The sequence below is a fragment of the Budorcas taxicolor genome, chromosome 10 (assembly GCF_023091745.1).
Source record: "Budorcas taxicolor isolate Tak-1 chromosome 10, Takin1.1, whole genome shotgun sequence".
Classification (NCBI taxonomy): domain Eukaryota; kingdom Metazoa; phylum Chordata; class Mammalia; order Artiodactyla; family Bovidae; genus Budorcas; species Budorcas taxicolor.
Window position 1 is genome coordinate 63,066,122 of NC_068919.1, and position 144,179 is coordinate 63,210,300.

At 42.9% G+C, this 144,179-nt stretch overlaps 2 protein-coding genes across 3 annotated transcripts in view; both read right to left on the reverse strand.

The window, feature by feature from the left end:
• Positions 1–64,204: 64,204 nt before the first annotated feature.
• Positions 64,205–117,155, reverse strand: SQOR (sulfide quinone oxidoreductase). Of its 2 annotated transcripts, XM_052646291.1 has the most exons (11): positions 117,075–117,141; positions 99,266–99,455; positions 93,507–93,757; positions 90,360–90,530; positions 84,060–84,113; positions 80,115–80,309; positions 77,873–78,082; positions 68,151–68,334; positions 66,396–66,463; positions 65,715–65,893; positions 64,205–64,512 (listed from the first exon to the last, which is right to left on the reverse strand). In XM_052646291.1, exons 3-11 carry the CDS (start codon positions 93,738–93,740, stop codon positions 64,455–64,457), a joined length of 1,353 nt encoding a protein of 450 aa, XP_052502251.1. In that variant the 5' UTR covers positions 93,741–93,757; positions 99,266–99,455; positions 117,075–117,141; the 3' UTR covers positions 64,205–64,454. The 2 variants fall into 2 exon arrangements, with proteins under 2 accessions (XP_052502251.1, XP_052502252.1); XM_052646292.1 differs by lacking the exon at positions 99,266–99,455 and having other exon boundaries at positions 117,075–117,155.
• Positions 117,156–140,893: 23,738 nt separating this feature from the next.
• BLOC1S6 (biogenesis of lysosomal organelles complex 1 subunit 6) overlaps positions 140,894–144,179 on the reverse strand; it is a 12,722-nt gene continuing 9,436 nt past the window's right edge. Inside the window, exons 3-5 of the mRNA XM_052646294.1 lie at positions 143,832–143,919; positions 141,800–141,886; positions 140,894–141,153 (exon numbers count right to left, since the gene is read on the reverse strand). Of these exons, the coding sequence (XP_052502254.1) occupies positions 141,034–141,153; positions 141,800–141,886; positions 143,832–143,919 (295 nt within the window). The 3' untranslated portion in view covers positions 140,894–141,033. The remainder of the gene's footprint in view (positions 141,154–141,799; positions 141,887–143,831; positions 143,920–144,179) is intronic.

The window sequence follows — 144,179 nt, forward strand, 5'->3', positions numbered from 1 at the left end:
TCATCCCCTTCTCTTCCCACCTTCAATCTTTCCCAGCATTGGGGTCTTTTCCAATGAGTCAGTTCTTTGCATCACGTGGCCAAAGTATAGGAGTTTCAGCTTCAACATCAGTCCTTCCAATGAACACCCAGGACTGATCTCCTTTAGGATGGACTAGTTGGATCTCCTTGCAGTCCAAGGGACTCTCAAGAGTCTTCTCCAACATCACAGTAAAAAAACATCAATTCTTTGGCACTCAGCTTTCTTTATAGTCCAACTCTCACATCCATACATGACTACTGGAAAAACCATAGCCTTGACTAGACAGACCTTTGTTGGCAAAGTAATGTCTCTGCTTTCTAATGTGTTGTCTAGGTTGGTCATAATTTTCCTTCCAAGGAGTAAGCATCTTTTAATTTCATGGCTGCAGTCACCATCTGCAGTGATTTTGGAGCCCAGAAAAATAAAGTCAGCCACTGTTTCCACTGTTTCCCCACCTATTTGCCATGAAGTGATGGGACTGGATGCCATGATCTTAGTTTTCTGAATGTTGAGCTTTAAGCCAACTTTTGCACTTTCTTCTTTCACTTTCATCAGGAGGCTCTTTAGTTCTTCTTTACTTTCTGCCATAAGTGTGCTGTCATCTGCATATCTGAGCTTATTGATATTTCTCCCAGCAATCCTGATGACAAACTTAGAGAACATATTAAAAAGCAGAGACAATACTTTGCCAACAAAGGTTCATATAGTCAAAGCTACGGTTTTCCCAGTAGTCATGTATGGATGTGAGAGTTGGACCATAAAGAAGTTTGAGCACTGAACAACTGATGCTTTCAAACTGTTAGGGTCAGGTTAGGTTAGGAGAAGACTCTTTAGAGTCCATTGGACAGCAAGAAGATCAAACTAGTCAGTCCTAAAAATCAACCCTGAATATTCATTGGAAGGACTGATGCTGAAGCTGAAGCTCCAATACTTTGGCCACCTAATGAGAAGAATGGATTCATTAGAAAAGATTCTGATGCTGGGAAAGATTGAAGGCAGAAAGAGAAGGAGACAACAGAGGATGAGATGGTTGGATGGCATCACTGACTAAATGGACATGAGTTTGACAAACTCCAGGAGATGGAAAAGGACAGGGAAGCCTGCTGTGATGCAGCCCATGGGGTCTCCAAGAGTTGACCATGACTGAGCATCTGAACAACAACAATGTGCTAGGAATTCTCATAAGCAGTACTAAAGAAAAAGGACAAGGTGTTTTTTATTTTTTTAGACTCTAAAGATATGCTTGTGCCATAGCCCATGGGATATTATAACCTTATAGAAAATCTTAAGAGGGATAATAAAAGCACTAATATTGATTTACAGTATTCCTTACATATGTACATAAATGTAAGACCATTGAGTATTCAAAATTTCAAATCACTAAATCCAGCCCCGAACCTCATGCTCCCACTATTCCCCACACATAGAAATCACAATGAGACAATAGACTGTGTGACCTTGAACAAATATCACTACCTCTCTGCTCCTTAATAAATGTCAGAACCAACGTTAGAATCCAGGCCTCAGGCTTCACCTGGAGAGTTAATTTCTCCTGATGTTTCCAGTGCGGTTATTACCTTGTAGTGGCTGGGGGATTATCTGAGAATAGCATTTCCCCTTCAAGAGGCCTCACACCTGAAGTTTTCTCTACCAGGCCATCTCTCACTCTTCCTTCGAAGTTCACCAGGGAGGTTTCTTGGAACTTCCAGGCCAGGTTGGTTTCCCCTGGCGTGTGCACTTGCAGTAACCCATCCTCCCCTGGCATTGCCCATCCCCCCACTAGACTATAAAGTCTGTGAGACCAGAACCTGCCTCTCTCCTGCATGGAGCAGATGGCAGATATGCTGAAAAGATTTGTGAATAAATGAAACTGTTATTTAATTTATAAAGGAAATCAGCGAGAAAACTGAGATGTGTTCATAGAATTCTGCACAGTGGAAAACTCTCAAGAATGCAACAACTCTACACCTTAATTTTTCAAAGTAATAATAATAAATTATGGGGACACACAGTTTCGAGGACATTAGTCCACTATGGCCCCCTTTGCCTGACAAAGGAATGAAGGTATTTTTTTCTATCTCATCTAATAACAATAATAAATTATGGTTTTGAATAAGAGAAAATAGAAGGCTACCCCTCTTTGGTCTTACTACATAAGGAACTGGGTTCTCATCCCTCTTTTTTCCCATTCCCATACAGTGCCCCTTTTCTTGTGCCAATGGTAATGAAGACAAAACAATCCCTTTCCTTTGCTTCATCCTGAACAGTTCAGAAAAAGTGTCTCCCAGCATAGGAAAAAGCAATTTCCCCCTACAGTCTAAATGGGAGAAGAATAGAGGATTCAAAGAGAGGAAGGCTCCCCCTCCAAGCCCCAGGACTGCAACTGTCCTCAGGGTGGAGGAAAGACTACAGAGAAACACAGATGGCATGCTGGCACTTGGATGAATTAATGTGATTGCATCTCTGTAATGTTGCAAGTGAGATAGTCATATAATTCATGCAAACTCAGAAATAATTGAGGCTCATGTTTCTAGGATAAAGTCATGGCATTTTGCTTTTACGTGAACTACCCCCACACACACACACACACAAAAAGGGTCATTTTTATTATTCCATATTTAATTATTCACAGCCACACACTCACAGATTTTAGAACCACAAAAGGTCAGCCCTCTCTGATTTGGCAATTGTTTTCCTCTGAAGTCAGGGAGCGGCCCATGAATATGCACGAGCACACAATCCTGACACTCCCCTCACTGTTCATTAACAGAGTGTTCACTGTATATTTCAAAGTCAAACAAATAATACCTGTCATGAACATGAATTTTTAATATCTCCTGTATTTCATTTTAAATGAAATGTCAAAATGATGGAAAATATTTCCATGGAAGTCTGGAAAGGGCAGCGTCTCACCAACGCTGCCTTGTGAAAATCAGCACTTGTGCACAAACACCATTAAAGAGGTGCCCCTGACACTGGAATCAGATCACTTTTGGTATTTTACTGCCTTTATCTTTCCTGAGAAATGTCAACGTGAAATTCATTTGCCCAGACCACGTGTTTCTCAGGGCTGAGAGGAACCGCCGTCCTCTTTTCATCTGAAAATGGACGTTGTTTGTTTACAGCCTGTTTCAATCCCTTGCTCTTGGACTCCAACTGCATTTTATTTGCTTGTGATGCTCCTCTTTGCATATGAGTGCCCTTTGCCCCTCTTCATTCCTTAAATGCTACTTCCCATTTTTAATGGCAGGGAGATCATTCAACTCCGATTTCCCTTTTCCTGCCAGCCCTCAATGAGAATTTCTTCATTTCGAGCTCCCATCTACTCTCCCAGACTATTTCTTTCCCTAGAAATTGTTCCCTGGAAACTGGGATTGGTCAAGTTCAGAACATAGCTGAGATGGGGTAAGCAGGTAAGAGCTTGTGATGGTAAGAGATGACCAGTAAGGTCTACAGTAGAGTCTCAGTCTCAGCACTAGTGATAACTGCATGCATACTAAATCACTTCAGTCATGTCTGACTCTATGAGACCCTATGGACTGTAACCTGCCAGGCTCTTCTATCCATGGGATTCTTGAGACAAGAATACTGAAGTGGGTTGTCATTCCCTCCTCCAGGGGATCTTCCCAACCCAGGGATCAAACACGCGTCTCTGTGCCTCCTGCATTATCAGGGAAGTTCTTTACCATTAGCACCACCATTTGGGACCAGACAATTCTTTGCTATGGGGCTGTCCTGTGCATTACAGGATGCTTAGCAGCATCTCTGGCCTCTTCCTACAGTGTACCAGCAGCAAACCACCCCCCTTTCAATGGTGACAGCCAAAATTGTCTCTGGACATACCAAGTATGCCTGGAAGTCAGGTTGCAGTGAAAGGGCAACCTCTCCACATCCCCAGTAAACCACTGATCTACAAGTACAGCTGGAAATGACTGCTTTCCTGGAAGTGTTTTCTCCTCTTGGCACTAAAGAAGGCAGGAGCCCCAGGAGCGCCAGCAAACTGCCCAAGAACTGAACTGTGCAGCTCTCTGATACCTGGAGAGGCAGAAGTTTTCTCTTCTCTACCACTTGGCCAGGTAGATGTGGCCTGAGGCCATCTATGTCTACCAAACCCACTCTTTTGGCCAAAAGCAGTTTTCTAGTCTCCAGCCTAATAACATTTACCCCATCACATAACAGACTATTATTTTTAGTGTATTTGTATGTCCCTACCCTTCCACTGCCCTGTTCCTCTAAAGAAGCCTCCAATTTGTTTATCATCAGGCTCTTCTGCCTGAGTCATGAGGAAAAAGTGGGGTTGGGTGGGGCGAGAGCAAGGAAATTATAGATGACAGTTTACATCCTCTTCACGATTTTCAAGACATCCTAGCAAAGGACCTACACCTCTTAGTTCTCTGGACTGTGTTTATTCACCCTGATGCTGCTCTGAGACCAAACCACACAGGTTATGGGATATTACACTTTTATTTGGATGGAATTTAATTTATGCAAAGAATCCTAGAAAAATGTTATCTCAGAAAGAATAGAAAAAGAGACACTGTAATCCTCATTTTACTAATGAGAAAACTGAGTCTCAAGTCAAGGAACAAACTGCAAGTAAACTTCAGCACATGTTTCCCATTTCCAAGTTTGCTCTCTACATTTGAATATCACCTTTAAGGCAAATATCCCTCAGGCACATGGCTGAGCTTGTAATATCTTTTTGTCTTTTTTCAATGGTCTATGTATGTTAAATGTTGGTTGGTTTAAATGGTTTATATACATGTTAAATAGATATGCCTAATGTGTTGGGAAAGTCCTCATTTTCATAAGCAGGGAGGACTCAGCCTCAGTTAACCCATTAACAAAATCATCCATGAGGGACAACATGTTGGGAAGGGGAAGCCTGCTGCCATTCCAAGGGGCAGTTTACAGAGCCCAGACTCTCAAGGGGAGGGGAATGGCTGGGGCATGTGGCAGTGCCAGGACCGCCAGGACCTCCAGGACCTGGGCCAAACCTGGGTCTCCAAACAGCAGCTCTTCTTCATAGGAGTATGCATGGGGGGTGTGACCCCAGCTTCACCACCAGATTCATGGCTGCAGTCACCATCTGCAGTGATTTTGGAGCACAGAAAAATAAACTCAGCCACTGTTTCCACTGTTTCCCCATCTATTTGCCATGAAGTGATGGGACCGGATGCCATGATCTTAGTTTTCTGAATGTTGAGCTTTAAGCCAACTTTTGCACTCTCCTCTTACACTTTCATCAAGAGGCTCTTTAGTTCTTCTTCACTTTCTGCCATAAGGGTGGTGTCATCTGCATATCTGAGGTTATTGATATTTCATCCAGCAATCTTGATTCCAGCTTGTGCTTCTTCCAGCCCAGCATTTCTCATGATGTACTCTGCATAGAAGTTAAATAGGCAGGGTGACAATATACAGCCTTGATGTACTCCTTTTCCTCTTTGGAACCAGTCTGTTTTTCCATGTCCAGTTCTAACTGTTGCTTCCTGACCTGCATACAGATTTCTCAAGAGGCAGGTCAGGTGGTCTGGTATTCCCATCTCTTTCAGAATTTTCCACAGTTTATTGTGAGCCACACAGTCTAAGGCTTTGGCATATTCAATAAAGCAGAAATAGATGTTTTTCTGGAACTCTCTTGCTTTTTTGATGATCCAGCGGATGTTGGCAATTTGATCTCTGGTTCTTCTTTATTTTCTAAAACCAGCTTGAACGTCTGGAATTTCACAGTTCACATATTGCTGAAGCCTGGCTTGGAGAATTGTCTCACAGGGAGGGGCTCAAATTAAATATCAGATGTAAAAGCATTTGTAAAGAGTCAGGTATTTCATAAGACTTGATGATATTGCTGAGTGGATGAGGGACTGACTTTCAGAGGAAAGGAGGGTCATGCTAGGCAGACCTCTATGGTGGATTGAATAGTGTCTCCCAACATCCAATGTCTACTCAAGACCTCAGAATATGACCTTGTTTGGAAATAGGCTCTTTTGAGATGTAGTGAAGGTAAGGATAGAGATGAGATCATACTGGATTCCAGAGCCCTAAATCCAATAGGAGTGCCCTAATAAGACACAGGACACACAAAGGCAAAGGTGATGCAAAGATGGAGGCAAGGATTCAATGGTGCGTCTGCAAGCCAAGAACGCCAAGGACTACAGGTCAGCACCAGACACAAGGAGAGAAGCCTGGGGTAGATCTCCCTCAGAGCCCTCAAAAGAAACTGACCCTGCCAACACCTTGATTTTCAACTTCTGGCCTCCTCAACTATGAGAGAATAGCTTCTGATGTTTTAAGCCACCTAGTTTGTGCTCATTTGTATGGAAGCCCTTAGAAACTAGTACAGTCACTGCATATCTAAGGGACTAGAACTTTTAAGGTTCACTCCAATTTGGGAGGAGTAGAGCATCTTGAGCCAAACTGCCCCTAGCCTCACAGTGTGGAGTGGGGGCAGCCACTAACAAGCCCTAACCTTCCTACAAGGGATCAGGCACCACTGAAGAAGGCTTACTCTTTCAGCCACGGGAGGCTTACAATTAAACAGCCACAGCAGTAATCTAAACATGCTAAAGGTTTAATAGGAGCCCAGACTTATCAGAAGGTTCTCCCTTTCTACCTTCCAACTTCTAGATCACAAGCATGCTGGAGTCCTTCTCTAAGTGCATCAGACCAAGTGGTCCAGGGGAAATTCCACAACCCCCATAATAGAGTTAGACCGCCAGCAGAATCCCAGAGGTCCTTTGTACCCTGCTACCCACTCCCCTGTGGACAGACACTTTTAAGAATGCTTAGGTATGTGCACACTGTCCCTCACCTAACTCCTACCACGGCAAAAGGCTATGTGTACCTATGAGATTTTTTCTGGGCCCCAACAACATAACTTCACACAGAAAGGATGGAATGGGATTTTTTTGTACATGGAAGTCAGTGTGCAAGGTAGAAAGAGGTAAACATTTATTTAACAACTAGTCTTTGCCAGAAACTTTGCACATGAGCCAGCAAAGGACCTAGAACATAGCAGGAGCTCTGGAGTAACAGAGCCACTGTAAAGGACAAATACTAGTGAACCAGAACTGGAAGGGAAGGTTGGCTTGGGGAGGGGTAGGAGCAGGAGCTGTGGAAATGTGTGTAGAGGAGAGAAACAGAGGACCCGCAGACAGGCAGGAGAAAGAGGCAGATGGCAAATGAATATGATGGAAAAGAAAACAATCGAGATCTAGAGAGCCCCAGGTCTACAAAGCTACAGGAGGACTGGTCCAAGGCCGCTTGCTGAGAATGATTAAATTAAACACTTCCTTGCTCATCAACAAGGAAGATGTAAATCTTCTCCTCTTTTGAAAGCAAGTCTGTTTCGATTTAATGAGTTAAGGAACAGCTCCATCAGGATGCATTTGGCCGCCACCCATCAGCACAGCCCTCAGGGACAACCCCACTGAGCTGGGCAGCGAGATACATGGGATGACTGGCTACCTGGCTTCGGAGGATGTGGGGGACAGAATCATGTCCATAGGGGTTCCCAGCCATTTCCTGGGAACTTCCTTGGTATTAATAAATGCCCCTATCCAATACTATATGTTGGCAGTATTTTTGACCATCACATAAACTATGTTTGTTGGGTCATTGCTGCTCCCATTTTTCTATTAATCACTGATATATCTTGGAACTGTACATGGCTTCTGATTAACACTGGATAATCACTGTTCTCACACTTGAGCAATAGAATCCCCAAAGCAAGGAGAGACATGTGTTCTTGCTCCCCATATAGCCATTACAGAGGAAAAAGCATGATTTCTGTCTGACTTTTAGAGATTCAGAAAGTTGTTCAGAGCATCCCAGCACTATCCCACTGACTCCAGGGGCCACGGGCCCTAGACTGAGAAGCCCTGATTAACTATGATTTTTATCTAGAAGCTGGTTGACCCCCTGGTAAATCTGCAGAGTGGGTTCCTGTAATCCCCCATTTCTAAGACGTTTTCCCTTCCTGTCATCTCTTCTTCAATCTTTTAATGTCTCCCCACCATATCAGAACTTTGATCATTTTAGTCTTTCCCCCTTTTGATAACATTATTGCATAGGTCAGATAATACTAGATAAAACATGAGAGACAGTCAAATTCTTAAAACCTGGATGCAATTGTTTTCTATATTATAATCCTTTTTTTTCAGTTGTGATAATTAAAGACAATGTTTCAGGCTTCAGGTACAAGGAATGTTACATTTGTTTTGTTCAAGGTTGTTCCAAGTTCAACATTACCTTTTAGGAGCACCCCATTCTCCCTTGAATGGTTCAAGGCCACCAAGAACTTACAGAGTGAAAAGTAAGCCCCTTCAGCCTCCTCTCTGGGAAACAGCAAGGCATTATTATGTTAATTTTAGAAATAAACTGAGCTCTGGGAAGGAGGTGCCCTGGGGTCTGTTTCAACTGCCTCCCCTGCCTCTGCCTTTCTCGGCCTCACATGGTGCTGTCAGGCCTTCTCCAGTCACTGCTGGTCCACATGGCTTTGCTTAAGCAGCTCTCGCTCCACTCCCTCCATGATGAGTGGTAACCTGGGCCTGAAATGCCACCTCCCTTAGCTACCAGCCAGTTAAGGGCCTCAAGAGGTCCTTCTCTGAGATCCTGTTGCCTTAGAGGCATGATGTCAGTGTAAGTACAGCATCCACCCATCCATCCATCCTCATAGAGCTTGCAACTGCTCCTCTTCTCCCAGGGGTGCCATTTACCCCTGAAACCAAAGGGTCCTGCCATTACTTAAAACACCAAGGCCTGTTTACCTCTGTGAGGGTCAGTGGGTGGAGAGAGGAAGAGGAGGTCAGTGGGCAAGAAGGGAATTTCTTCCACCTCTACCTGAGGTGCTCGCAGATGAGACAACTTCATGCTATAACAGCGAAAAGCAAAATCAAAGTTAAGTTTTCAGCAAGTCACGCACACATGCTAGGTATGGATATCCTACTGCCCCAGCTTTGTAAAACTTCAAGTGAAACATTTAATATATTTTAAATTATAAATATGTATTCACTGAAGGCATTTAGAAGGTACAGAAAGTTAAAGTGGACTTATTAACTCTTGGGTTTCCCAAGTGGCTCAGCAGGTAAAGAATCTGCCTGCAATGCAGGAGACAGAGTAAACACGGGTTTGATCCCTGGGTTGGGAAGATCCTCTGGATAAGGAAATGGCAACCCACTCCAGTATTATGGCCTGGAGAAATTCCATGGACAGAGCAGCCAGGGGGCCTACAGTCCATGGGGTCACAAAGAGTCCGACATGACTAAGCACATGAACTCACCATGTAACTCTTATGATTCAATAAGATAAGGAAGCATAGGCTAGTATAAAGAAGATCGAAATGCGATCTTCCATGGAAGCCAAGATAAGGAGACTGCCATTGGACAGCAACAGGACTATGATTTGTGTGCAGGTTTCTAGACCCTCATCCATAATTCTAACACCCAAAATCAGAATCTTTTCTGTAATTCACTTGGCATCAAAACCTGACCCCTCTCCACCAAAAAAAAACAAAAACAAAAACCTGACCTGGATGAACTGGTATGTAGCTAGCTTTAGTTTTCATTTATCCTACTCAGTACAAATATTCATATTTTGCCACACACATATTGGTATGTTTGATCATTAGGTCGTGTCCCAGACTATATGCGGAGAAGGCAATGGCAGCCCACTCCAGTACTCTTGCCTGGAAAATCCCATGGATGGAGGAGCCTCGTGGGCTGCAGTCCATGGGGTCGCTGGGAGTGGGACACGACTGAGCAACTTCACTTTCACTTTTCACTTTCATGCTTTGGAGAAGGAAATGGCAACCCACTCCAGTGTTCTTGCCTGGAGAATCCCAAAGACAGGAGAGCCTGGTGGGCTGCCGTCTATGGGGTCACACAGAGTCGGACACAAGTGAAGCGACAGCAGCAGCAGCAGCAGACTATATGGGAAGTGTTCCATAATGTATATGTTACATTTCCAAAATCCAAACAATTCGGAAATCTATCTGCACCAAGTACGGGCGAAAGGGATTATGAGCCTATAATATCCCTGTCTTTGGGGAGCAACCTCTGCCAGGAGGCAGTATGACTAAGAACATTCATTTCTTCAAGATCTGAAGCAGGATATTTTATTTTAACATGGGGTCATTTCACAAAGCCTAAAATTTAAAACATTAAAATACAAACATTTACTTCTTGTTTTACTCAGCCATTAAAAAGAATACATTTGAATCAGTTCTAATGAGATGGATGAAACTGGAGCCGATTATACAGAGTGAAGTAAGCCAGAAAGAAAAACACCAATACAGTATACTAACACATATATATGGAATTTAGAAAGATGGCAATGATGATCCTGTATGCGAGACAGCAAAAGAGACACAGGTGTGTAGAGCGTACTTTTGGACTCAGGGAGAGGGAGAGGGTGGGATGATTTGGGAGAATGGCATTGAAACATGTATACTATCATGTAAGAAATGAATCGCCAGTCTATGTCCGATGCAGGATACAGGATTCTTGGGGCTGGTGCACTGGGATGACCCAGAGAGATGTTATGGGGAGGGAGGTGGGAGAGGGGTTCATATTTGGGAAAGCATGTACACCTGTGGTGGATTCGTGTCAATGTATGGCAAAACCAATACAGTATTGTTAAGTAAAATAAAGTAAAAATAAAAATTTAATAAAAAAAAACTTACAACTAATAAACCTAGATTCTATATCCAAAAATAATAATAATAAAATAAAATACAAACATTTTTATTCTTTAAGATTTGTGCACTATAGACATTATCTCTAAACTCCTCTCACCTCTGGGGCAGTGGGGGTGGTCTTGGGATAAAGTGAGATTCAGGGACACAGGGATGATAAGGGCTTGAAAGTCACAGACAGAGTGAGGCTTAAAGACATAACTTGATTTTTTTTAAGTTCAATAGTTATGATTTTATGGCCACAAATTAGATATGAATATCATTACAGCAACCAAATGGCTAAATCAAAATGTCATGAACCCCATGAGAGAAAGAAAGAAATCTTTATAGCTACTAAAGGAGACATTGCAGCTGCTCCCAGGAGGTCTAAGGCCCCCGAGAGAGAAACAGCACCCAAAAATCTGGCCAATAAAACACCTAAGCCCACAGATCAGAACCAAAGCCACAGGCCTGGTTCATTAACACAGCACAGCATCAGTCCTCACTGATTTATTTTCTTTGGTTTAATATGAAGAGCTTGCCACCATTAAAACTTGGAACTTTTCACATAATATCTCAGTATCTGTATTCTCTTAAAAAAAAACTAAAGACCTGGGAGCATTGGGCCCACGTTCATGCATGGCATCTAAGGCTGGGAATAAGCCACCGGACCATTTAGACAGACATGCCCCGTCCATTTCACCGCAGTCCCCATGCTGTCTGGGAGGTCCACATGATCCTGCCAGCATTTGGGAGTGAGACACGTGCTTTGGCCACCCAGGATCTCTGGTGTATGGATTCTGAGATTGTACCAGGACACATTAGGGCTACACATGACTGTGGACACCTTGGGGAAAAGGTATTTTTCTGCAGAGGGTACTGATACCCTCGTTCCAAAACATATATGTGAGCAGTAATGACTAGTAAAATCATTCAGAGAAATCCCAAAGGGAAGTGCTGAGCAGAACTAAGAAGTCAGCGAGGATTTTTGCAGAAGTAAAATAACAAGAATTGGAGAATAGTGGATGCAGGTACTCTTCATGACAAGAACCTTAAGGAACAACTAATATAATTGAGAGTCCTTTGGACAGCAGACCAGTCAATCCTAAGGGAAATTAACCCTGAATACTCACTAGAAGGACTGATGCTGAAGCTCTAATACTGACCACCTGATGCGAACAGCCGACTCATTAGAAAAGACCCTGATGCTGGGAAAGATTGAAGGCAAAAGGAGAAGAGGGTGGCAGAGGATGAGATGGTTGGATGGCACCACCAACTGCATGGACATGAACTTCGGCGAACTCTAGGAGACGGTAAGGGACAGGGAGACCTGGCGTGCTGCAGTCCATGGGGTCCCAAAGGATCGGACATGACTTAGCAACTGAACAACAACAATATAGTTATTTTCACTAATGAGCAATATGCTGCCTTTCTCCCAGTCAGAGACAAATATCCCAAGTAGTTATAGAATACCTGCTAAGTACAGGCATTTTACACACGTTGCCTCTTTTACTCTTTACAACATCCCTGGGAGACAGGTATTATTATATCGATTTTAGAAATCTAGAACCTGAGCTGTACAGATTTCAAGTAACTTACTCAAGGACACTAGCTTAGTGTCCAAGATTCAAATTTAGGTCTTTATGACTCCCAAATTAATTCATTTTTCATTATACCACTAGGCCAAAAGCAAATGTTTATCTTTGCTCACCAAGAAAGTAATTACTCAAATAATTGAGACAATACATCTCCTCTCTCCTTTTAATAAAAATTACTCTCAGGATCTGACATAAGCTAAGCTATACCTCAATGTGAGTTTAAGTCATTTTGGAGCGTTAAATGGAGACCTGAAAGATTTTTCACCCACACAAGAGATAAATATTCTAGGGAAAAGGGGTACTTCCTCATGTTACTGAAGTCACAACAACCTCTTTTAACCACATGGAAGTGTTGGAGGAGGCCATCCAGAGGACGTGGCCACTGGTTAACCCAGGAGCTGGACCCAGGCAATTGGAGTCTTCTCTACCCTTCCCCTCTCTTCGTAATAAATGTCCCACTAAAACCATATTATTGTATGATAATAGTTATAGATATTCCTATTCCAGAAGGAAGAAAATGGAACAGACATAGAAAGGAGTTCACTATCCTGATAATTTTCAGAATTTGGCCAAGCAGAATCCCCTTCCCTGTTGGCTCAGACAGTAAATGCGGGAGACCTGGGTTTTATCCCTGGGTTGGGAAGAGCTCCTGGAGGAGGGCATGGCAACCCACTCCAGTATTCTTGCCTAGAGAATCCCAAGGACAAAGGAGCCTAGAAGGCTGCAGTCCGCAGGGTCACAAAGAGTCAGACACAACTGAGCGACTAAGCACAGTACCCTCCATACCCAGAGTGAGAGCTGTCGTCAAGGACTCAGCCTTGAGAGAACAACGTGCTATTGAGACCATCTGGACAGTACATGTGACTGAACCAGTAAAGGACTCAACATAACTTTTAAGATTTGGTGGGTGTGTGCAGAGTTCTACTCATCTTTCAGCATCTCAAGACAAGCCCCATATATGAGCTCCCATGCTTACTAAACACGCAACCTACCAATCTGGAGTGATCTGCCTCATTCCTCAGGGTCTTGTCATCCTCCCTAAAGGGACACTAGTTTGCAAACCAAGAGTAAGTCCTCACCAAACTTGCAAACATGAGCTGGGAGGCATGCTCAGGGGCCGTGTGTTAAACCCTGATGGGTCCAGTCACAACCCCCTGAGCAGGAGACAGTTTAAGAAAGAGTATTAATTTTTTTAGGCAGTGCAAAATTCTCTGGCATCCAGGTACCTACCACATAATCTCAGAAAACTCAATTATTAATATGAGTATATGAACATCATTTTGTTGTGATTAGATTTCACTTTAAATTCTGTTAAAGCCACAAGGGACCAAAGCAGCAGTCTCATGAAATAAACGAGTCAGTCTCAGTTTTATTTTTCATGTTTGCAAGCCAGGATTATCGGCAAATCTTATCAGTCAGGCGGCAAATTACCAAGAACTGCATTAAAAATGTGTATAGTCATTTTCATTTTTGAAAGATTCAAGACTATAAATAATTAAATGCATTAGACATCTGTTATTTATGAGCTGGAATGACAGTTTTAATTTAGTTCTTCATTTAGCTGAGCCTGACGTACTGTGACTCTAAAGGAAAACACAAGAAATATCTAAAAATGACAACTTTCAGAGCCTGCAGTGACCATAGGTGCAAATCAGAACCTGGTTATTTTCACTTCCCTTCGAGGCTTGTCAAGACACAATCTTCATTCGTGACCTTTTGCTGTCTGTCCTCAGGAATTCTGATTGGCTGACAGAGCAGCCCACATCTGTCAGTTTCACAATGTAAATCAGACTGCTTAGTAGGAGCTGTGAACACACTCCCAATTAATTATGCGTGCAGAACCAAGTCACTAGATCAGATCTACCAACCACTTCAGGGAAATGCCAAAGAATGAAAAACACTTGCCCTTGCCTTTTCACACACTGGGGAAAGGGTGTCCCAAAGATGTGCAAAACCTTGTGGATTATGAAAGGAAAGAGGCAAGAAACAGATGCAAGAATCGTGATTTGGAAGCCAAGGGATGTTAATGATTAAGAGACACCGTAGTTACTAATGAAAGTCAGGAAAGGAAGAAACCATTTTTGGAAATACAGGCTCCCTCATCACAAAGCCCCATAAACCCACACACATCAGCCTGGTGCCCCATGGCAAGATACCTTTGGATTCCTGGTTCAGAGAAGTGCAGGTATCTGCAGCTTGGAGCATTCCAGCATGACCAAGAATCCTGAAGAGACCCCAGGTTCACATGCTGAGGACTCACTATACCTTGGTCTCTGTCTGAGCTGCTGGAGGTGAGACAGGTCATATTGCCTGTGTCAACCAGGGAAGAGGTAAGCTGTTTGACTGAGTGCACCAAGCACTGGCCCCAGGCTACATTTGGAAATTACTAGAGTGTTTTAACATTTGTTGATTTCAATCCGTAGAATGATTGACTGATTCACTGTTTGTCAGTTTTAAACAATTTGCCTAGGGAATTTTTGCCTCTGTGTTTGCGTTTCATGCGTAGAATGCTTGAAGTGCTAGGACTCCTGAGGAAAGAGGACCAGCACAGAATTTGGTGAATTCTTAGCTCCTAGCATTGCTTAACAAGCTAACACGGACTTATGTTTCGGGATCATTTACAAGCACAATCTCTTTGGAAAAAGGAGGACCATTATGTTGTTTTTTCCAATACATAAAATATAAATCAGAGATCCAACCAATGCATTCCAGCAGAAATGGTGCACATAAGATAACCAGATCCCCTGGTTTCCCATGCCTCTGTCTTTCCAAACCCCCAGATGGCGCCACTCTCCTGTCCTCCCTCAGGCCCTGGAGCATATCCTGGGTCAAAGAAAGAGAAGGGACACTGGAGCTTACCAGTGTCTGAGTCTGGGAGTGCTCCTGCCCTCGACCATGGATCCCATACCTCATGCTGGGACTCCTTGCCTTCTTTCTTAGGAAAAAAACTCGCCTTATCTAGCAGTGTTCGTGCCTCAGAGTTTGCCTTCACCTCCTCTAGTTCCTCTGGTAGCTAAAGACAGCTTTGCTTTACCTTGTATACTTATTCCCCCAGAAACTAGTGTCCTAATCTTTAAACCGACTGCCATTAATGAGGTCAGCCTGTGACGCAGCCCAACCAGATGCCTACCATGACCTTCCAGTGGCTCCCAAGGCCATCAGCCAGGACATCAACCAATTGCCTTTGCTGTAACCCACCAGGGTCTGTTTTTGGCCCCTTTCCTTCTCCAGGGCTGGCCCATTCTCATAATGGCATCTCAGTTCTGATAACTAGGCATGTAGCTTTTCCCTCCGCTCCATCCAACAAGCCTGATTGACAGCTTTTCAGGGATTTCTGACTTCCCCAGCTGCTAATCCTGCTCCTCACCCAGCTCTGTATTCCCCCGCTTCAATTAATCTAGGCAGGAGCTGATTTGGCTTGTAATGTGAGGTTAATTACAGAAGTGATAACATTTCTAAATAAAAATGAGCTCCTCCATTTTAAAAGCCTAAACTAAAATAAATCCGGAAGGAAATCATTTTTGGTTACAAACCACAATCCCAATTCCCGACTCTCATGAGCAATTCCATCAGCAGGACATGTCCTTCCCTGCAGGGAGGCTTCAGGATACATAAACCCATGAGCGGTCCCACAGGCCCCTGAGAAGCGTCCTGTGCTTGGTTTAATGCTCTGCTGCTCCTATGTCAAAAAAATTTATATATATATATATATATATATATATATATTTCCCCCCCCCCCCCTTTTGGCTGCATTGTGAGCCTTGTGGGATTTTAGTTTCACTATCAGGGACTGAACCCAGGCCCACAGCAGTGAGAGCACAAAGTCCTAACCACCAGACCACCAGAGAATTCCCTCTGTCTAGAAATTCTTAATTTTATCTTCGAACTTGTCTTCTGCCCATGAAACCCAGCAAGACAATGAACACAACATGGACGTGAGCAGGGGAAATGTGCTCAACACACGTTCCCCGTGGTTCCCACTACCATGGAAAGTGGTTAGCACACAGCATCCCCGATGTCCCATGAACTTAGGATTTCAGTGAACCCACAATGCACCAGCAAGACTCAAAGTGACTATAGGTACAGGTGACATCTACATTGAGTATGCATGGGAACACAAAGCCTGAACAGGCCACACCTTGCGTTCAAATCAGTACTTGCTTCAAACATAGAAAGAAGGCAATGGTGTTTGAAGAAAGATAAACACCCAAGGAACCCTATGGCATCCTCTCTTCCTGGTGTTACTTTCACCCCTGTCAATTGGTTCTACCCACTTCCAATGAAAATGATGTAAAAGAAAGGAAAAAGAGAATCAGCCTTAGTTCCCTTCCTTCCAGACCTTCCTCACTTCTCAGCAAGGCAGAGGTAGAGAGAGCTGGTAGAATGTGCACATATCAAGAAGTGAGATAAAGACACCTGAGTTGCTTTTGTGTGGTGTTTCCACTGTTCTAGTCAGGACAAAATACAACACATGTATTCTGCAAGAAATATAAATTGTGGAATTCTGGTGATTCTACATATGAGCTGAATGCTCTCATATTTGCATTTAAAACTGGCATTGCACAACATAAACTTGAACTTGTCAAATTTATACTGATAATCAAAATTTCAATTTGTCTTTGTTTAGAAAGACATTATATAGCACATAAAAATCACCATGACCAGTTGTGAGAGAGACGAGGGAAAAAGGAAAATGCTTTCTATTTTAGCACCATTAACATCACTTTTTCCTGCTTTTTGAATAAAGAATCCCACATTTTCATTCTCCACTAGACTTCACAAATTACACGGCTGGGAGCAGGCGAGTTGGGCAAGCAGAGTCACCTCCACGCATAGCCCAGACTGGTGGGAGGATGGTCCAGGTGGACGGCTTTCCAAGTCTACGTGTTCCTGTGTTTGCATTTTCCTTCTGAGATCCCAGTGCTGCCGCTCCTCTGCCCTGGAGCTGGGTTCCAGCTCTGAACTGATGGACTGACCTTGAGTCCTACAAGGCTGGCTCAGGTGTGGCACTTTTGGCCACTACATCTTAAACCTCAGGACACTGCTGCCGGGCCCAAGCCCCACACCACCTCTCCATCCCTCCTCACTGCCAAATTCCAATTCACCCACTTAATACTGCTCTTCCGCATCCTCCAGGTTGCCAACCTCACCCTGTAGCTCTGCTTCCCCCAACAGCTCTGATTCCTCCCTGGGAGGATCCTCCCTCCTCTGTCTAGCCAATACAGCCAGTTCTTGGCCACATGAAGCCCCTTATTGGTTTAACTTCTCTCGTGGGTTTCCTGCCACCAGGATCTGCCATTTGGTATTGCCTGGCTCTCTATCAGACTGCTGGCATCTACAGATGATCAGGGTGTAGAGAACAGGGGTGGGGATGCTAGCTGGGGCCAGTCACCATGGCAGAGGGAATGGAGCCTGGACCAGGAAAAGCAGCCTTATGGCTCCTCAGATCTTACTTGGTTGTCTTCAAGACAGCTTGCATCAGAGGTTCTTCACCTTGGTTCATCAGAACCCTCCTGAGGAGTTTTTAATAAAAACCAATATTGGGCTCCCATCCCCAGAATTCTGGAGTCAATTCCAACAGATCTTTTTTTTCAAAATTTCCTCAAAGGACTCCAACATGCAAAAATGCAGAGACCCAGCTGTAACACAAAAAGCTGAGCTGGGCCTCAGGAGCCGACAAAACCAACAGGGTTACCTCAAGATCATCGCCCGGCTCCACCTGGGAAGCCCATTTTATATATAATAGTGTATCTGTGTTATCCCCCCAAATTTTTGTTGTTTATAAGCCACTTAGTCTGTGGTATTCTGTTAGAGCAGCCTGAACAGATTAAGACAGGTGGAGGTGGGAAGTGTGTACAGACAACCTTGTTAGTGTCAGGAAGACACCAGCTGGCTACTGGACTTTGCACCATCTCTGAAACTTTCTCCCAGGTGATGGGTACTTTGATAAATGAATATGTTAGTAAGGCACAAACCTAACCTTACCAACAACATTCTCAGGTATTTCTGTTACCTATTTCTTTATCCACATTTTTATTCACAGAGATATATCTCTATCAAAGCATAATACTCTTGAGTAGGCAACTGCCTGATTCTGCCCTTTGATTTAAAACATCCTGGTGAAGAACTTCAAGGAGACCAACTGTGAAATCAAAACATCTCCTATCTGGGCACAAGGCTCTCATTTTTCCTTTTCCTCTTCTTCCCTTCCCTGCTTTTCTCTGACTCAAGCTTTCTTTCCTTCCTCTTTCATCTTTTCTGAGTGACTCACACTAAAAGAGCGTCAATTCCTCAGCTTCCATTATTAAGCCATCTGCTGAAGGTGCCGTGTCAGCCACCTCCCGAGGCAATCCTATCGCTCAGCCTTCTCAAGCGTCCAGAGAAGCTTCAGACTAAACAACACAAAAAGTTCCCTGAAGCACCTATTGTGTGAGCTCCTCTTTCTTCCATGAGGTTAACTGGTTTCCAGCCTAATTATAATATCCTCTTTGGTGTCTAGAGAACGTCTTCCCGTTTCCTTACATACCTTTTCCAACCTGTAAAAAGCTGTACTTATTTAATGCATACAACTCAGTGTGTCTGGGGTTAAGTATACACACGTGAAATCACAACCCTGAAAGTCAGAAGCATACCCATCACCTCCCAAAGCTGCCTTTAACCTTAGCAGAAAGTCAGCCCTCTGCTTGGAACACAGTGGGTCCCCAAGAACAAATTTAAGTGTGTTCAGGAAAGATAAAAGACCACTCAAGTCAGTGGAAACAGCGACTGAAAAGGACAACTCAGGTTGTCACACAGTGACATAAAAGCAAAGTCTAGCAATTACATAAATAGAGAAATTCACTTAAGTGCATATTGGTAGACAGTCTTTGGGGAGGGGATAAAGCCTTCCATAGTTAATGGCCTGTGAATAAATACTTGATCCGTTTCCTTAGAAACTGGCCATACCTTCTACTCCCACTGGTATCAGGAACTCTGCTTTGTTTTGGCTGCTGCTGCTGCTAAGTCGCTTCAGTCATGTCCGACTCTGTGTGACCCCGAAGATGGATCTTCACAATTCCGTCTTCAGAAGAGTAAGTTACTAAAAGACACCTAACCATCACTTTTTTCAGGTGACTGAAGGAAGTGGGAACACTAGTGTTCAGGATAACACAACAGTTGATGCTCTTCCACATGCTCACATGGCACCCCTTCCCAGAATAGAATAATTACTCAACCATGTGAGAAGGGCTCTTTTTCATCCAGCTTTGGCCAAGAGACATTACCTAAGGGCAGGGACACACAAAATACTCTTCCACAACTTGATGGGAGTTTCCTAGCAGTTCTTCAGCATAGCTACCTTCTACCACCTTGTCGGGTCTAAAGTACACACATCTGTCCTCCAAGGCTGACTCATTGGGCTCCACCTGGTCCACAGTGCCCAGCAGATCAGCGAAGACAACAGCTTTCTCCCACCATGTCACAGCCTCTTGTCTGCCAAAGCCCACATGGCTATCCCCTCCAGGGGCTCCATCAGCTCAGCTGGCCCATCATAAGGCCGTATCCCTCCATTTCCTGGGAGGTGAAGCCCCTGGAGCACGCCTGCAGGGACCTAAAGGCCCAGCCCACATTTCCCTCTCCTTCCATCCCTCTCTTACGACTAAACCATGCGTCTTTGAAAAGCAGACAGCTTTCCTCAGCATCCTCACCCATCGCTTCCATATGGCCATTACATGGATGGCTGAGAGTCTTGGTTCTCTCCCAGCCCTGACCCAGCAATCACTACCTGTAGCTGGCCTGAGCCCAGCTCCCTCCAGAAGCTGGCTGCAGGCAGAGTCAGGCATCATCATCATGAAAACTGTTGCAAGGAGCAGGCCCAGGGGCAGGCTTGCACATTGGCAGGAAGTTTATAGGGTCAGGAAGAACCTTTTCCTCCCAAGGGCAACGCATCCGCAGTCACCCCAGACTGTCCTTGGGGTAAGAACCAAAGTGATTCATTGGCTTTTATGCTTGCAGTTCAGTTCAGTTCATTCGCTCAGTCGTGTCCGACTCTTTGCGACACCATGAATCGCAGCACCCCAGGCCCCCTGTCTATCATCAACTCCCGGAGTCCACCCAAACCCATGTCCATTGAGTCGGTGATGCCACCCAACCATCTCATCTTCTGTCGTTCCCTTCTCCTCCTGCCCTCAATCTTTCCCAGCATCAGGGTCTTTTCAAATGAGTCAGCTCTGCACATCAGGTGGCCAAAGTATTGGAGTTTCAGCTTCAACATCAGTCCTTCCAATGAACACCCAGGACTGATCTCCTTTAGGATGGACTGGTTGCATCTCCTTGCAGTCCAAGGGATTCTCAAGAGTCTTCTCCAACACCACAGTTCAAAAGCATCAGTTCTTCAGTGCTCAGCTTTTTTTATAGTCCAACTCTCACACCCATACATGACCACTGGAAAAACCATAGCCTTGACTAGATGGACCTTTGTTGACAAAGTAATGTCTGTTGCAAATGCAAAATGTTGTTATCAGAAAAGGCCACTGAGAAGATATTTGTTTTTTGTATGTGCCTTTTTCCTAATTCACACACACACACACACACACACACACACACACACACACACACACACATACACACACATGCATATTCCAGACCCATGAGCTCTTTGTGATTTTTCCTCCTCAGCTTCCTCTATTTCTTTTCCTTCTCATGTCTCGCCTTCCTTTAGAAATAGTCACTGACTTGGAACTTCCTTGGTGGTCCAGTGGTTAAGATTCTGCGCTTCCACTACAGGGATCATGTATTCAATTCCTGGCCAGGGAAATAAGATCCTGCACGCACCATGGAGAGGCAAAAAAATATATTAAATAAATAGAAATAATCACTGATTGTAATCAAACTGAAGTATATACATCTTCATTAACTAATTGGTGAGACATCCGAAGATAATTAATTGTGGTCACTGAGGAAAATAAAAACATTTAACTCTATCAAAATACATTCTTTTAACAGACTGGATTTTTTAAGCAATGTTAGGTTCACAGCAAAACTGAGCAAAAGGTACAGAGCTTTCCATATACCCCTTGCCCCTGCTCCTGCTCCCTAGTTCGAGTAGAAAGAACAGGTATCTTGACAATACTGAGTCCTCTTATCCATGAACATGAAATATTCCTCCATTTACTTCATTCTTCTTTGATATCTTTCATCAGAGTTTTGTAGCTTTCCTCATATAGATCTTACAGACTTTTTGCCAGATTTGCACATAAGTATTTCATTTTTGGTCTTCCCTCGTAGCTCAGTTCGTAAAGAATCTGCCTGCAATGCAGGAGATCCCAGGTTGATTTCTGGGTCGGGAAGATCTGCTGGAGAAGGGATAGGCTACCTACTCTGGTATTCTTGGGTTTCCCTTGCGGCTTAGCTGGTAAAGGATCCTCCTGCAATGCAGGAGATTTGGATTCAATCCCTGGGTTGGGAAGATCCCCTGGAGAAGGGAAAGGCTCCCCACTCCAATATTGTGGCCTGGAGAATTCCTTTGTGGGTTTTTTGTTTTGATTCGGTTTGTGTTTTTATTTCTTACCTTTGTTATCTTTTATTGGAATACAGTTGAATTACAATATTACATTAGTTTTAGGTATACAGCAGAGTGAGTCAGTATTTTTACAGATTATACTCCATTAAAAGTTATTACAAGTAATGGCTTATAATTCCCCATGTTATACAATATATCCTTGTTGCAAAGGATACAAAATATTGTTATCTATTTTATACATAGTACTTTGTATCTCTTAGTCCTGTACCCCTAACTTGCCTCTTCTTTCCCTCTCCCCGCTGGTAACCCCTTGCTTGCTTTCTGTATCTGAGTCTCTGTTTTGCTATATACATTTGTATTATTTTTTAGATTCTACATATAAGGGATATCATTCTTTTATGCCAAACTCATAGCTAACATCAAATGAAAAGCTGAAAGCCTTTCCTCTAAATTTAGGAACAAGACAAGGATGTCCGTTCTCACCATTTCTTTTCAACATAACATTGGAAGTCTTAGCCATAGAAATCAAACAAGGAAAAGAAATAAAAGGCATCCAAATTGGAAAGGACGAGGTAAAACTATCACTATTTGCAAACGAAATGATAATATATAGAAAATCCTTAAAGCCCACCAAAAACTATTAGAATTAATAAGTAAATTCAGCAAAGTTGTGGTGTGCAATATTAATATATAGAAAACTGTTACTTTTTTATACACTAATAATGAACTATCAGGGGCTTCTTTGGTGGCTCAGATGGTAAAGAATCTGCCTGCAGTGCAGGAGACCTGGGTTTGATCCCTGGGTCGGGAAAATCCCCTGGAGAAAGAAATGGCAGTCCACTCCATTATTCTTGCCTGGAGAATTCCAGGGACAGAGGAGCCTGGAGGGCTAACGTCCATGGGGTCGCAAAGAGTCGGACGTGACTGAGCAACTAACACTTTCACTTTCAATGAACTATGAGAAAGAGAAGGTATAAAAGCAATCCTGTTTAACATCACATCGAAAAGAATAAAATACCCAGGAGTTAATCTAACCAAGAAGGAGACAGACCTATACCTGAAAGCTATAAGATGAAGGAAACTGAAGATACAAAGATATAGAAAGAAACCCAATGCTCTTGGATTGGAAGACTTAATATTGTTAATATGGTCATATTACCCAAAGCAATCTATAGGTTTTAATGCAATCCCTTCCAAAATACCCATGACATTTTTCACAGAACTAGAGCAAATAATCCTAAAATCATACGAAACCACAAAAGACCCTAAATTGCCAAAGAAATCTTGACAGGAAAGAATAAGACTAGAGGTATCACCCACCCAGACTTCACACTATACAACAAAGCTGCTGCTGCTGCTGCTGCTAAGTCGCTTCAGTCGTGTCCGACCCTGTGCGACCCCATAGACCAGGTTCCCCGGTCCCTGGGATTCTCCAGGCAACAAAGCTACAATAATCAAAACAGCAGCATGATACAGGCACAAATGCTGACAAAGATCAACAGAACAGAATAGAGAGCCCATAAATAAACCCACACACCTATCGTCAGTCAATCTATGACAAAAGAGACAGGAATACACAATGCAGATTAGACAGTCTCTTTAATAAGGGTGCCGGGGAAATTGGACAGCTACACGTGAAAGAACGAGGTTTTAACATGTCTTCACACCATATACAAATATAAAGACTAATGGACTGAAGACCCAAATGTAAAACCTGAAACCATAAAACTGCTAGAAGAGAATACTCTTTGACATAAATAGTAGTAATATATTTGGGGGCCTGTCTCCTAAGGCAAAAGAAATAAAAGCAAAAACAAACAAGTGGAATCTAATTAAACTTAAAAGCTTTTAGCATAGTAAAGGAAACCATCAACAAAATTAAAAGACAACCTACTGACTAGAAGAAACTATTTGCAAATACGACCAATAATTGGTTAATATTGAAAATATATAAGCAGCTCATACAACACAATATCAAAAACAACCAAATCAATCAAAAAATGGGCAGAAGACCTGCAGAGACATTTTTCCAATGGTATTGAGTTTTTAATTTCAATTTCCACTTGTAATTGCTAGTATATAGGAAAGCAATGGACTTTTGTATGTTAATCTTTTTATTTCCTACAACCTTACTAGAATCATTTTTTAATTCCATGTGTTTTTGATCAATTATTTCAGAATTTTTTCAATTCTTTCTATATGGACAATCACATCATCTATGAAGAAAGACAGGTTCATTTCCTTTGTCTCAATCAGTATATATTTTATTTTCTTTGTCTCACTGTGTTAAGCTAGGACTTCCAGTACAATGTTGAAAAAGGAGTGGTGAGTGGGGACACGCTGCCTTGTTCCTGGTTTAGAGGGAAAACTTTGAGTTTTTAATGATTATGTATGAATTGTTTTGTAGATATTCTCTATAAAGTTGAAAAAAATTCTCCTTTATTCATTGTTTACTGAGAGTTTTTATAATGAATAGATCACTTTTTATGTCACATTTTATTCAAGTGCTTTTCTGTACCTATTAATATTATCACGTGCTTTTTTTTTCTTTAGCCTGTTGATTTGATGGATCATATGAATTGATTTTTGAATGTTGAATCAGGTCTTCATACCTGAAATAAACCCCACTTGGTTGTGGTATGTAATTCTTTTTTATACATTGTTTAATTTATTAACAATTTGTTGAAGACTTTTGCAACTACATTCATGAGAGATACTGGTTAGCAGTTTTCTTTTTTTTTTAGCTTTTGTCTTCATTTATTCAATATCTTTGAAATAATCATTCACAAATTTAACCTATCCTTAAAAATAGGCACTACATTATTTCATTTATATATAAAGCAAATCCTTTACATATTTATACTTAGCTAAGTACACAGAAAAAAGCATGAAAGGATATATATTATTAAATATAAACACTGGTAACCTCTGGGAGGGTAAAATGAAGGGAAAAAACTCTTTATTCATTTCTGTATATTTTAAATTTCCACAACAAACATGTATTTATGGATTACTCACATAAATTAATTTTTAAAGGCCCAAAAGGGCTTAGTTAAACCATACTTTCTATCCAGTCTGCATATTAATTAAAGCTTCTATTGTTTCAAGGTGCTCTAAAAGTTTGTTCAATCACTTCTGATTGTTCTAAACTCTTTTCCTTACTTGTAGTATGAGTTAGTCCCAGTTCACCACATTAGGCAGAAGTACAACTGAAAGTTGTTTCACACTACAGGTATCTCATTTTTCAAGAATTCTATTTAAGCTTTTAGAACTCCAGCTACACACTATCCAAAACTCAGGGAAAAAAATAAAAAACAATCAAACAGATTTAGATAATATCCTCTATATTCAAAACCTAGGAATGAATATAATTGGTACCAAGGGATACTTTGTATTAGTCAGCAGTTTTCTTTCATCTGGTTTCAGTATCAGAATAATGCTGGCCTCAGAATAACTTGGGAAGTATTAATATTTCTCTACTTTTATCTTTTTAAAAAGACTGTAGAAAATTGGTATAATTTCTTCCTTTAATGTTTGGTAGAATTCACCAGTGAAACCATCTGGGCCAAATACTTCCTGTTTGGGAAGGTTATTAATAATTTATTCAACTTATATAAAAGATACAGACCTATTCAGATTATTTTTTCTTGTGTGCTTTTGGCAGATTGTCTTTGAAAGACACAATCTGCGAGTTTTTACCATTTTGTCTAGGCCATCAAGAGCATAGGCATTAAGTTTCTCATAATATTTAATATTCCTTTATTATCCTCTTAAGTTTCATGGGATGTAGTGATGCCCCTCTTTATTTCTGATATTGATAGTTTCTGACCTCTCTCCTTTCTCCATGATTAGCTTAATTAGATGTTCATTGATTTTATTGATGTTATCAAAGAACCAGTTATTTTTTACTTTATTGATTTTCTCTTTCAGTTGATTTCCTATTTTCAATTTCAATGATTTCTGCTCTAATTCTTTATTATCTCTTTTCTTCTTCTTACTTTGGATTTAATTTATTATTCTTTTTCTAGTTTCCTAAGATATTAACTTAGATGATTGGTTTTAGATCTTTCTTATTTTCTAATGTATGCATTCAATGCTATGTATATTCCTTCTAAATACTGCTTTCATAGCATCCCACAAATTTGATACGTTGTATTTTTATTTAATTCAAAATATTTTTAATTACTCTTGGGATTTCTTCTTTATGTATTACTTAGAAGAGCATTTGCTGTCTAAGCTTCAAGTATTTAAGGATTTTCCAACTATCTGCTTGCTATTGATTTTTAGTTTAATGCCATTGTGTCTGAAAGCAGGCATAAGCAGACACTGTATGATTTCTACTCCTCTAAATTTGTTAAGGCGTGTTTTATGGTCCAGAATGTGGTCTACTTTGTTGGATGTTCCAGCATGAGAGAAATGTGTATTCTATTGTTATTGGGTGACGTATCCTCAGATGTCAAGTATTTTTGTTGATTGATGGTACTGTTGCAGTCAGCTATATGTCGGCTGACTTCTGCCTCCTGGATCTGTCCATTTCTGATAGATGACTGTTGAAGTCTCCAGCTTTAACAATGGATTCATCCATTTCTCTTTGCAGTTCTATCAGGTTCTGCATCACATATTTTCACTCTCTGTTGTTAGTTCAGTTCATATACTTTAAGGATTGTTATGTCTTCTTGGAGAATTGACCCCTTTACCGCTATGTGATGCCCCTCTTTACCCATGGTAACTTTCTTCACTCTTTGAGTCTGGTCTGTCATGGATCTACTCTTTTTTAAAAAATGTATCATGGCCTGAGAAGCAAGACCTACTCTTGTCATTGTCACGTGAGCAGTGACATGCTAAGTCCTCTAACCATGAACAGGGACCAGGACTTGCACTGGCACATGTGCAGGTGCACACACACACACACACACGCCCGTGCACACACACACCTGGCATAACACAAAGAGTCAGCTTCAGTTTGTAAACCACAGCATGCTTTACATGATCAATACACATAGACAGATCTGAGTGTGTTAACCAATGCAGTCTATCCTTATCTGAGTGACTAGAGCAAGATTGTGTGTTCCTTTAACCCTTCTCCATCTTACTTTACGAAACAAGGTGGTCCCTCATGGCACAGTCCTTTCAGTTAGTTCAGTTCAGTTCAGTTGCTCAGTTGTGTCCGACTCTTTGCGGCCCCATGAACTGCAGCATGCCAGACCTCCCTGTCCATCACAAACTCCCAGAGTTCACTCAAATTCACGTCCATCGAGTCCGTGATGCCATCCAGCCATCTCATCCTCTGTCGTCCCCTTCTCCTCCTATCCCCAATCCCTCCCAGCATCAGAGTCTTTTCCAATGAGTCAACTCTTCACATGAGGTGGCCAAAGTACTGGAGTTTTGGCTTTAGCATCATTCCTTCCAAAGAACACCCAGGACTGATCTCCTTTAGAACGGACTGCTTGGATCTCCTTACAGTCCAAGGGACTCTCAAGAGTCTTCTCCAACACCACAGTTCAAAAGCATCAGTTCTTCAGTGCTCAGCTTTCTTTATAGTCCAACTCTCACATCCATACATGACTACTGGAAAAACCATAGCCTTGACTAGACGGACCTTTGTTGGCAAAGTAATGTCTCTGCTTTTGAATATGCTATCTAGGTTGGTCATAACTTTCCTTCCAAGGAGTAAGTGTCTTTTAATTTCATGGCTGCAATCACCATCTGCAGTGATTTAGCTTCTGCTAAGGACACAGGTGGAATGGTTGATGTGCTTTGTCTAGGCACCAAGAATTCGGGATGCTGGACTCTTCCTTGGAGACACTACATGAGTGAATAAATATGGACTTTGTTGTACCATGTTGTACAATTTTACACAAGCCTCTGTTTTCTTACCCATAAAATAAGAGAGGACAGGAAATTAAGGAATACAAAAACAAGCTTCACAGTTTGTTATGAGGATTAAACGCAATGCAGTATTATAAAGTATAATACCTAATACTTAGTAATGCTTATAAAATGTCAGGAAAGTGTCTGAAATTGCTCACTAATTACAAAAAGAGAATAGTAACTTAATGGAAAAACCTGAGAGATGCCACCTTAACCAAGTGATCAACATTAGTATCACTGATAAGACAATCTGACACCAAGTGCCTCCTGATGTGATGCACTGTTATTAAATTCCTGCCCAAAATGCATAAGAATCTAATTATGAGGAAACACCAAATAAATCAGAACAAGGACATTCTACAAAATAACTGGCCTGTTCTCTTCAAAAATGTCAGTGCTTTAAAGGACAAAGACTGAGGGACTGTCCAAGATTAAAGGGCTAAAGAGACATGACCACTAAATCCAAGGTGTGATCTTGTGTTAAATCCTAGACCAGAGAAAACAATAGCTATAAAAGACATTATTGAACAGTTATGAAAAGTCGAATATGAGATGCAGTATATTGGATTGTATATTACTGCAGGGTTAAATTTTCTGAATGTGGTTGCTGTGCTATGGTTGTATAAAAGAATATCCTTGTTCTTAGGAAATCCATGCTGTTATTACTTAGAGGTAAAGGAGCATCATTTGCAGTTCACTATCTGGTGGATCAAAAAAAAAAAATCATCATTTTATACAGATGGGTAGACTGAAAGAGAGAGAAAGCCAATATGGTGAAATGCTAACAACTGGCGAATCTGGGTGAAGCATAGACACAGTTCTCTGTGCAATTTTCTGTTTTGTGTATTGCAGCTTCTCTTTATGCCTGAAATTATTTCAAAACAAAAAGGTATTAAATGGCAGGGAAGATAACTTTTCAGCGCTAAACGGAACAAGAAGTCAAGGTGCACTGCCACACTACTGAAAAGGAGGAGAAAGCCTGAGGAAGAGCTCTCCAACCTCAGTGTAATCCTATTCACAGCATCTGAGCACTCCCACCCACAGCAACACTGAGATTTTTGCTGGTGAAGCACTTTTCTGAGGAGCAGTGGCCCTTCAGGCATGCATACACATACACACATACAAACATCCACTAAGATACTCACACTCACAAATATACACACATAAACACAAACACACAGAGATAAACTGAATATAACTGGCAGTTGAAACGTAAGATCTCTCTCCTTCTTAAATTCCAATTTATATGTTGCATCTCTAATGTGCAGCCTTACAATATCCTAACTGGTCTATCTTCATCTTTACCTCTTCCAATCTATTTTTTATACTATCTCCAGGGTACCAGTAAAACATAAACATGATCGCATCATTCACTTGTTTAAAAAAACCTTCAATGTTCCCCAAATGCTGAATAAATCCCTTTTCCTTACTGTCATCAAGCTATCTTCAGCTCAAACATAAAGCAGCTGTATGCAAGAGTTCTCTGGAAAGACTAGAGGTAATTAGAAGGGCATTAAATTGCATCACAGCTAACCAAGTAAAATTAAAATCCATTATCAATTATTTTTCTTGAAGCAGAATAATTCAGTTCCTTCCCCCATTACCAGAACTACCTTGGAGCTTCCTAATTCAGTGTTTCTGTCCCTTATGCAGTAATTGTCTCCCAGTTGTGCATATGAATGACCTGGGGAGCTGGAACCACACCCCAAACCAGATTTGGAATCAGAATGTTGATGGATGTGGCCCCTTCCACATCTTCACACCCAACTAGCTCCTATAAATGCAAGGAAAACAACATAAAAATACATCTTCCTCCAGAGCAAGCACCCAAGGGTCATGGTGATTTTGTTTATTCCCCCTTTGGCCTACTAGCACCTGGAGAACCAGAGTTCTGTGATATCTGTCTTTGTTAGGAATCATGCTAGACTTTAGGAGACTTACAGCAAGACTTTAACAGGTAATATTAAGAGTTACTCTTTTTTAGAACAAAGCAGGAGGCCTAACCCTTCTAGAGTTCGAATAATACTACAAAGCTACAGTAATCAAAACAGCATGATACTGACACAAAAAAACAAACGTATGGATCAATGGAGCAGAATAAAGAGCCAAGAAATACACCCACATACCTATGGTTAATTAAACTTCAACAAAGGAGGCAAGAATACACAACAGGGAAAAGACAGTCTCTTCACCAAGCAGTATTGGGAAAGTCGGACAGCTGTACGTAAATTGATGAAATTAGAACACACCCTCACACCACACAAAAAAATAAATTCAAAAGGGCTTACAGATCTAAATATAAGACAAGACATCATAAAACTCCTAGAATAGAACATAGGTAAAATATTCTCATTCTGAAACCAATATTTCCTTAGGTCAGTCTACCAAGGGCAATAGAAATGAAAACAAAAATAAACAAATGGGACCTAATCAAACATATAAATTTTTGCACAGCAAAGGATATCATAAACAAAATGAAAAGACAAGCTACAGACTGGGAGAAAATGTTTGCAGATGATGCAACAAATAAGTGCTCAATTTCCAAAATTTACAAAAAACTTATACAACTCAAAAATGACAAAAAAAAAAACCCTCAATAAAAAAATGGGCAGAAGACATAAATAGACATTTCTTCAAAGAAGACATACACATGAGCAACAAACACATGAAAAGATGTTCAGCATTGCTGATTATTAGAGAAATGCAAATTAAAACTATAATAAGGTACCACCTCACACCAGTCAGAATGGCCATCATTTAGAAGTTTACAAATAACAAATGCTGGAGAGGGTGTGGAGAAAAGGGAACCCTCTTACACTTGGTGGGAACGTAAATTGGTGCAGTTGCTATGGGAAACAGTACAGAGGTTCCTCACAAAACCAAAAATAGAGTTGCCATTTGATCCAGTAATCCCACTCCGAGCATATACCCAGACAAAACTAGAATTTGAAATGGTGCTTGCACTCCTATGTTCATAGCAGCACTATTTACAACAGCCAAGACATGGAAACAACCGAAATGTCCATCGACAGATGAGTAGATAAAGATGTAAATGCATATACTTTTGTATACAATGGAATATCACTCAGTTATCAAAAAGAATGAAATAATGCCATTTGTTGCAACAAGGATATACCTAAAGATTACCATAATTGGGTAAATCAGAAAAGGACAGACAAATACCATAATATCACTTATACATGGAACCTAAAATATGACACAAATCAACATATCTATGAAACAAAAACATACCTACATACATAGAGAGAGAAGAGACTTGTGATTGCCAAGAGGAAGGCAGGTTGAAGGAAGGAAGGATTGGGAGCTTTGGATTAGAGGCAAACTATTATATGTAGGGTGGATAAACAACAAATTGCTACTGTATAGCACAGGGAACTATATTCAGTATTCTTTGACAAACCATAATGGAAAAGAATAAGAATAACCAAGTCACTGTTGTACAGGAGAAATTAACACAAAACTGTAAATCAACTATACTTCAATAAAATTTTTTCAAAGAATTTTAAAGACTCTGTTTCAAGTACTACACATAGGCTAGGCATTTTATGTTTTTTACCTTACTATACAAATTATCACAATCCTTCAAGTTGTAAGTGATATGTGCCATATTACAAGCTATTAAGTGGTGATGCCAAAAGTTGAACTCAGATCCACCTAACTCCCAAATCTTTGCTACTTCTATGACCCTCTCCCATGATGTCTTATGTTTGTTTAGCAGACAGACTCAAAACAGGCAAAACCTTTGATGCATCTTTTGCTATGTCGTTCCTAACTCTTTCAAGCAATGAACAAGTTCTGGTTGCCGTTTACATATTTCCTTAGAACTAACACCAGAAACAATCCCTGTACTTGGACACTACTCTGTGTAACCCCAGCCACCAAGCCTGAGCATCCCAGTGTGTCATCCCTGTCTAAACCTACATTTCATATGACTGAATCAAAGGCAGAGTCTGGGACTGATTTCTTCTGAATGTCTAAATGAATAGATTCCAAATAACAGGAGATGGCAAGTGTCCTAAAATGCCCAGTATCATATGGAAATTCATGAGATTTCACACAGAACTTATATGAGTTCCACATCTTACCTGTGACCTGCAAAATAAGTAGCCCAAGTGATGGTGAAAGTAACCTGTTAACATTGGAAGCTGCGGTTAAAAAAAAAAAAAATTCTTATTCTCGATGTGCTTCAGATGCTTATCTGTAAACATTTTATCACCTCAGAACTCAGGCAACACAAGGCCATGGCTGATGCTCTGAAGGTTGCCGACTATCAGAATCTCATGAACACTAATGTAAAACAGTAAAGCTGTCTAAAGATTAATTCACACCTGTAGCAAGGAATATCCTTGCACTAGGCAATAGCTTATGGTTCTAAAAACACTAACATGGGAAGGAAAAATGGAACATTCCACTCCATTAAAGCCTCCCAACAACTGTCACCCTGCTTATTTAACTTATGCAGAGTACATTGTGAGAAATGCTGGGCTGGAAGAAGCACAAGCTGGAATCAAGATTGCTGGGAGAAATATCAATAACCTCAGATATGCAGATGACACCACCCTTATGGCAGAAAGTGAAGAGGAACTAAAGAGCCTCTGATGAAAGTGAAAGAGGAGAGTGCAAAAGTTGGCTTAAAGCTCAACATTCAGAAAACTAAGATCATGGCATATGGCCCCATCACTTCATGGCAAATAGATGGGGAAACAGTGGAAATAGTGGCTGACTTTATTGTTCTGGGCTCCAAAATCACTGCAGATGGTGATTGCAGCCATGAAATTAAAAGACGCTTACTCCTTGGAAGGAAAGTTAAGACCAACCTAGACAGCATATTAAAAAACAGAGACATTACTTTGTCAGCAAAGGTCTGCCTAGTCAAGGCTATGGTTTTTTCCAGTGGTCATGTATGGATGTGAGAGTTGGACTATAAAGAAAGCTGAGCGCCAAAGAATTGATGCTTTTGAATTGTGGTGTTGGAGAAGACTCTTGAGAGTCCCTTGGACTGCAAGGAGACCCAACCAGTCCATCCTAAAGATCAGTCCTGGGTGTTCATTGGAAGGACTGATGTTGAAGGTGAAACTCTAATACTCTGGCCACCTGATGTGAAGAGCTGACTCATTTGAAAAGACCTTGATGCTGGGAAAGATTGAAGGCGGGAGGAGAAGGAGACTACAGAGGATAAGATGGCTGTATGGCATCACTGACTTAATGGACCTGGGTTTGGGTGGACTCCGGGAGTTGGTGATGGACAGGGAGGCCTGGCGTGCTGTGGTTCATGAGGTCACAAAGAGTCGGACATGACTGAGCGACTGAACTGAACAACTGTTCTTCAATGAAGGTGAGCAAGTGTGTCTGCCTTAATGTTCTATTGCTGTGTGACACATTACCCCAACATTTAGTGGTTCAAAAAAATAAAAACACACTTTTATTATATCATAGTTTCTGTGAGTCAGGAATCCAGAAGAGGCTGAGCTGGGGCTCCTGGCTCAGGGTCTCACAGGCTGCAGTGATCTTGAGGCTCACCTGGAGGAGGACCACTTCCAGGCTCACTCACATGGGTGCTGTCAGGATTCGGTTCCTTGAAGGTTGTCAGACTGAGGGCCTTAGTTCCTTACTGACTGTTGACTGGAAGCTTCCCCTCGTTATGTGCCTCTGCACTGGGCAGCTCAGAGCATGGCAGCTGGTTTCCCTGAGAGTGAGCAACCTAGAGAGCAAGAGATGGGGAGCAAGATGGAAGCCAGAGTCTTTTCATAACCTAATCTCAGAAATGACAGATTTCTGTCTCTCTTGCTCAGCTATCATCATCTTATGAGTTAGAAGCAAGTCACTAAATCCAGCCCACACTGAAAGGGAAGAGATTACTGAAGGGTTTCAATGCCAGGAATTGGGTCTCATGGCAGCCAATGTAGAAACTGCCTCACCCAATGTCACTGGACTTGGTACAACAGAAACATTCAGGTCAGGCCTTAGGATGATCCCTCCCACTTTTACTCCATAGACAGTAGCTCCCACTCAGTCCTGGATAATGCATAGGTATTCTTGTGGACCTATTCCTGAGGAGATAGGCTTTTGTTTCTGCTGGGTTAATTCCACTTTGTAATATTCCCCAATATTCTCTGCTTTATCCTAGTAGAGTAATTCTACAGAAAACATACATGCATTTGGAGCAAACAGACACACGCACAAAAATGAGTTTTTTCTCAGTTTTTTGTAGACTGAGGAACATCCCTAAAGAACAAAGCTCACGAAAGTAATGAAAAAGAAAAGACCTTCTAAATATCAGACAAGAGATCTGAGTTCAAGTGTCACCTTCAACAGGAACTAATTGTATGATCTTTGATCCATTACTTAACTTTCTCTTACCTACCAAAAAAAGTGGGGAGGAGGGAATGGTAATTCTAATCTAACTCCCTCCAAGGCCCGCATCCAGCTCCTTTCCAAGTATAATTCTCACAACCCCTCCCCTAGGAGCCCAAGGCCAAAAGATGTCATTTGCCCTATTTTCACACACTCCCAGGTCACCCTGGAACCCTGGTCAGCTAGTCACCTCTGTCAGTGCATTTAAATTCGCATAGTAGCCAAAGGATTTTTTCACTTACATGGATATAGTCTTAATTTTTTTTTTACGATGGAGCTGAAACACTGAGTGATTCAACACTTCATAGGACCACGCAGTAACAGAGGCCAGGCAACTGTAACCCCAAGAATTGTGCTATGAAGTGTCAAGCTGCTTGTAAAATGACTACATAATTGCAAATGTGAATACAGTGCAATCTCATTATCAATGAATATTCTGAAATGGAAGTTGTTTTCTAAAGAAGCTCCTTCTATTTTCAAATTAATACATCATATACAATCAGCACCACATCGTTTGGCTCATGTGTGACTTTGAATAAGGCACTTAACTTCCTGAGGCTCAGTTTGCTCATGGTAAAATGTGGAAAAGAAAGAACTCTCCGGCAATTTGTTGTGAACACTGAATCACATGTGCTATCTAAAGCACTCATCATGATACACAATTAAGACACTAAATCTATAATTATATTTTATATTTTTATTATAGTTATTCATTCTCTTGACTGGCTCAGAAAAAACATCATGTAGTGTGTTTAGGTGATGATATTAAAATTTGAGGGCATAATGAACAGGCTTTGAATATTCTCTCTTCTCAAATGATCATCTAACTGTCCTTCTTTCAAGAATCAAAGAATTAATCTAGAAACACTTGAGGTTAGTTCCCAGGAGCTCCTAGGGCTAAGGAGCCTGAGACTTCATCAAGTACAAGAGTTCTTCAGAACCTGAATTGCCCTCCATTAGTATCGGTTACCTTCATAACCTTTGTATTTCCAATTCTTTAAGTTCTTTCTTCATTCTTTTTGTTATCAAACTCTTAGGTGCATACTTTATGTTTTCTCAGGCAGGTTGATAATTTTACTTAGCACTTAACAATTTTTTTCTCTTAATCTTCCTATGTAGTACCTTGGAAAAGTATCTCCAGGTCTTTCGTATTGTTTTTCTTTTATGGCAAAGAATCTTCTGATAATGAATAAATGAAAGGTGCTTATAACAGTGACTGGCACAAAGTTTTCCATGAATGTTAGTGTTGCTGGACAAACAATAGGTAGCTAATATTGAGAACTAACTCTATGCCAGGAACTGCTAGGCAATGACTCGTTGTTGTTGTTTACTGGGGCCAGATTATCCAGGAACAATGCATCTACCAGGACATTTCTAAGCCACTTAATTGGTATTCAAATTGATTGTCTAGATTCTTTCTCTCTCACAAAAACAGATGCTGGCTGGTGCACAGGCTGCTAAGATGGTCCTGTGGAGGGTGTACTTTGAAAAAGTTCTTGCGACCTCATCATTCCCAGCAGTCTCACACATAAAATCCTTGATAGCTGACAATTTAACACATCCAACCAGAAACAAATCATTATCCTTAAGCATCACTGTCAGGCTATCTACTAAGCAGATTCGTAAGGACTTCTGTCGTAATTACCTACAGAAGAGTTGCCAGCAGATACTGCCCAGGAAAAAAATTCTAAACATACAAGGATTTTATATGATCTTCTATAGTTCATCTATGATCCGTGCCAGGAATCACAGGTACTTTAGCAGCAACATTAGCAATCCAACTATATGTAATAACCTCTTTGGTACCCTGAATTTCCAACCATCCTCTCTGTGATTACTCTTAAGTCCTAAAATTTCACTGCTCATCTTTGGTTGCAACTGTATTTCTGATTCATCAAAACTTGGAAGTGAATATTAAGTGGCCCCACCTCCCTGGCTCTATGGGTAGCACTCCCCACAATTTAAAAAAAAAAGAAAAGAAATAAAATCCCTGCCCTTGTATTACCAGTGTATGTAGAATCCTTCATATCCATGCTGAAACTTTCAGTTCAGTTGCTCAGTCTTGTCTGACTCTTTGCGACCCCATGGACTTCAGCACATCAGGCTTCCTCATCCATCACCAACTCCTGGAGCCTACTCAAATGCATCTCTGTCACATCAGTGATGCCATCCAACCATCTCATACTCTGTAGTCCCCTTCTCCTCCTGCCCTCAATCTTTCCCAGCATCAGGATCTTTCTTTTCAAATGAGTTGGTTCTTCATATCAGGTGGCCAAAGTATTGGAGTTTCAGCTTCAGCATCAGTCCTTCCAATGAATATTTGGGACTGATTTCCTTTAGGATGGACTGGTTGGATCTCCTTGCAGTCCAAGGGACTCACAAGAATCATCTCCAACAACACAAATCAAAAGCATCAATTCTTCAGTGCTCAGCTTTCTTTATAGTCCAGTCCTGGTGTGCTGTGGTTCATGGGGTTGCAAAGAGTCGGCACAACTGAGCGACTGAACTGATACCATTTTCCATAGTGGCTGCACGAATTTTCCAACACTGTACAAGTATTTCCTTTTTTCCACATCCTTACCAACACTTGTTATTATTTATCTTTTGACAATAGCTATTCTAGGTGTGAGGTAATATCTCACTGTGGTTTTGATTCGCACTTCCCTGGTGACTAGTGACGTTGAGCACTTCTTCATGCACCTGGTGGCCATCTGTATGTCTAAACAAAGCTACTTTTGATTCCTCCTTCCATCCACCCCCATCTCCCTCCCTCCCACCACCATCTGTAGAACTAACTCCCCTCCATGATCTTTGCCCCAGACGACTGCACAGTTTGGACTTGGCCACTGCTTATGTGCCTCCCCGACGCCAGCTGGTTGAGTTACAGAGCAAGTGCCAAGGTCATTAGCACAGAAGAAGGTGTCAGAGAGTGCAAGCTTCCAGGCAAAAAGTAAAGAGCCTCTCATGTCCTTTTCATCTCTCCATACCCTTTCTCATCTCTCCATATGTGCCACTGCACCAGGGGACCCTCCAGTGTGGAGATCTACACCCACCTTGGCAATTGGTGATAGATGTTGTTTTTGCGGTTGCTGGCCTTTTGTTTGCCAGGGAGACATTCTCGGTTTACTGTATAGCTTTTTAGCTTTTTTCTTTGTCACTATTCTTGAGAATTTTGTTTGATTTGTGCTAATTTAAATTGTTCTTCCCTTTGCTCTTACTCTATTTTATATTATCTCTCCCTCTCAGTTTAAGCTTCTTTCTTTCAATTTCTTTTCAGAATATTTTTCTCTTAATCCTCTTTGTTAAAGTATTAGCACTTAAAGGAGCATTCTTAATTCCTTAATCTTGTACTTAAACTTCAAACCCATCTACTTCTATATTTTTAACTTTTTTTCCATAGGTTTTAGTCTGCTATCCTCTTAATCTTTTATCTCTTTAACTTTGATGTGTTTAACATTTTAGCCTTTTTATTTGTGTTACTGTATCTTTCACCTTAAATCTGATTTATTACTACTTTTCAATTCTTAATTTTAATTTTATTTTATTCATAGCTTGCTATTTTTATTTTTAACTCTAATCTGCTTTTCTCTTTATTTTTTTTAATTCCTCTCACTTTCTTTCAATGACTCCATTCTCTGTTTCCTTTATCTTAAAGCCTCATTTATCCCTCATGATTACTTTAAGTCTTAACTTTTTATCTGTATTGGGCTTTTATCTTCCTATCGAAATATTTAGTCTACTCTTTTCCTTTCAACTTTCTCTTGGCACATCTCAATGCTTTCATTTTAATGTTCTCTTAGCCTTCCACCCTGCTTTTATTACTTTATGCTAAGTTTTCTCTCTTTCTTCTACTTTTCATCTATTTCATTACTTGGTTTAAAATCACCAGCAGCAACGGAAGAAAGTCCCACCTCCCTCAGGCACAGATTGGAAAGCTTCTCCCCCAGGGAGTTCTCTCTGCAGCTGCCCCTATGATGTCCCCCATCCGTGAATCCCCCAGTCCCTTTAAAGAGACTTCAGAGCCCCTCATGTAACTTTCTCCAAAGCTAACATTCTCCAAAGGGTTGGGGTGGGGCAGTGGCCACAATGCATTTACTAAAAGTCATAACATCGCATGTTATACCATGTGTGTGGCTTTTAAAATCCATGTCTGCATTTGAGGCTGACCCAAGCCTCAGCCTACATGAAGCATTTTAAAAGAAACAGACCTATGGACTCAAAACCACGGGACCTCTGAAGATGAGGCTTTTTTTGAGGGTCTGTGAGAGGGGCACTTTCCTGAGCTCAGCATTAGGAATTAGAGTAGTGACACGGTTCCCCCTTCTCTCTCCGTTTTCCCTCAAGTTGTGTTGGCTAGTAGCCAAAATGCCAAACGTGTGGCCAGCCCCAGACAAGTTCTCATCACTTCACCCTATGTTTCTCTCAGCTGCAATTCCCTAGCCCATCTATTTCATTCTGTTTTGTGGTGTTCTGTGTATTTTTAAGCATAGTAAATCCTTTCAGAAACAAGGCCAGTTTGAGTTACTACCTGACCGACCTCAGGCAAGATAATTCACTGTTCTCTCTGTACTTCCTCTTCCTCATCAGTGAAATGGAGCTGACAGAATCTACCCCCTGGGTGACTGTGACCAGGTGTTCAACAAATTGTCACTAAAATCAAGAGAGGGGCCCTGAGAAAGAACTGGAGCCATCTAACAAGTGGAATAAAGAGCTATGTGAATGAGTTGCAAAAGGCTCTTCTTTGCAAAGCTGGCAGTAATGAAATTTTCTGTCCCACCGGCTCTTCTGTGGTGTGAACTGGCTACTCCCCCATCATGAGGTGGAGTCTGTGTCCCCACCATCCTGAATCTGATCTGGCTGTGCGATTGCTCAGACCAATAAACTTCAGCAGAGGCTACTGGGCCCTTCTAGGCATAATCCTTAATCTTCCTGACAGCTTCTGCTTCTCATCCTTAGGGGGCCAATCAACAGTAAAAAGTACTATTACAGAGGAGATATATCATGTGACATCCCTTGTATGCAGACTCTAAAAAGAAATTATACAAATGAACTTATTTACAAAACAAAAACAGACTCATAGACTTAGAGAATGAATTTATTATTGCCAGGCCAGAGCAGGGCAGAATAGGGGGAACAGATAGTTAAGGAGTTTGGGGTGTACATGTACACACTGCTATGTTTAAAATGGAAAAACAACAACGACCTACTGTACAGCACATGGAACTCTGCTCAGTGCTATATGACAGCCTGGAGAGGAGGAGAGTTTAGGGGAGAATTGATACATGCATATGTATGGCTGAGTCCCTTTGCTGTCCACCTGAAACTATCACAACACATTTAATCAGGCATGTGCGTGAGTGCTAAGTCATGTCTGACTCTGTGTGACCCCACGGACTGTAGCCCGCCAGACTCCTCTGTCCATGGGGATATTCCAGGCAAGAATATTGGAGTGGGTTGCCATGCCCTTCTCCAGGGGATCTTCCCAAGCTAGGGACAGAATTCACTTCTCTTCTGCATCCTGCATTGGCAGGCAGATTCTTTACCACTAGTGCCACCTGGGAACCCTGTTAATCAGGTATGGTGGTTTAGTCACTAAGTCGTGCCTGACTCTTGCAACCCCACAACCATATGAACTGTAGCCTGCCAGGCTCCTCTATCCATGGGATTTTCCAGGCAAGAATACTGGAGTGCGTTGCCATTTCCTTCTCCAGGGGATCTTCCCAACCCAGGGATCGAAACACAGACTCTTTACCAACTGAGCTACAAGGGAAGCCCTAATCAGGTATACTGCAATACAAAACAAAAAGTTGTTTTGTTTTTTTTTAATGCTGCTGCCTTGATTGAGTCCAACATACTATGAGAATCCCAAGACATGTGGAGAACCTTGGAAGATGAAGCCATGTGGAGAAAGAGAGACCACGGAACCCCCAGGACACAGATATCTCAGTGAAGAAGCCATCTGGGAAATGGGTCCATCCAGAGCCAGTTACCCAGCTGACACTCAGCTGAGTCCTCCCCCCAATTCCTGACCCACAGAATTGTGAGCAATATAAAACGGTTGTTTTAAGCCATGAAGTTTTGGGGTGATTTGTTATATGGCACTAGATAACTGAAATGGATATGATTGTTCATTGAAAAATATATAAGCTCATTGTACCCTCAAACCAACTCTTAACAAATGAGTAGAATCAAACAAACATATCGTTGTGGCCATATCCCAAAAGTCAAGCTCCCTGTGGACAAAGACCACATCTGACACTGCTTTAAGCCCCCTGGACAATTTCTAAATTCTTAGTAGGGCATTTTGCTATAAAGACTGTATGTCCTGTTACTCAAGATATTTATTCATTCAATCAACAGATGTGTCCTGAGTACTCCCTGTGTGACCAGCTCTGCTCCAAATGCCGGAGATATAGTGATGAACAGGTCAGATGAAGTCCCTGGCCTGGTGCAGATACCTCTCTGTGCTGCTTACTCTTTGTCCCACCCACCAGACCCACCCTCCTCCCCTCTCTGTATCCAGCAGTTACCCTCTGTGGTCTGCATCACCTGAGCTCTTCACCCTCTGGTTCCCTCAATAAACTGCAGTTGTTGTTCAGTTGCTCAGTCATGTCTGACTCTTTGCGACCCCGTGGACTGCAGCATGCCAGACTTCCCTGACCTTCACTATCTCCCAGAGTTTTCTCAAACTCATGTCCACTGAGTCAGTGATGCCACCCAACCATCTCATTCTCTGTCACCCTCTTCTCCTCTTGCCCTCTGTCTTTCCCAGCATCAGGGTCTTTTCCAATGAGTTGGCTCTTCACATCAGGTGGTCAAAGTACTAGAGCTTCAACCAGTCCTTCCAATGAATATTCATGATTGATTTCCTTTAGAATTGACTGGTTTGATCTCCCTGCTGTCCAAGGGACTCTCAAGAGTCTTCTCCAGCACCACAATTCAAAAGCATCAATTCTTCAGCATTCAGCCTTCTTTATGGTTCAACTCTCACATCCATATATGATTATGGGAAAAACCATAGCTTTGATTACATGGACTTCTAAAAGCAAAGTGATGTCTCTGAGGCTGTCTAGTCTTGTCATAGCTTTTATTCCGAGGAGTAAGCATCTTTTAATTTTATGGCTGCAGTCACCATCCACACCGATTTTGGAGCCCAAGAGAATAAAATTTGCCACTGTTTTCATTTTTTCCCTATCTGTTTGCCATGAAGTGATGGGACTGGATGCCATGATCTTAGTTTTTTGAACGTTGAGTTTTAAGTTGCAAATAGTTTACTAAAGGGGCTGTTCAGTAAACAGGGTTCAATCACTGCTGCTGCTGCTGTTGTTAAATCGCTTCAGTCGTGTCCAACTCTGTGCAACCCCATAGACGGCAGCCCACCAGGTTCCCCCGTCCCTAGGATTCTCCAGGCAAGAACACTGGAGTGGGTTGCCATTTCCTTCTCCAATGCATGAAAAGTGAAAACTGAAAGTGAAGATGCTCAGTCGTATCCAACTCTTAGCAACCCCATGGACTGCAGCCCACCAGGCTCCTCCGCCCATGGGATTCTCCAGGCAAGAGTGCTAGAAGATGCCAAAAGACCAAGTGGCAGCAGTAAAGACGGGTCAGGCTGCTTACTCCCCAGCCTCTTCCCTGCCTCATCTGCCTCAGCTATGTCCCTCAGCCTAAGGCCACAGTTCCTACAGAGGGAGCCCCTCTTCCAGGTCCCCAGCTCTCCTCAGGATCCTGTAATTCTGTCCCTTCCATTGGCCCAGTCAGGCCAAGAAATGAGAACAGCTTCTCCTTTTTGTTAGCTCCTGGATGCCTCACTGTCCCTTTTTGGTTCCCCTGACCTGACCTGCCCTTTGTCAACAGCCCCTTCAGTAAATTTTCTGCCGTTTCACCACCTTGGGGACACCATCTGTTACCAACCAGAGCATTGACTAAAATATTTTCATGGAACACATTTCTAACTTTAATTCTGAAAACTGCGGTCAACCTGGTCATTGCGGGCTTCCAGAAGTACTGACCACTCAGTTACCAACTTTACCACAGCTCTAAACCAATATTGAGTCCCAATTGCTATTGACTACACATAAAGATGATTTTTTAAAAAGAGGTTTAATTTCATGTGCTAACACTCGTTAGTTAGAAGAGGCTGCCTAGAGCACTATATTGAGAATTGCAGAGCTCTATCTGGGCTCTGTAGGAATGAGTTCTGTGATCAATTAGTAATGTCTGCAGTGAACACAGGACAGGAAGTGGCACCATATGGAACACACGTATATACCGTTTCAGGTCATGGCTTTAGTATCACTGCTGTATCACTATATGCCATCGGGGCCTTCCATAAATCACTTTTATAAACAAAAATTAATACATGAAAACCCACAGTAAGTAAATCCTGTACTTTGTATAATTCTGTTTCCATGAGTCAGAGATACTTGTTTCTAGTCACTTCGAGAATTAAGGAACTTAGCTAAACTGAAGGCTATGACCTTGAACCCATCTATATAGAGCTCTGGCTGCATCAAACTAAATCTCAAACTGAAAGAGCCTCAGGTGCTCATAAAGCTGTATTTAGCAATGGAATGCTTCATTTAAATTAAATCTCACACAGAACCCTAGACAGATAAAAGCAGAGTTGCTCTAAATAAAGAGAGAAAAGCTAAAGGCTCCCTTGCCCTTGACCTTCACCTCAAAAAATTTTAACAGATCTATGAGACCAGGAGGGCACAGCTTGAACACCAAGAGGAAACCTCTTAGGTCCCTTAAGACCCTATGCAACCGCAATAGTATAATATTCTCATGTATTAATCAATTCTTTCAATCTCTGTACTCCCAGTTACTCTGAGAGTCAACCCTTAATGCATTCAGACACTGAGGCATCCACTGCCTCAAGGAGGGTTCATCCCATGGACCTGTAGAACCAAAGGGTCAGAAGCTTAGCTTTTGTTTTCAAAGGGCAAGGTCTAGGTCTGTCTAATTAACATTAGGCTACCCTATAGCAAAAATTGAGCCAGAAATGTCAGTGACTTGGCAAAAGAAAACTTCCTTGGCTTGGGCCTTCATCCATCTTTTTGCTGTGTCCTCTGGAACACATGACCTTGAAGGTAAGTGTAGCAGAGGAAGAAAGAGAAAGGAGAGCTCACATTCAGTTTTAAATTCCTCAGCCTGTATGTTATTCTGCTCAGGTTGCCATAACAAGATACCACAGACTGGGTGGCTCAAACAACAGAAATGGATTGCTCACAGTTTCTGGAGGCTAGGAATCCAAACCAAGGTGTCAGCAGGTTTGGTTTCTCCTGAGGCCTCTCTCTTAGGCTTGCGGATAGTCACCTCCTATCCTCCTATGTCCTCACACGGCCTTTCCTCTGCATACACATCCCTGGTCTCTTCTCTCATAAGGACACATAATGGGTTAGGGCCCCATACTTTTGATCTAACCTTAATCACCTCTTTAAAGGCCCTCTCTCCAAATATAGTCACACTGGGGGCTGGGCTTCAACACATGAATTTGGGAAGATTGGAGGTGGGGGAGGGGTCACAATCTATCCATAATTGCCTGGAATCAAAAAAATGCCACTTCCATTCACATTTTATTGACCAGAATAAGTCACATGGCCCCCCTAACTTCAAGAAAGACCAGAAAGCTTTATATTCACATATGCCCACGAAGACAAGGAGAACCAGAGGTAGATGAGCACTAGCAATCTCTGCCTACAAAGGCAACACAAAAAGACTTAGAAAAGTATGTGGTGGGGTCACAGTCTTCCCCACCCCTTGGGTGAATGATGGCAAAGGAGGAGGAAAGGGTGATGAAAGAGAAGTAATGGGGGGATTCAACAAAGGGCCCTCCCTTCTGTGTGGACAGAGGCCCAGGTGGCCTCCACAGGTATGCCCCCACTCCTGCTGTGCTCAAGCAACAACCCCAGGACCAGGAAGACAAACGGGAGCTGAGTCTGTGTTCACAGACGGCCCAGATGCTATTCCAAGTGAGTAATCACTCTACACCCCAGAGTTGAGAAGCCATGCTAGTCATCATGCCCTCTGCATCTGGAGAGGGTCTTTCTATCAACAGTAGTGAGCACATTGCCCACCAACCATCGAGAAGGACTGCTGCCCATGTGCCCCAGACTCAGTATCTGACTGCTCCATCACCTGACTGCTCCAGGGGACAACCCCCAACACACACACATATACAACCTGCAGTTCTAAAAGATTCAGACACCGAGGGCAGAGATGGTAATGGGTTGGTGGCAGACGAGAGAGAACCTTCATCCACCATTCTCCTCACCTATGGGACTAAATGAAACAGCTCAAGATTTCCCCAACGGCCAGGGCAAAAGTGAGTGAACTTAATACAGTAAGCGGCATCCAACTAATGTGCGTCAGATGGAGGAAAGCCATAGTGCCATCTACTGGTCACAAGTGAAAAGGGAAGTCATCTGAAAACAATCAGCAGGGGAAAATAAAAATACTCAAATTCTACCCTAATAACTTCATTAGAGAAATGTGATAGGACGTGTCATCTCATTCCCTTCAACGCAGGAAACTATAAGAGACACGGAAGTTAGATATGCCTTGAGTAAATGTATTTAGGGAATTATTACTATAATATACTAGCAGGTCATCCAGCGCACAGTTCTAAGGTGCTTTTCAATTATCTCAATTCTACATGCTCAGATTTTGTAAAAATAAGACGGGTTCCTTCTATGAAACCTGAAACCCCCACATTTAATTAGGGAATTTGTGATCCCGCGGCTTGGCTGACAAATGATACACTCAGCACCCTGCTATTAGGTGTTGTGCAGTGCGGGATCACAGTCACCATAATGCCGGGAGACTGGCTCTCCTGAAACATCAGGACGGTTTTTAGCGCACACACACACACAAAAAAAAGAGCTCCAAAGATTCGGATTGGGGTGGGGGCAACAAAGGCCTCGGTCAAGTCGGTCCCACTTTAAAAGGCAATATCGGATTTAGAAATTGAGCTTTGTCAGCTAAAACACACCAAGCAACCTTGCTGCTTAAAAGCTGATGAGTTATGGTCAACCCAACTCCCTCACCCTGACGGGCTCAGGATGTGACTCTAATGTAGTGTCTGCGTCCAAGTACAAAACCCAGAAAAGACTGCCCAGGCAGAGGCTGGGAAGAAACACCTCAGGGTCATTTTCACAGCCTGTGGGCATAATTCCAAAGCTCAGCCCAGGATGTGATCCAGCCTACGGTGAAAGCTACATTTGAGCACAGAACGGCTGACCTTCCGTTTAGGGTCAGAAATGGGCTAATCTGTTTCTCAGACCTGCTCCACAGAAACCGAGCAGATAGATCAAGTTTAACTAAAAGGATGCCAGACGCCATGCCTTCTCCAAAAGGAAATCTTGGAAAGACGCTGACCACCATGCACCGAGTACACAGCGCCACCTACAGCATTACTGGTGCAACTCATCACCGCCCTCTTCACAGGTGGCCTTGAAATGAAGAGCAGAAAAAGCAGCAGTCTGTACAGGGCAGAAAGAATCTAACCCAAACGTCAAACTGGGCAATATTATGTTTATTCCGGGATGGAAAAAATAGACATATTCTATAACAGGGAGAAGGCTGGGCTGACTGGTTATAGGCTTGTCCATTTTCTTTCTGGCTGGCTTCAGGCTAACAGCGTTGAATTCTGACATGATTTTTTTTTCTAATATCTGTTGCAAGAGTTCACCAAGGAGGAAAATCAATCAAAAATAACCGTCAAGAGCAGCTGACATTGAAATCTGATGTGAAACAGTCAGTCAATCATATCTACCATCTCTAAAATTTAGAAAATAATACCCAACAGAAGTCCTCAAATTTATAGAAGCTGGACTTGGATGTGATCAGAGCTGAGAGTTCTAAAAAGGGTTTGCTACCATCACCTTCCCACTAATTCCTGAAATGATGAGGACAGAGTGTACAGTGTCTCGAATGACAGGTAATAAGCTTGGGTTTTTTCCTGCTTCTTCAAAGTTGCCAGCTTGATCAAAAGATATGACAGCAACCAAGCTAAAATTTTAGATTAATCTGGTGAAAGTATAGGATGAATTTGAGGGGAAAGAAATTGGAGATTAAAGGAACAGTTACTTTAAAATAAACAATGATAGTGATGGGTTACAATTATTGAATAAAATGAGACTATATAAGGCTTTAAAGATATAAATAAGTACAAGTATAAGATGAGTCTGGAACATCCTGTATCAAAAAGGAATCAATGCAATCCCTATCAAGATTGCAATGGCATTTTTTTTATAGAAGGAGAAAAAAACACTCCTAAATTTATATTTTAAATTTATATATATTTATATTTTAAATACTCCTAAATTTATATTTACATATAAATTTATATTTAAATGGTTATTTAAATAGCCAGAGAAATCCTGAGAATGAAGAATAAACCAGGAGGAATCATACTTTCTGATTTCAAATTACGGTATAAAGCTATTGTCATTAAAATTGGCATAAAACAGTTTATGGTACAGGCATAAAAACAGACAAATAGACCAACAGAACAGAATCAAAAGCCCAGAAATAAACCCAAGCCAAATAAACCCAATAACCCAATATGGTTATCTAATATTTGACAAGGGAGCCAAGAAAATGAAAAAAAAAAAAGTCTCTTCAATAAATGGTTAATAACTGGGATAACTAGATGTTCATATGTAAAAGAATAAAACTAGACCCATATCTTACACAACTCACAAACATTAAGTCAAGCATATTAAAAACTTGAATATAAGACCTGAAACCCTGAAACTCCTAGAATAAAATACAGAAATAAAGCTCCTTGACATGGGCCTTGACAATGATTTTTTTGGATATGACACCCAAAGCACAAGCAAGAAAATTAAAAATAAAATGGGACTCCATCAAATTAAGGCTCTGTACAGCTTTTGAAAACCATCAACAAAGTGAAAAACAACCTAAGCAATAGAAAAAAATTTTTCAAACCATATATCTGATAAGAGATTCATAGTCAAAATATATTAAAAACTCATATAATTCTACAGCATAAAAGAACAAATAGCCCAATAAAAAAGGACCCAAATAGAAATTTATCCAAAGAAGATACACAAAGGGCCTAAAGAGATGCTTAACATCGCTAGTCACTGTTGTTGTTAAGTCTCTAACTTGTGTCTGATCACTAGTCATTAGTGAAATGTAAATTAAAACCACAATGAGATAACACTTCATACCTGTTGGAATAACCATCATCAAAAAGGCAAGACAGGGACTTCCCTGGTGGTCCAGTGATTAGCTCCATGCTTCTGCTGCAGGGCGTGCGGATTCAATCCATGACCAGTGAACTAAGATCCCACATGCCTAACTGCTCAGCCAAAAAAAAGGGGGGTGGTGGGGAAAGGTAAGATATAACAAATGCTGACCTGGATGTGAAGAAAAAGGAATCCTAGTACACTGCTGGTAGGAATGCAAGCTAATGTAGCCACTATGGAAAACGGTATAGAGTTTCCTCAAAAAAGTAAAAACAGAACTACCATAAGACCCAGCAGTCCACGTATGGGGATATATCCAAAGAAAGTAAAACAGTTGTTCAAAAAGATATCTGCACCCCCATGCTCATAACAGCATTATTTACAATTAGCCAAGACATGGACACTTGCCATCATGCTTATATATTTCAATGAAATATTATTCAGCCATTTAAAAAAAAAAAAGGAAATCCTACCATTTGCAACAATATGCATAGACCTTGAAAGCACTATACTAAGTCAGAGAGAGGAAGACAAATATTACATAATTTCACCTATATGCAGAATCTTTAAAAAAAAAAAAAAGGACACCCATACACACAGAAGAGAGATCAGACTTGTGGCTGTGAGAGGCAGAGGGTGAAGGGCAAGGGACTGGGGGAAGATGGTCAAAAGGCGAAAACTACCAGATACAGGCATGCCTCGCTTTATTCCCCTTCACTTTACAGCGCTTCACAGATATTTTTTTTACAAATTGAAGATTTGCGTCAACCCTGCAGTCAAACAAGTCTGTCATCATTTCTACAACAGCATTTGCTCGTGTTATGTCTCAGTGTCACACTCTGAGGATTCTCACAGTATTTCAGACTTTTTCATTATTATTTGTTATAGTGATCTGTGATGTGACTATCCTGTTTTCAGGCACCATGATTCTAACCCACATAAGACAACAAACTTAACTGATAAATGTGCATGCTGATTGTGGGTAAAATACTATCAAATATCAGTGATACTGCATGCTAAAGAGAAATTGTTTCTGAAGGGAAGAGTCACTCAATGCAACAAACTTTACTGTCATATTTTAAGAAACTGCCACAGACAACCCAACCTCCAGCAACAACCACCCTGACCAGTCAGCAGCCATCAGCATCCAGGCAGGACATTCCACTAGCAAAAAAATTACAGTTCACTGAAGGCTCAGATGATGGTTAACATTTTTCAGCAATGAAGTATTTTTTAACTAAGATACATACATTGTGTTTTTAGGTGCAACACTATTGCACACTTATCAGACTACAGTATAGTGTAAATAAAGCTTTTATATGAATAGGAAAACCAAAAACTTCATATGACTTGCTTTAGTTTATCATGGCGGTCTGGAACTCCATCTGCAATATCTCTAGGGTTTGCCTGTATAAGATAAAGAGGTACTAGGGAAGTACAGCATTGATGTCTATAGCTGACATTGCAGGGTGACACTGGGTTGGCCAAAAAGTTAGTTCAGGTTTTCCTGTAACGTCTTATGGAAAAACTCGAATGAACTTTTTGGTCAATCCAATATATAGGAAAGTTGTTAAGAGTTCTCATCACAAGGAGAAAAAGATTTTTTCCTCTTTTTTTTTTCTTTTTCTTGTTACATCTCTATGAGAAGATGGATGTTAGATGAAGCAGTTGTGGTGACTATTTCACAGTATAAAAATCACATCGTCATGCTACATACCTTAAATGAATGCAGTGATGTGTCAATTATTTCTCAATAAAACTGGGTGGGGGGAAGAAACAGATTTGACCTTTAAAAAGAGTAAGACAGTGCTCAAAATTTAATGAAGACATGTCAAAAGAACTCAGAAGTCAGCTTGAAGGGAGTTCCATGACCCAAACTTGGAAAATGGGAACTTTAAAGTAATAATAGGGTTTACAGTCCATTGAATAAAATGAAAATCCATGAAACCTCAAAGATGAAAGAAGAAAGAAAAATGGAAAGCTCCTCCTTACAGTACAACGCCAATTACTAAATGCAGCTGGAATGATGGAAATAGAAAATCACCATTTGTCAACCATCATGGAGGGCATCAGTCTTCCCTGGTGGCGCAGTGGTAAAGAAACCAACTGCCAAGGCAGGAGATGCAGGTTCAATCCCAGGGTTGGGAAGATCCCCTGGAGGAGGGCATGGCAACCCACTCCACAGTTCTTGCCTGGAGAATCCCATAGACAGAGAAGCCTGGTGGGTTACAGTCCATGGGGTCACAAAGAGACAGACACAAACACACGCATGGTGGTTATTTAGGAAAGTGCCGTTTGGGGGAGAAAGATCCACTGTACTATTTAGAGGTCTTGAGGCATCATATTCACTGCTTACTTTTAAGTAGTTCAGAAAAAAAGAAGAAAAATCATGACTCTATACAATAACAAGGTTTTTTTTTCAGTTACAATGAGATATGTATAAAGCACCTGGTATAAGGTAGATCCTTACTTCAAGTTAGTTGTCTCGCCTCAAGAAATTAGGAGGAAATACTAAGCCTCTTCTACATACTGTATGAAATAAAAGACTGATATCACATGAACTCTCTTTAACATACAAGAGAAAGGCCCCCAGGAAGATGGCAGTGATAATAACTGGCATTTAGCAACATGCAGCATAATGATAGCTCTTCTTGGATTACAAAGCACTTTTGAGTTCATTATCTTATTTTATCCTCAGAGTACCCTGGAGAGACGGGCAATTATCCTTATTGTTGCTATTTTTTATATTATTATTACAGTTTTTAGTAGGAAGAAATGGCAGTTCAGAGGCCTCAGAGTGGGGCTAAATAAATAATATTGTCAGTGATGGCTTCCCTTTTCAAGGAGAGAAGCAAGACTGTACTCATAACTTGTACACACACATACATAGCCACAAGCCTAATATTCCCTAGACTCTGCACCTCTCAGGACCCAAAGGAAAAGGTTATAATTGTGCACTCAGTAGGGAGCTGGTCCAGCCCAACCTTATGTTCCTGAGAACGGGGTCAGTGACCCTCCCTACCGCTGCATGTCTCTCTGGTCTCCCGCATGCCCTCCCTCCACAGGCACCCTTCTCCAACACAGCACACTTGCTTTAGTTCTGGAGCTGAGGTTGGAAGAATGCATCAACAGAGACTAGAAGGGACACAAACAGAGGAATCAAGAAAACTAAGTCACAGACTATACGATATCACTTATACGTGGAACTCATAGAAACAGAGAGTAGAATGGCAGTTAACAGGCACTGATGGGTGGAGAAAAGATGACACTGTCAAAGGGTAAAAACTTCCATTTAGAAGATGAATAAGTTCTGGAGATCTAATGTATGGCATAAAGGCTATAGTCAATAACACACTATTACGTAATTGAAAGTTGCTAACAGAGTAGATCTTAAATGTTCTCACCACAAAAAAAAAAAAAAAAGAAGTGGTAATTATGTGATGCAATAGGTTAGCTAACGATCTGATGGTGATCATTTTGCAATGTATGACTGTGTTAAATCAACACTTTGTACCACATTATATGTCAATTATATCTCAATAAAGCAGGAAATAGATATCAATGTTACAAAAGACAAAAAAAGGCTGTGGAAATGTTCCAGATTAATGAAAGCTAAAGAGACATGACAACTAAATATATACCTGACACTAGGCTAGATTCTATATGAGAAGGTAGGAAGTGCTAGAAAAGACAGCTGATAAAGTTGGAATATGGACATGGATTAGGTAAAATACTGTATCACTATAAATTTGTAAGGTTAATCGTATTGTGGTTACATAGAGATTATTCCTATTGTAGTACACCAAGTATTATATAGTTCAGTATTTAGTACATTGTGTTAATAGTATTTAGGGTAAAAAGCCATGATGCATGTAATTTACCTTTAAATTACTCAGAAAAAAATATGTATCAATGAATATATACTATGTATAAATATATGTATACATATATATAAATGTGTGTATATGTATATAAATATGTATGTACAAAGATTCCATATATTCAGAGAGCAAAGAAGAAAGATAAAGACCATGAATGATACAGCAAACAGGAGGAAAATGTTCCAACAGGTGAATTGGAGTAAAGGGTATACAGGTGCTATTTGCATTATTTTATGCTTGCAACCTTTTGTAAGTTTGAAATTATTTTCCAAAAAAATTGGAAGAAAGAAGAGGAGAGATATGGTAGTCCTGGCCCTCAGGGCAAGGTTTAAGAAGGTCTAATGATCAAGATTCTTCCCAGGTGGTGCGGTGGTAAGGAATCCACCAGCCAGTGCAGGAGACACAGGAGACTCGGGTTCAATCCCTCGGTCAGGAAGATCCCCTGGAGGAGCGCATTGCAACCCACTCCAGTATTCTTGCCTGGAAAATTCTATGGACAGAGGAGACTGGCAGGCTACAGTCCATGGGGCCACAAAGAGTCCAGAACCACTGAAGACTGGGCTCACAGCACACAAACGAGCAAGAATTCAGGCATATGTTTGGCCCTCATCAGACCCTTTACCCTAAACGTCTAACCTAACTTTTATACCTAAAAGTTTAGTGCCCTAAACTTTTTAACAATCACATTAACTTACATTAAAATGACTAGCACTTCAATAGCATTCTTGTGCTTACCAGATGCCATTTTATGAGCTTAATGTATATTAACTCATGTAATAATGGTTCACATACTATTATCCCATTTGATGTCATAAGCCCAACTTTATAAATAAGAAAAGAGTATAAACAAGTTAGCCCACAGTGCTCCATGAAGGGAGGTCACCTTGGGTAAGTGGTGAAGTCAGTACTCACACTTGCCTCTTTCTGATTATGTTCCTTTTTTCCAATCCATATGCTTCCCAAACCTGCGAGAGCACCCAACTTACTCAAGAAGCCCAGATTCCTTAGTCCTCCCTCAGATTCACGGGTCAGCATCACCAGGACGGGGATCCAGAGGCCTGTTTCCGGTTTTGCTTGGTTGTCTGCCACCCTCTTCTGCTCCCATTAGGCTCCCCCATTGCCTCTGCTCCTAGCCATCCAGTGTCCCCCCAGACACACCCTCCCATCTGGCCTCTAGCCTCCTTCTATGGAAACACAGGCATCCAGAGTCCCTGGGTGCCATGGAGGGTGCTAACCCAAGGACATCTATGGCCAACTGATTCCAGCCAGGGAGGGAAAAGGGCCCTTACGCCAGTGCAACCTTTTATTTCACCCCCAGATAATGGGCATATGGTAGGCCCAGAGGATTCTGTGCTGATAGGCCAATTATCATACTCCCTTAATGGTAAAATGAACTGTTTAGCTGAAACAGCTGAATGAGCTGAAGAGTTGTTTTGTAGGACCCCTTGTCAGTAAACAGGCACTCTTTGAACCCTCGGATGATACTATCAGAAGCACAGGAAAGGCCAATGAATATCTGGTGAGATCAATTCCAAAAAGGATAAATCACTGTTCCATACAGGGTGATAAAGGCCTAGGGTCATCAACTTGGCAACAAATGTCTGGATGGACTTCTTAAAAGTGGTACCATATCAAGGGCTCATCTTTTGTCTCTGCCATTAACATACTGGGGTATTCAGAAGTGACAAGAACTGGACCAGCTCTGGTAGGAGGGATCCCATGCAGAGCCTCCATCTCTACATTCTAGCTCCTCCATCCATGTGAGCACTGGGGCGACCGGAGCAGAGGCTGACAGACATCTACCAGACGAGTCAACCGGGAGTATCCTCTGCTGAGTACTGATGGTCAATACAAAGATGTGCCCGCTCCCAATATTCAGTCACAGGCTTCTTCCCCAGACTCCTGCTCCACACACCTAACCAGAATATTCACCACTGCCCAAAAGTCCACAGAAACAACCTCAGGCCACCTCTCCTTCCAAGAAAAACAGACAAACAAGGGTACCACTCACAGCTCTGCCCACTGGGAGTGTCCGCCTCACCACAGCCCCAAGGCAACTCTTGAATGGGGCAGTAGTGTGACAGCAGTCTATTTCAGTCCCTGCCAATAGACCCATGAAGCCATGATGAGAGGTGGGCGAGACAGGTGCAGCAGAGGAGATGACACTGGGATGGGCGCCACCCGTTCATATAACACAGATTCCCAGGCTTCAGCCCAAAGCGATTTCAACAGAATCCCCAGGCAAAGTCTTTTTAAAAAGAAGGGAAAAAAAGCCACACACAGCTGACTGCAATGTACCACCAGGTTTGGGAACCACAGATACACAGTTACTTAGCATCAAGACTCAACGTAGTACACAGTAAGGCTTCATCGCATAAAGTAGATAGGTCTTCGCCCTCCAGAAGCCTGAAGTCTGGTTAGAGAAATCAGTGGACATAAACTTCCTTAGTGAAGGGGTACAAACGATTGCTTTAAATGGATTGATAATTAAACTAGAGTGGTTACTTGCAATCAGAAATGGCCTGGTGAAATGAGGCAATCAGAAATGGCCAGTACCAATATTGCCCCCTGTAAAGAATAAGTAATTTAGACGTGTAGACCTCTCAATCAGACCAAGAGTTGGGAGCAAGGAGAAATTGGGAGAGGGAAATAAAAAAGAGGAAGACTGGTGCCTTTAGGTTATCTTACACAGAGGAAGGAGCTGCTCCAGACTTTAATCCCAAGTGTTATCAATTATAACACTTGCTATATTATTGGTATATGTCTTGGATAATCCAGGAGAAGCCTGAGACGAAGCTCCAGGTAAGTGCGAGGCTAGCACGCATGGGCAGGTGGTGTGGATTGCCAGCCATGACTCACCAAGGCCTCTTGTGGCTTTACAGTTTCACCCCATATGTTATTGATGACCAACATCCCAGACTGTACAAGACTCCTAAATTCAAAAATTCTGCCTGTCACACCAGATGTAGCCGAATTCCCAGTTTCAGAAATGTGTTCATCCTACCTACAGCCCCATATGCCCAATGCTGTTCATTTCCTCAAATAAATAAACACATACATACATGTATACATACACACATATATATGGTGTTTATGTGGGTTTTACATTTGTCAAAATACATTGTGGGGGATTTTGGGGGGTGGCCATTTCTTGTTTTTTAACTGGAGATAATTGCTTTACAGTGTTGTGTTGGTTTCTGCCCTGTGTGTGTGTATGCTTACTGTGTCCAATTCTTTGACCCCATGAATTGTAGCCCACCATGGACAGAGATTAGCAAGAATACTGGAGTAGGTTACCATTTCCTTCTCCAAGCTATCTTCCCAGACCAGGAATCGAACCCCTGTCTTCTGTGACTTTGGCATTAGCAGGAGGATTCTTTACCGCTGAGCCACCTGGGAAGCCCTGGGTTTCTACCTTACAATAATGCAACTATACATATCCTCCGTCCATGGGATTTTCCAGGCAAGATTACTGGAGTGGGGTGCCATTGCCTTCTCCGATATACACACATACATACATATATAAGTGTGTGTGTATATATATATATATATCCCCTCCCTCTCGAGCCCCCCCCCCACTCCCTCCCCTACCCCAACCCTCTAAGTCGTCACAGAGCACCAGGCTGAGCCCCCCGTATTATACAGCCGCTTCCCCCAGCTATCTATTTCACACTTGGGAGTGTATATATGTCGGCCCTGCTTTCTCAGTTCGTGGGTTTTCCCCAAAGAAAAGGAAGACGCCTGGGACAAAGAAGAAAAAAGAGGTGCCCTCTTGTGGCTCTGCCCTGACCTTGTTGCTTCCTAGTCACGTGCGCCGGGCAAGTTAACTTCTCTAATTTAAGCCTCAGTCCTTCATAAAACACAAGTAAAATGTCCTCCCTTATGGCAATCACGAAGATTAAGAAATTGGACGCAAAGCCCCTAGCCAGCTGTCTGCCTCAACATACTCAAATTACACCCAATTAATAGCATTTTGGTTATGATTGTAGTTATGATTGTGGCTGAGCCGACTCACCTCGCAGGAACAGTTAAGGAAAAGGCGCAGCCCCTGTGCAGTGCGGGGCGGTGGGGAAAGTGGTTGGACAGACGAGCAGACACTCCCAGGGACGCGGAGTTTTGGCTCCTCGACCCAGCGCTCACCTGGCCGCCAGCTAATCAGAAGCAGGTGGTGAACGCACGCTGCTTGCCATTACTTCAACCCTCGCGTTTCTAGGCCGCGTGCAGGCGCTCCAGGCGCTCCAGGGCTCCGGCGGGCGGCGCCCGCAACCGGGCTCTAGGACCTCCCCAGGTGCTCTCTCCCCTTCCCCGCTCCCTCTCCAGGGGCCAGCGCTTCACTGGCTTTGTCTTAGCGCCCACGGAGAGGTACTGGGAAGCTGAAAGGACTCTAGTTGGCAGGTCCTGGCAGGAATCCCTCGTGTCAAAGGGCATCCTGGAGGAGATGCATTTCCCCTTTCTAGTTCGGAGGATGCTTCGCGAGTGCACAGAAGCACCCTTCCTGAGAGAGCAGGCTCCATTAGGGTCTAGGCTCCTCTGAGGGGCAAATGCATCTTACTCACCTGAAGACCCAGCAGTCGGCCAGAGAATGAGTGAACAAGTAGATGAATGTTGACAATGGAGAAGATAGGATGTGTCCACCTTCTTTTTCTTGTCGTAAAAAGAGGTTTTTAACCCCAGAATCTGTCTCATTGGAGAATCAACACCTCTGCCCCCATTCTCAGCCCAGGTGGTTCCTACAGGGCTGACCCAATCCTCTCCCCCAAGAGTGGACACGGTGATTGGTTCAATAAAAATCACAAAGTCAGCTTGGATCCTCAAATCCAAGATTTTTGCCATTTTAACAGTTAGAGGGTGTGGGGGCTCTACAGACCAAGGAAGCCTGACCCTGCCCCACTTCGTCAGCCTATGAGGTGGTGTACCTGAGGAAGAAACCAACACAAAGAAACGCAGAGCAGGAACAGGAGAGGAAGAAATTGAGCCTCTGGATCCAGCCATGCCTGATCTCCTTCCCAGACTTCTAAGTACATAAGCCAATAAATTGCTGTTTTGCTACTTGGAAAAATAAGAGAACTTGGACTAATACATTGCTCTTTTTTCTTTTACTCCTGAAAAGAAATACGACAGCACTGAACTAAGAGCAGCTTTTCAGAGTAACCCTAAGACACTGTGAGAACAGACTGAGGTTCAAATTCCAGTTCTGTCTCGCATTTGCTTTGTGGTCTTGAAAATCTTTCTGTATTTTCTATAAACTATGAACACAGAATTCCTAGTCACAAATAACAGCCCTTTCCTAGATTTATAAATTGGATTCTAGGAGAGTTTCATTTTAACCACAACCATTCCAATTACTATGCTGTTTGTACAGTTATTGATGTTTAAGTACCTGCAGTATTGTATTTGCACATAAACCATAAGAAGGCATTCCTCATTTAGGAGACAACCAATCAGTAGTCAGATATATGGTGGCTTCGTAGGATGTGAGAATACATTTACAAGAGGACTCACCAATTTGGAGGAAGTAAGCAATGAAACCAGTTTTGCTGGAGTGAAAAGGCCTCCATTTGTTGAGATAAGGAAGAAATAGGGTGGAGAGAGTTTTTTGCCACAGGCTTGTTAAATTTCAAGGGGTGGTCTGCAGTCAACAACAGGGCATCTATTCTGTGAGGAAGAGCCCTGACTGACCACTGAGACAGTAAACATGTGGGGGTAGAGGTCAGCACTGTCCCCTTCTCCACATCCTCCCATTCCACCCATACAGCAATTAAGTGACCGCTGCCCTTTTAATGGTGGTGCTAGTGGTAAAGAACCCACTTGCCAATGCAGGAGGCATAAGAGACATGAGTTCAATCCCTGGGTCAGGAAGATTCCCCGGAGGAGGGCAACCCATTCCAGTATTCTTGTCTGGAGAATCCCATAGACAGAGGAGCCTGGCAGGCTACAGTCCATAGGGTCACAAAGAGACATGACTGAAGTGACTTAGCATGCATGATTCAATATAGCGGGAAGATGAAAGAGGAGCTTAACCCTTTGGCAATGGCGGGCTCCTCGGTCTGTAGACACGAGACTTGCACAGGCTTGCAGGCATTCACCTGCATTGGTGGGAAAAGTACTGAGACCAGCGGGGCCAATATTCCTGCAATTTCTGCAGTCCCTTGAAAACCAGCAGTTCTTGTCCTTTACGCTCATTTCCTCAGCTGCCCCTGGAGTTTTCCAGGAGCTGATAAACCTTTTCAGTAAAGAGCCAGCTAGCAAATATTTTAGCCTTTGAGGCCCACATGCAGTCCCTATCACAACTGCTCCCCTCTGCCACAATAGTGCAAAAGCAGCCTGAGACAATAGGGACATGGAGGAAGATGGCTGTGCTCTAATAAAACTTTACTTATAAATATGGGCAGTGGGCTGAGTCTGGCTCACAGGTCATAGTTTGCAAACCTCTGCAATTTTTCATTCCTTTCTGCCTGCACTATTTATATATTGGTTTCTGTTTGACCGACTGATACAGTCTCCTAAATCTTCATGATTTTTTCCCCTCCTCTCCTCCCTTTGTGCCTTAATTCAAGTCCTCACCATCCCTTGTTGAAGCTAGTTGGTCCTGGCCTTGGTCAGTTTGTCTGGAGTCTTTTCCTCAATAAATAGCTCACCCACGCTGCTACTACAGTCCCCTGTCATTCACATGTAAACTCCCTCAATAGCTCTGCACTTCTTTGAGTTTATTGTTGTGTCAGCTGTCTCAACAGGAAGCAGATGACAGGGTCAAGTCAGGATAATTCACAATGAGCTTATGCACAAAGGTGAGCCAAGCTGGAGGAACTGCAGCCACAGTGCAGTCCCTCGGGACTCGGGGACTCGTAGCCAGGAAGCTGTTTCCACCCTTGTGCCTGCCGGGATGGATACAGGGATGGGGCGTCAAACCCGAAAGGAAAGCGGGGCTTCTCCAGTCATCCGCTGAAACCAGATTTGTGGGCTTTGTTTTCATTTTGTTTGATTTTTTTTTAATCTAATTCTTCTCAGACTAGTTCTTCTGTAAAATACAACAAAAGATTATTAGAAAAAAATAAAATTTGAAAACACACATAAAATACAAGCCCCAATTTTTTATTATTAGATTCAACAGGTAACAGATATAAAATATCTCTGTCAAATTGCTATAAAAGTGTATAAACTCTCTCAATTTCTGTTCTTATCATAGGGCCAAGACAGGCCCGCCAGGAGAGAGCCAGAGGGGTGAGTGCCCCAACCTTACTCCTTACTCACCTCTCACTCCCACCACCTACCAAGCCCCACTGGTCAAACCCAGCCAGAAACCAGACAACAGGGACGATCGTTCAGACTGCCTGCGCTGGGCAGCCTCCCAGGGCAGAGAGCGGGATGCAGAATGCAAACGCGGGCCAGAGGAACAAAAAGCAATATCAGAGAGCCCAACCCAAGGTACCCCAGAATCCCATTTTCCACCCTGTCTTCTTCCTGCCATCCAATATTCTTCCAACCCAAACCAAATTACCCATATTCCCTTGGCCCGCCACCCACAGCCCTGTACTGTTCTTCATGCCTGGAAGTTTCTACTCCTCTGCTCCTGGCCAAGTCTTCCTCATGCCTCAGGACCTTAGAGGTGATCATGGTCTAGGGTACTCAGAACATTTGTCCATCAGGCTCCTTCTTTACGTAGCAAACCCCACTTCCCTACATATGAAGTAGGCACATGGCCAAAATGTAGTTGGCTCGTTCAGTTAACAAATATTTACTGAGAATTTAGTATGTGCTGTCCTGGGTCATAGTGTTCTAGGTACTGCTAATACAGCACTAAACAAAAGAGCACTCGTTCAGATACGGGAAGCGCTTGTTTATTGACTGGTAATCATCATTATGGGCCTCCCCAATGACTCAGTGGGGAAAGAATGCAATGCAGGAGGCGCAGGGTCAGTCCCTAGGTGAGGAAGATCCCCTGGAGGGGGAAATGGCAGCCCACCTCAGTACTCTTGCCTGAAAAACCCCATGGACAGAAGAGCCTGGCAGGCTACGGTCCAAAGGGTCGCAAAGAGTCGGACACGACTGGGTGACTATGCACACAATCATAATCTGCCCCCAGAGCTGGGCTGTTGGCATTTGGAAAGCCCTGTTCTTTGTCCCATTAGGGAGGCCGAGCCAGGAGGACATGCATGAAGCCCTCCTCCCTGGCCACACTCAGAAAGCATATCGGTCACAGAGAGTGACTGGGAGGCGAAGAGAATTGAGACGAAAAGAGAGCACCTTGATTACCTTGTGATGCCTAGGTCTAGTCAAGCCTGAAGTCTACACGTGAGTTTCCCAGTTACATGAGCCAGTAAGTTCCCCCTTTTTCTTTTAGGCTTATTTGGCTTCGATTTGTGTCACTTGGAACCAAATGAGACCTGGTTAATACAAGGACTCAACTCAAACTTTTCCTTCTTCTCGGTATTTTCCCTGAATGCCTGGTGTAAAACGGCACAGTTTGAATGCTATGACCACATACAGATGGGACCTCTAGCTTGACACTTCATGGAAAGAATCAAACAGAGCTCACAGAGGATAAGGACTTGGATTTCTGAATACCCAGGGGCCTTCAGTATATTAGATGCCCCCCCAAATAATTGTGGAAGTAGCTAATAATGAATTCTTGCGGTCAGTGAAGCCCTATAACCAATAGTGTATATCATATGTATTTATATACCCTGGAGAGATGAATTGACTGATATTAAGAGACTGAAAACAGGTCCTTCTGTGATGTGAACCTACCAGGGGCCCAAAGGGTTTTCCTGGGTCACACAGCCAATGGGAGGCAGATGTGGGATTCAAATCCAGTCTTCGATCCAAAACATATATGCTTACCCACTACCCCGCATGGGCTAATCTATAATGCTGACAATTTCCCAACTCTGAAAGTCTATCAAAATGAGGCACAGAGTTACGGTGGTAACAAGTGACAGAATCCATCTTTCTTGCTAGAAAAAGGATGTTGGAGAGCTGTCATGACCCCATTTCTCCCAGACAGGCAAGAATTTCTAGTCTAAGGGGAGGCTGTATTTCTGAGTGCTTCATTCAACTACTAGAGTCAATGACAACAATAATAGCTACAGTCTATCTGCCAAACTGCTAAAAGCTCTACCTCAATTCATTTAATGCTTGCATTAGCTCTGCGAAGTAGGGATCATTAACCCACTCTACAGGTGACAAAGTGGCGATTAAAACATGCGAGAGGGACGCTATCAGCAGTCAGTGGGAAAGCCAAGACCCGAATCCTGGTCTATGGCTCCAAATCCTGTGTTCTGTCCATCTATGCCTCGAGAGATCCAAACCCAGTTTGTGACAGAACAGCATCAGGGTTCCTGCCTGTCTGCACTTCTGTGGGCCTGGGCGTGGCCCCAAAAGGTACCTGAGGGATGCAATTACAGTAGTTTTACTACATGCAAACATGGAAAATTTTAACTTCATTTAGGGTTGTTCATAGCATGCACTCCTCCAGGAAAGCTATTTTTCAAAAATCAATATTGGGGGAGAAAACTGTTCCATATGTCACCATCCATCCTTCTCAGCTGTGTCTTGTGACCTTTCTACCTGCCTCTTGCAAAGTACTGACCTTGACTTTCTCCAGCATAAAGACAAGCAATCTCCTTAACTACTTAGCAGTGAACCAAACCAGAGAGACCTGGTTTTCACTCATCTTTTCAGAAAGCCTTATCTCATCCAAACCATTGCTCTTGATCCCTCCCTCCCTGAAATGATCACAATGAGCTTATCTGAAATGAAAGCTTCATCTGTGGTCTTAGGGCATAAAGGGGGACTTTGCTTTAAAATCAGACTAAAGTTATCCTGTGCATGCAAACAATCAGAGGACCCACTCTCAAATGTTACATTACAAAGCCACCTTCCTCAAAAGAACAATATTCCATATCTTTGATGATTCTACCTTCAGGATTGTTGGAGAACTACACATTTACATATATTTGCTACATTAATTAATTCGCAGTTTTCTCAGCCAGGATAAATGATCTGTACCCCTTGAGTAACTTACTCACCAATCTCTCCTCCCTACAACCAACCACTGGGCCTTCAACACATAATAAGTGTAAAACACAGGTCACAAAGCAGTACTTACAGTATGATCCTACCTGTTTTCAGGAACTTTAACAGTAATCATTAGGACATTAGAGAAAAAGACACCAAGATGCTATTAGTTGTTACAACTGGGTCATGGATTTGAAGTGATTTCTATTCCTTTTATTGATCTCCATTCTCTGAATTTGTCTACAAAATTTAGAAATAAGAGGTTTCATACCAAAAGAATCTACTAAATCTGAAACCCTGTGTTCCCCCTGTTGACTTCAGTCTCACTTCCCTCCCTGGAGCTCAGTGGTCCCTAAGCTGCCACCCAGGTCTGTTCTCACTGTACCCTCAGTTCACCCAGGGCCTGACGCCAGGGCAGAAATTGAAAGGGAAGCAGCTCTGGGACAAAGGGTGGCGGCAGTGGTGGGGGCTGGACCCAAGAAGGGATTTCCCAAGCCAGCTGCCCCAGCCCTGTGTCACTTCTGGACTCTGGAGACATCAGCAGGATGGGACCTGCAACCTCACCCACCCCAGGCACCATCTTTGGAGAAACCGCCAGCTACCCTGGTCTTACCCCTCCCCATTTACTGCTGCTGACTGGAAAAACTGAAGGCAGTCCCAGAGCAGGGCCTCTCCCTTGAGCAAGCCCACATTTGTGGTTAAAAAGATATGGTTTCAGAAGTCAAACTTTTCTGGAATTCAGCACATTTCTGATCTTTCCCATATCAAAGGAGCGAAAGCTAGAGAACAATGTACTGGTCACCAGTGGCTACTGCTCCCCCAGCCTTGGCAGTCAGTTCTGCCCAGCGTAATGTGAACTGAAGCAACTTCCTGATGCTTGGAGGTTTATTCAGAATACACAGTCCTAAACAGACACAGGAGATGCCAGCTCACCCTGTGAGGAATTTCAAAGTGACTCACCCAGGAGCCTTAGCCATTCCCAGAAACACAGCTTCACTCTTTGAAAATGCATTTGTGTCCACATTTAGGGACGTTACTCCCAGGACTGCGTGGACCTTGCAGAGAAAGATCATTTTGGGTGAACAGCCCCCAGCTCTCCCTGACTCGGCAGCCCACCAGGAGCCAGGCTGCAGCCGGCTCAGGCAAGGAGCTCTGTAAAGGCCCAGGGACTCACAGCAGGACAGAAAACCCCCACCTCTGCCTGTTCTCCAGCAGCACAGACTGAGAAACAGCACCAGCTGCTGTAGCACTGCTCTCTCATTCTAGAACCCAGGTGAGGGTGGGAGGGTTGAGTGCGATCACTACAGTGGTCAATAAAATCTATTGTCCAAACGGGACATTTGGAAAGTGAAAACTGGAGCGGGGAGCGGTGCTATTAAAGCTATGCCAGAATACTAGATGCTAAACAGGAAAACCGCAGACAAGCCAGAGTGTGGCCAGCCAGAAAACACGTCCCACTTCTATCACCAGATGAGAAGTCTGTTGTGAGGATGGTATGTCCTTTCCTCCTCAGAAACATGTGCTACTGAAGAAAATCTACTTTCCTAATCAAACCAAGGCCCTTTCCAGCAAGTTTCCCAGCATCCCAGGGAAAGGACAGGAGACTATCATGGGAACAACGAGGCTGTAGCAGGGCCCTTATCTGTCTGGATCACAACTGCATCTCCAGGGCCAAGGCAGTGTTTGGCAGCTCATAGGAGCTCAGTAAATCCTTGCTAAATTAATGAACAAATGCCTGAGCAGAGCTTCTAAAGCCATCCAGGAACTTCAGGAAACGAGAGACTTCAGTTCAGTTCAGTCGCTCAGTCATGTCTGACTCTTTGCAACCCCATGAATCGCAGCACGCCAGGCCTCCCTGTCCATCACCATCTCCCAGAGTTCACTCAAACTCACGTCCATCGAGTCAGTGATGCCATCCAGCCATCTCACCCTCTGTCATCCCCTTCTCCTCCTGCCCCCAATCCCTCCCAGCATCATAGCCTTTTCCAATGAGCCAACTCTTCGCATGAGGTGGCCAACGTACTGGAGTTTCAGCTTTAGCATCGTTCCTTCCAAAGAACACCCAGGGCTGATCTCCTTTAGAATGGACTGGTTGGACTTAGCAACCCTAAATAACACTGTTCTTGAAACTGGATAACAGTTTAGGTTTGAACTCTATTGCATAAACAGTTATACACTGCCCTTTGGTGGAATTTATAAATAAATATGAAACATGTGAAGCTTTCAAATACCAGGTTGAACTGAAACCTGAAACTGTAAGCTTCCAAATAAACTAACTGGAGAAAAAATAATTTTGAAGCTGCTGCTGAACTTCAAGTCAACTGAAACTACATCCTGCAGTGTTTCTAACATGATCTCATTCAAAATTTTCTTGGCCAAAACTGGTACTGCATCAACCCCATCCTCACTAAGTATACATTCTGTGCAAAGCAGGGGCCGTGAGAGAATTGGATTTGCAAGAGATTTAGTGGAGGAAATGTCTGTCGAGGCTAAAGGAGAAGGCACAGGAAAAGGCAAGGGAGGGCTTTCAGACCATGATGTGAGAGGGACACCTGCGAGGGGAAGGGAGAGAAAGAGGGGGAGGAAGGAACCACCTCGGGCCTGGTGCACTTCTAAGTCTGGCCTGATGCTTTGGCCAGACCGATGGGCAATTCTGGAGCCAAAGCCGCCAGTAGAGGACTTACGCGTCCTGTAGGAACAGGCCAGCACGAGCACCCTCTGTGTCAGTCACGGGTTGGGAGAACGTGGCCTCGGCACAAACACAGTTGAGGAGCAGAGGGGCAGCAGCCAGTCCTCTGTGCCCCCACAGCGCCAGCCCTAGGCCGCATGTCTTCACAGCCTTCACAGATACTGCTCCAAAATAATACTTTCCCTGGAAATAACTCTTGTTTTTATCAATCCAGACAGGCTCTGGTGAAATTATGCCAGCTCTCAGTTGAATAGTCAAAGTAGATAACAAGTAAACTATGCCACCACCACAATCTTTTCCTCCCTACAGCTAGAACTTTTCATACCACCAATCAAGATCAAATTTTCTCATAGAGTCTCAATCAGTGGAAGCTTTTATTTAAAAAATAGAAGTCTATTTTTTTCATTTGAATGTTTCCAAATAATTAAGCTTGTCCTGAGCAGCCTGCATGAGAGCTGCCCAGAGGGACTGAGAAGGGAGGCATTTAGTCACTGTCATCCAGCAGTAAATTCTTTATGGGGTTGGGTTTTGAGTTCTTCGTGCTGCTTTTGGTCAATCCATGGCTGTGATTCTGGTCCAGAAGCCATCCAGGGAGAGCAAGGGCAGGGCCATCCTTAGCTCTTACCCAGATGGAACAATTTCCGCAGAAACGCTGGTCCTCCCCAGTAGCCCCTGTAAGAAATGACACAGAACAGTTCTTTGCATCGGAAAAGAGGGGGTGGCTTCAGGCAGCAGGATATTTAAAGGGAAGCCAGGCTGCTCACAGACACTGTTTCTCAGGCTATAAAGCAAGACTGACAGCAAGGCAGAAAGAACCCAGGTCTAGGAGGGCGCAACTGACCTTAACAATGACTTGCTATGTGAGCCTGGACATACTGACTCAATTCAGCAAAACTGTACGAAGCCTCTACTACGCGCAAACTGCAGTCCTCTCTGCCTTGAGCAGTTCGTAAATTAGGTACAGGTCTGGGTTTCCAAACCTATTGGCATTTTGGACCATATACTTCTCAATGGTAGGGGGCAGTCCTATTCAGCAGCATCCTTGGCCTCTGCTCACTAGATGCCCGTAGTATCCCCTCCAGCTGTGACAACAAAATATATCTCCAGATATTGTCACATGTCTCCTGGGGAGCAGAAGCATCCCTAGCTGAAAAACACTGGTGTCTACATTTTGACTTACCTTCTCAAAAGGTTTGGGAAAGTCAAACGAGATTTTTTTTTTTTTGCAACAAGGAAGAGGAATTATTAAGTTTGTCACTGTTTACTTATTGAATGTCTACAATGCACCTGTCTCTTTATGTATTGTCTTATTCATCCCATCCTGTGAGGAAGACAATGTTCCTTTCATTTTACAGATAAGACACTTAAACACAGAGAGTTTAAGCAACTTGCCCTAGGACGCATAGCTGGTAGGTGGCAGATGTGACTCAAACACAGGTCTCCAAAGCTTAGCTCTTAATTAGTATGTTTTCTTTTTCTTATGATAAAGTACTTGACAGGTCAAAGTGATTCACTATGATTATGATGATGATGATTTATGCAGCAGCAAGAGAGTGCCAGAGCATGAAAGACAGGAGAATTGGTCACTGCCGGTTATAAAAAGAAGACACTGTGTCCCCATGGGTGGGTGGTAGCCATGCTAGGCTCCTTCTCTCACCCAGGGCAGCCTCTTGCCCACCACGTCTGGCTGAGGCTTCAGAACCCTTCTCAGACTGCCATTACCAATCTATTAGACATGACTTAGCAAGGTGCATCCCCTTCGCCTGCTCAGGGTCATATCTCCTGAAGCCGGAAGGCCTCCTTGAAACAAATCCCCTGTACAGGCTGTCACAATCTGCTAACAGGTATGCCTCTCCCCCAGGTGATATACTTACCTCAGCATCAAATTCCAGTAGAGGAACGGCATCATGTCAGCCTTCATGAGGTACATGGAAAGTCTCTCTTTGCTCTGGTCAAAAGGGAAAGTTTCCAGGGGCTCAGCGTTGTAGTTAAACTCCGCAAGAATCACACGGTTGTAGCCAGTCACCAGAGGACACGACGTGTAGCCATCATACTGTGATTGAGACAGAGTTGGAAAGTGGCTTTTTTTCATGTGCTATCTAGACACCTTGGCTTCCCAGGTGACTCAGATGGTAAAGAATCTGCCTGACAATGCAGAAGATGCAGGTTCAATCCCTGGGTTGGGAAGATCCCCTGGAGACAAAAATGGCAACCCACTCCAGTATTCTTGCCTGGGAAATCCCATGGACGGAGGAGCCTGGCTGGCTACAGTCCATGGAGTCACAAAGAATCGGACACGACTAAGCGACCAAACAACCACCACCTAGACATCTTAGAACTTATTATTTACTCTGAGCAGTGGTAATGTTTTCCTTTTTTGTATATTCTACTTTGCACAACGAAAATATAGAAATTATATAGCAAGGATATACTAAAGGCAAAAATTGAAGTGCCCATAATAGAGAAACTAAGAAAGCAGCAAAATTGTGGGAAAAGTGTTCATCCAGAATGGAAGATGGTAAGTGGAGACAGTGATTCTTACACGGCATACAAACCTTCTTCACTGGTCTTTGATTCTTCATAATCAGAGAAATTGTTCTGTCAAGTATTCCTGATTGGGCAGCTATATAAGACATGGAAAAGTCAGAAAATCAGAAGTGTCTAGATCTCCAGGAAAACTAACTTGCAAATAATTTTAACGTGAAGAAGTTAAGAAGGCTCCATATCCCATCCCTCTAGATTGAGACTAGAACACAACTCAACCCAGTGATGGACTGTAGCTTTGCCAAGGACCAGACAAACCAACAGGACGGGTTCCTGAGGTGGCACAGTGGAGGCACAAACATACAACCCGAATCTGATCACAGGGAACTACCAGACAATTCTAAATTGCGGCATTTTCCATATAATACCCAACCAGCACTCCTCAAAAATGTCAATGTCGTGAAAGTGAAAAAGCAAATGTCAGAGGCTTGTTCTAGATTAAAGAAAACCAAAGTGACATGACAATCAGTGTGGAGTGTGGCCCTTGACTGACTCACAGATTTAAGGGGAACTGGGGATGGTGGGGGGAAGAGTGGATAGGGAAAGCTAAAAAGGACACTTTTAGAAAAACTGAAGAAATTCACAATGGGTTGTATTGATGATATTATAATGTGATGTTCAATCTCTTAGACATGAAAATGATCTTGTGGGTATAAAGGAGAAAGTTCTTCTTCTTAGGAGACAGAAGTTGAAGTATTCGAGGGTGAAATATCATGATGTCAAAATTTACTTTCGGATGACTTTAAAAAAGGTACATAGAGTGATCAGACAAAATATTCATTTATTGGTTAATTATTATATCATATTGGTCACAAAATATGAATAATTGGTTAATACCTGAAGGGCATATGGGTATTCACTGTACTTTCAAAGTTTTCATAGGTTTGAGATTTTTGAAATGGAAAGTTTGGGGGAAATGACTATAAATAATAAGGACATTCGGTGGATTTCCTAGAAAGCCTTTCTTAGGTTGACATAGTCAACAAAAGTAACACATGTTCTGCGGGTATGTAATTCACACGAAACGCTTCCATACCCACCGGCAGGGAGGTTGGTGTTTTATAGCATCTAAAAAAGACAGTTCCTGTCTACAGAAAACAGAATCCAAAAGGCAATTCTCTCCATCACTGCTAGAGCGGAACATCGACGTGAAGAATTTAGTTGCCCAGACTGAGGCCTTAATCGTGTACCAATCAGGGCACTCTCCACTGTATCTGTCTTAACACAGCAATTTTCTGCTCTGCAAGCTTTCATTGACTTGCATGTGTTTTCTGGGGAAACAAATGCTTCCCTAGTTTTACGGTGTTTCAGGCAGAAGAAAAACAGCCAACCTGGCCAGCATCAGGGATGTTCCAAAGAAGACCAGGGATGTGAGCACAGTAGCATGAGAAGTTAACAGAATTCTAGAGAGCTGGAAAAGTGGTACCTCTCTCTCCAATGTCCCCCTCCCCTGAAAACTACCCCTCTGACCCAGAAAAGGAAGATGAGGTCATGCTACTCTGGTGCAAAGCATTCAACAGATACTTTCTTCTTTACACAAGACTAGGTTCATTGACAACTAGGTTCATTACACAACACTAGGTTCGTTGACAACACTTCTGTTTGGGGGAGACCAAAGGCGTTTTTAGGCACAAAAGTTTCTTCATTAATATAATTAGCATATAATGAAATGCCGCTGGTGTCCAACTTCTGTTTTTGTTATGGCAGTGCCTTAACAGAAGGCACCCCTGCTTTGAGCGAGGAGGGAACATAGCTCAAGGCCTTACCTACGGCGGCAGCGGTCTTTGATGTCGGCAGGTTGGTACAGTCCCCGATCCCAAACACATTTGGGTACCGCTTGTGCTGCAGAGTATCTTTGTCCACATCCACCCAGCCGGCAGCATCAGCCACAGGACTCGTCTTGAGGACATCTGGTGGGCCCATGGGTGGTGTAACGTGAAGCATTTCATACTGCAAAAAAGGAGAGCATCCAAATGTGTGTTTGTTCCATTATTTCCATAGCCCCACAAGCTCTGGCCCCGACTCCCTGACACACACATGGACTATGGCTGCACGGAGCACTGTACAGTTAGTGCTCGTCCTGATCCACACACTTGCCAAGATCATCCATGCTCCCATGCAAGGCAGTGATAAAATAACTGACGTGGTCTCCCCATACAGAGTTCACGGGATTCCTTTGGCAGCTGGCATGGGGGAATCTGAAAAACTGGACTGAACTTCACTAACATTTTGAAAGAACTCATTAATGATTCTACTTATTACTGAAATAAAGCGGGTGGTGTATCTCAGTTGCTGTCTTCTTGACCCTCGGCTGATGACTTGTAAAGCCTGGTTGCACCAGGTTTACTCTGCAAAGAAGTTCTCAGAGTGCCTAAAACTTGTAAAAACCCATGTTAGGAGCTGATAAGTGAGCACCATTCTCAAATATGAGTCAACTCTCAAAACACGAAAAGGAAACCATCAAAACACCAATTTAAGGTGGAATAAAGGCAGCAAGAATATTGGCTAGCACTATGAAGAAGGAGTATGTTAGTACTTGGATCTGAAGTTCTGTGTCTCTATAGGAGGTTTTCTGAGAGACTGTATTCTTGTATTTAAGGGCTTCCCTGGTGCTGCAGAGGTTAAAGCATCTGCCTGCAATGTGGGAGACCTGGGTTCAATCCCTGGGTCGGGAAGATCCCCTGGAGAAGGAAATGGCAACCCACTCCAGTATTCTTGCCTGGAGAATCCCATGGACGGGGGAGCTTGGTGGGCTACAGTCCACGGATGGGAAAGAGTCGGACATGACTGAGCGACTTCACTTTCATGAAGAAGGAGGGGTCTAATTCAGTATTGGGTTTACTGAACTATGTAGGAGGCAGGATGGATTTTTTTTTTCCCAAAAAACCTTTATCAAGGAAGGCTACCCTTGGCAATTAGGCACTGACCCAACCTAATCAGTTTTGATGGCTCGTGTAACTCTTTTGTTTATGTGATATGCTTTCTTGGTTGTTTACATAATATTTTGTAGTTTATTCTATTTCTTTTACCAACTCCATCTAGCGATTTCAAATTGATTGAGTGTTCACAAAACATTTCATTACAGCGAAAACTTTAGCATCTTAGGACAATCCTAACCTTGTGATAGTCAACAGCCCCTGATTTTCATAACAAGTTCTGCATCTTCACCAGGGCCTGGCAGTCATGATGGCAGAGGGAGTTAGGGATGTGACTTATATTTACTCCCACTCTCAGTTATGAGCTTAGTCAACCTTAAGGTGGAAGACGTGGAGCAAATGTGCAGTGCTTTGCAAAGTACTCTAGTTGGCTCTCTAGTGGCCTGGGTCCCTGAGGCTGTGTCTGTTAATTTCACACAAACTGAGCACATGTCTGCAGGACAGCAGATGGAATAGTCAACCACCATCATCCACCAAATTATTAAGGCCATGTCTGTATTTCTGAAGTTAACCAGACTGAGGGCCAAATCTTACTAGCATCATCTCTATCTATTAGAATTAATATGTGCTTGAATTTCACAAATACACATGAATTTCATACATCTTTTCTAGAAGAGAGGTTAAATATTTCCACATAATCATCATAAAGGGATGACATTTTACTTGAGCAGAACTACTAGGATCATTTTTATAGATTTGTTGAAAATTAATATTGGCATTCAGATATAGCTTTTTTTTAATCAGTTATTTCCATAAACTGAATCTAGTGAATAACATGGTTCTCCTTCATTAACATAAATAACCTATTCAGAGTAGTGGTGTTCAAACTTTTATGTTTATAAAGAAGATCTGTAGAAAATTCAGGTTCCTGGGCCCTACCACCCCAAGATCCAATCCATTAGGTCTGGGAGAAGAACGGGAATGTGTACTTTAACAACCTTCGCCCCAATGATACTGAAACATGAAACCTGTAGATGACAGTATTAGAAACTCTGGCTTGAAGGAATAGGTTCATTTATAATGAAAAATGAAATGCTATTACTTAGTCACTTCACCTTTCCTTTCCTTTTCTATGAGGAAATGCACTGTACTGGATAATCTCCAAACTCTCTTCTAGTTCTAGGATGCCGTGATATAAAACAAGTTCAGATCTCTGGAGACTTGGGCCAGTTCACAAGCTCTCTATGAAGGATCAGAGACTAGAGGCTTTGGGTACATTTGATTCTTTACGGTAGTGGTGCTCAGTCCTGGTTACACATGAGAATCATTAGGGGAACTTTGGAAACTCCCAATCCTCAATCCAGACCCCAGACCAATTAATCAAAATCTCTGGGAGTTAGACTCAGGCATCAGCATGTTTTGAAAGTCCTCTGGGTGATTGAAATGTGCAGCCAGAGCTGAGAGTCACTGCTCTAAAACCTTTTGGTAGATTTTTTTGAAATTCATATTTTAAAGAGTAGAATTAGGTCTGAAGAGAAAATCTAATCTAAAAGCCTATACTTCAAAAGGGACACAAATAATCTTCTTTCTTTATAAACCCTTCAGCAGAACAATAACCATTTATTTATCCAAGTCCCTATCTGCAAGCCTTAACTAGCCACGGCACAGCAGAGAACCAGAGTGAAAAGGACCTAAAAACAAAATTAAGTTCGTGCACTCAAGCTCATACACTTTGCTCATAAAAATATGCTGTTGGCCCTCACACACCACCCATCTGCTTTTACTTTACATAGAATTTAATGAGTTTGGCTATCTCATTTTCCAGCCAATAAAAAGATTAGAAGTAGCAGTTTTAAAATGCTGGAGCTAGAAGGATCTCCCAGTCACAACTGCCTGACAGCTAGGAAGGAAGAAAACAAGAAAACTACAAAGAGGATGCACACAAAATCAAATAACAGAGTAGACGGAGATCCTTTCATAAGGGGATAATTAGCCCTAAACAACCCAGTAGGCCCTAGATGCATAACTATGTAAGAGCTACTCAAAATGATGACTGTGAGCTGGGGCAAGGAGACAAGCCTGGGACATCCTGGGACATCAGAAAGCAAGGAAGTGCTCAAAAATGTAATGGGGACATGTCACAAGGACGTTAAGGGCCATTCTGAAAGGGTTCCTGCTGACCCAATCTGGGACAACTTGAGCACCAAAATACTTCAGGACAGAATGAATTATAAACTGAAATGAACATATCTCCTGACATAGCAATAAACAAGACATGTCACAGACAACAGCAATTTCTGGCCTCCAAATATGAATGAGGGCTTCCAAAACTAATCCAGAGGATGTGGCCACCCCCCACGATGACTGCTGAGGAGCTCAGGGAATGAAGAAGCAAGCTAAGCAAGGAAACAGGACTGGACCAGATAGCAGAGGTGCAAAAGAAAGGAATGAATTCAGTGAGCCCAGAGGCTTGCATCTTCCCATACACAGAATGCTGAATTCCTTAGCTTGATATCTGATCTTTGATCTTCAGGCTGCCTGCTCCCTTTGTTGCAAACTTGTATATAGCCTGACTTCCCCTCCTGCCTCCTTGGAGCAGTTTTTTCAGAACTACTGAGATGCTGTCTGCCTGACTCAGAGTCCTAAACATTCCCACCAAATAAACTAACTCTCTACTTTTAGATTGTGACTATACTTTTTAGGTGACAAAACCAGTAGGGGAAAATACAGGCATTCATAAGTTCATCAGTTCAGTTCAGTCACTCAGTCGTGTCCAATTCTTTGCGACCCCATGAACCGCAGCACGCCAGGCCTCCCTGTCCATCACCAACTCCCAGAGTCTACACAAACCCATGTCCATCGAGTCGGTGACGCCATCCAACCATCTCATCCCCTGTTGTCCCCTTCTCCTTCTGCCTTCAATCTTTCCCAACACCAGGGTTTTTTCAAATGAGTCAGTTCTTCGCATGAAATGGCTAAAGTATTGGAGTTTCAGCTTCAACATCAGTCCTTCCAATGAACACCCAGGATTGATCTCCTTTAGGATAGACTGGTTGGATCTCCTTGAAGTCCAAGGGACTCTCAAGAGTCTTCTCCAACACCACAGTTCAAAAGCATCAATTCTTTGGCAGCTTTCTTTACAGTCAAACTCTCATATCCATACATGACTCCTAGAAAAACCACAGCTTTGACTAGACGGACCTTTGTTGGCAAAGTAATGTCTCTGCTTTTGAATAGATTATCTAGGTTGGTCATAACTTTCCTTCCAAGGAGTAAGCATCTTTTAATTCCATGGCTGCAGTCACCATCTGCAGTGATTCTGTAGCCCAAAAAATAAAGTCTGACACTGTTTCCACTGTTTCCCCATCTATTTGCCATGAAGTGATGGGGCCAGATGCCATGATCTTAGTTTTCTGAATGTTGAGCTTAAAGCCAACGTTTTCACTCTCCTCTTTCACTTTCAAGAGGCTCTTTAGTCCCTCTTCAGTTTCTGCCATAAGGGTGGTGTCATCTGCATATCTGAGGTTATTGATATTTCTCCCGGCAAACTTGATTCCAGCTTGTGCTTCTTCCAGTCCAGCGTTTCTCATGATGTGCTCTGCATATAAGTTAAATAAGCAGGGTGACAATATACAGCCTTGACGTACTCCTTTTCCTATTTGGAACCAATCTGTTGTTCCATGTCCAGTTCTAACTGTTACTTCCTGACCTGCATACAGATTTCTCAAGAGGCAGGTCAGGTGGTCTGGTATTCCTATCTCTTTCAGAATTTTCCACGTAAGTTCATACTAATAATTAATTGGGAAGGGAGAGCTTTTGCTGACAGGGTGCCAAGAATCTACCAATACAGGTGGAGGGAATGCTAGACTGGAACATCATCTTGCAACCACCATAGTAAAGACTGGATTAGGCAAAAATCATCAATGGATGCTAAATCTATTGGGAAACTTTAATGAGTAGGGAGTAGGGTGTTTGCATGGTCTTAAAGTGCCCCCCTCCTTATTAGTAGCAAAAAAGAAAAAGAATAATAATTCTCTACAGTGAAGAAATTGGACCATATCTGGACTTGTGATCAAAATGAACATCATCAAGGGGCAGATAAGCACTGTGTGCTTTCTAACGTGTTATCCTAGAAAGACACATCACATATGCGGTATTTCAGCCCAAAATGCAGAGCCTGAAACTTATCACCAGGAAACACAGACAAACTCAAAACAAGGACACCTTATTAAAAAATAAAAGTCAGGGAGGGAGCTGTATTATTTCAAAATGCAGGGTCACAGAAGACAAAGAAAGGCTGTAGAAATGTTCCAGATTAAAGGAGGCTAAAAACACATGACAATTAAATGCAATATCTGCCTGTAGACCAACTTCTAGAAGACAGGAAGTAATAATACTATTCATCAATCAACAAAACTTGAATACAAGTCATAGATTAAAATATTGTATCCTTGCTAAATTTACTGAATTTATAACTGTAATGTGGTTATATAAGAGAATACTCCTAACTCTTAGGAAAATTATGGTGAAATATTTAGGGGTAAAGGGCCATGACACATAACGTACACGAGTGTGTGCTAAGTTGCTTCAGTTGTGTCGAACTCTTTGCGACCCTATGAACTGTAGCCCACCAGGCTTCTCTGTCCATGGGATTTTCCAGGCAAGACACTGGAGAGGGTTGCTATGCCCTCCACCAGGGGATCTTCCCAACCCAGGAATCAAACACCCATCTCTAGTGTCTCCTGCATTAGCAGGCAGGTTCTTTACCACTTTACCAGCCTGCTGGCTCAGATGGTAAAGATTCTGCCTGCAGTGTGGGAGACCCGGGTTCAATCTCTGGGTTGGGAAGATCCCCTGGAGAAGGAAATGGCAACCCACTACACTATTCTTGCCTGGAATATCCCATGGATGGAGGAGCCTGGCAGACTACAGTCTATGGAGTTGCAGGGAGTCAGACACGACTGAGCAACTTCACTTCTTTACCACTAGCGTCACCTAGGAAGCCTGTGATGTACATAACTCACCTTTAAATACTTTAGGAAAAATATATTACATTACATAATATTTATATATGGAGAGAGAAGCAGTGAAGCCAGTGATAAAGCAATGGGGTAAAACTCTGCAATAAGTGAATCTAGGTAAAGGCTATATACAGTTTTCTTTGTACTATTTTTATTTTTTGCAACTTCTCTAAGTTTAAGATTATTTCCAAATGAAAGTTTTTTAAAATTATGACTTTGAGTCATTAGCAGGATTTTAAATGATAGTGACTACACACTAACAACACAAGCGAAGACTCTACACATGGACATCACCAGATGGTCAACACTGAAATCAGACTGATTATATTCTTTGCAGCCAAAGATGGAGAAGCTCTATACAGTTAGAAAAAACAAGACCAGGAGCTGACTGTGGCTCAGATCATGAACTCCTTATTGCCAAATTCAGACTTAAATTGAAGAAAGTAGGGAAAACCACTAGACCATGCACATACGACCTTAATCAAAACCCTTATGATTATACAGTGGAAGTGAGAAATAGATTTAAGGGACTAGATCTGATAGACAGAGTGCCTGATGAACTATCGACGGAGGTTTGTGACATTGTACAGGAGGCAGGGATCAAGACCATCCCCAGGGAAAGGAATGCAAAAAAGCAAAATGGCTGTCTGGGGAGGCCTTACAAATAGCTGTGAAAAGAAGAGAAGTGAAAACCAAAGGAGAAAAGGAAAGATATAAGCATTTGAATGCAGAGTTCCAAAGAATAGCAAGGAGCGATAAAAAAGCCTTCCTCAGCGATCAATGCAAAGAAATAGAGGAAAACAACAGAATGGGAAAGACTAGAGATCTCTTCAAGAAGATTAGAGATACCAAGGGAACATTTCATGCAAAGATGGGCTCAATAACAGACAGAAATGGTATGGACCTAACAGAAGCAGAAGATATAAGAAGAGATGGCAAGAATACACAGAAGAACTGTATAAAAAAGATCTTCACAACCAAGATAATCACGATGGTGTGATCACTCACCTAGAGCCAAACATCCTGGAATATGAAGTCAAGTGGGCCTTAGAAAGCATCACTACGAACAAAGCTAGTGGAGGTGATGGAATTTCAGTTGAGCTACTTCAAATCCTGAAAGATGATGCTGTGAAAGTGCTGCACTCAATATGCCAGCAAATTTGGAAAACTCAGCAGTGGCCACAGGACTGCAAAAGGTCAGTTTTCATTCCAATCCCAAAGAAAGGCAATGCCAAAGAATGCTCAAACTACCGCACAATTGCACTCATCTCACACGCTAGTAAAGTAATGCTCAAAATTCTCCAAGCCAGGCTTCAGCAATACATGAACCGTGAACTTCCTGATGTTCCAGCTGGTTTTAGAAAAGGCAGAGGAACCAGAGATCAAATTGCCAACATCCGCTGGATCATGGAAAAAGCAAGAGAGTTCCAGAAAAACATCGATTTCTGCTTTATTGACTATGCCAAAGCTTTTGACTGTGTGGATCACAATAACCTGTGGAAAATTCTGAAAGAGATGGGAATACCAGACCACCTGACCTGCCTCTTGAGAAACCTATATGCAGGTCAGGAAGCAACAGTTAGAACTGGACATGGAACAACAGACTGGTTCCAAATAGGAAAAGGAGTACGTCAAGGCTGTATGTTGTCACCCTGCTTATTTAACTTACATGCAGAGTACATCATGAGAAACACTGGGCTGGGAGAAGCACAAGGTGGAATCAAGACTGCTGGGAGAAATATCCATAACCTCAGGTATGTAGATGACACCACCCTTATAGCAGAAAGTGAAGAAGAACTAAAGAGACTCTTGATGAAAGTGAAAGAGAAGAGTGAAAAAGTTGGCTTAAAACTCAACATTCAAAAAACTAAGACCATGGCATCTGGTCCCATGGAAAATAGATGGGGAAACAGTAGAAACAGTATCAGACTTCATTTTTTGGGCTCCAAAATCACTGCAGATGGTGACTGCAGCCATGAAATTAAAAGACGCTTACTCCTTGGAAGAAAAGTTATGACCAACCTAGATAGCATATTCAAAAGCAGAGACATTACTTTGCCAACAAAGGTCCATCTAGCCAAGGCTATGGTTTTTCCTGTGGTCATGTATGGATGTGAGAGTTGGACTGTGAAGAAAGCTGAGCACCGAAGAATTGATGCTTTTGAACTGTGGTGTTGGAGAAGACTCTTGAGAGTCCCTTGGACTGCAAGGAGATCCAACCAGTCCATCCTAAAGGAAATCAGTCCTGGGTGTTCATTGGAAGGACTGACGTTGAAGCTGAAACTCCAATACTTTGGCCACTTCATTGGAAGAATTGACTCATTGGAAAAGACTCTGATGCTGGGAGGGATTGGGGGCAGGAGGAGTAGGGGACAACAGAGGATGAGATGGCTGGATGGCATTACCAACTCGATGGACATGAGTTTGAGTGAAGTTTGAGCATTGGTGATGGACAGGAAGGCCTGGAGTGCTGCGATTCATGGGGTCGCAAAGAGTCGGACACTACTGAGTGACTGAACTGAACTGAACTGACACACCATTTAAGAATGGAAAGATGTATGCAATACATTTTAGAAAGCGCTCCCACTAAAAAGCTTAAACTGTGAAGTTCTGATGTTTAGAAGATTAATCTTTGGCTCACTTCAAAATTTCCATTTATGGAATCCTTCATTCCTCTAAAAAGGCTGAATGAATAAAATGTGACTGTGTACTGTTTTCTCAGGCTAACAGCTCTTGCCAAAATGATATAAACAAATGATGCTTCTCTGCATCTTCTCTGGATGCCTTTGCATCTTGTTCTTAATGTACTATTCCCACTTCACAGAAGAAACAGATGCACAGAAGCCAAGCCCACATACAAAGACGAGATCTCTCCAAGTAGGATGTGGCTCTGCCAGATCTTTCAAGGATTTGTAAGCATTTCCTTTGATGCACAGGTATGAGACATTTAAAGACATCCTTTTTCACAGGTAAAAGATATCCATCATTCCTGAACTACCCACAAACAGGCCTGGCTGTCACAAACCATAAATGGAGACAATCACTATATCCTGCATAAGAAGCCCTTCCTGAACTCTAGGCAACTAAAGTTGTGAAATGGCTGCTTCAAATGACTCAGTGCCAAAAATACAGATACAAAACAGGATAAAAATTCACTTGGTACCAGTATATGAGAGATTCTCTGGTGGCCCAGTGGTAAAGAATCTGCCTGCCAAGTAGGAGATGTGGGTTCGATCCCTGGGTCGGGAAGATCCACTGCAGAAGGAAATGACAACCCACTCCAGTATTCTTGCCTGGAAAATCTCATGGACAGAGAAGTCTGGTGAACCACAGTGCATGGTGTCACGGAGAGTCAGACACGACTGAGAGGCTAAACAGCAACTGTAGACGAACCCTCCTCATCTCCCATGGACACAACCTCTTATCTCTTCCTCTTTCCCATTTTGGTCCACCTTCTCCCCATCACACCCCTACGATGCTCACTGTAACCAGCCTCCCAAGCACAGGACAACGATGGACAAAGAAGTGGGGCCCTCAGTGTCGCCTGCGTCCATGGCACTGCTCAGCTGACAGCTGCACCTCCACACTCACTGAAATCACTTGGGTTTCTCCAGGTTTGTCCAGATTCTCAAAAATAGCCTCTTGCTTATCAGCTCGGACTTCAATGAGATTTTGCTTGTAGTTAACGGTGAGGGCCCTCTCCTGGATAATCTTCTGTAGGGCATCTGCATACTTCTTGACCCCAAAAATGGCTCCAAGAGAAGTGTTGAAAATGATATTGGCCTTAGGTCGCTTTCCAGTCTGAAAAAAAGAAAAACCTAGAAACAATCAACATCAAAGCATTACTCCAACCACCCTTTTTTTTTTAACCTAGACAAGACTTAAAACCCTCCAAAGACCTCATCAGCTTTCTCCATCACTATGCACTGGTGAGATGAGGTGTGGATCACAGCCTCCTCCTCCTCCTTTAATCTTCCATCAGTGACACAGCACCTCAGTCCAACTTGATTCAGGGGTTGAGGTGGACCCTGTTCCATGAGGTCCAGAGATGAAAGTCAGGTCCAAGGAAAGATAGACCTGAATTGTTTATTCATGTACACATTTGTTGATTCACTCAGTAAACATTTAATGAGGTTCTAGAGTTGACCAGGTACTGTTCTAAGTGCTCCATATTCACTGGATCATAGTAAAAACAAGAGAGTTCCAGAAAAACATCTACTTCTGCTTTATTGACTATGCCAAAGCCTTTCTTCAAGAGATGGGAATACCTGACCACCTTACCTGCTTCCTGAGAAATCTGTATGCAGGTCAAAAAGCAACAGTTAGAACCGGACATGGAACAACGGACTGGTTCCAAATTGGGAAAGGAGTACATCAGGGCTGTATATTGTCACCTTGCTTATTTAACTTATATTCAGAGTACATCAAGAGAAATGCCAACCTGGATGAAGCACAAGATGACATCAAGATTGCTGGGAGAAATATCAATAACCTCAGATACACAGATGACACCACCCTTATGGCAGAAAGTGAAGAGGAACTGAAGAGCCTCTTGATGAAAGTGAAAGAGGAGAGTGAAAAAGCTGGCTTAAAACTCAACATTCAAAAAACAAAGATCATGGTACCCGGTCTCATCACTTCATTGCAAATAGATGGGGAAACAACGGAAATAAAATAAATAAAGTCTATTTATTTTCTTGGGCTCCAAAATCACTGCAGATGGTGACTGCAGTCATGAAACTAAAGGATGCTTGCTCCTTAGAAGAAAAGCTATGACGAACTGAGATAGCATATTAAAAAGCAGAGACATTACTTTGCCAACAAAGGTCCCTCTGGTCAAAGCTATGGTTTTCCAGTGGTCATGTGTAGGTATGAGAGGTGGACCATAAAGAAGGCTGAGTGCCGAAGAATTGATGCTTTTGAACTGTGGTGTTGGGAAAGACTCTTGAGAGTCCCTTGGACTGCAAGGAGATCAAACCAGTCAATACTAAAGGAAATCAGTCCTGAATATTCACTGGAAGGACTGATCCTAAAGCTGAAGCTCCAATACTTTGGCCCCATGATGTGAAAAACTGACTCATTTGAAAAGACCCTGATGCTGGGAAAGATTGAAGGCAGGAGGAGAAGGGGACGACAGAGGATGTGATGGTTGGATGGCATCACTGGCTCAATGGATATGAGTTTGAGCTAGCTCTGGGAGTTGGTGATGGATAGGGAGGACCAGCATGCTGCAGTCCATGGGGCAGCAAAGAGTTGGACATGACTGAGTGACTGAACTGATAGTATGATTATAACCATGTTAAAAAATAGCAAAAACAATGGAAATACATATCAAATTGATAACAGTAGCTATACCAAAGCAACTGGATAATGAATGACATCTTTTTTCTATTTTGCAAACTTTCAGTTACATAATTTTATACATGTGAAATAAAAAATAAAAATTGATGCTTTCCAATTGTGGTGCTTGAAAAAACTCTTAAGAGTCCCTTGGACAGCAAGGAGATCAAACCAGTCAATCTTAAAGGAAATCAACCCTGAAAATTCACTGGAAGGACTGAGGCTGACACTGAAGCTCCAATACTTTGGAGAAGTGGGCAGCAGAGGAAGAGATGGTCAGATAGCATCATCTACTCAATGGCTATGAATCTGAGCAAACTCCAGGAGATAGTGGAGGACAGGGAAGCCTGGTGTGCTGCAGTCCATGAGGTTGCGGAGTTGGACACGATTTAGTGACTGAACTACTAAATTTAGAAACAAAAATGGTATTTTGACATGGATAAAAATGATATCCCTTCTGCCCTCCTTGCCCATGCCTGGAAAGGAAGCATACCTTCCTGAAATAGGCTTCTGATAAGTACATGATCTTCTGCGGGGCCCCGGCGCACTTCACTGGAGTGTTAGGGAAGGTAAAGATGGCATTGCCCTCCTTGAAGTCCTGCAGAGCTTTCCATGTCTTCTCCACCGTCCTCACTGAGTAATTGGACCCTATTTTGGGATGGGCAAAACCTTCAGGGAGGCCTTTGATCTGCAACAAAGCACACAAAGAAATTATTATTTAACAAAAGTGAAAGTGGAATCTGTGTTTAGAATCCTTCTTCACTCTCATTTCTACCACCTCTCTTGTATTGCAGCACAATTTTGAGCCTCCTGGACTCACACACAGTGGCGCTAGCAGGTGAGCGAGGGGTCTGCAGTCATCTACCAAAGTGGAGAACAGGTGAGGCTGAGGGGAAACCCTGGGCCTCTGTGGCCTGGAGACCAGAATTTGAACCTCTCTTCTCATCCTCAGAGTGAGGACAAGAAGCCAGACTTACTTCCTTTTTGGAGAACAAGTTTTCTTATTAGGAGGGAGAAGAACAACAGGCAGAACCAAGAGCCAATCAGTAATAACAAAATTAAATTACCCTGTATCAGGTTGGACCAGGCCAAGCGCTTGATAAAAGCAGCAAAGGCAGGAAATTAAAAGCATGGACTTGAGAACCTACAGACTCCAGTATGAGTCCTAGCTCTTCCACTTACAAGCATTGTGATCCCCAGTAAATGGCCCAATAAATCAGGTAGTGGGTCTCAAGTGTGGTCCCCAAAACAGCACCACCTGGGAACTCGTTATAAATACAGATTACCAGACCCTAGCTCAAACTCGCTGGATCAGAAACTCAGAGGCAAGCCCAGAAATCTGTTTTAACAGGCCCTCCAGGTAATTCTGACGCTCACTGAAATGCTTATGTTCATCATCTGTGAAATGGGGATAAAAGTAACTGCTCTGTAGGATTGCTGGCAAGAGTAAAGAGACCATGGTATAAGACGACTAGAAAAATGACATGTGTATGGTGCATGCTCTGAAAACGTCAGTGTATTCCTGTCAGGAAGATCAACTGGGTCCTTCTCTTCAATGTTAGAAGGTTCATATAACACAATGGAGATGGGAATAAGTGCATTAAGAGACTCAAGGATGATCAGAGAACCATCAAAAACAGTCTCAAGATGAGCAGTCCTTCAAAACCTCTCCAGGCTGAAGGGCACCCGCTCGTGACTCATGGAATCGCCCAACACCTATTCCTCAAGTCTCAGGGAAAGAGTCCTGCTCTCTCCTTCATCACATGTTAAGCACAAGTATTCCTCTGATTGTTAACCATATCTTCTGCTACAGTTTAAGTAGCTGTAATATTAGCAGTCTCAACAACTATAACCACTTTCTATTATAAAATCACCCTGCATTTTAATGTTTCTGCCATCTCACGTCTATGTTAATATTCACTTTACTCACTATACTCCCTCTGAGGGAGGGGATGGAATATTACTGACCCACAGACAAAGATGAGGAAACAAGGTTGAGAGACCCACCTAGACTCTTCTACAACTAGATACTGAGGCCCCTGCCCACTGCCTGCGGCCCTTCCCACAGGACCTCCATGCTTTCCAGCTCCAAAAGCAAAACTCATGATCCAGGAGATAAATAGCCAATCTGCCTTATCATAGTCTGAAGAAGCTGTCATCAAGGAAAATGGTGCCATAAAGTAGTAACGAGTTCCTTTCAAGGAGAGTTGTTCCTAACGGGCAGTTTATGACACCACTGAATCCAAGGTGCTTCCCTGGGAACCCAGAAGCAGGAGGAGCAGGAAAGTCTAAGAAAGAGATGAGATCTGACCCCCACTCTGTGGGGAGCTGTGGACCATCCTACCACAGTGAGAGGACCAGACAGCGGGACATGGCACTGCAGAGATTCTCCGGGAGCTGGTGGGGGAAGAGGCAGAGGCAGCTGGGCAGAGAGAAGCTGCTCACGTTCAACAAAGCCCAGAGCAGAGATCAGTCCTTCTGGAGGCCCAACGACATCCCGCCCCCGAGATCCACACACCTTGGCATCCTCATCAAAGCCATCTCTCCTTTGTTTACACTAATCTGGGTAGTTTTCTAGTATCTCCAAGATTGCTAAGTAACACAGTAGCCCTGGAAACACTACTCACATCCTCTTAGCCTCGGTTTCCTCATCTGTCAAGAGGAGATAAAAAATGTCTACCTTGCAAGCAGTCATGAGGAATCAATATTAGATTCTTAGTATAGTCCCTGGCACATGGTAGAGACTCCATAGTAACAGCTCCTTTTAAATATTATTGTTTCTTGGTTTATTGCAAGAGGGTGCAAGCACTGTCAGCACTGGTGTATTCAAACAGTTCTCACACAGCGAGCCATCAGGGTGACATGACCAAAGAGATAGGCTACCTTTGTTAAGTCGACTCTGGTGGACCTTTTGAAGAGGCATGGACTTCCCCAAAACTATCACTGGCACCTTTCTCCATAGAGTCCTCCATGGTTTTCTGTTTATATGAGGCTCATGACCCATGGCACCAAATTCATCACAAGCTCCACACTAATCCATGGCTTGTTTAAACCTTCACAGAACAGGTCCCAGGTCATTTCTTCTACTTCCTACACTGGGCATGTCACTATTCCGGTTTTTAACCCAGAAACACACATCAAACACCCTGCGGATGCAACTCAGATGAGGCCCTTACCTAAACCACTTTCCTGAGATTTGTGACCTGGTTATCACAATGCTTTATGTGCTTCAACTACTTATTCATATTTCCCAAGAAGCTCCTGGAAATCATAATTACTAACTCACTCTATTATGCTTTAGGAAAATAAATTTGAATCTCACAAATTGTCAGAGGGCATCTGGCTCCCTGGCTCACTGAAAAGGGAGGTCTAAGGAACTGCAGGGGCAGCTTTTATATTGCATCCGTCACTTTATACCAGAAACCCAGCCTCTATACAACGAAACTTAGACATCCCTTCAGCGCCTGATAAGCTAACTGCCGATATTCTACCCTTAAAGTCTGCTTAAGAATTCACAGTCTAAATCTTACTTTCAAAGGAAATACAACCAACTCAGTCCTACAGAGAAATGTAGTTTTCTTGTAAGTATGGGAAAGGCTGCTGTTTTGTACAAATTACCATCAGGCCCTGGACATGTTGAATTCTGATTAAAGCCTGAAGCTAGAACATATGATAATCACTGACAGAATCTTAGAGAAGACTTTCTTAAAACCATAAAAAGGCTGCTGAGAAATAAAACTGAAAGAGGATTTCTTAATACTCTTTCTTGTCAAAATGAGTATAAAACAACTAAATGCAGTTTTGATCACAGCATAAGTAGGCCAGTATAACATACTTATGTAGGCATGCTCAGTTGTGCCTTACTCTTTGTGACCCCATGGACTGTAGCCCACCAGTTTTCTCCATCCATATCATTTTCCAGGCAAGAATACTGGAGCAGGATACTGGAGCAGGTTGCCGTTTCCTACTCCAGGTGATCTTCCCAGCCCTGGAATCAAACCCATATCTCATGCATCTTCGGCACTGGCAGCGGATTCTTTACCACTAAGCCACCTGGGAAGCCCGTGACATAGTAATAGAAGTAGCTTAAAACAGTACGTTCTCAGACTTCCCTGGTGGCACAGTAGATGGGAATCCACCTGCCAACACAGGAGACGTGGGTTCGATCCCTGGTCCGGGAAGATTCCACATGCCACAGAGCAACTATGCCTGTGCACCACAACTACTGAGCCTGTGCTCTAGAGACCGTGATCCACAGCTACTGAAACCTGTGCGCCCTAGAACCCATGCTCCGCAATAAGAGAAGCTACTACAGTGAGAAGCCCACGCACTGCAAGTAGAGAGCAGCCTCTGCTCGTCACAACTAGAGAAAGCCAGTGCAAAAGCAACAAAGACCCAGCAGAGCCAAAAACAAATTTAAAAAAAAATTTTAAAGTACCTTCTCATAGTCCAGCTGGATTCCAAGAGCAATGATAAGATATTTGTAGGAGATCTGCAACACAAAAAATGACATTTTAGACCAAGCCCCTAAAAGGGGCAGCCCCAGAACTGACTCAGACCCCAGACATGAGTAGCCCCTACTGTGTCTCCATCTTGTAACATGATGACGTGGGGCTGCAGATGGTGGGCAGGCCAGCAGGCAGGGGTGAACACTCCAGTGTGCCATTATGCCCACCTCTCTCTGCTACCCGTTCTCTGCTGCCTCACATGTCAGTGCTTCACAAATATATAACATGCCTGGCTTCTGGGAGCTTGAGATACCTGTACTTTTACACAGTGGAGCACAACAGAAAAGAGACCACAGTTATTTGTGTTAACACTGTTTCATGCCATCATTGACTCAATGGATATGAGTTTGAGCAAGCTCTGGGAGTTGGTGATGGACAGGGAAGCCTGGTGTGCATCCATAGGGTCGCAAAGAGTCAGCCTGAGCAACTGAACTGACTGTTTCATGTTGAAGGCTGGAGGATGACTTTCTAATCTTAAAACAATCAACTTTCTTTAAAAGCTAACCTGTAAGTCCCACCTACAGGGTAATGTCTGAATCTCAGGCCAATCTGTCCCATCATATAGACTGGATCAACAGCATAACTGAGAAACTGCTCTTTTGAGGGACACTGAAAAAGATGTGATAGAACCTACCTGATCCTACTGAACGAACTGTTAGGAATTTAAAACTCTTCTCTTTAAATATGGGCACTATGCTCATCCATGCTGAGAGCAAAAGTATCCATACTAATTATGATGGAAATGTGGGTTCAGGATCAGGAGGAAGACAAGCTGAAGTCCCAAAGTGTAAGCAAAAAGGATATAAAGTAAAGGGACTTGCCTACAGAACTGGAGAATGACAGCAGTCACTGTGGGAGCCCAGCCTGGAGCCCCAGGCGGCGACTGCCACAGCCTTGTACAGAGGGCTGGATAGGTGGAGAGGGGGACGGTTGGTTTCAGTTGCTTGTGAAAAACACAGAGAAGCAGAGCGGCCAGCTGGGCAGATCACAGTGGAAGAGAGGGGCCTCCGAGACCCGAAAGAGCTCGGCTTGGGCTGGGGAGCCAAGGGGAGCAAGTCGCTGAAGAGGTCCTGACCTAGGAGACTCGGCTCCAAGGTCACCTCCACCGTGAGACCTGGCTATGACTCAGTCCCCTTCCCTGCTGGCCCCTCCCGCAGCTCCCTCAGCACAGTGGACTGAATGCTTTTTAGCCCTTGTGTTATTCAGCAGCAATATCCTCCTCACTACACTGAACACTCCTAGAGGATAAAGGTTATGTCTTATTCCTTATAGTCCTAGAATCTAACACAAGACACTAAAGTGAGGAAGTCTGTAACATTTGTTGGATGAATGGATAGGTAGATGGTTGATTTCGGCTGCTTGTGAAAAATACAATCTATCAAAGTGGACAGATAACAAATACATCTTCAACTGCATGATTTGCCTAACCATAGAGACCGAGTGCCCTTATATTCCTTGTTCTGTAGGAAAGTATACCAGGCTCATTAAATGGCCGAGTGAACTCTTCAGGTTGTAAGGTCAGAGATGGCACAGGATCTGGGGGTCCTGACCCACATGTAAGACATGTGAGCACTGTAAAGAAAAGCCTTTGGTTTGTGCATGCCTTGATGGTTCTATTAGAGCATAATATTGATTATTTTTATGGACTAATAATGTACAAGCTTAAGATTATGAAAAAAATAAGGGAGAATAAATCCTAAAGTAGCAAAGAACACAAGAACACTTTGTGTATATTGAATGAGTTCAAGCTTCCAGGCCAGATGATCTAAACTCTAAGGAATTACAAAAACTTGTAAACAAAACTGAGCAGTTTCAGAGAACAGTGCAGACCTTGCCAAAAGGCTAAATATGGACAAGTGTTTTGTAATTTTATATGAGCAGGTGGGAGAGGTAAATTATGACACTAACAACTTAGTAAACAAGATGTTTATCCATTTCAAAATTCCAGGCTCATCTAATAAAATGATGTCTCGTAATAATTTAGAAAAAGAAGGGCATCAGCAAGTGTTTGCAGACTGCAAACCTGCTTCCCATCAGTCGGCAGTCAAGAACTCTGTGAGCAGAGTGGATACTCAATAAATATTTTCTTTCCCTTTTTTCCCCCATATACTCTTTTTTCCTTCCTTTTTTTTTTTTTTTTTAACTTTTTTGTTGCACCACACAGTATGTCAGATCTCAGTTTCCTGATTAAAGATCAAACCCATACCCCCTGCAGTGGATGCATGGAGTCTTAACCACTGGACCATCAGGTAAGTCCCTCATGTATTCTTTAAAAAGTAATAACAGCAACATTTCTTAAGCATTCACTTTGTACAAGGCACTGTCCTGAATATTTTACACGTTTTAATTCATTTAATCCTCACAACAAACCAGTGAAGTAGGTATTAGTATCATTTTACAGATGAAGAAATTGAGGTACAGCTTGATCACAAAGATTGACTGAACACCTTCTATGTGACAGATATTATGCTAAGTCCTGGAGAGACAACACCGAACAAGAAAGGCCCAGTTCCTACCCCTCCAGGAATTCAGTCTAGTGGGCAAGACAGACGTGAACAGATACCCACACAGACAGTTACTAAACCACAGAGTGCTGGGATGGCAAGTCTAGGGGGAAACCTGACTACTCTGGTAGGTCAGGGAGGCCATGTCTAAGGTAAAGATCAGTAGGAGTTGGCTAGGGGAAGAGGTGGAAGCAGCCTGCGCACATATACCAGGGAAGAAGGCGGCTGAGGTGTCTGAGGAGAGGAGAGCCCAGTGTGCTGCAGCAGGAACAAGGAATAACTCCAGGTTAAGTCTGGAGAAGGAGCAAGACCCATGTACACACTGGGCCTGTGGCACACACTCCAAACAGCCCCCTGGGGCGGGGAAGAGTCGGAGACACACTGGGTCTGGACTTCAGCAGGGCCCTCGCATTGTGGACAGGATAGGAAAGTGTAAACAAATGATGGAAACGATTATGTAAATTGTTTAATATTTTCAAAAGAATACTGATTGATTCATGTATGCTAGAAAACAAGTTCTCTAGGGACATGTTAAAGAATTCAAACCTTGAACTTAAATGAACCCATCATGGATAAAGGCAAGGAAAAACTGCTAACTGGATGACAGATTCACAAATGTAAAAGATCCAGGCAAGTTGGGAGGATGAACCAAAAGCAAGACGATGAGACAGGACATGCAGATTTCTGATACTTGGCTACAGAATAGAAAGTGAAAAGTGAAAGCCGCTCAGTCACATCTGACTCTTTGCAACCCCAAGGAATATACAGTCCATGGAATTCTCTAGGCCAGAATACTGGAGTGGGTAGCCTTTCCCTTCTCCATGGGATTTTACCAACCCAGGGACTGAACTCAGATCTCCCACATTGCAGGCAGATTCTTTACCAGCTGAGCCACAAGGGAAGCCCTGGCTATGGAATATTTTTGCCTAAAAAATCCTGGACAAAAGTCTCACCAGTTTATATACCACCTTATTCCTTAGCCCTAACAAGGCACTACAACTCTCCCAAGCGTCTAGACCTTAGAGTCTAAGCAGGGTTCAGAAGTGAGGGCACCTCCCAGTACCTCTCATTCTCAAGAGATGAGACAAGTTTATGTTCCTTAAGATACACACAAAGCCAATCACAGAGGTACCGAGCTACTCCTGCAGCACAGAGGGTCTGACTAGGAGGCAGGCACTGCTGTACCAAAGGGGTGCCATGTCTTCAAAGATACAGGTCTGCTGGTCCCTTGAACTGGCAGCAGACTGGTGAGAAAAAGAAGCCCCAAAGCTCAATCCTGGGAACTGAAAACAGTCTTGTGTTTAATTCGGTCTGTTCTCCTGGAGATGTTGGGGAAAATAAGGAAGTGTATCAACATGGGAAAAACAATATATAAAGAATATATAAATTTTTAAATTTAATGTAAATAAATGCATATTTATTTGTATACACATATACAAATATATGTATATTTATATATACATATATTAGTATATACATACATATATAAATATGTGTTTGTATATTTGCATATTTAAATATTTGTATATTTATATATGCACACATATATATAAATATGTCTATATTTTAGGATGGGGGATGCCTGACTCGACAGTAGATCATGTGAATAAAAGGCCCATGGTCTCTAGGCCAGCATGAATCAACACTGTGAGAAATGTCACTGGCAAACGCTAGCTTGGGCTCTAGCCAGCTGGAAGAGAACGGTCCCACACTATTCTAGGCTGTTCTGTAGCATTGGTTACTCTCCCAAACACCTACTGGGGCCATGGATCTCGGGGTACTAACAAGCCAGATGATGTCCAGTGCAGGATAAAGAGGGTAGGGAGGGGACTGGAGCCCATGAGATCTGAGGAAAGTGGGGACAGGAGGAAAAGTCTACCTGAGAAGAAGACAGACACGGACTCTGAGAGCCACTTTCAAACAGCTGGAGGGTTTCTCCACTGAAAAGAGAGAAGACCTTCTCTCCCACGCTACAGGAAGAATAAGGAATAAGAAAAGTATTATGGCCACTAACACCTTAGAGTTACGGCCAAAGACAAAACAGAAAAGAGATTACAGGAAGGTGGGTTCTGACTCATTAAAGAAAGAACTTTCATATAACCTGTCTGCCTAGGAAAAATGAAGAGTGCTAACTTTCAGAAAAGTGGGACATGTAAATACTGCTACTGCTGCTGCTGCTAAGTAGCTTCAGTCGTGTCCGACTCTGTGTGACCCCATAGACGGCAGCCCACCAGGCCCCCCAGTCCCTGGGATTCTCCAGGCAAGAACACTGGAGTGGGTTGCCATTTCCTTCTCCAATGCACAAAAGTGAAAAGTGAAAGTGAAGTCGCTCAGCCATGTCCGACTCTTAGCAACCCCATGGACTGCAGCCTACCAGGCTCCTCCATCCACGGGATTTTCCAGGTAAGAGTACTGGAGTGTGTTGCCATTTCCTTCCCCAACCCACTTCCTAACCCACTTTAAATTCAACCTCCTAACCCCTGTGCCCAAGTCCAAGTAACTCAGCTCTATTTTTTAATTAACATTCATCACCTTCTAACACACCATATAACTTACTTATGATTATTGTTTATTGTATGTCCTCCTCCACTAGAATATAAAATCCTGAACAATAAAGATATTCGTCTTTTTTGGTTCACTTGTATATCCTTAAAACTATACACAGGTTATAATAATGCTTAATATAAATAAATACTGAGGGGGGGAGGAAGAACGAACAGAGGCTAGGCAGGTATTCTTGATCAGGGTTCAGGGAAAGGCTACAAAAAATCTCTGTACTCCTTGAAATTTAATACAAAATTAGGCACTTATATGCATTCTGTAGAGCAGGCTAAGGTCCTACTTGGAAAGATCCATGACCTAAGGAAAGGCTGAGGATGCTTGCAGCCAATGGTCCCTGCTTAGAGCAAGAGGTTAGAGCTGAAAGATTTCTACCAACTCTGATTCTACAGTTCTGTGAAAATGATAGAGTGCCCAGTTTGGAGGGATATGGGGCAGGGTATTAAAGGCCAATTAAGGGCCCAAGAGCCAGCAGACCCTGGGACAGGCCAGGGACAGCATGGTGGCTGTCCCAGGCTCAGCAGCAGATGAGGGGACAGGATGGTTTCTGAGCCTGTCTTCTCACCACCCTGCCCTCATCCCCTCAGTCAAACCCGGGGGCTTCAGCTGCTAAAAAGCTGGGATCCAAGTGTGGTGGGGATAGAAGGAGACATCTATGGTGCTGAGCAATTGTGACCCTCAAGCTGCAGCAGCAGCAATTCTTAGCCCTAACACCAACCGCAGTCATATGGCACAGCACCCACTAGTGTGACCGAGACGGATACTCTCCAACATCCCCTTCCTCTGCAAGGCCATCTGTCAGGTGGAGAGGCCCACTGCTTCAAAGAAAAAAGGAGGGAGGTACCTGGTATTTTAACACAGAGCAATAGTGTCTGTTCAATAAGAATTCAGGTACATGATACTGTAGTAAGCAACAGGGCAAACAGTGGTTTTCAACAAATGCTTGTCTTCATTGTTCATTTATTAATTCAGCTTTCACTCAGTCCTTCCATCTATCCCGTCCTCCTTTGCCCACACCCGTCCCATCTCACGCAGTATTTAGCAAACACACATGCACACACACACACAGATACCCCACCCTCTCACCATGAAGCTGCCCGTTTTGATACAACGTACATTCAGTATAAACCCTCAGGTTAACAAAAGCCAAAGGACCCCAGTGGTTACCTTCTTGTCATCATCTGTGTGGATGCAGTTCTTGTCTGGATTCAGATCAACCACCCTAGCTTTGATCCACTCCACACCAGATGGAATCACCTTTGCTGTGGGACGGCCAGATGAGGATAATGGTTTGGCACCAGCACCCACCAGGGTCCAGATGGGCTGGTAGAAATGTGTCTAAAAAACAAAAGTATTTGGAGATTCATTACAACGTGAGGCTGATCGAAAGAGTCATAGGTAAAGGTACATGAGCTAGACTCTCCCAATTCCTCCCTCCTGACCCTTGAAGCATCATGGAGAAGTCTCCAAAAGGTTAGTCTTCCCCACCAACTCCACTGGTGTTTCCTACTATGTTAAATTCTGAAGGGCAGTAACTTTAAATCCACTTTAAGCAATAGATAATACAGTGGTCACTAAAGATAGTTTATGATTTTTTTTGCTGATCTTGGCTGAATTCTTTTATAGGTAAGGTAAAAAGAGTCAGACACGACTGAATGATTAACACAAAGTAGATCTGGTGTTTAACATGTACATGCTTTATTTGTTGCGTTAGTCACTAAATCACATCCAAATCTTTTGCAACCCCATGGACTATAGCCCACGTGTGGGCTTGTGGGCTTTCCAGGTGGCTCAGCGGTAAAGAATATACCTGCCAATGCAAAAGGCACAAGTTTGACCCCTGGGTTGGGAAGACCCAGTGAAGAAGGAAATGGCAACCCATTCCAGTATTCCTGCCTGGAGAATTCCATGGACAGAGGAGCCTGGCCGGCTATAGTCCATGGGGTTGCAAAAGAGTAGCCCCATGAGAGACTTTCCGTGGGATAACTACAATCCACCAGAGGCCACCTAATACAGCTCTCAGACCACTGTCATTTTAAATGTTGTCCCTGAATTAAAGTCACTTTAACAAGGAAACTGGGGCTTCCCTGGTGGCTCAGTGGTAAAGAATCCACCTGCCAATATAGGATACACAGGTTGGTATCCCACGTGCCTCGGAGCAACTAAGCCTACGAGCCATAACTATTGAGTCCACGTGCCACAGCTACAGAGGCCTAGGCACCCCAGAGCCTGTGCTCTGCACTAAGAGAAGTCACGGCAGTGAGAAGCCCTTGTATGGCAACTAGAGAGCAGCCCCACTCCCCGCAACCAGAGAAGGCCAGCGTGCAGCAACGAAGACCCAGCACAGCCAAAAGTAAATAAATAAAATTTTAAAAAATAATTTTTTAAAAGGTAGGGAGAGCTGAAACTTAAACTGAGCTCTTCTATTTAAAAAAGGGGGAAATTGACAGAGAGTGCCCTACCATCTCCCCGCAGATCACAGCCTACCAATCAGAGAATATAGCAAAGCCCTGGGCAGCCTCATTTGGTACAGGGAAGACTTGCTGAAAAGAAGTATGCCTTTCTTGCCCCACTCTCTCCACTAAACAGGCATCAGGTCCATTTTGATTTTTCCTCCCAAAGATACAACTCCCCACTGGTGCATGTCTGGTTCCTTAGGAAATATTAGGCAAACCGTCAAAAATCTTGACTATTCTTCTGAAGCTCTGCTGCTGCTGCTAAGTCACTTCAGTCGTGTCCGACTCTGCACAACCCTGTAGACGGCAGCCCACCAGGCTCCTCCGTCCATGGGATTTTCCAGGCAAGAACACTGGAGTGGGTTTCTGAAGCTCTGGACAACCTTAAAATGTTAGTGTCTTACAAACACTTCCCAACTTCCCTTTTGGTGTCTGCTACCTTTTTCTGTTTCATAATCTGTTTATAATCCCTTACACTTAAATTTCTCAAACTTACTGACACATTTTCAGAGGCCTTCCCACCCATCAACTCATCATCTTTTCTCCAGACTGGAACAGGGGAAGGAAAGTGCAATGACCACAGATTTTCCTCTGGACATGAGATTGAAGGTGGAGGGTAATGTGATTGAACTGTCTCTCTTCAAAATATATGCTGACATCCAAACCCTGGGACCTGTGATCGGGACCTTATTTGGAAATAGGGTCTTTACAGATGTAATCAATTTAAGATGAGGTCATACTGGACTAGGGCACACCCAGGGGGCCCTCGGAGAAGGCAACGGCACCCCACTCCAGTACTCTTGCCTGGAAAATCCCATGGACGGAGGAGCCTGGTAGGCTACAGTCCATGGGGTCGCTAAGAGTCGGACATGACTGAGCGACTTCACTTTCACTTCTCACTTTCATGCATTGGAGAAGGAAATGGCAACCCACTCCAGTGTTCTTGCCTGGAGAATCTCAGGGACAGAGGAGCCTGGTGGGCTGCCGTCTATAGGGTCGCACAGAGTTGGACACGACTGACGTGACTTAGTAGCAGCAGCAGCAGGGGGCCCTAGCAGTAAAGAACCTGCCTGCCAGGAGATGTAGGAGACACAGATTCGATCCCTGGATCCAGAAGATCCCGTGGAGGAGAGCACAGCAACCCACTCCAATATTCTTGCCTGGCAAGACCCATGGGCAGAGGAGTCTGGTAGGCTACAGTCCATAGGGTCACAAAGAGTCAGACACGACTGAAACGACTTAGCACACACGCATACTGGATTAGAGTGTCCTCAACTCTCTAATGTTTGTCCATTGGATTGTCTCTAAAATCTAATCCAATGACTGACGTCCTTGTAGAAAGGTCTTGTGCTGACACTAGCGGAACACAGAGAAGGCCATGTGAAGACAGGGGCAGAGACCAAGGTGATGCGCAACCAGCCGAGGAACACCAAGGACTGTCCACGACCACAGACGCTAGGAGAGAGGCACGGGACAGCCTCCCCTTGCCCTGAACAGCCTTTAGAGGAACCATGGCCCAGCTAACACCTCGGTTTTGCACTTCCAGCCTCCAGAACTGTGAGAGGATAAATTATCTGTCTTAAGCCACACTGTTTATGGTCATTTGTTATGGCACTTCTAAGAAACTAACACAGAGGAGATCATAAGAAGCCAAGAGATCTGTCCTTGCTCTCTCCCTCCCGCCACCTTCTCCCAATCCTTCTGGACGACCTGCTTTTTATGCCCAGAAAGAGAAGCATGAACCTGGGAACATGGAGGCCCAGGGCATGACAGTCATCCCCACCTCAGCCCCTAACCCGCACGTGCATGTGCACAACACACACACACACACACACACACTCATAAGGGGAAGACTTACCTCACTGGGCTCAATGATGGCCACATTCTCTGCGCCCACTTTCCTCTTCATGCGGGCAGCCATGCTGATCCCACCACTGCCCCCACCCAGCACCAGCACCTCATAGTGGCTCTTGGCTGCGAGGCTGGCCCCTGTGTGCAGCTGCAGGGGGCTGGCCTGCTGAGAGCCCAGCCTGAGGAAGCAGGCGAAGAGCCGGGCACGGGAGCAGGACACCACAGAAGCCAGCAATGTCATCTTCAGGCCGGATCAGGCTACAAAGGAACAGATAAGACTCTGATAAGGAAAGAGCCACTATGAGACTGATGCATTTTCTTTTAGGGAGGAAGGGGAGACTGGCATCTGGCCGGCTCCAGCTGGTTCCCACCATTTCAAGACCACCCTCCCACCTGGCCATGATCAAGAGCTTCTTGAGAATGCTCCACCAGCTAAGCTTTCCATTTCTCCCTCTCCTCCTTGCTTCAGGACATCGCAGGTAAACCTCACCTTTTAAGTTCTCTCTCATAACGTGCCTGTCCCCATCCTTGTCCATCCCTAAAACGAGGGCATCGTCTAGGGTAACCCACTGTTACCCTCTTCTCTCTGGCGCATTCTTCAACTCTTTCTTTGGCTTTTTGGTCCATCAGAGATGTATGAGTCTACAATTCCTTGCCACTGAGACCTTGCTGAAAACAGAGTTCAGCAAGAAACCCACCTTCTACAGCTCAGGGTTCAGGTCACAGAAATCAGGGCCTCGGTCCCACTCAGAAGTACCTGGATCTGCTGTGCCAGGGACATGCAATTTAATCAGATCACTGGCTATAGACACATGAGCAAAGGCTCTCCACACCTTTGGCAATTTCAACCACATGATTAAAAAGCTATAAAAGGAGCCCTTCCCTAGTATCATAAAGCTATATTTTATGTAAAGAATCTGCATATCCTGCTGACAAGTCTTTTATTATATCCAATTCAGTAAAAATCTCCCCTTGATAGGTTTTCCAAGAGATGTACTTCACCTTTAGGAAACGATGTTTCTGCTGCAGCAGTTGGTGTTTTGGCAGTGAGGAAATGAAGGCTACTCAGAAACTGGCCTTGACTTCACCCCATCCCCAGAACGAGCTTTATATCTTGGATGTGATCTATCGTGTAAGTTGAGGGGCCCCGACCAAAATTCCCCCCGCCCTGTGTATTACAGAGCCCTAAATTTCACCATCTAGCGCCATCCTGTGGGTTCCTATGTTCCACGAACCCTTTATGAAAAGTTCCCAGCTGGGGGTACCCAGCAAGTACCCAGCTGGGGGATAACACTTACAGCTGCAAAGATCACTAACTTCTAAATGGGAACAATTTAATTGTATGACTTCCCACAGGTGGAGAAGAGGAAGGCTACCCAAGGGAATTAGAGAAAGCTGGGAGGGGGAAAGGCTATGAAAGGAAGAAGGGCGGGCCCTGGAGGAGTGAGAAGGAGAAGCCAGGGTGATGATCTTAATTAGGATTAACTCTGTTCCATTGTTTTGGCACCCATGACAATTTCCCCAGTATTTCAGATCTGACAGGCAACCCAGATCTGGGGGGTGGTACACGGGGTTACAGAAACTGAGGAAGGCTCATTCACGGTTGCCACAAGTTTAAGTCAGTATGACTCTTATCAAAAACATTTCTCATCCTTTGACTCTGCTCTTCCATTTCTGGGACTCAGGTCTAAGGAAATAACCTCTAATACTTTAGAAGACAAGACTCTACAAAGATATATCTCACATATTCATTCATAAAACAGTCAAATCTGAGTTAACTGGCTTGTGGATTGGATCTGATTTCATCCTGGTTACAGAAGAAACGACTGCAGGCTCTAGATGGGCCAGGGAAGGCTCAGGTTCCAGAGTATTCTAACCAAGGCTAATTTATGATTGCTTCTATTTAAAATGGGTAGGGGAAACAGAGATAGCCATCCACATGTCAAACTTTGAGGAAAGGTTACATAAAATATTGTTACACAAGCTGACCTATGTAGTTTTTTCAAATTATGTTTACAAAGAGCATATAAAATGCTGATGTTGTGATCAGAATATAAATTGGAAATACAAGTTCAACTATGTAAGAGAAAAATGCATTAAAAAAAATAAGATGTTAACATTGGTGGTTTTCTCTGGGTTTTAGAATAATGGGTGATTTTTATTTCTTCTGCTTTTCTGTATCTTATAAACTTTCTACTATATGCATACATTAATACTATAATAATAAACTATTTTGAAGACAATAACAAACATGTTCTAAGTCCTTTACACAAACATTTAACCTGTGAGCTGACTATCATTATCACCATTTTACAGATGATAAAATTGAGTCAGAGCTCACATGTGGATTATGATTTGAACCTGGCCACTTTAGTGCCAGGGTGTCTGCTTTAAGCCACTCTATCTACTATCTCTATCAACAACAAACAATGCTAACATGAAAATCTTAAATGAAAAAATCCAGATATTACTTTCCACAACAGGGAAACCATTGTTTCACGGTATTGACACCTAAAATAGTAGCAGTGTTTTGATATAGCTATAATTGATTTTTTCCCTCTTCTTTGCATGTGCTTTTCTCACGTTTTCTTCAATGAGTTTTAAATTTTAAAAATCAGTCAATTTGGTTTTGTTTGTTTGAGTTTTCTTTGTTTTTTGTTTCTTAATGGTAGGGACCTAACAGAAGCAGAAAATATTAAGAAGAGGAGACAAGAATACACAGAAGAACTGTACAAAAAAGATCTTCACAACCAAGATAATCACGATGGTGTGATCACTCACCTAGAGCCAGATATCCTGGAAGGTGAAATCAAGTGGGCCTTAGGAAGCATCACTACAAACAAAGCTAGTGGAGGTGATAGAATTCCAGTTGAGCTATTTCAAATCCTGAAAGATGATGCTGTGAAAGTGCTGTACTCAATATGCCAGCAAATTTGGAAAACTCACCAGTGGCCACAGGACTGGAAAAGCTCAGTTTTCATTCCAATCCCAAGGAAAGGCAATGCCAAAGAATGCTCAAACTACCGCACAATTGCATTCATCTCACACACTAGTAAAGTAATGCTCAAAATTCTGCAAGCCAGGCTTCAGCAATATGTGAACCACAAACTTCCAGATGTTCAAGCTGGTTTTAGAAAAGGCAGAGGAACCAGAGATCAAATTGCCAACATCCGCTGGATCATGGAAAAAGCAAGAGAGTTCCAGAAAAACATCTATTTCTGCTTTATTGACTATGCCAAAGCCTTTGACTGGGTGGATCACAAGAAACTGGAAAATTTTGAAAGAGATGGGAATACCAGACCATCTAACCTGCCTCCTGAGAAACCTGTATGCAGGTCAGGAAGCAACAGTTAGAACTGGACATGGAACAACAGACTGGTTCCAAATAGGAAAAGGAGTACGTCAAGGCTGTATATTGTCACCCTGCTTAGTTAGCTTCTGTGCAGAGTACATCATAAGAAACGCTGGACTGGAGGAAGCACAAGCTGGAATCAAGATTGCTGGGAGAAATATTAATAACCTCAGATATGCAGATGACACCACCCTTATGGCAGAAAGTGAAGAAGAACTAAAGAGACTCTTGATGAAGTGAAAGAGGAGAGTGAAAAAGTTGGCTTAAAGTTCAACATGCAGAAAACTAAGATCATGGCATCTGGTCCCATCATTTCATGGCAAATAGATGGGGAAACAACAGAAACAGTGTCAGACTTTATTTTTGGGGGCTCCAAAATCACTGCAGATGGTGACTGCAGCCATGAAATTAAAAGACGCTTACTCCTTGGAAGAAAAGTTATGACCAACCTAGACAGCATATTCAAAAGCAGAGACATTACTTTGTCAACAAAGGTCCATCTAGTCAAAGCTATGGTTTTTCCAGTAGTCATGTATGGATGTGAGAGTTGGACTATAAAGAAAGCTGAGCGCAGAAGAATTGGTGCTTTTGAACTGTGGTGTTGGAGAAGACTCTTGAGAGTCCCTTGGACTGCAAGGAGGTCCAACCATTCCATCCTAAAGGAGATCAGTCCTGGGTGTTCATTGGAAGGTCTGATGTTGAAGCTGAAACTCCAATACTTTGGCCACCTGATGCGAAGAGCTGACTCATTTGAAAAGACCCTGATGCTGCAAAAGATTGAGGGCAGGAGGAGAAGGGGACGACAGAAGATGAGATGGTTGGATGGCATCACCGACTCGATGGTGAGTTTGGGTAGGCTCCGGGAGTTGGTGTTGGACAGGGAAGCCTGGCATGCTGCAGTTCATGGGGTCATAAAGAGTCGGACACGACTAAGAGACTGAACTGAACTGAATGATTGAGGAGTTGGGGAAATCACCAAGTAGAATGTTACTTTCTGGTTGGGAAGAAGATACTTTATGGTGAATAGACAGTCCTCATATTCTGCCTTTCTATATGATAGCAAATCTCCTCACTTGACTTTTAGGAAAACCACTTTTTCATGGTCCAACAAAACATCTTTTGGGGGGTTTTCTTGGCCACATGCCTTGTGGGGTCTTAGTCCCCCAGTTAAGGACTGAACCAGGCCCTCAGCAGTGGAAGTGCAGAGTGTTATCACTGGACTGCCAGGCAATTCCCCTGACACAGAACCTTAACTCCATGGAGTTACAAAATAATGACCTAAAAGGAGGCCTGGCTAAGTTTCTGTTTTCAAGCCACGCAATCTGAGGCCCTTCAACCTCCTAATTGCCTTCCAGCCTAGTACCCCATGATTCTCCTCTTGAAAGAGGAAGAGTTTATGCAAATACTTCCCTCATTCAGCCAAGAAGGCAAGTTCTATTTTATTTCAGCAGTTCCCCACAGCTTATTTCTGGATTCCGTATTAATAAACACAAAGTCCTCTGCACTAATTCTATCAACTTCATTAATAATCGTCATCAAGCAGAATGTCCCGGCCTTTGCAGTCAAATTTCAACCATAAACAAAAATTTCACAAACACAAAATAACACGTTAGAGGAAATGTTCCAAGTTTCAAAACACTTGAAAATCTTAGTAACACACTCACTCTAACAATATAATGTCATCCTAACTTTCAGATCAGAAAAACCAAAACCACAATCTAATGCTATCAGTAGTGAAGGTAGGGCATGATACAAAGTCAAAGACCAGAAAGAAACCAGAGCAATAATGCAAAATCATAATCTAGATCTCACTTTGGAATGTTGGAACATTGACCTAAACCAAGACTGGAGAAACAATAAAAAAATCCAGACAATTGAAGGAAGCAAGTCACATAATCTGAACCAGAATGAAAAAAAAAAAAAGAAAAGAAAAGGCCAAATTTGACCCTGGAGTCAACAGCAAAGAAATAAAAAAAATCTGTCAACAAAATAACTAAGGAGCATAAATCTAAGTCTCTGAGTCTCCCTAGAAGGTAGCCTGAAACACAAATACCTGAACTTCAGAAATAAGAATTACCAACAGTGCAGGAAACGTAGCTGCTTTCTCTCTGCACTCTTACAAAGTGAAACACACACTCTTTTTAAAACAATCAATAAGGCAAAGTTAACTTTCTTTTAACAAGTGCCACATTTATTTAATGGAAATAAATGTATTTCATTTATCAAATACATGTTCTAATTAAATAATGTCATACTTTTAAGTTGGATAAAAATTCCTCAATTAATCCTAAATCAATTGAGTGCTTCCTTCAAAGAATCAAAATAAATGTTCTGCTATATCTGTAGTCTGACTGAAGAAATAAAAGCCCTGCTAACTGAAAGATAAGACAGCCTGCGAGGCACCTCCTACTTACATTTCTGGCTGCTGATCTGGGGTCCTGGTCCAGACAAGTCTTTGGAACTCCACGCCTTTCCACAGCCAGCCCGTCTGGGAAAATCAGTGCAGACTGCCAGTGTCGAGAGCTCCGTAATCCTGGGCCATGTGACATGCCACTCACTGGGTGTCAGCTAGGACACTTGGCTGAGTTCAAACAGAGCTGGCCTCTAAACAAGGATTATTCAGAGCATCTTAACAAAAGATCCACCAGGCCAATAGGACTTATAGTCAATCTTTCAGTTATTTTTGCTCTTGAGGAAACTGAGGGGTCTTTGTATGGGTCACTATTATTTTATCTCAAGCCCAAAACAGGCTGGGCCCTCTTTGCTTGGGGTTTCAATAACCACAAGGCCATCTTTTTAACATATCACCTTCATGGAGGCTGCCTGTTGTCTGTTTTCCCTCTTTGGTTTTGAAAGTTTATATCACCTTCATATAAACTTTCAAAACCAAAGAGGAAAAACAGACAACAGGCAACCTCCAGCATTTGCCACCTACCCCATTTCTCCTACCTGCACTCTCAGCATCCAGCTTCCCTATCAACCTTACGCAGAACTGTGAAGTCCTGAAGTTCTGGATCTCTGTGGGCCCCAGTCTCTGAGACACAAGTGAACCTCATCTACACACAGCATGGGTTGGGCTTATACCTACTGCCCAGGTGGCAAAATGCCTGGAAGGCTCGCCTCCTTCATTAGCTCCTCCCCCTTGGGCCTTCTGGGCCTTTTAACTAAGGCTTTTGCAGCCAAAGATGGAGAAGCTCTATACAATCAACAAAAACAAGACCAGGAGCTGACTGTGGCTCAGATCATGAACTCCTTATTACCAAATTCAGACTTAAATTGAAGAAAGTAGGGAAAACTGCTAGACCATTCAGGTATGACCTAAATCAAATCCCTTATGATTATGCAGTGGAAGTGAGAAATAGATATAAGGGCCTAGATTTGATAGATAGAGTGCCTGATGAACTATGGAATGAGGTTCGTGACACTGTACAGGAGACAGGGATCAAGACCATCCCCATGGAAAAGAAATGCAAAAAAGCAAAATGGCTGTCTGGGAAGGCCTTACAAATAGCTGTGAAAAGAAGAGAGGCGAAAAGCAAAGGAGAAAAGGAAAGATATAAGCATCTGAATGCAGAGTTCCAGAGAATAGCAAGAAGAGATAAGAACACCTTCTTCAGTGATCAATGCAAAGAAATAGAGGAAAAGAACAGAATGGGAAAGACTAGAGATCTCTTCAAGAAAATTAGAGATACCAAGGGAACATTTCGGGCAAAGATGGGCTCGATAAAGGACAGAAATGCTATGGACCTAACAGAAGCAGACGATATTAATAAGAGGTGGCAATAATACACAGAAGAACTGTACAAAAAAGATTTTCACGACCCAGATAATCATGATGGTGTGATCACTTATCTAAAGCCAGACATCCTGGAATGTGAAGTCAAGTGGACCCTGGAAAGCATCGCTACGAACAAAGCTAGTGGAGGTGATGGAATTCCAGTTGAGCTATTTCAAATCCTGAAAGATGCTGCTGTGAAAGTGCTGCACTCAATATGCCAGCAAATTTGGAAAACTCAGCAGTGGCCACAGGACTGGAAAAGCTCAGTTTTCATTCCAATCCCAAAGAAAGGCAATGCCAAAGAATGCTCAAACTACCGCACAATTGCACTCATCTCACATGCTAGTGAAGTAATGCTCAAAATTCTCCAAGCCAGGCTTCAGCAATAAGTGAACCGTGAACTCCCTGATGTTCAAGCTGGTTTTAGAAAAGGCAGAGGAACCAGAGATCAAATTGCCAACATCATGTCAAAGCCTTTGACTCTGTGGATCACAATAACCTGTGGAAAATTCTGAAAGAGATGGGAATACCAGACCACCTGACCTGCCTCTTGAGAAATCTGTATGCAGGTCAGGAAGCAACAGTTAGAACTGGACATGGAACAACAGACTGGTTCCAAATAGGAAAAGGAGTACATCAAGGCTGTATATTGTCACCCTGCTTATTTAACTTCTATGCAGAGTACATCATGAGAAATGCTGGACTGGAAGAAACACAAGCTGGAATCAAGATTGCCGGGAGAAACATCCATAACCTCAGATATGCAGATGACACCACCCTTATGGCAGAAAGTGAAGAGGAACTAAAAAGCCTCTTGATGAAAGTGAAAGTGGAGAGTGAAACAGTTGGCCTAAAGCTCAACATTCAGAAAACGAAGATCATGGCATCCGGTCCCATCACTTCATGGGATATAGATGGGGAAACAGTGGAAACAGTATCAGACTTTATTTTTGAGGGGCTCCCAAATCACTGCAGATGGTGATTGCAACCATGAAATTCAAAGACGCTTACTCCTTGGAAGAAAAGTTATGACCAACCTAGATAGTATATTCAAAAGCAGAGACATTACTTTGCTGACTAAGGTCCGTCTAGTCAAGGCTATGGTTTTTCCAGTGGTCATGTATAGATGTCAGAGTTGGACTGTGAAGAAGGCTTAGCGCCAAAGAGTTGATGCTTTTGAACTGTAGTGTTGGAGAAGACTCTTGAGAGTCCCTTGGACTGCAAGGAGATCCAACCAGTCCATTCTGAAGGAGATCAGCCCTGGGATTTCTTTGGAAGGAATGATGCTGAAGCTGAAACTCCAGTACTTTGGCCACCTCATGCGAAGAGTTGACTCACTGGAAAAGACTCTGATGCTGGGAGGGATTGGGGGCAGGAGGAGAAGGGGACGACCGAGGATAAGATGGCTGGATGGCATCACTGACTCGATGGATGTGAGTCTGGGTGAACTCCGGGAGTTGGTGATGGACAGGGAGGCCTGGCGTGCTGCAATTCATGGGGTCGCAAAGAGTCGGACACGACTGAGCGACTGAACTGAACTGATCATCAGTTATTTACATCTCTCCACCAAATTACTTCCAGAAGACAGGATTCAATAAGAAACAGTATGGAGAGACTGTGATAACAGTAACAGCTAACACTTGTTGAGCGTTTTAGTTGTACTTATGGTATCTCAGAGACAGACTCCTTACAATAACTTTGTAAAGAGAGTGTTAGTATCCCCATTTTACAGAAAAGAAAACTGAAGTTTAGTGTAAAGTGGAGTACCTGCTTAAGGTCACATGACTAATTGAAGATGAGAGTTTAATTCAAACTGACTCCTCCGTTAAGGAGTCTCACAGCATTAGACTTAAGAGATAACTCAAGGAAAATGCCTACCAGCTGAATTTTATTTACATTCAGATATAATGTAGATTATGCACCATGGAGTGAGATGGGAGAGAATATATGATATTAAATTTTAGTTTACTAAGCAAATTGGAAGAAAAAATTTAAGTTTTGGGGGGAATGAGCCAGGTAGAATAATAGTATTGACATTAATATAATTTTAAGGGCTCTTAAAATTTAAAAATACATACTGATATTCTTACAGTTGAAATCATTTGGATTTGCTTGCAAATATTACAAGTGGCAAGTAGGTAGGAGTGTCGATGACACAAGATTGGCCATGAGTTGATAATATTTTTTAAGTTTTAATTTTTTATTGAAGTATAGTTGATTTACGTTTCAAGTATATAGCAAAGTGATTCAGATATATATGTATGTGTGTATGTGTGTATATATACTTTTTCAGATTATTTTCTATTATAGGTTACTGTAAGATATTGAATATAGTTCCCTGCACTCTCCAGTAGTAGGTCCTTGTTGTTTATCTGTTTTATATATAGTCTGTATCTGCTAATTCCAAATTCCAAATTTATCCCTGCCCCTCCTTTCCCCTTTGGTAACCATAAATTTGTTATCTATGTGAGTCTATTTCTGTTTTTTAAATAAATTCATTTGCACCATTTTTTTCAGATTTTACATACAAGTGATATCATATGATGTTTGTCTCTGTCTGACTTACTTCACTTAGTGTAATAATTTCTAGGTCCATCCATGTTGCTACAAATGGCATTATTTCAGAGTTGATAATAATTTGAAGCCAATTTATGGGTTTATATGGGCATTCCTTGTAGTAATCTGTGGCTTTTTGGGATATTCTGGAAAGTTTCCACAATAAAAAATTAGAATGAATGAAACAGCAAACAACTGCATATCAGGATGGACATTAGCTTTGCTCCTTAGTCACTGAAATGCTACGTCTATGCATATTTCAAGTAATAGCAAGATAACAGAAATACAAATAGCAACACAATTATAATCATACTTCCCTCCCATGTGCCTAGAACTTTACAATTCACAAGGCCCATACCTGAGCCTACCCTGGAGGTATTGATACCACTTTACAAATGGGAAAACTGAGGCTCAGAGGCCCAAGGTGATCTCCCAAAAGTCGCTTGAATCTGCAGCGAGACCAGAGCCACAGAGAGTTCTTTCTATGTAAAGCAACTGTTCCTGTATGCCCTAAGGAGCAGCAATGCAGGCATTAGCAGGTGCCAGCAATTCAGAGGTGGTAAGCTCCCAGTCCGGACCTTCTCCAGCTCTAGATCTCTGGGCGACCTCTTGGCTGGGCCCTCACAGGCCATGCCCCAGAAGGGCAGCTTTATAGGCAGATCCAGGGACGCCTACACAACTTGGGGACCAGATTTACAGGTACAAAATTAGATAATGCTGAATGAGAAAATAAGTCACAATAAATGTCTGGATCCTTGGTGATTTAGGATTCTTCTGAGATCTCTGTTACTCGTGGGAGTGTCAGCATTTTTGTTCTATTCAGACCTTCAGCTAATTGTATGACACCACCCACATTGGGTAGGGCAACCTTCTTTACCCTGTCTACTGATTCCTCCAGAAACACTCTCATAGACACACCCAGAATAATGTTTAACCAAATGTCTGTGTACCCTATGACCCAGTCAAGTTGATACATAACAGTAGCCATCACACCCTCTGACTTAAACTATCAGAGGGAAATTGTCACCATGATTGGATTGCCATGAAATTGATACACACTGCCCTTCAAAATGCTGCTGCTGCTGCTTCTGCTGCTGCTAAGTCGCTTCAGTCGTGTGCAACTCTGTGCAACCCCATAGACGGCAGCCCACCAGGCTCCCCAGTCCCTGGGATTCTCCAGGCAACAACACTGGAGTGGGTTGCCATTTCCTTCTCCAATGCATGAAAGTGAAAAGTGAAAGTGAAGTCGCTCAGTCGTGTCTGACTCTTCGCAACCCCATGGACTACAGCCTACCAGACTCCTCCGTCCATGGGATTTTCCAGGCAAGAGTACTGGAGTGGGGTGCCATTGCCTTCTCTGCTCAAAATGCTATGGTTCCTTAATGTGATCACATCTCAATCTGAAGCACATGCAAGTCAAGTCTGTAGGCATATCTGCAGCATTTATCAGTGGCACTGGATAAGACACCTCCTGAAACCTTCCTGGAGATATTCTGAATCCTACTGTATTAATCATGTTTTTAATTTCTGTATTTTACGATTGTTTGACATCTGGAGGCTTTATTGAAGGTGAAGTCGCTCAGTCGTGTCCGACTCTTTGCGACCCCGTGGACTGTAGCCTGCTAGGCTCCTCCGTCCATGGGATTCTCCAGGCAAGAATACTGGAGTGGGTTGCCATTTCCTTCTCCAGGGGATCTCCCCGACCCAGGGATCGAACCCAGGTCTCCCACAGTGGAGGCAGACGCTTTAACCTCTGAGCCACCAGGGAAGCTTTAGTCCCAAAGAAACACTGTTTCTAGGACTAGCCAACTTCTAAAAATGTAAACACCTCAGTCTGCAAGCACACCTTTGGTAATTATACCAGCCAACCCAGAGCCCAAACCTGAACCACTCCCTCTATCTGGCTTTTACATTCCAGAAGGCAATATTCCTCGCCCCTAATCAGCCCAGGGCCAGACATCAAGACAACGAGGGCAGCCCCTACAGTCCAGAGTCCACTAAAATTATTCAAATTAGCCAGCACCAAACCTGGTCAGTCTGCTCCCCCTGCCTCATGAAAATCACACCATAGGTTTTGCCCATGAAAAGTGAAAGTGTTACTCACTCAGTCGTGGCCAAGTCTTTGCAACCGCATGGACCATAGCCCTCCAGGCTCTTCTGTCCATGGGATTCTCCAGGTAGGAACACTGGAGTGGGTAGCCATTCCCATCTGCAGGGGATCTTCCCAACCCAGGGATCAAACCCAGGTCTTGATTCTTTACCATCTGAGCCACCAGGGAAACCCAGGTTTTGCCCATGCTTTCCCCTTAATTTGCCTGCCTCCTGACCAATCTGGGTGCTTCCCCATGTGACCCAGTGCGGTGGAGCAGGCCTCCTGTTTCTAGGGAACTGGGAGTCAAAGCTTCGTCTTTCACAGCAGTCATCTCCTGATGGGCTGGCCTCACCATGCCTGATTGAAAACAAATCTCAGGTACATTTTAATATACTTACACTAAAATGCATTCACTACTATTCAGTCAGATGGAAGATTTTACATGTTTAACAAATTTTGCTCTGCTCCTCCTTACAAATCCACTCAGCTATCAGGTGGCATTTTAAAAGCAATTTAATTATGTATTATTGTTGAATGCTATAATTATGTGAATGAGTGGGCCAAACACAGCTACGGTATGATTTTTTAATGTAATAATTACTCCTGAAGAATACAGCATGGGGCCTTCCTTTCTTTTGTCACACTCTTTCACCTGCAGTATCGAAACAAGATATCTTCTCCACCAAGGAAAGTTCTCATCTTTTTTACTCATTTAACCTTGATAAAAAGGGAAGTGCCATCAATCAGAAGTGCTCAAAAAACATTGTCTAAGCTATATTTTTATTTACAGATTTGTCTCCTACACATAAGGTATTCAGATTAAATTACATTTAGCAACACTAAAAGTGCAAGTATATCTTTATGGAAAGAGTTACATGAAATTTGCATCATCACAGTTCTGCTATAGCTAAGAGTGTTTCCACAAGTATGCATGGCATACTTGCTACACACAAGGACTTGTGCTGACACATAGCAATTTCCCCATCTGCCCTGGTCCCATTCCCAGTCTAGTAGCTTTAGATGCTAATGGAAGAACAGCAGAGCTTGCCAGCTGCTGATAATGCAGGCCAAGAGCAAGGTGAGCCCAATTTCAGGGGAAAGTTTTGTTTTTTTTAATGTTAGAAGGTCTAATTTAAATACTGGAAAATTAAAGGTAATGAGATGTGTGCACATCTTTTTTTCCTAGCTTGAAAGTGTTTATGTTTTCCTCCATACTCAATACAGTTTTTCTGAATGAAGTTCTACTTTCATTCATCACGTATACATCTGACATGTAAAGGTACTAAATAAATCCAGCCATCTGTTAATTCACTCTATGGCCCGAACATTTGTGTCCCAAAAAAAATCCACATGCTGAAATGTTAACTCCCAAAGGTTATGGTGTTAGTCAGGAGGTGGGGCCTCTGGGGTTGATTAGGTCCTGAGGGTGGAGCCCTCATGAATGGTATTAGTGCCCTTATAAAAGAGGGTCCAGATAGGACCCTCACCCCTTTTACTATGTGAGAACACAAAGAAATGACATTGGCCCTGACCCAACCACACCAGTACCTTGATCTTGGACTTTCCAGGCTCTAAAACTACAAGAAATAAATTTCTGTTGTATATAAGCCAGTTAGTCTTTGGTACAGGCTGCCTAGGTGGCTCAATGGTAGAATCCACCTGCCAGTGCAGGAGACACCAGTTTGATCCCTGGGTCTGAAAGATGCCCTGGAGAAGGAAATGGCAACCCACTCCAGTATTCTTGCCTGGGAAATCCCATGGACAGAGGGACCTGGCAAGCTACAGTCCATGGGGTCACAAAAGAGTCAGAAATGACTTAGCAACTAAACAGCAGCAGAAGTCTGTGGTACCACAGATCCCCTTATTCACAGCTTTGCTTTCCGTGGTTTCAGTTACGTACAGGGAATGGCAGTCCAAAAATATTAAATGGAAGATTTCAGAAATAAACAATTCACATAGTCTAGCCTCCATGCTACTCTGAGTGGAGTGACGAAATTTCCTACCATCCTGCTGCATCCCACGTGGGACATGACCTCCCTTCGTCCAGCTTACTCCACCAGTTAGTCACCTAGTGGCCACCTCAGCTATCAGATAAACTGTACTGCAGTGCTTGTGTTCAAGTTACCCTTCTTTTGCTTAATAAAGGTCCCAAAACACAAGAGTAGTGATTCTGACAATTTGAATAAGGCCAAAAAAAGCCATAAAGTGCTTCCTTTAAATGAAAAGGTGAAGGTTTTCAATAAAGGGCGGTGGGGGAACCCTATGCTGAGATTGGTAAGTGGTATGGTAAGAACAAACCTATCATGAAACTGTGAAGAAGAAAAAGAAATTCATGCTACTTTGCTGTCACACCTCAAACTGTAAAAGTTACAACCCCAGAGTGATACGTGCTTAGCTGGGATGGAAAACTAAATTTATATTAAATTCATAAATACGATATTTTGAGAGATGATATTCACACAACTTTCATTATACTACACTGTTCTAATTGTTCTATTTTATTCTTATTGTTAATCTCTTATTGTACCTAATTTATAAGTTAAACGTTATCACAGATGTGTAGGTAGAGAGAAAAACAGTATATACAGGATTCGGTACTATGCATGGTTTCAGGAATTCACTGAAGAGGTCTTGGGACCTATTCCCCCACCAATAAGAGGGGGCTACTATATTTGTTATAGGGGCCCAAGCGGACTAAGGCAGTGACTGAGATCTTATCCTTCATTATGACAGGAGCTGTGCTGGATGCTGGGAATAGAATAGTGAACATGTCACATCAGGTCCTTGTGCGGACAGAACTTGCATTCTAGTGGAATGGAGAACACATTAGTCCCTCACCCTCCACTATAACGCCTTCCTGAAATGCTCCCTCCTTCGGTTTCCTCATCTTAGCCATGGCCCAAAGTCTAGCCCAAGTCCCCGCTTCTGTAGCGCCTCCAGCCAGGCTGGTCTACAAACTGTGGTACCTCTCCTGCCCTTCTTAGAACTTTCTTGTGGTCATCGTTTATTTGCTGGCATTTTGACGCATCTGTTTTCCCAGAGAGTCTGAAATTGCCTGATGGTTTGAGACTCTGGTTCAATGGTTCAAGACTCTGGTCCCATCTATCTTCACAACACTTATGGAGTATCTGAGTCCTTCTTGTCATCTCTTGGGTCCAGACAGTCGGGGGCAGCAGGCAGAAAACCTCTGTACCCTACCAAGAGTGTAGCACTCTCTAGCCACCTTCTCAGGAACAGCTGCCAAAAAGTGAGGCACCTATATTTTTCACCACCTACATCATCTCTGGATTGGTGGGGAGGAAATTTGGCGTTGGTTTCCAAACCTCTGGGTTTATATCCCAGTTCTTAGACATAACTTGAAGGAGCAAAATGCAATGTAATCAGTAGGAACTAAACACTGCTGGTGTTTTCAGGAGAGAAGAAATAACCAATGACAGTTTGGTGAAACAGACATGATCTGAGCAAGAGATAAAAGACTGGCAGCATTTGGACAAGTGGAGATGCTATGCAAGGGTACACCAAGGGAGATGGAACAGCTTAAGCAAGTAAAAGAGTGGGCTACCACCCTCCAGGCCTCTCCCCAGCCGCCTCTGCTCTCTCCAAGCCCTGAGAGCTCACCTGTGAGATGGGCATCAGCTGACCTCCCTGGTTCTCTGGCTTCCAGGTGGAGTCAGCCAGTGGGAGGCACCAGTAGATTAGAGGATGGGAAAAGAATGAAATTAGGATATTTGTTGCCCGGACCCCTCCCAAGCAAGCTTCAGCTCAGCAATACTGGATTGCTCCAGCCAAAGGCCTTGGCTCTTGTGGGGTGGCCCTCTTCTCAGCTACAGTTTTTTCCCAAGGTGCCAGTAATCACTCCTTCTGCTTGCTTCTTCATGCCCCAAATCAATACATTTGCTTCACTACTCTTGCTGGTTCCCCTTAACCCTGCCCACACCTTTGTAAACAGTTGTTTCATTAAACCCTCTTAACAGCCTTGAGCGTGCCAAGTATTTCCCAAGACTCTGACTAATAAGCTGGGAAGGCCAACCAGAATTGACTGACATTGAGAGGAGTAGATAATAAGGAAACATCACAGTCCAATTATAAAGGGCCATGCTAGCAAACTGAGGCTTTATACTGAAAAACAAAAAATAAATAAATAAATAAAAAATAAAACAAAAAAAAAGTTTTAAGAAGTGATAGAACAGAGGAGGCAGCTTTGAAAAAACGGATCTAGTGTCAGGGAGAAATTAAATCGGAGAGGCAAAACCAGGTCTGGAAATCAGGAAACTAGTGCAGAGGCCCAGGTGTGATGACAAGGGCCTAATACAGTGTTAGCATTAGAAATACAAATAAAAATTTAGATAAGACAGAGAAAAGGGAAAGAGAATGATTGAATGAGAGGTAGGAAGGGCCCCTTCAGGAAAACAAAACAAAAGCCAACGTTGACATCTAGGCAGCTGAAGAGAGAGGAATTGTTTGGGCAGAAACAGGGAAGTCTAGGCCAGGGCCTGTCTGAGCTAGTCTGGGACAGTTAAGAGACTTAGGAAACAGAATCACCTAGAATGAGCATGGCACAACTGTGGGCAAGGAGGAAGGGAGTCTAAACCAGAGTCCACTGGGAAGAGGGAGAAAGAAGACTGGGTGGGCATACGTTAAGTAAGGTTTGGGGTTGGAAGCTTAATCCTAGACAATAGTCATCTAATCTAAGGGTCACAAAGAAGCAACCTGCAGTCCCAATGCAGACCAGAGCTGTGTTTCGTTTGACTCACAAATTCTGCCTAAATTCTGAATTAGTAATGTTAGAACATTACTAACCCAATATTAAAAATTTTGAATATGCCAGGTGGAGCTACTGGTAAAGAACCCACCTGCCAATGCTGCTGCTGCTGCTGCTGCTGCTGCTAAGTCGCTTCAGTCATGTCCAACTCTGTGCAACCCCATAGACAGCAGCCCACCAGGTTCCCCAGTCCCTGGTTCTCCAGGCAAGAACACTGGAGTGGGTTGCCATTTCCTTCTCCAATGCATGAAAGTGAAGTCTCTCAGTTGTGTCTAACTCTTCGCGACCCCATGGACTGCAGCCTTCCAGGCTCCTCAGTCCATGGGATTTTCCAGGCAAGAGTACTAGAGTGGGGTGCCATTGCCTTCTCCGACCTGCCAATGCAGGAGACATAAAAGACACAGGTTCAGTCCCTGGGTTGGGAAGATCCCCTGGAGGAGGGCATGGCAACCCACTCCAGTATTCTTGCCTGGAGAATTCCATGGACAGAGGAGCCTGGAGGGCTACAGTCCATAGGGTTGCAAAGAGTCGGACACGACTGAAGGGAGCACGCACACACACCTTCAAAATTCCAGATCGTTGGCCTCTCTGACAACACTAAGCCCACATTCTCCCATGTCAGCTCTCAGTTGGAACTGCCCATCTCTAGATTGGTCACTGCCCATCTACACCCTGAACGAAGTTAAAGCTCACCCAGCCCCACAGAGCCAAGATTTGTATTTATTACTGCTCAGCCCTGGCTGCGTGTGAGCTGTGGTCCCTGCTAACGGCAATGAGAGCCCTTGAAGTTCTTAAGGAAACTGAAGAAGACCCCGTGGGGGAGTTAAGGGGATGATTTAGAGCAATTCAGTTGAATTCAGCATTTTTGAGTGTTTACTATGTGCCAGGCACTGTGCTACGCACTGAGGAGCCCGGGATAAGAAGACCAGGGATATACAGATCATTCAGTAGCTGATTCAGAAATTTAGGAACCAGCCAGGGTTTGGAATACACATGAGAAGAGAGACGAAGGTGTGAATCCAAAACCGATGTTGAAGCCATGTTTGTGACAAATTAGCCACAGCGGATAAAGAAGGAAGGATGTGAAATGGGACCTTGCTCTGGGTGGCTATATGGAAGAGAGGGTGTTAAGTGCAGCAAAGTGCAGCAAAGGTCCAAAGCACCAGGGGAGAGAAGGAATCCACACCCTCTGAGAACCTTGAGAGCCAAAGGAGTGGAGCCCACCGAGGGATGATACAGGCAGCACCCTTCCTCTTGGCTCACCTCCCCTTGAGTAATGGCATCGCCTGTGTGTTCAGGAACTGGATTACTATTTTGTTAACAAGTAAAGAAAATGGAGCAACCTTCATTTAGGCCTGCAGGGCCATGTCAGAACTCTACCGCTAGAGCTGTTGCAATGTCAAATGTTTGTTTAAACATTAAGCTGTGAGACTAGTGCTCTAGGTGTGGACCAGGAGCAAATAGACCCAGGAAACAATCCCACACAGCTCCTTGATGATTCAGCGCTTAGAATTGCATTGGGGTTCTTTAGTTCTCTAACTCTTTAGGAGGGAACTGTAGGAATTTTCTTTAAAGAATTGCTGATTAAGAGTTACTAATGAGGATGCAGCAATGAAACACTGGCTCCCTTTGCTGCTGAGAAATTTCCTACCAGTTTCCCTAGCCTATATACATTTTACAGTCAGAAAGCCTTATAATAGGGAAGGACTGATGATTTCCCCAAACCATACATTAACTAAGCAGAAAACAGAAACTCTGTTCATGGGAGGGAAATCAGCTCACACTACAGCTCCAGAAAAGGGGAAAATGTCAGTCAATTGGATGACTGCAACTGAAAATTTTCAGGTTTTGACTGAATTATATGGGGGGAAATGCCTTGATTCCTTGCTTGCTTGACCTCTCATGTTCTAGTGCATAAAACATCACAATTTGGCTCCCCTTTAACCCCACCATTCACAGTTGGCCTTCAGTCAAGTAAGTATACTGAAGGTTTCAACATATGCATAAGCCTGTGCATGTCCATCTGGGGACTGTAGAGCAAGGCACACAGGACAGCGGGAGCCTAACATAGAATTAATTTGCTTCCAGTCACGCAGCAAGGATCCAGCTTTGCCTTGGTCTCCTGAACCCACTCAATGATCACAATAAAAGTATGCATCAGCCTCAGGAGTGCTGTGATTCCCACTCAGAGTTTCACATACAAGAAGACTCTGAGGAATGGAGTTTCATTATAAACAGGGACTGGCCAATTTGTCAGGCATATTGTTGCCTGGAATCCAGCATGTGAGGTCTTAACAGAATGAGAAGGGACTCTTTAATTATAAGTTATAGAAGTGTTCTTTGAATGTGATTGAAGAGATGCCAAATTCAATCCTTTAATGGTTAAGACAGAATGAGGGGGTGCCAGGTAACAGGTGTACCAGGTTCCTCAAGCTCGTGTCTTTCCTACATCTAGATTAATGACACAGTTCCCCACTACTGCATAAGCCTTGTATGAGGATATGTCAGCAGTCAGAGACCCAAATCCACATTCCAGGTAGTGCCAGGTAGAGCTCATCCTTAACTATTCTGGGTTATGTTTTCTTCAACAATGGAATAAAGGATTGAACTGCATAGGTTCAAAGGTCCCTTCCTTCTCTAAACGTTGTGATCCTCTAAATGAGGGGGAAAGGGAAACAGGTTCACAAGCAGATACTCAAATGGGAATATTTGTTCTACTAACTCTTTAAACTGATTGGGCTCTGAATTATTGCAGCAAAGAATGACAAGGGTTTGTTGCCAGGGCTTGAACATAAACAGAATAGGAACCATATCTCCCTTTATGTTCCCCCAAGTCTGACCATGATTCACTGGGAGTCGCTGTGCACTACCCCAGAAATAAGGAAAACATCAGAAAAAAAAAAAAAATCACCGAAGGTTTTCTATGTGACAGGACAGGTTATGTTCTTCACATAATTTCTCACAACAACCTGAGAAGTTGGTATTATTACCCCTGTTTTATAAGTAAGGAAACAGACACTGTGGAGCCATGAGCAAGTCACAACCACTTTGAGTCCATTTCCAGAAGAGTAAAATAAGTCACTGCGTCCAGCTGACTTTAAAGGCCCCTCCTTCTCTGTGACTCAAAACAAGCTTAGGTTTGACCTCCTAGACCTTGAAAGGCTCGTGATTACCATGCAAACCCAGTTGGCCAGAAAAGAGGATGTCTAGTCCCCTACCTCGAGCACCATTCACAGGCTTACAGAAACACAAAACCACGTCTACTAAACCCAGAACCTCCTTGGAATGCTCTCACATTCTGTACTGTAAGCAAGGTGATTATTAAAACCCATTATTTTCCTATGAAGACATCATGGGCTGCCTTAAAGCAAACTGCCAAGGGAAAGAGAAAGTACATAGAGTGAAATCACTATAGGCCCCAGAAGTTAGAGACTGGTCCCAGGATAAAAACAGAGGTATCTTCTCTCCATTACTGTAGATAGGTCTGGAGCTTGCTGCATGAAATGAAAGCTCCCTGAGGACCAAGCTAGGGTCAAAACTTGGAAAATCATTATGATTAGAAAGGAATTACCCCCATGGTCCTTAAGAAGCATCACCAGCACCATCAACCCGTCACCCACCACGCAATTATAAAGCATCTGCTCTGTACATGGCTCAGCAACTAGGCTGGTCATTTGCTTAAGATGTCAAGTTCTATTTTTTCCTAACTGTCAGGATCATGAAGGGGAAGAAGGCCTTAACAACCTCAGACAGGATCCAAGGGACAACACAGAGTGTCTCCAGAAAGAGCATATGAGATTCTCTTGGGTAGGTAAGGGAGAGGGGTCCTAAGAGAAACTGAAGGACCTGCTGGGATCACGACTTAGAATAGAGTGCCCAGATCTATTTACTTGCTAGAGCTGCCCTTAAAAACAAAACCAAACGAGAAAAAAAGAAAAATGGCTAAATGACAGAAATTTATGCTCTAACAGTTCTGGAGGCTGGAAGTTCAAGATCAGGGTCCCTTGGGGCCCTGTGTAAAGGCAGCAGTATAATAGTTTGATATATTAAGCAACTCTTTTCACTTTGATATTCCTAGTTACCCTGAGAGTCAACCCCACTCAGGCAACCAGACATGTGGCACGGAGGGTTCATCCCATGGATCTGCAGAACCAAAGGGTCAGGTGCTTAACCTTTTGTTTTCAAAGGGCAAAGTCCAGATTTAATTAGTCCGCCTCATCAGGCTATCCTACAGCAAAAACTGATTCAGAAATGTCAGCATGTATAGTTTCTCCTGAGGCCTCTCTCCTAGGCCTGGGCCTCCTTACGTCCTCATGTGGTCTTGTCTCTACATGCACCCCTGGTGTCTTTTCCTTTTTTCATAAAGACACTACTCATAATGGATTAGGGTCCTACCCTTATGATCTCATTTAACCTTAATTCCCTTTTTAAAGGCCCTCTCTCTGAACAGTCAGATTCTAAGATATAGGGATTAGGATTTCGACATATGAATTTTTGAGGGGATGCAATTCAGTTCATAATATCAGTATCTGCCCCTTCCAAAGTTGCGGCCATAGAAAGCCCCAGTGTGCTCTAAATTTACTGTTCTTTACCAAGTTCTCTCCCCATCTTTCCACCCCAACTTAGCAATTTTACAAAGTAAATCACAGGGGTCCCTGGCTGAGTCTGATTTTCTTCTTCCTATTAACATCCACATTTATTGGATTACATAGACTTTTAAGGCTGGGCATTAAGAAGCAGCTAGCTGGCTTTAGGTCTAATGTGGCCAGCCTGTAGCAACTTTCATCTACTGCTCCTACTTACCAAATCTTTAAGGGTCATAGAGGAGTTATGTAATGTGCAATGGGGCAGGGGAAGGTGAAAAGAAAAGAGGGAAGAGAAATGTGCCACTGGGCCCAGAAATGCCTCATCATGGGTCAGGCTCCACTCCCTATAAGACAACTTCCTGTGTTACATCACATCAAATTAACGAGCCTAGACACAGGTAAGATGGAGGAGAAACTGTTCTGCAAAAGAGTTCTAGTTTCCTATAAACATCAAGTTTCATTTTCTCTGGCAGAACACTAGTCACAAAGACCCACACAGACCCAAGGGCCCTGACTGACATTTCAAGCATTCCAGCTCCAGATGTGTTCAGCCACTAGGAAAAAGAAACCCCAGATTATTTTAAGCAGAGTCATTTCACAAACCACCAGCTGTCCCCTGGATAAATTCTGAGTGTTGTAGTTGTAGTTACAAGCAATAATTTCCAATGTATTTATTCATTCAAAAAATATTTATTGACTAATTTCTGGAGAAGGAAATGGCTACCCATACCAGTAATCTTGCCTGGGAAATCCTACGGACAGAAAAGCCTGGAGGGCTACATTCTATAGGATGGCAAGAGTGGGACTGGAACTCAGTGACTGAACCACCACCACATTCTATGTACCAGGACTGGGGACATAATGGCAATGGCTTGGGGTCCAGAGAGGGACACAAGTTCTCGTAAACAGTACTTATTTCACTCCTTTGTGCCAGGTATAGCACTGGACACCTTAAATGCAGGGGAAGGTATGATTATCTCCACGGTACAGTGAAGAAGTCAAGGTGAAAAGAAGTCCGAAAGACAAGCTCATGCTGCTAGTCAGTGGAAGCATCAAGAGCAGAAGTCATGTGACCTGACTTCCTGGGCAGTACCTTCCACTTAACCAGGAACTTGCATTGAAAATAAACATCTACATCTTCATCTTCACTAATCTCTAACTAAAATTTAGCACTTTCTTCCATTTTAAATAGTGGCTCAGATGATAAAGAATCTACCTGCAATGCAGAAGACCTGGGTTCGATCCCTCGGTGGCGACGATCCCCTGGAGAAGGGAATAGCTACCTACTCCAGCATTCTTGCCTGGAGAATCCCATGAACAGAGGAGCCAGGCAGGCTACAGTCCACGGGGTCACAAAGAATCTAACACAACTGAGTAACAAACACTTCATTCTTCTCAGGAAACAAACCCCAGCAGATACATGCAGTACCTATGACTTTATCATCAACAGAAATCACAGATATTTTCTTATATTACAGGCATTACCCAAATCTTGAAATATTATTTGTTACTATTTCAAAATTATGATAGCTATTAGATCCACTGCTAGATGATGTTACTTAATGCATTATTTTTAAAAGACATATATACTACTACATCAATCCTCTTAATATTTGGACAAGTGATTTGGAATAGGTTTCCCTTACAACACTCTGCGTTTTATTTTACACCTTCAAAAGCACTGAACCTAAAAGTGGTCCTTAGTTTCCCCAAAACTGCCAAAGTGGTACATGGCACAAAAATGGGTCAGAACCCTACACCACAGCAATGGGCAGCCCAGGCAAATCCAGAGCTCTGCTCCCTGTGTCTTTGAGTAAGAGGCTAGGTTGGGATTTTTATTATTAAAAGAGAGAAACGAAGAGAAAGGAAAGCACCCCAGTTTCACCAGAGAACCCTTTCCACCAGTTCCTGTTTAGCACAGGCCCTAAATGCTCTCCATGGCTGGTTCCAGCCATAGCTGAAGGATACTTCTTGAGCCCCCGCCCCTCCATCCCACAGGCTGTGTGGATAAACGGGCCCCACTGCGGGCAGACCAGCAGATGTCACCTCCTACCCCGGGGGGTTGAGAACCCCTTGCGCGCTGGGACCACGCCGGAGTGACACAGTCAACAAGTGGAAGATGCCAGAAATTCCTACACACCAGGGCACCAAGAAATTCCCATTCACAAGACCACGGATACATTGGTTTTTAACCTCCCCTCGCAGGGCAGCAGCTCCACGACCCCAGGACGTCGCAAGACCCGGGTTCCAGCAGGGGCTGCAAGAGCTGTGGATGCGGCGGGTGGAGAAAAAAAGTGTGAAGCGGAATGGAACGCGATGCACAGGGGCCGCGCTGTCCCAGATGCGGGACAGAGCTGAGTTAAAAATCGGCCTTAGGGGTGACCTCTCTCCCCGCCGGGTCCCTTTTCCCTCGCTAAGTGCCTGATATCGGCCGCGGGATGCCTCTTACCCAGAGGTTCGCGGAGCCTGGGGCCACAGCGTTGGCGCAGTAAAAGCTGCCGCTTCCTGCGAGGGCTCGCGGCCTCTGCTGGGGCCCGTGCGGTCCCCGGGCGGAGGCTGGAGGCGGGGAGAGCGAGCCTCCCCCCGCTCCCCGGGAAAGTTCCGGAAAGGTCCCACAGCTGCCCCGCCCAGCGCCACAGCCCGGGGAACCAAGGCCAAGTGCAGGCTACACCGGGCTTCCAGCGCGCACGGGGGACAGCCGGGGGCGCGGGTCAGGCGGGTCAGGGGCACTGCCGGCAGGGCAGACTCGCCCCTACCCGCCAGTGCACTGTGCGGTGCTGGGACCTCTTGGTGCCTCAGAGGAGGGCACGGAGGCCACCTGTCGCCCCCCCCGCCCCCCAATCCCGTGTGCCTACACTGTTGCGTAACTGGGAGGGACAAAGGTGAAGGCGGGTCTGTGGATAGAGGCCTGGCGGTTTGTGTCGGGTCCTCCAGTGAGCCCTGTGCTTCTCATCTGGTCCCCAGGGCTGTCCAGAGAGACCGCTTTCCCGCTCTTCTTTCACACGTAAAAGGTAACCGAGGCCGAGAGAAGCCCCCAAACTTGCCTTGGTAAGCAGGCGCCAGGGCAGCGCTCTCAACCCTAGGATGGAGGTCACGGTGAGCAGGCTTTCAGACACTGATCTCCACGCAACGTTGGGTCCTACTTTCATGAATGGACATTTTCAATTGGCTGCTCTAAGTAGGTGTGAAACGCAGGTGAGTAGTTCTCCACTACGTCAGATCTAGAACGCCTTTTTATAACATATAGGATGTCCAGAAGTCTTACTGCAATTTTTTTTATTCCAATGATGCAATCTTTATTTTAATTAAAAATACAGAGTGAAGCCAGAAAGAAAAACACCAATACAGTATACTAACACATATATATGGAATTTAGAAAGATGGCAATGATGACCCTGTATGCGAGACAGGAAAACAGACACAGATGTGCAATTTTAAGCTTTAATAATTTCAGATGTGAGTTAACAAACTTTCCTTTTAAAAGTGCCTTGAAAGTTTATTTCTTTTACATTTCATTCTGTGAATTTGGATTAATCTCTTTTGAATTTTTTGTTTCAACCAACTTTTTAAGGTGAAATCCTAGCAAACCAAAAACTGACGCAATCACAGAGAAGTAGGAGCCTAATAAGGTTGAACTTCTGAGCTCCTCCCTCTGGTTTTGTCTTGTTAGGTTTATCTATTGAGGTAACCCTGGTTTATGGCATCTGGTCCCATCACTTCATGGGAAATGGATGGGGAAAGAGTAGAAACAGTGTCAGACTTTATTTTGGGGGGCTCCAAAGTCACTGCAGATGGTGATTGCAGCCATGAAATTAAAAGACGCTTACTCCTTGGAAGAAAAGTTATGACCAACCTAGATAGCATATTCAAAAGCAGAGACATTACTTTGCCAACAAAGGTCCATCTAGTCAAGGCTATGGTTTTTCCTGTGGTCATGTATGGATGTGAGAGTTGGACTGTGAAGAAAGCTGAGCACCGAAGAATTGATGCTTTTGAACTGTGGTGCTGGAGAAGACTCTTGAGAGTCCCTTGGACTGCAAGGAGATCCAACCAGTCCATTCTGAAGGAGATCAGCCCTGGGATTTCTTTGGAAGGAATGATGCTAAAGCTGAAGCTCCAGTACTTTGGCCACCTCATGCAAAGAGTTGACTCATTGGAAAAGACTCTGATGCTGGGAGGGACTGGGGGCAGGAGGAGAAGGGCATGACAGAGGATGAGTATGTCTGGATGGCATCACCGACTCGATGGACGTCAGTTTGAGTGAACTCCAGGAGTTGGTGATGGACAGGGAGGCCTGGCATGCTGCGATTCACAGGGTCGCAAAGAGTCGGACATGACTGAGCGACTGAACTGAACACTAGTTTATATTAGGTGTTCCACTTCTGTCCCTGTATACCCTAGAGCACACTTACCACCAAAAATTGTTTCCATCTGTCTAATTTTTTAATCCATCCAACACTCTGTGTCTTTCAACGTGTGAATTCAATCCATTTACATTTAGGATGATTATTGATAAATGAGGACTTAATATTGCCATTTTATCCTTTATTTTCTGCTTACTCTGCATCTCCATTGTTCCTTTTCCTTTTGTTTCTGTCTGCTATTTTAGTTTTGGTGTTTTTCTGTGATATTTTTGTCAGTTTCCTCTTTCTTTATTTTTTTTTAATGTTTCATGTCTCTGCTCTAGATTTTTGTTTTGTGGTCACCATGAGGTTTGTATAAAATGTCTCATAGGTAAAATAATCCTTCTGCTGGTAGTATCTTATCTTTATTTACCTATATAGGCTTCTTCCTTTTCCTTCCCCTTCTTTTTGTTTCTGTTGTCTCACATTATCTCTTTACGTTGTTACAAAGTTGAAGTATACACTAGTTGTTTTTTTTCTGCTCTCCTCCTTAACCTTTATTCTATAATAGTGTTTAAAATCTAATCTTATTGAGAGTTGCAATTTTCTGGTTCTATGTATCACCTTGCTCAAAGTTTTATGTATTTTGCCTTTCTGTTTTCTGGTAGAAGAGCTTACAAGGCTTCTTATAAGGAAGTGTAGTAGTGATGAACTCCCTCAGTTTTTGTTTGCCTGGGCAAGTGTTTATTTCTCCTTTATATGGAATGACAATTTTACTGGATAGAGTATTCTTGGGCAACAGTTTTTAATCTCTCAATATTTTAAGAATGTCATTCCACTTCCTCCTGGCCTGCAGGGTTTCTGCTGAGAAATCTGCTGAAAGCCTAATAGGGGTTCCTTTGTATGTTACCATCCTTTTTTCCCTAGTTGCCTTTAAAATTCATTATTTTTAAAAAATAATTAATTTTTGGCTGTGCTAGGTCTTTGGTGCTGCCAGTGTGCTTTCTCTAATTGCAGGGACTACTCTCCATTGTGGTGCATGGGCTTCTCATTGCAGTTGTTTTTTGTGGTGGAGCACAGGCTCTAGACCACCAGGCTTTCACAGTTGTAGTGCACAGGCTTTGTTGATCCATGTGGGATCTTCCTGGACCAGGGATCAAACCCATGTCTCTTGCATTGGCAGGTGGATTCTTTACCAGTGAGTCACCAGGGAAACCTCTAAAATTCATTCTTTGTCATTGACTTTTGACAGTCTTAATGTGTCTTGAAGAAGGTCTTTTGGCATGTGTATTGGATGCTCTCTTACTTCACCGACTTGTATATCCAGTTCCTTCCCCAGGTTTGGGAAATTCTCAGGTATTATTTAAATTCTCTGCTCCCTTCTCAAGCTTTTCTTTCTGAGATAGTCATTACCCTAATGTCACACTTCCTAAAAGAGTCAGATAACGCTCACAGAATTTCCTCATTTTAAAATATCTCATTTCTCTTTCCTCTTCCAGTTGTATCATTTCTAGATTTGTCCTCAAGCTCACTAATTCTTTCTTTCATATGGTCTGCTCTATTTCCGATGCTTTCTCTAATACATTCTTTATCTCATTTATTGAGTTATTCAGCTCCAAAATTTGTCTGGTTCTTTTTTTTAAAGTTGGTGGCTCAGAGGTTAAAGTGTCTGCCTGCAATGCAGGAGACCCAGACTCCTGGGTTGGGAAGATCCCCTGGAGAAAGAAATGGCAACCCACTCCAGCATTCTTGCCTGGAGCATCCCATGGACACAGGAGCCTGGTGGGCTACAGTCCACGGGGTCGCAAAGAGTCGGACGCGACTGAGCGACTTCACTTTCACACTATTTATGGTGAAATACTCCTTCGGTTCATTAATTTTATTAGTAAGCTCATTGAACTGCCTGAGTTTTCTTTTAGCTCACTGAGTTTCTTCACGAGAGCTACTCTGAATTCTCTACCAGTGTGACTGCAGTATTCTATGACATTAAGTTTGGTTTCTGGAGAACTGTCATTTTCAATTTGTGGTATGTTGTTACTGTGGTTCTTTATGGTGCTTGATGCATAGTTCTTCTGCCAGTGCATCTGAAGTAGCCCAGTGGTCCCCAACCTTTTTGGCATTAGGGGCCAGTTCCACAGATCATTTTCCATTGACCGGGGGGGCGGGGAATGGTCTCAGGATGATTCAAGCACATTACATACATTTACTGTGCACTTTGTGTGTGTGTGCTCAATCACTCAGTCATGTCCAACTCTGCAACCCTGTGGACTGCAGCCTGCTGGGCTCCACTGTCTATATAATCTTCCAGGCAAGAATGCTGGAGTGGGATGCCATTTCCTACTCCCAGGGATCTTCCTGACCCAGAGATCAAACCTGAATCTCTTGCATTGACAGGCAGACTTTTTATACCACTTTGCCACCTTTTATTTCTATTATTACATTGTGATGTATCATGAAATAATTATATAGCTCACCATAAAGCAGAATCGGTGAACTTGTTTTCCTGCAGCTGTAAACACAGATGAAGCTTTACTCGCTTGCCCACTGCTCACATCCACTGCTCACCTCCTAAGAGGCTATGGACCAGTACTGAGGGTTGGGGATTCCTGAAGTAGCCAACACCTTTCTGCGGGATTCTAACAATTCAAGATTAGAAATTAAAGGCGTTTCTTTTGTTTTCCTGTAGGTGGCACTACAGCATAAGTTTTTGGTGTCTTTTCCGTGCACTGCTTCTGATAAATTATACTCAAGAATCAGTACTTTGCACTCTCTACCACTTCCGTCAGAGATGTGGCCCTATGCCCTCCTTATCACATCTGTTCCTCTGGGGTCAGTGTTGCTGGTGTGGCTGCCTGTGCACCAGGACACTAGGCTCCTCTGTTTCACCCAGGATCCCCTGAATCACAGGCTCCATCACCACTGAGGGGCGGACAGTGGGAGCAGGCCGGGGATGGGCGGGTACGTCTGCCATGTGGTGGTGTCAGGTTCGCAGGTGGTAGACCAGGGGGCTGGAGCCATCGGCACCTCAGCAGCTAGTGGGCCGGTGTCCCATGTACAAATGCCACTGCAGCCCAGCTTCTTGTGCTGCAGGCACTGCCATGGGCAAGGAAGCCCAAGTCATGTGTCTGCCTCCCCTGCCACTAGAGGGTTCTCTGGGGCTGCAGTCTCAGCTGCCATGGTTGGAAGGCCAGGATTACAGGCACCAACTCCACTGGTACCTCGGTTCTGCCTTTTCTCTGTGTTACAGTCAAACCACCTTTCTTTTTTTTTTTTTCATACTTAATGTTAGGGCAAGAGGGAACACCAGAAATCATGCAAGACAATTACCTGTGTGTGGAATTATCCACACAGCACAGGAGACTGGCATTCCTGGCTCCCACTCTCTAAATGCCAAAAGATTATTTCCCAGTCATCTTGACAAAAATGTCCTTGAGTGTTTCCAAAATGCCCTACCTCACCTCCTAGTCTCACCATTTGAATGACATTGGAACATTCTCTAACACCATACACAAAAATAAATTCAAAATGGATTAAAGACCTCAATGTAAGGCCAGATAACTATAAAGCTCTTAAGATAAAAACATAAGAACACTCTTTGACATAAATTGCAGCAGTATCTTTTTGGATCCACCTTCTAATGAAAATAAAAACAGAAATAAGCAAATAAGACTTAATTAAACTTAAAAGCTTTTGCACAGTAAAGGAAATCATAAGCAACAATCCATAGAATAGGAGAAAATATTTGCAAATGATACAACCGACAAAGGATCAATCTCTAAAAATACAAACATCTCATGTAGCTCTAACCCACCCCAGTGTTCTTGCCTGGAGAATCCCAGGGACGGCAGAGCCTGGTGGGCTGCCATCTATGGGGTCGCACAGAGTCGGACACGACTGGAGTGACTTAGCAGCAGCAGCAGCATGTAGCTCTTCTAAAAACACAATAAAAAAAAATAGGCAGAAGATCTAAATAGATATTTCTCCAAAGAACACATACAGATGGCCAACAGGAACATAAAAAGATGCTCAACACTGCTAATTATTAGGGAAATGCAAATCAAAACTACAGTGAGGTATCACCTCACGCCGGTCAGAATGGCCGTCATTAAAAAATCTAGAAACAATAAATGCTGGAGAGGGTGTGGAGAAGGGAACCCTCCGGCAGTGTTGGTAAGAATGTAAATTGGTATAGCCACTATGGAGAACAGTATGGAGACTCCTTAAAAAACTAAAAACAGAATTGCCATATGATCCAGCAATCCCAATCCTGGACATATATCCAGAGAAGAACATAATTCAAAGAGATACTTGTACCCTAGGGTTCATTGTAGCACTATTTATAACAGGCAGGACATGGAAGCAACCTAAATGTCCATCAACAGAGGAACTGATAAAGAAGATGTGATACATATATATGAAATGGAATATTTCTCAGCCATAAAAAGCATGAAATAATGCCATTTGCAGCTACACTGATGGACCTAGAGATTATCATACTAAGAGAAGTAAGTCAGAGAAATAAAAATATCATATGATATCAGTTATGTGTGGAATCTTAAAAAAAAAATGATACAGATGAACTTATTTACAAAACAGACTCACAGACTATGGAAACAAATTTATGATTACCAAAGTGGAATAAATTAGGAGTTAAATTAGGGATAAATTAGGAGTTTGGAATTGGTAAACAGACACTAATATGTATAAGCTAGATAGTCAACACAGACCTACAGTATAGCATAGGGAACACTACTCCATATTCTGAGTAGAGTTTCAGAAAGGAATCTGGGGAAAAAATGGATATATGTATGACTAAATCACTCAACTGCTGCCTGAAACGAACACAACATTGTAATTCAGCTATGTGCATGCTCAGTCCCTCAGTCATGTCAACTCTTTGCAACCCCATGGACTGCAGCCTGCCAGGCTCCTCTGTCCGTGCAATTTTCCAGGCCAGAATACTAAAGTGGGTTGCCATTTCCTACTCCAGAAATCAACTATACTCCAATATAAAATTTTAAAATTAAAAAGAAAAGGAGCAGCAGCCCTGGTTTGAACCATAAAAAAGCAGCCTTGGTTTAGATGGGAAGGATGCAGATAGGAAAGAACTACAAGAGATGTGCTGTTTGTGCATGGTTTGAGGTTGCTGGGTGTGGGGTCAAATTCAGACTTTAAAAAGATGTCCTGAGAAGATCCCACATGCTGGAGACTTCTACCTATATTTATCCTATTATCTTACCCAAGACCTCTCTTTATCCTTTGAAGCAGAGCCAGGACTAGAACATCAGACAGCCAGGAAGGGGGCTGAGACTTCACTCACTCACTCTGTTATTCTTTCACCGGATGAACGATCCTTTGGTCCCTCTCTGCTACACCACAAGCAAACCCTGTGCCTACTGCCTGGCCACACACTGTTGAAAAACTCAGACTCGGTTTCTATCCCTGTGGGACTTGCAAAGTAGTGAGAGTGCACTTTGGAAGCTGGGAAACTAGGAGATGCACTGCGGATGGGTGGGAAGAGGATGTGATAGGCAGTGACAGTTGGGCCTGGCACTAAGAGGAACACACCCCAATTCAAGAACATCCAGGAGAAGGAGTAGTAAGCTGACAGGGCTCTGGAAGGATACACAGGCTTGTGAGCAGGAAGAGTCGGCAACAGGAATGGATGGGCGGGCGAGGGGAATAGAACAGAGACATGCACTCCCTGGAGCATAGGAAAGGGAAGGCGCAGGAGGAAAAGCATTGTGAAGGGGCTGTTTCTGCAGGCATGCAGCTTAAAATAGTACCCTCTGCTTTGCTGGATCCACAAGCCCCATCTCGTCCCTTCCTGGTAGCAAATTCTTCCCTTGGTGAGTAGCTAGAGAAGGAGCTTCAGGCCTTGGGCCCAGCAAACCCTCCCTAGGCTCCCTAGCTGAGACAGCAGCCCAGCTGACGGGGAGCAGTCATGTGGGAATGGGAGCTGGGGGTGAGTTCCTACGGTAGGGACCCAGAGTGTTCATCCTGCTAGACCACTGCATTCTCAGAACTGGAGCGGGGCGGGCAGTCACACAGAGCATGATGACTGTGTACCATACAAGGCTTTTCTTTTTCAAGGCAGACTAACTCCTCGCAAATGTACCATTTTCCTCACAGCCATGCTGCATGTCAAATAAGAACTAAAACTGTTATCTTGCTACAGGGTGACTAGAGTTTCCTTATCTGTTACAGAGAAGATGAAGTTGTTTTTCAGACTAGAAGCACTAGTGCACGTGGAGGTGCTTCCCAAGCTACAAAGGACTCTTCATCAGCACTCTTGGCTGTAGGCAAGAAACAGCTCTGGATAACTTATGCAGAAAGAGGATGTATAAAGGCTCTCAGGGGTTCACAGAACTATCAAAATGACAAAGTAATAATGGCAGGAAATGTGCACAGGAATCACTGAACTTCTACAAAATCAAAAAGCAGAAAACACAATGCCATCTTTCATCAGGAACAGCCAGGCTGCCCCTTGAATACTCCCACTGCCTTCACAATTCACTCTAGAGTGAGTGACACAAATATAAAGGGAATGAGAATTCAAGTCCTCATGGGAGTGTCCACTGACCAAATCTATGTCATAGGCCAGCTGGCAGAGGAAGGAGAGAGCATACATGGGCCTTCTGACTTCCACCTGGACTTTTATGATGAGTATTTCCCCCAGACCGGAAAAGGGATTGAAAACTAGGTTCCCAAAAGGGAAAAGGAAAATGTCAACTCTAGGCCCTGTAAATATTAGATCTTATTATATAGTTTTATACTTATATAAGCAAGGTGGTGTGATAGGAAAAACACTCTGCCCTAGAGCAACAAAGACTTCTGCCAAATACATGTACATTAGCGTGCTGGAGAATGAAGGCATGGCTTGGGCAAGCTCAGACTCTCCATCCAAAGGGATGGAGGACATAAGAGAAAGACTGGATCTGGAATCAAGCCTTTCTCAGAAACTAAGCTTCAAACTCAGTTATGGAAAACTTTTGCCCGAATTTCCTCATCTATATGATAGGAATAAATCTGTCCTCCTACCTCAAGGATATTCTGGAAGAATAAACATTATGTCTTTTGGGCCACAAAGCCCTCAGAGTATGTGGAACTATGAAGACCAGAGGTTATCTTTGGGTTCATACACCACCACTCTCAGAATGAGTTGGTGTGCCTTGGTTAACTGTATCAGTAAAATGGGTATTTTTATGAGTACCTACCTCATAGTATACTTATGAAAATTAAAGAGTTAATATATAGAAAGTGATTGGTACCATATCTGGCATAAAATAAGTATTCAGGAAGGAAATCAACCCTGAATATTCACTGGAAGGACTGATGCTGAAGCTGAAGCTTCAGTACTTTAGCCACCTGATGCAAAGAGCTGACTCACTGCAAAAAAACCTGATGCTGGAAAGATTGAGGGCAAAAGGAGGAGGAGGCAACAGAGGATGAGGTCGACTCAATGGACATGAGTTTGAGCAAACTCCGGGAGAGAGGGAAGGACAGGGAAGCCTAGTGTACTGCAGTCCATGGGGTCGCAAAGAATCAGACATGACTTAGCAACTAAACAACAACGAATGGTAGTCACCAAAATAACTACAGCTTTATAGGTATTACTGCTATCCAGTGTTCGGATAGCCATTATATAAGGAGTTGAAGAGAAAGTAGTTCAACAGGCCTGCTCTAAGACAAACGAAATAGTATGAGTATTGGGCCTAGTATAAGAACACTAGACTACCTGACCTGCCTCTTGAGAAATCTGTATGCAGGTCAGGAAGCAACAGTTAGAACTAGACATGGAACAACAGACTGGTTCCAAATAGGAAAAGGAGTACATCAAGGCTGTATATTGCCACCCTCCTTTTTTAACTTATAAGCAGAGTCCATCATGAGAAATGCTGGGCTGGATAAAGCACAAGCTGGAATCAAGATTGCTGGGAGAAATATCAATAACCTCAGATATGCGGATGACCCCACCCTTATGGCAGAAAGTAAAGAAGAACTAAAGAGACTCTTGATGAAAGAGGAGAGTGAAAAAGCTGGCTTAGAGCTCAACATTCAGAAAACTAAGATCATGGCATCTGGTCCCATTACTTCATGGGAAATAGATGGGGAAAACATTGGAAACGGTGGCTGACTTTATTTTGGGGGGCTCCAAAATCACTGTAGATGGTGACTGCAACCATGAAATTAAAAGACGCTTACTCTTTGGAAGGAAAGTTATGACCAACCTAGATAGCATATTCAAAAGCAGAGACATTACTTTGCCAACAAAGGTCCATCTAGTCAAGGCTATGGTTTTTCCAGTAGTCATGTATGGATGTGAGAGTTGGACTATAAAGACAGCTGAGCACCGAAGAATTGATGCTTTTGAACTGTGGTGTTGGAGAAGACTCTTGAGAGTCCCTTGGACTGCAAGGAGATCCAACCAGTCCATCCTAAAGGAGATCAGTCCTGGGTGTTCATTGGAAGGTCTGATGTTGAAGCTCAAACTCCAATACTTTGGCCACCTGATGCGGAGAGCTGACTCATTTGAAAAGACCCTGATGCTGCGAACGATTGAGGGCAGGAGGAGAAGGGGACGACAGAGGATGAGATGGCTGGATGGCATCACTGACTCGATGGTGAGTTTGGGTAGGCTCCGGGAGTTGGTGTTGGACGGGGAGGCCTAGCATGCTGCAGTTCATGGGGTCACAAAGAGTCAGACACAACTGAGTGACTGAACTGAACTGATAAGAATAGTAGTAGTAATAGTGTTAGTCGCTCAATTGTGTCCAACTCTTTGTGACCCCACAGGCTGTAGCCCACCAGGCTCCTCTATCCATGGGATTTCCAGGCTAGAATACTGGAGTGGGTTGCTGTTTCCTTCTCCAGAGGATCTTCCTGACCCAGAAGTTGAACCTGGGTCTCCTGCATTGCAGGCAAATTCTTTACCATCTGAGCTATAGGGAAGTCCTTTAGTATCAGAATGGTAGACTTCATTTCTCAAAGATGAGAATGATCAGAGATGTAGAAAAGCTAACTTTTTACAGTATTGGCAGATAGACTGCACTGCAAAGTGCCCCTTAGACATAAAATTGAATCTGAGAGTGGAATTGATATTCCCAAGTGATGAAGCAGAGTGGAGAAGGTCTCAATCTATCATTCAGGGCAAATAAATGCTTCTGGGTGTTCCTTCTGCCTCAAAATCAAAAGAGCCCCTCCTACTCACCTTCCTCTGGCTCCCTGTCAGTGACAGTTCCTTCAAGACATCTCTTCCCAAACCTGCCTTCGTGGCAGCAGTGAGCCCCATGGTTCCCGGTTTCTGTTCCTTTGGTACTCGGTGTCATGGTTAATTATTACCCTCTTTAACAAAGTTATGCATAGTGGCACATTGTGTCTCTCCACAAAAAACATGAAGCCACTGAGGGCAGGAACTGTGTCTTCTACATCTGTAGGGTCTTTTTCCCTACAAAAGTACTCCCTTAGCAGGGTCTTTTTCCCAACAAAAGTGTGTATTGGGTTCCATGGAATGGTTCCCAGGTAAGAGTACAAGTGCCCAAGGAAACTAAAACAAGCTGCCTCAAAGGACTGTCAGAAATCTAGTAAACTTACAGCTCACATTTGATAAGCACCTGGAAAACAGTATTCAGTGAAAACCTCAGGAGTTGCGGAGCGTGTGAGGATCTGAGGCCTTCCTGACCCCAGGAGCAGGGAGCAATCCTTCCACTGCTGCATCTGTCTTTTCTCTGCATGTCTGAACAGGACAGGAGAGTTCATCTAATGAGGGAGCACTGGGAGACCATGAAGTTGCACAGTGAGGATCTGTAAGCAGCAAGCACTTCCCTGGAAGGGCTGGGAACCACGTCTCCTGTCCACCAGTCACCCGTGTCATACAGAGCTACTTCTCCTCTCAGGTGCGGGGAGCAGTTCCCCCATGGACCTGTGCGCTTTCCTTCCTTGAGGGGTAACTCAGAAGAGGAAGTATTTGGGTAAATTACTGTCCTCTGAGAGCACAGAGCTGATCCCAAGGCCACGTTTTTCTCACTATCTCCCCTTCCTGCCCTCCACTATCTACTCTATAACCCCCTTCGCCCTCAGCTCTCGTCTTGGCAGGTCCTGGTGTCTTACCTGGTGGTGTGACCCAAACCTTTACTCCTGAGGGGTCTGAACGCTTGATAATCAAACCCTCCTCGGGCTGGGTGGCTGCACACGTCTATTCACACAGTTAAATCGGGGCAAAGGGTTCAGGAGGTGCCCACCTGAACCCGTCTCACACACATTCCTTCTCGCTCCCCTTGTGTGAAAGCAGCCTTCCTCCTCCTGATGACCAGGGTCTGTCAGACCTGCCGGCATGGCAACTCCTCTCTTGACTGCTGCTCCCCGGACACAGAAATTTCCCACTGTCCTGTCAGTAGCTTTACCATATAGATCACTGGAATGTTTATGGTGCCCCTGGCAAGAGTGTGTTCTCTTTGGGGACCAGAAACTACAATTATTTAAAGCCGAGCTGCAGGGAAAAGCAGCACAAAACTCCACAGTGGGTCCTTCAGAATGACGGTAACCAAGCCTGTCCCTGCTTCCACCTCTTGGTCTCCAGACCCTTGATTTCTTCCTATTGAGGACACAGAACCATAGAGGTCTCTGATTTAATACACTATGTGCTGAAGGACAGCACTCCATCCTTTCAGAGTGCTTTCTGAGCTGGCATTCCAGTTGAGTTGAGAAGGCCCTCTCCCAAAATCCACCGGGCCAGTTACCTCTGGGTGGTGCAGTACATGACACAACCAGAGGGCCCCTGGTTCCACACCAGCTGCATCTGAAGTACAGCCCCTGCTTGGATGCTCTGCTGTATGGGATTCCGTTCCTGTGGATCAGACATTCAGTAAGCCTCCAGATAGAAGGGCTGGTTGAGGATCTGTAGGCAGGATAAAGACAATACTCACTGACAGTTTGCCTCAGGGTTATGCTAACTCTCCCACCTTCGTTCATACTACAGACTGAGAATTCTGCAGTGCTGACATCCAAGAAAATATCACACTGATCCATTACACCAATGACCTCCCTATCGGGACAGGACAAGGGGAGTAAGCTAGAATGCTCCAGGTCTTAGTAAGATACTTGTGCTTCCGATGGGAAATAAACCTTATGGACAGACAGAAACAGGCCATTTCAATGATGTTTTTAGAAGTCTAGTGGTCAAGGGTATTATGGGACAGCCCCTTTTAAAGCAGAAGACAAATCACTGCATCTGACAGTCATGCCTCAAAGGAGGAGTACACTGCCTCTTTGTGTTCCCCAGGGATATTTCCTGGCCCACATACTGAGTGACAGAGGCTGCCAGCATTGAGTAGGGCCGGAGCAGGAAATGGTGTTGCAACAGGCCCAATGGGCCCAGTGCAGGTAGGCCTGTTAGCTGACCCCCATGGTGTTGGAGGGGTTAGTGGTGAGAGAAGATAGGGTAACCTCTGCCTCAATCCGTAGATGTGGGCCCACTGTAAGCTGGACTTTATACAGGACCTCATTTTTCACCCAGCCCTCAAAGGCCCCCCAATCCAACAGGATGGCCAGGATGCACCTTTTCGGTCTGTAGATATTGGCATCAACTGCAAACCTTTGTCCAGTAGTGCTAATGTATAGTCACGTGACTAAATGGCCCTGAGTAGATTCTTCTGAGGAAAGCCTGGAAGGACTGCCACAGTATGTACCTGTAATAGTGTTGCAGGATCCCTCCTCCTGCTACTTCTACGGTCACTGGGTTTCAGATCTGAAATCTGACTCAAGTCTGGGAACTGAGCATGAGATCATGATTTTTTATTAAAGTGACAGCTCTCAGCCTCTTAATCCAATTTTAGTTTGGGGTTTTTTTTTTTTTTTTAATAGGTAAAAGATTAGCAAATACAGCTCCACTGGCTAAATCCAGACAACCACTTGTTCTTATAAATAAAGTTTTATTGAAAGACAGCTTTAAAATTGTTTACATATTGTTTAAGGCTGCTTTTGTGCTACAACAGCTGAGTTGAGCAGCTGTGACAGACAGCATGTGACCTGCAAAGCCTAAAATACTATTTGGACCTTTAAAGTTTGCTCATCCCATTAAGAGATGCTAAGCAGCATCCTTGCTAACCATTTTGCCTCTAGATGCAAATCTACACTGCACCCCATTAACCTTCTCCATAACCCTCTGCAGATAAAGCCCACTGACTGCCCTCTAACCTTACATTTTGAAGAGTGAGGTAATTATGGCCTCCTGGCTTCTGGCAGGTAAGTGCCACCTCCTGGCCTATATCACTCCTGCAGATGCTAACAAGCTCAGTTTGTAACCATTTCTCCTTCCATCATCCCCAGCCTGCACAACTTCTTAGTGATGCTGGTATCCCTCTCATCAGTGCATTTCAATGGTTTGGGGACTGGTATATCCTCTCATGGGATGCATTCTCTAGCTGGTCTTTTGGCTTACATAAATAGAGCCCTTCCAACATGTCCGGAGAAGGTGATGGCACCCCACTCCAGTGTTCTTGCCTGGAGAATCCCAGGGACGGGGGAGCCTGGTGGGCTGCTGTCTATGGGGTCTCACAGAGTCGGACACGACTGAAGTGACTTAGCAGCAGCAGCAGCACCATGTCCACTTTCCTCAACCACTTTATTCCTTCCTGGACTGTCTTCTGGAGTGAAGGAGATAAGGTTGGGGGAAGCATCCTAAACTACTGAGCTTCATCCAAGCCAGTGTGGAGTCCCTGAGCCAAAGCTGACATCAGATACCCCATGTCTCCCAGGAGCGGACATTGGCTGGAAGCAGCCTGTAGGAAACATGCCTCGGTACAAATGCAGGTGGGCCTCAGAACAGTGTGGCTGGAGTGCTTGGTCAGCTATGGCCCCTCTAGTTAGAGGTGTGTGAGATGTAGTCTCATGGTTACAACAGGGGCCCAGAATGAAGGTTATGGTGCATGTGACAAAATCCACTTTAAATGCCAGTGCACATCTTTAGTAAGAGGTCTGACTTCTAAGGGGGCACAAGCTGTCAATCAGAATGACACCTCTCTTAGAAGAGGAGAGTGATCAATACAGTAAGAAGCTCCAGGACAGACTGCAAAGGCAGGGTGACTCACATGTGTCTCTCCTCCTCTCTCCTCACCATTATTCTTGCAATCCAGACAAAAGGATCCTCTGCCTTCATTCAGAAGTGATCTCTTCCCAGCTCCCTCACTGTGCAAGGGTAAATTCACAGACCTTAGGATTCTTCTGAGGCCAGGCTGTGAGGTAGTTAAAGGCTAGAAATATCTCATCTGAGATGAATGCTTTTGCCTAGATGCTGCCACTGTACCAAGCAGATGGACTGGTACCCTCATCAAGTGAAAACAACAGCCCGCAAGCCTACGTTCATTGACTGCCATGGGATACAAGGTATCTCACGATGTTAATGCTGCAAGAGTCAGGGATCACCTCCTATCTGCATGTTTACCCCTGACAGGAAATGAAATGCTTGGAAGCCTCCAGGGAGAGAACCTGGCTTCTCATCCTGTGTTCTTTCCCCAAAGCCATAAAGATGCACAAAGAAATGAAACTGGGCAATAGGTTGAAGACCCAGCAATGCAGGCCCAGCAAGGCAACATCCATGATAGCTTTCTCAAGGTGGTGGTGGTAGTGAAATGTCCAAAAACAGCTGCAGGGGGAACGCCCTGGCCCTTCTGGAGTCGCTCACTTCTCCGAGCAGCTCTGCCTTTCTTCTGTTGACTCCAGCAGCACCAGCATCTGAAAGGAAGGGTCCCGAGCCACGTCTCAGCCAGGTCCAGTCTCACTGTTGCTTGCATCTATTGAGTAAATGTCGAGCTTCACAGTCAGTCTAGAATTAAAACTGCCTTGCAGGAAAACCAAAGAAGAGCTCTGTGCATTCTTCCCACTAGGCTCTCTCCTAACAAGGAAATCCACACCTCCTCCATTTCTTCCAATATTATCAGACTGGATTAAACAAATTAGCAGATGAAACAGTGGGTCTACATGATTCCCTATCATTCAGTTCAGTTCAGTTCAGTTCAGTCGCTCAGTCATGTCTGACTCTTTGTGACCCCATGAATCACAGCACGCCAGGCCTCCCTGTCCATCACCAACTCCCAGGGTTCACTCAGACTCACAGCCATTGAGTCAGCGATGCCATCCAGCCATCTCATTCTCTGTCGTCCCCTTCTCCTCCTGCCCCCAATCCCTCCCAGCATCAAAGTCTTTTCCAATGAGTCAACTCTGCGCACGAGGTGGCCAAAGTACTGGAGTTTCAGCTTTAGCATCATTCCTTCCAAAGAAATCCCAGGGCTGATCTCCTTCAGAATGGACTGGTTGGATCTCCTTGCAGTCCAAGGGACTCTCAAGAGTTTTCTCCAACACCACAGTTCAAACGCATCAATTCTTCGGCACTCAGCTTTCTTCACAGTTCAACTCTCACATCCATACATGACCACTGGAAAAACCATAGCCTTGACTAGATGGACCTTAGTCGGCAAAGTAATGTCTTTGCTTTTGAATATACTATCTAGGTTGGTCATAACTTTTCTTCCAAGGAGTAAGCGTCTTTTAATTTCGTGGCTGCAGTCACCATCTGCAGTGATTTTGGAGACCAAAAAAATAAAGTCTGACACTGTTTCCACTGTTTCCCCATCTATTTCCCATGAAGTGATGGGACCGGATGCCATGATCTTTATTTTCTGAATGTTGAGCTTTAAGCCAACATTTTCACTCTCCTCTTTCACTTTCATCAAGAGGCTTTTTAGCTCCTCTTCACTTTCTGCCATAAGGGTGGTGTCATCTGCATATCTGAGGTTACTGATAGTTCTCCCGGCAATCTTGATTCCAGCTTGTGTTTCTTTCAGTCCAGCGTTTCTCATGATGTACTCTGCATAGAAGTTAAATAAGCAGGGTGACAATAGACAGCCTTGATGTACTCCTTTTCCTATTTGGAACCAGTCTATTGTTCCATGTCCAGTTTTAACTGTTGCTTCCTGACCTGCATACAGATTTCTCAAGAGGCAGGTCAGGTGGTCTGGTATTCCCATCTCTTTCAGAATTGTCCACAGTCTATTGTGATCCACACAGTCAAAGGCTTTGGCGTAGTCAATAAAGCAGAAGTAGATGTTTTTCTGGAACTCTCTTGCTTTTTCCATGATCCAGCAGATGTTGGCAATTTGATCTCTGGTTCCTCTGCCTTTTCTAAAACCAGCTTGAACATCAGGAAGTTCACGGTTCATGTATTGCTGAAGCCTGGCTTGGAGAATTTTGAGCATTACTTTACTAGCATGTGAGATGAGTGCAACTGTGCAGTAGTTTGAGCATTCTTTGGCATTCCCTTTCTTTGGGATTGGAATAGTTTTATCAGAAGATTTAAAGTAAAACTCCTAAAGTAAGCCTATTTCTATCTCTGTTCCTAGGGTCTCTGGCCCAGGAAAACTCCCCAGCAATGTGGTAGCTTTGGCTTTTTCCCAGAATTAAATCTCACTCCACCAACTGTGGTTGTGTGATCTGGGCAGTTACTCAGACTCAGTGTATCTCAGCTGTCCTCAACTGCAAAATGTCCTCATCGATAAAATGCTAGTAAGGATATGGTGCTGGGAAGGCAACTCCTAAGGTTGCTATCACAAGATGACATGCATAAAGCACTTGGCATGTGACAGATGCTCTGGGGCTCTGAACTTCAGGCTTGGGAATGAGCTGGAAGCAAATGTGGGATTATGGATCCAGCCAGAGATGAGAATGCTCTAAGAAATTGGACGAAACAAATGCTAGCAAGCAATGAGAACAAGTATGGGCTAGTGGCAGGACTCATCTGGGCACTGGCCAGTGTTGCCTTCCCCCTTGAATTCCTGGATTAGCAGGCATAGAAACACATAATCTCCTAAACAGCCTCCTTATTATTAAATTAGATCATGCGTTTGTGTGTTCAGTCGTGTCCAACTCTTTGCAACCCCGTGGACTGTAGCTGGTCAGGTTCCTTTGTCCACGGAATTTTCCAGGCAAGAATACTGGAGTGGGTTGCCATTTCGTTCTCTAGGGAATCTTCCTGACCCAGGGATTGAAACCAAGTCTCTTGCCTCTCCTGCATTGGCAGGTGGATTCTTGATCACTGCACTACCTGGGAAGCCAGAGTTCCTTATTAAACTAGATAATGTATATTTGAAAAATATAATATGCTATAGCAACCCAGGAGACAATGACAATGTTAGATGCTTAAAGTTGTAATAAATAGAGAACTGTTAAGGTTGTCTCATAAATAAGGGAAGTAGGGAACGGAAGGGTGGTACTGTAAAATATCTGTGGAAAATAGCAATCTTAGCCCAGTAATCAAAGCCCATAGGAAGCTAAGAAAAACCCAGCACCCAGGTCGCACAAAGCCTTTACAGGAAAATAGCTCTCAGGATCCAGGACATTTTGAGGGGCCTAGGACCTTGTCCCATTTCAGAAGCAGAAATTCATGGATCCCTACTCCTCCCCTCACTCCCGTAACACTCAGCTGTTCTGTTTCCATATATCTCCTCATTTCTCCTTCAAGTACTAAAAGTGAGTACTCTGATCTACATATTCCCAAGACAGTAACTGACTAAGCCAAAGAGATTCTCTATGTCACCATCTAGGCAGTTTTTACTGCCAGACTAATTTTTCCACTACTGAGCCCATAGGTTGGTTGCCCTTGGGCCAGGTGCTCACCCCAGATCCTATCAACAAAGGACCAAGGGGAAGAGTCAGGTGAATCAAAGCACAGAACTCTTGGGACCTTTGCCCACAACCAGATCTATTTTTGGCCTAGAATGCTTTTCTTAGACCAGGATTCCAAGCATGGTGGCTAATGACAGATTATATGATTGGAGAAAGAAAAAAAGAAAGAAAAGAAAAGAAAGAAACTTCAAGCCTAACATCAAACTAAAGATTCAAAAAGTTAGAAGAATGTAATTTTAAACCTTATCAAATATTTCACAGATCACTTTCAAACATCTCACTGCTTAAACAAAAATTCAGATCATACAGGAAATCTTGACTTACAAAAAAACTATAGTTGAAAATGCTTAGGCCAAACTTCATCAAACTGGTTGAGACAATACAGAATTCGTAGACTAGGGGAGCAGGGTACCACAAGATGGCAGCAGTGTCCCTTCTGTGTTTCATCGGGTTTCAAGTCTAAGGTGTGTTCATCTGTTGAGTCTTTTCTAAAACTATTTACCTCTTCCTTGAAGCCATTTTTAAGAAAACTGAGCAGACCCCTAGTTAATACAGAAGGAATAATGCTACAATGGATGTGGCATCTATTCTTCTACAGTCCAGTACACACATTATCTCTGAGCGCATTTTATTCCCAAGCGCTTGGGACTGCCTATCTTTTTAAATCTAATAGAGTATGTAATCAGGAATAGAAGCAATGGCTTGGATTATCCAAGGATTACCAGCTCCTAAGACATGTTACAATCTCAGGAACTTAATCTTTTTAATATTCCCTATTTGGTATTTATGTAATACAGGTTTTTATTATAGCCATTTTAAGTATCTGTTTCTCTCTCCTATTAGATTCAATTCAGTCTCAACTGTGATGGCTAACTTAACGTGGTAACTAGGCTCAGTCGTGTCTGACTCTTTGCAACCCCATGGACTGTAGCCTACCAGGCTCCTCCATCTACAGGATTTTCCAGGCAAAAGTACAGGAGTGGGTTGCCATTTCCTTCTCCAGGGGATCTTCCCAACCCAGGGATCGAACACGGTTCTCCCACATTGCAGGCAGATGCTTTACCATCTGAGCAACCAGGAAAGCCCCGGTAACTTGGATAGATCATGTTATATAGTTATTTGGACAAATACCAGTCTAGATGTTGCTGCGAAGGTATTTTCTAGATGAGACTAAAATATAAATCAGCAGATTTTAAGATTTTATTTTTATTCCCTTGTACCAAGTTCAATATGCTTTTTGACTCTCCTTTTCAAAGTCCTAATAAAAGTCAAACCTGGAAGGGAAGTGAGCAGCACCTATGTACACTTACCCAGATTTGAACCTTGCAGGCCTCCTGAAGCACTTTGGGAATATGCATGATCTACACCAGACTGAACAGCTAGCTACAACCATTTCTTCAGTTTAAGATGAAGGGACGGGAGGGAGAGATGTTAACCTAAAACAGGTGAATATTATTATTCTTCTTCACATGCCTATAAGCCTCCCTTATTTCAGGGTACACAAAAGATACATCACTGTTTCCTTCTATTTCAGTCTTAGCCTTTCCTTTTCTCTTACTCAACTACCATACTCAACCAACTCCAAATTTTACTTATCTTCTCTTTGACTGCCCTTCCTTCACACTGTATTTCTTTGGAATTTTTGCTTTAAGTGCTTTTTAAACTAGTCATTAGAACCGTCTCCCTTGACTACTCCCTTAAACTCTCTTAATGGCTCTGAAAACAAACCTACTGAATAGTTTCACTCAAATGTTAACCTGAAGACTAGATGGCACCTGGCCTCATAATATGCAAGCAGAGCTAAACTAGAACAAATCTTAAATGTCTGAGTCACCTGTACAAGCATAATTTCTCAACAAATATATAAAATAGGAACCATCTTCCTTCAAAAGGGAAGCCTAGAAACTACTTTTTAAAATATGTGCACAGTGAGGACTGAATGTTAATGATTAAAAATCACTGCTTTAGAGGAAACCATATATATATATATATATATGTGTATATATATATATATATATATAATTTATTTGTAAAAGAATCTAATGAAATCTATAGACTCAATCCTGAGAAACTCATATATACAAATCTCTGTGAGAAATTTATGAGAGTTCGTGTCTCTTTCAAAAGCCATTGACAGAAGTCCCTCCTTCAGATGCCCAAGGACTACCACCTTAAAAAAATAAAAAACTTGACCTAAAATATTCTATTATAGTTGGAGTTTCCATAGGCTATGTATGGTCTTCATGAAGCACTTTCTACCAAACCACTGAAAGTATAACTTATTCTCAAATAGTGAAGAATTTTATAAAGTTGGGTTGTTTCAGCTAGAATCTTTTCGTAACACTTGCCATCACCTTGTTGAAAAGGATCTCATGAGCAGACCAGTCATTCTGTGACACACCTACAGAGAACACTGAGAGGAAGATGACAGCAGAGGAAAGCAAAGGAACAGAATGTCTGAATAAAGTACATAAAGCGTACAAGGCTGCGTGCACACCAGTGCTTGACAGATGATACTGGATAATTCACAGACCTTTTTTCCTTTATTAAATGTGTAAAAACGAGTTCTCATTTTTACAAGCTCAAAATCAGACAAGTATATGAGGGTATATAATTGGCACATATAAACTGTACCCACCAAAAAGCTCACTGCAGACACAATCCATACTACATTCAACGTCTGCATATTTACATGGTATTTCCTGCAAAGTAAATACAAGATTAACTCCCATCACTTTAGTATGTATATGATATATGTACTGAAACATATACAAACATAATCAAAACAAAGGCAGTTTTTTCCAAACAAAATACCAAAGGCAATTTTTTTCAACTCAAGTACCAATTCATTATTTTGTACAAAAAACAGCAAGACTAATTTCAGGGTTCTGCTCAGTTTTAGTCAGCAAGATATGTGTGTATGCTACTGAAATACAGCTAAAGTTTTAGATTTTAATTACAAGGTAACAGTACTTCTGTTTCACAATTGACCTAAAAATAGTGGTGTGTGCTCAGTTGCTCAGTAGTGTCAGACTCTTTAAAACCCCACGGACTGGGGCTCACCAGGCTCCTCTGTCCATGGCATTTTCCAGGCAAGAATACCAGAGTGGGTTGCCATTTCCTTCTCCAGGGAAACTTCCCAAACCAGGGATCAAACCCAAGTCTCTTACAAAAGTCTTCTGCATTGGCAAGCGGGTTCTTTACTGCTGCTTCACCTGGGAAGCCCCCAAAATAGGGGATGCCAATACATATTCTCAACATTTTAAGAAATCTTCAAAATGGAAACACATTTCTAAAAATACATGTATCTTGCCATTCATTCAATAAACATGATCTGCTTTAAAACAGATCACAAAATTCAATTTACCAGAATTCTATACCTATTTCATATTTATTTCAGTCTTAAATCTGACTTCGTATCAAAAGCAGCAGTTTAAGAATTTATTCATAAGAGTAATCCCAAGAGTTACTGGGTAGCTTTCACATTATTTTATTCCTGATAAATCTAAATCACTACAAAGTCCCAACCAGTGGTTCCTTGAATCAGGCTTATATCTAGGAGGGTCCTTAAAATGTGCATGGGCCCTGTCTAAGAACTAATGAGTAAAAATCTTTCAGAAACTTTTTTTTTTTTTTTTTTTTAACTTCCAGGTGATAATATGCAGCCTAGAGTGGAAGACTCTGACCTGGATCACCAGACTAGTGGTTCTCAACTTATAAAGTACATCTCAGTCACTTGAAAAACTAGGAGAAAAAAAAAAAAGAAAGAAAAACAGATTTGCTTCAGCAGTTTGAGAATGGTGTCCAAGAACCAGTATTTCAAATAATCTTTGCAGGTGGGCCACAAACCACTCTTAAGAAACAATGCACAGACTTTGTCAGGTTGCGAATGAGCACGTTCAGCAGTTTAGGTGGCGTCATCCTGCCAGTACTCATAATCCTGCCACCCCTGTATTTTAACTAGTGTTTTGAGGGTAACACATAGCCTTTAAAAATAGAAAATATTTCTACTCTTATACATAAGGTCAAAGTCAAGTGAACTGTGAGATCATAATTCACTCACTAAAGAAGGAAAAATCTTTAAACAGACTGGTTCTTAGCACTTAACGTAAATCTAAATGCTTTCTCCACCCTGGGATGTGATCAGGGGTAGTGCTTCCAGCCCACCAAATGTAATGTAGTTTATGAGAGACACACATTCTAATCATAATCTGTAACCTAACCTACTCTGTACAGTCTGTGTGTAACAGAGATTGGACATCATTTGGATATTAAATAATACTAAAAAAGTGGACAATACATGCTCAATTTAAAATAATGAAACTTTATAATATTTCCCTCACATAATAAATTTCTACATTTAATACTGGGGGGGGGGGGAATCTAGAAAACACTGATATCATGCTGCCTCCTTTGTGAAGAAGCTATTTACTAGTTTTCCACCACTTTTGTCATTATCTGTAAAATGGATAGTTGCCATGTATAATTCTACTTTAAGAATTTTTTTTAAACCACAAAAAAGTACACATGTAAGGCCACACAGCAAATCAGAGGATAGCTGGAAATAACAGTAACACTTTCCCCTTGGAAAAGTCAAGTTCATTATCTTATCAACTTCACACCTGTATATCTCACAGAGTGTGATGACTAAAAATTATGAATATTTAAGTGCATTTGTGTGAAAGCTACACCACCCTCACCCAATTTTAGGAATAGATATAATCTACTTTGAACCCAAGAACTGCGTAAGAACTAAACAGCAACAACAAAGCTAGGAAGCAGATAAAAGTATATGGTCAGTGGAACCTCTATGGCATCTTGTTCACCTATCCTATGTCTAAGATGCTAATACTTCCTGTGTACATACTTTTCTATCACATTCTTCACAAAGGCTTATACCACCTCTTTTCCAGTGGCATATGTGATTAAACAGTTGGCATTTCTTAACCAAACAATGAAAAGGCAACTGCCAAAACCCAGTATTGTATTGTCAGAAAGGCAAATCATTTCATAAAATAAGAAACTGAAACTTTCAAATCCACAGTTTTTAAGAAGCTAAACAACGCATAATAAATTTTAACCACTTAAAGAGTCTAGACTATTAAAACAATCAAACCATTTTTTGGTTTATAAATGACCTAAGGCCAAAATAATGAATTTAAAAATTAAGCAAAACAAAGTTGAAAAATTATACAAATAACCAAACCAGGCGACATTATGTCTTCTAAGCTTCTTGAATGGCTGAAATGAAGAGAGACAGCACTCCTGGAAAAGGATTTCAAAACAGAACACAGTGGTACAAGGCACTACCTTAACATTAAGTCTACACCGGATCATCTTAAATCCAGAACAGGAACAGGAATAGGAATGATACCAACATCTGACTTCTCACGTCCTTTTAGCTGGTTTGGCAGTTAACTGCTTTTCTCTTTCAAATTCCTTCTCTCGTTGCTGCTCCCTTTCCAACTCCTCTTTTTGCCTCTTTTGCTGAAGTTTAAGTGCTCTTTTCTACGTCAAAAAAAAAAAAAAATTAAAAGCCAAGAGAACAAAAGGCTTATAGGTTATGGCCTAGTTTAAAAGCAGTAGTGCTAGTGGTTATGGGCAGATGCAACTGGGAGGTACGAATGACTAGGTGTGAGACAGGCTCAAAGATGTGCTGTACAACAGGGGGAATATAGCCAATATTCAGTAACAACTGAAAATGGAAAATAACCTTTAAAAATTAGAAAAAAATTTAAGTAATGGTGTTTTTATATAGTAATAAATTTCATATTTAACTTTAAAATTTGTCCTGGGCAATTTTTTTATTGAAGTATAGTTGCTGTACAATATAAGTTATAGGTATACAATATAGTGATTCACAATTTTTAATGTTCTGGGTAATTTAAAGTCTCCTTGATACAAAAAGTTTGTTACTCAAAACTCCTATGAATGACAATTACAGTGACATATTCAGAGAATGTGAGCCCACCAGCCCAGGTATTAGTAGAAAAACCCAGTGGGGTTCATAAGAATGTGTTTTAAAAGAAACTAATGTACCATGAATTAAGTATGTGATTGTATATGAATATATAAAAAGTCAGAAAATGAATTCTGAAGAAAAAGAGACAATCCTCTACTTCTGTAAAGACTGTAAAAAGAATTTTCAACTCACTTTTAACTTTGATGTCTTTTCATGAAGCATCAGCATCTCTTTTCTTATATTCACCAACTTGGCATGATAGTGTTTAGCTTCAGTGAACTTAAGATGGAAAAGTAAAATCAAAAGTCAAAACAGACTGAAATATCAAAATGGATGAATAAACCAATATCTAAGTTATAGCTCATTCTTCCTAAATTAGTCAAAACTTTTGAAGCTTTAATTATCTCCACATTTTAATTCTAAAAGTTTAAATTTAATTTTAAACCACTAGTAGGGCTTTTGAGAATACTGGATTCAGTTCAGATTGATTAAAAAGTTACTAAACATAGACATTTATATTCTGTACAGATAACATTTTGCCTTAAAAACATGCAGTATAATCCTGAAATTTTAGTAAGACTATCCAACAATGGTACCAGTTTCATTCAAGAAAAGTAAAACACTCTGTACAAGGGAAAGACCGAGCAGGGTACACAGGACGGTTGTGTCTGCCCATCTGGAAAAACCAAGCTGTGGCCAGAGAGCCCTGAGAAGGCTGTGGACAAGTTTGGTCATGTTCTTTGGGCTGCTGAAGTCAGACCAAGGAGAACAATCTCCGTAAGGACACTTTTCTTCCCAATGAATGATGTACAGACTTTCCATTTCAGCCAGAGATAGGAGAGAAGGAAAAAAGCACTTCTTTCTCAGGAAGCAAGGTAACAGAGAGAGAAGATCAGGTAACAAAAATGAAAGATGTGTCAGTAGTGAGCTTAGCAGCCTTAATGTAGCTACAAGTCAAGTCAGAGTCTGATGAGCTCGAGAGCTTACAGACCCTCTTTCTCTTTCTGGCCTTTTATTATCAATTCCTACATGACAATCAAAACCACTCTTGGGCTGAGAGAAGGAAAAAGAGGAAGACTTAGTTTCTGCCCCTTCAGATGGAAGCAACAGTATTACATCTGCTTGGGTCTTTCATTTATCCTTAATTCATTCAACAAATATGTGCTCTGCTGCTATATGAACTCAGTGGGAAAGACAAAAGTTGGTGGGTTTTGCCCACTTCCTTCACAAATCAGGGACCACTGACTGGAAGACTTTGTATTTACAACCACACGTCACTGCCTAACACTAGAAAAGGTGGACTTGATTTGATTGTTATAAAAGGAAAACATTAATCAGCCACATTTTTCCAATGGAAAGTCCATTTTTTGACATATACAAGAAAGCCCACAAAATCATGCAAACTACACTATTTCTAATGTTCAGGGTAAAGAGAAAGGTAGCCACAAGTTCCTTATTTCTGTCAATTCCCCATTTCTTAAAATAAAGTATATCAGTTCCTCTCATCAAAAAGCTAAAAAGCTTCTGGCAAAATGCAACTGTTGTCACTTATATTGAAAGATATAAAGGGTCCCTCAAGGACCGTCAAACAGTCTCTTTCAGCATTAATTGGTTATGGCATTACAAAAATGCCATACAATTAAATAAATGCTAATTTTAAAAACCATGTACTTGATAAAGAGAGATGGTCTTCCTTAAGGGGAAAAACAGCACCCCCAAAATTCCTTACGTTTACGTTTCTTTATTAGTCTTTACTTATGAGCAGATCTATTCCAGACTTTCATATACAAGTTCAATTTCCTATCACAAGTTTAACATTTGAAAGTTAACAATTCAAGACAATAGAAGATCCAATAAAGTAAATCAAGGTTTCCTGTTAAACAACACATTCTAAATTTTAAAAATTAGAGAAAAAAAATCTCAAACATACATCAGTACAAAATCGGGAGGATAAAACTATTTCTAAAACAACCTGTCTCTAAGCTGTTGTCAACTAAATCATACTTGAGAGTAAGTGCTGACTCTTTGTGATCCCATGGACTGTAACCCATCAAGGTCCTCTATCCACAGAATTACTCAGGCAAGAATTCTGGAGTGGGTTGCCAATTCCTCCTCCAATGGATCCTCCCGACACAGGGATTGAACCCACATCTCCTGTGGCTCCTGCATCAGCAGGTGATTTTTTACCACTGAGCCACCTGGGAAACCCCCAAATCATACTCACCAAAGCATTAATGTCCAACATAGAATGACATTCTTTAAATTTTGAAATTTCTTGTTCCAGTGTGTCTAATAATACAACTTGGTTCTGTCTGAAACAAAAGCATACAGCCAAAATAAACTCTATATACTTTAAGTGATGGTTCAGTAAAAGGAATCACATTCATCTTGGTTAATGTTAAAAGTAGATTAAGTTGGAAATTTATTGACTTTCCAACGCTTATTTAGTTTAACATAATCTTTTTCAAAATAATATTCCAAAGCCACATTCTAATAACCAAATATGTCTTTTATTCTGGCCTCAATTTCAGATTCCAGTAACATCAAACCATTTTTAATTATTTTATTACTT

Coding starts and splice junctions, on each gene's coding strand:
- SQOR (XM_052646292.1), bottom strand. CDS start 93,740: ATGACATTGCTGGCTTCTGTGGTGTCCTGCTCCCGTGCCCGGCTCTTC. Junction 78,083..80,114: donor CAGAAGCCTATTTCAGGAAG/GTATGCTTCCTT, acceptor TCTTTTTTTCAG/ACTGGAAAGCGACCTAAGGC. Junction 66,464..68,150: donor AAAGACCGCTGCCGCCGTAG/GTAAGGCCTTGA, acceptor TGTCTTATATAG/CTGCCCAATCAGGAATACTT.